The following is a 144,179-nucleotide window of genomic DNA, read 5'->3' on the forward strand; positions in this document are numbered from 1 at the left end:
CTTAATAGTTTAAGATAAAACTTAAAACTTCAAATTGTTTATGGGTTTAAATCTCATCCAAGACAATTTTTTAAACTAGACCAAGTTAACGCAAAAAATATTGACTTTTTTTAACCATTGCCAGTGCTGACTTGGATCTCGGGCGACTGAAATGAGTTATAGACATGTAAGAAGATGACATATCAGCATAATTTCTTAGTTTAATTCACTGCTTACGCCTATAATTTTCAATTTCAAAAACTCGTTTATCGTAATTTTCCAATCAAAATTTTTCAAGGCCACCCTAGTCTAATTCTTGTATCATATTGCCGGTTAGTTCGATGCTACATGTACTGGTAGTAGTGCAGGTATCCATTAAGAAAGTGTCACATGTATAAAGAGAAAAATAGTAACAAATGAGAGAGATGATGTTTTACTTTTGTGTGTAGGTGTCACTTCATGAGTGAGATACATGTAGTGCATGTAGATGTAGCATCGAATTAACCCCTATTGCCTAACCATCCAAGTTAAAAACCTTAATATCATTGAGTTTAATTTCCAAACTATTCCCAAATTTGTTTAGGAAGCTAGCTTTTCATATCATCAAGGTGATTTCTATATACATGTGGAAATCTAAACAAAATCCAAACATTTACCTTAAAAACCAAACCATTCCAAGAATATATGTCCATATTTACTTCAATAATTTCCTGTTGTTTGATTCGTTACATCATTAGATCCTCCAAGTAGGTTGACCCAAATGGTAGCTTTACCGACCCTGAAACCACAAGGAATGAAACCATCCAAATTGGCAAAACCAACAGAAACAGAACTTTAAGAATGTTTTTTCCTGCAAATAAAACAACAACAATTCAATTCAATTCAATTCAATTCAAACTAAATCAAAATACAACCTTCAGAGTTAGATCTCTTCTCCGATCGACGAACAAGCCATTCTCCAGTCTCTCGAATCTTCCTTTCTACAGACCCTTCTGACTTTCCAATCGAATTCGACACAATCGAATCAAATAAACTATTCCCATCTTCTGAATCTCTGTAAATTGTAATCACAAAATAATCAGACAGAACAATCGGTGAAATTAAGATTCATTTACAATTAACCTGTTGTTATTATCTGAAGAATCTCGGAACACTCCGGCGCCTATAGCTCGCTCAATTTCTTCAATGGAGGGCTGTTTCTTTGTCTCAATTTCTTTCCGCTGCTGGAGACGATTTCTGGCGCCGTCTGTTCTTCGCAGTTGAGGAGGAGGAGGAGGAGGAGGAGGAAGAGAAGAAGGGTTTTTGGGTAGACAGCAAAAAGGTTGAAGCTTTGATGATGGTGGGTAGCTAATAAGAGAATGGGTCATCGCCATTATCGTCTTCTTCCTTCGATCTGCTGTTCTAAAGAGATACCATGCATACTCTGCTTCTTATCCAGATTTCAGGCCAGAGATATGATTCTTTTCTACTTACATGGGAGGACTATTTAAGTAAATTCACATTTAAACTATGCAAAAAAATATCTTCAAATATCTAAATATTATTTGAAGAGAAATAAAAGACAAAAATCAAAATTGATAAAATAATATGAAACAAAACCAAAGACATCCATAACATTGGTTTCAAAGACCAAGTAATATCTTTACTTAGAGAGTTATGAAATTTATTTCAAAAGTTTTATAATTTAAAATAAGGATTAAATATTAAATAACCATAATTACAACTTTATATTTGTTTCTACTATTCATCTTAAAATATTTTCTCATATTTACAAATTATCTTCATTTTTATTGACATCTTATAAGTGTTTAAGTCACCTCAATATCACATAAATTCGAGTAATGTATTGCAGCCCGGATTTCACACATTTAGATTCAAGTTTGGAGTTATGTAGTGTGATCTGGATTTCTCCGCCTAGTCAAAACTAAGAGGTGATGTTACCTACTACTATTTGATCGGTTTTTGCAGAAGAATCAGACTTAGAATTTAGATTTTTTGAATATGAAGGAGAATTTGTATTATTTCAAATCTCAATTCTTATTAAAGAGAAGAACAAGAAAAATTAAAATATGACTACTTGAAGAAAAAGTCCTATAGTTTAGGACTCTTCTTTACTTTTGACAAGTTCGGAATGATGTATTGCGGCCCAGATTTCGCACATGTTAGATTCTTCTTCACCACTCAGTGATGTCTGATACCACATTCTTGACTTTTGACAAGTTTGGAATGATGTATACCGACCCGGATTTCACACATGTTAGATTCTTCCTCGTGATGTCTGCAACTACATTCGAGTCGAAACTCCACTTGTGATGTCTAATACCACGTTCTCGAAATTCGATTGTTGCCAAGACACTCTTCATTGTTTGCTCCGAGAGAATAGATTGCACTCAAATTAGAAATATATGATTGCGAAGTTGAGAGCCTTGAAGCTAAGGTGGAAATATTTGATTGTGTTATTGAGAGGGACAAACAGTCAACCAAATCATATAAATAATACACTTTCAATATATATAATATGTGATTTATACAGCAGATAGGTTGAACTTTAATTTAGAAGAATAAACTAAACCTTAATAGTACATAAATTGAACAATCTTGAAATTGGTAAAAAAATTATGTATATAAGTTTTAATAACAAGCCATTATATAAAATTTAGTAATAAAATCCATAAGTTCAAAATAAATGAGTTATAACTTATTTTAAATTTTACAAATATAAATTCTAAATACTGACATAAATTTTACTCAATAAGAGTTCAACAGTAAATTTTAATTATTTTGATTAACAATATAAGTATTTAGAATAAACTAGATCTGAAAAATGAAAGCCATTTCAACAAAAATCCCATAAGAAAAATAACTTTATCATCTCAACTACACCTTTTATCCTGCTAGTTGGTATCCACTAATATTTTATGACTAATCCAAATAAGAAAATTCCAAATGAAAATAAAATGACATAAGAAAATACAAGAATTAATCCTAAGTTCATCCCTTGGTGTAACAAAAAAAACGAAAAAAAAAAACGCTGGTTTCAACTTTGTTCAGGGGTTTAAGTTTCGATTAGTTTACCAGACGTCGGGTTGCTTAAAAGGATCGTTGGGCATTAAAAAAGGCGGACAATTTGTTCCAATCCAACGACTCGATAATGATGTCAGGGGGTGACGTAACAGCAAAACCAACCCCCAATGCAACCACCACAAAGGCCAAACCTTTCATGCAACTGCCACAACCGCCACCACCAGACAATCGTCTGACAATCAATTTGCTATATTTGTCCGCCTCCTTAAAAGCTGCTAAACGGTTGCCATCTTCCTCATTGTCATCACCCAATGCCTTCTCGTTCTGTGTAAGAATATCGCTGTAAGACTGCCATAGAACTCTGAAATCTAATGTTGGGATTTGAAAAACAAAAGAAAACACACCTTAATAACAAAACTCTTGAGGGTTTCCTTAGGAGATTCAAAATTGAGTTGTTTTCCGCTGAATTCTTTCCATTCCTCGGCCAGCTTTTTCAGAACCGAAACACTTGCCTCCAGATTATCCAAGTAAAGTTTGTCCTGTTGCAGTGCAATTCAATTTACTCTTTATATTTGGAAACTAAGGAGACAGATTCAGAAATTTATTTAAGTTTAAATGAAGCTCACCCATAGCTTGAAGCATTCGGAATTTTGGGTCAGGCACCAAATGGCAATGCCTGTTGCTTCCTTGGATAACACAGGGTTGGCTGCAATAGTTATCCCAAAATAAGTGATCGGTAACGACCCAAAAGAATAATTTTCAATCAGAATCCAGGCCAATTTGTATTTTTGCAGTCATTCCAAATAAAAGAATCTCATTCTTTCAATAGAATATGCTAGTCAAGACGATTTTTGAATTCAATGAATACGAAATAATACTAGCCATTTGATTACCTTCTCCAGCAGCTTTAATTGCGAAACCAAACATCTGTTGTGATGCTTGTTTCACGGATTTGCTACCAGGTGGACCAGCAAGAGCAACCTCCTTGAGAACAGGATAAATGGCTTCAAACCTCTCAGTAGCCTGCAGAAAATTATATGATCAGTTTCTTTTCATATATCAGTGGTGCCAGAAATGCCATTTTTCAAAAGAATAAATAAAGAATTCTGGTTACTGGTAATACTCACCTTTACTCTAGCAGAAGGTATAGGAAAAGTCACCCGTAAAAGCAAATCAAAATCTGCAGGTGCAAATAAACGCTCACCCTTTCTAATAGCACCATTTACAAGAATTGTGCGAGCTTTCGGTGAAGAAAGGATTCTGAAACAGAGAAATCAATATTAACAGATAAGCAGAGAACATGGGACCCCATTTGAAAACACTTATTGAAAACACTAACCTTTCAGCCGACTGTAAGATCAAATCCCTTGATTGTGGATTATTAGATTTCCCACTAAGAGTAGGCAAAAGATAATGTGTCCATGTATAAAATCCCACACCGAGATCTCCATGACTTGCCTATGAATGAGAATTTACCAAACAGCCTTAAGATTTAAGAAAAATGTATTAACAATGCCCTGGCTAAAGCATGTCTTAGGGATTGTACCTGAACTATCATCCATATAATGACAGGAAGCTTATCTTGTCCATGGAATTTAGAATTTTCTCGCATTGTTGGCAATATACTGATTAAAACATCAGGCTTCCTCCTTAAGACCATTGCTAAAACAGCAAATATAGCTACCTGATGAACAAGAAGTTTTAGTTGTCTACAATTGAACACAGAAATTGTGATTCTTCACTATCTTGAGAATTACCTGAGATTTTGACGATGTTGGCTGAGCACCCTTTTTCAAGCCCTTACCACTCGCTAGTTGACCAGACAGGTCAGAAAGAATACTCTCTAAACACCATATCGAAAATGAGTGAAGTGCCTCTGGTGATCGTTGGTTGATCCAGTCAATTGATGTCTTATAAACAGCTTCTGAAATATGATTCAGAGGTACCTGAAGAATGATTGCATAAGAAATGATGCACAAACTATTGAATTCTAATAAATCAATTGGTTAGGAAGAAGAATTACATCTGCAATCTTTGCAATGGCTGACTCCCTGAACATCTTAGACCATGGAAATTGGGCTGCACTTACAGATGAAAAGGCTCTACCAAAATAATCAGCAAACCGCATCATTTGAATATCCTGCTGGGATTCATATGAAGCCTACAAAGAAGAGATTTTTCATTATAAAATGCAACAAATTGATTCAATTTTATAGCAATAGATCGGATTCAACTCAAAACTCACGGAAATGTCGATAAGAAAAGCTGACAGATCATCCACATCTATTTTCGCAGCAGCTTCAGCAACCGTAACCTTAGGTTTCTTAATCTTCTTTGGCTTCACCTTCTTCTCATCTGAAACCTTATTAGCCGCATCCCCTTCTGTATCGCTATCATCATCTTCATCATCAGATCGCCCCTTCGATTTCATCTGCAACTCGGATCCCGATCCCGCAGCTTTCTGAGCTGCCAATCGCTTCCTCCTCTCATCAGACTGCTTCTCCAGCGACTGAAATATCCCATCTGATCCATTTGACAAGATCTTCCCGGAATCCAACTGTTTTGCCGGTTGTTTCCTATTACGCTTCGCGTAGGTAACCTTTTGCCAACCGTGATTGTTATCTGAATGCCCATTTACCAAATCATTTTCATCGAAATGGGTAGCTTCGAAGTTGTCTTCCATGGCGATTGTATGATTATTTCAACAGAAAGATCGAAAAACCAGAGCAAACCAAAACCAGAGAGAGAAATGAAAAACCTTTTCTTTAGGATTTGAGAGTTACAAGTGAATAATAATAATAATATTTACATTGACCTTATTGTAAATTAACCTTGGAATTCTAGATAATTACGTAAATGCCACAATAATCAAATCGGGGCGTTATTATCGATAAACCGTAATCAGGTGTAAGATTTCATCGATCTTGTTTTGATTTTGGTTATTATATTTGATTTGACGAAGTTTATCCATTAAATTACTTTATTTATTGATTAAAAAATATTTGTATTAAATTTAAAAATTGAATATTAAAATTGTAAAATAAGTTATGAAAAAATATATGCTAATATAAGTTGTTATTATTGTTTATTTTGAAGTATATTATGAATTATATATATATTGTATATAATAAAGAGTTGTAATAGAAAAATAAAGATAATTTTATCATTTAATTAAAAAGAAAAAATTAATTTGGATTTTTTTATATTAATAATATTTCATTATTATTTTTTTTTAATTTGTTATTATTATAAATTATTGTATTATTATTATATTAATTAATATATTTAATAATTATTATATAAACTTTTTATATTTAAATGTTATTAATTGATTGTAGTAAAATAAATATAAAACAAAAATATAATATATAAATAAATAATATTACTTATGATTTAATAATAATTAATAAAATATAATTATTTTTATAAATATAATTTTTAATAATGAAATTATAATATTTGTAGACACTGAATTCATTTTTGTAAGTAAAATATTAAATATGTAGTTATATTATAATAATATATTATATATAAAAATATTTTTAAAAAATAAATAAATATATTTATTTATTTAATTTATTATATAATAATAGGTTATATATAATAATATTAATAAAATTAAAAAAAAAAGTGATATAAAAAGTATTTTTCCTAATTATAATTAATTATACCACATATAATAAATGTTAGAGTTGAATAAGGGTGTAAATTTATATTAACACTAAAAATATTTGGTATAAAAAACTATTATAAATTAAATTATGTAAGTAGGTTCTAACTATAAGTATAATATATCAATTACTATTGAAAATAGTTTTAGAACTCTTGTTATAAGAAACAATTTGCCAACCATGATTGTTATTGGTGTGTCCATTTACCCTAAAAATAAACTTTTTATTATATTTCAAATTAATAAATAAATTTTTTCTAGAATTAGAAACGAAAATAAACAGATTAAAAAAGAAAAGATTGAAACATAAATATTGATACAATAGTCAACAAATGAAAAAAAAAAAAAATTTAAAAGATACAAATGCATAATAAAAATTTCAGTTTAAAGAACACTTCAAATTTTTTTATATTTTTGGTTATTATATCATATTATTGTTTTAATTATCAAATTACTTAATTTATAAATTAATTTTTTTTAATTTAATTTTAAATATAAATAAAAAACAATTTAATAATTTATGGTAGAATTTTTCTAAAATAACTTACATTTTTATTAAATAATATTTTTCAAAATATTATAATTTTTTTATTGAAATCCAAGATATATCCGTTTTTATATTACTAGTATTATATAAACTTATCAAAATAATTATAATTTATTGAATTTTATTTTTGATAATAATATTATTTATGAATGATTATTTCCCAACATTACAATTATTTTCCTTTTAGTTTAGGGATATTTTAATATCTTGTCTTTTTATGAAAAAATATTATAATATATATGATTTATTTGTGGCACGGTGTTTAGCTGGTGTATTGCTGGTGTAGATAAAAACTATAACACATAACAAAAAAAAATATATCAAAGATTTTAATCATTAAGTTTTAACAAATATACTAAACAAAATAGATGAACAACTAATAAAATGTTGCACAAATATCAATGTTTTATAAAATAAAATTAAAAATAATAATTAAACTAACATAAACTATCCATAAATTTAAATTAAGTGTCACTACTTATTTTCTTTTATACACAATGTCATCTTATTTTAAAAGGAAAATGTCATAAATTTTGTTTAAAACTTATCTCAATATGTTGCTTACAAAAATAAATTTTAGAAAAATAGACTTGTATATTAGAATAATAACTAACTAATCATTCAAATAGTTGTAATAGAGTTTGTTATATTTAAAACATTTATTTTTTAATAAAAAATAGTAAATTGAATATAATATCTCAATAATTATTTTTATATAAATGATTATCATTCCATAAATATAAATTTGTAAATTAACTTTGAAAAAATTGATAATAATAATTAATAAGAATATAATTATTTGTATAAATATATATTTTTTAATAATAAAATTATAATATTAAATATTTAATTATATTATAATAATATATTATATATAATAATATCATAATTAAATAAATATATTTATTTAATCTATTATCTAATACTAAGTTATATATAATAACAATACTAATAAAAAAAACTTTATTAAAAATTAAAAATTAAGTAATATAAAAAATTTTATATTATAAATCTTTTAGAATGGTTAAAATAATTAAAGTCTATCAAATTTATAAAATATATATATTATCATAATTATATATTTGATGACAATGACAATTGTAATTGAACAAAAAAAAATTGATAGTTGAAGAAAGTATTATACAATTTAGTAAAATATCATTTATTAGGTCTATCAAACCGGACTTGTCTTATGTTTCTTTAGAGTTTGTTTGATATTGCTTTATTTTTAATTTTACTCAAAATTAATATTTTTTATTCTTTCACTTATTAATTATATTATTTCTGTTATTTATTTAAATACTAAAATATTATTTATTTAATATATTTTATCTTATATTTTATCTCCTATATTTAAATAATAAAATAATTATTAAACTCTAAAAAACTAATTTATGAAAATTTAAATCAAACAAAAAATTTAACTAAAACTTAAATAAAATCTAAAGATCAAACAAGCTCTAAAAATATGACACTTTATAATCTGGCATTTTTCTTAAAATAATTTAAATTAAAATAAACACCTAAATTAAAATAAGGTCATCAATTGTACTAGCTAATAATGAATTAATGACAATTAGATGCTTCTTTGCATGAACATTTATATTCCAGATCTTGAATTTTTAGTGGTGCACTAAATATTCAAATTATTTCTAAAATGATATAAATAAATAATTTTTTTTATCATGAATAGTCAAGAAAAAAAAATAATGTTTATCTGATAAAGTTTGTGGGTGGGGAATAAAAGAAGATGATATATTTGTTTAAAGTACGTAAATATATTTTATTTATTAATATTCAAATTCAATATATATACATAATTAAGAAAAATACTTATTTAGACTATGATGTAATTAGTTTAAGTTGTGCATATTTTATTTTATCTTGGAAATTCTAACATAAATATATTTATTCATATAATAATATATATAGTGTAATTATATATATTAGACAGGAATGAGAATGGTTCAATGAATTATGGTTCTCCTCACCTCAATTCTGGTCAACGTCTCTTCAGTTTTCTCCTCTCAAATTCTATTCTAATTCCGATAACGAATAATATCATGGTTGAGTATGAGTTGGGTTGGGTAACTTAAATTAAATTTTAGTTTGTAACACATTTATTACGTTTTTTACTCGTTTAATATTTAACATGTTTTTGTCTCGATTAATACATTTTGATCTGTTTAATAATTATTTGATTTGTTTTACCTAATTTAATACGTTTTTTACTTATTCAACACATTTTAACTCGTTTAACTAATATTTAATTCGCTTAATTTGATTTGACTCACTTAATACGTTTTTTGTTTTAACAAGTATGTAGTTTGTTTTAATTTATTTAACACGTTGTTGACATGTTTAATACATTTTTGCACGCTTAACATGTTTTGGTACGTTTAACATGTTTAACACGTTTTTGACACATTTAACACGTTTTTGACATATTTATCTCATTTGACATGACATGTTTAACACGTTTTTGATATATTTAACACAATTTTGGCACGTTTAACATGTTTTGACATTTTTAACATATTTTTGACAAATTTAACACGTTTTTGACACGTTTAATACGTTTTTTGGCACATTTAACACATATTTGACACGTTTAACACATTTTTGCATGTTAACAAGTTCTTGACACGTTTAATACGTTTTGGCACGTTTGACACATTTTAGCACGTTTAACACGTTTTTGACATGTTTAACACGTTTTGACCCGTTTAACACACTTGTGACACATTTAACATTTTTTTTATCTATTTAATTATTTTTTTTTGCTTCGTCTAATATTCTTTATATTATTATATGTTTTTTATCCGTTTAACATAATTCTAATTTGTTTGAAATTATTTTGATATCTTAATTACTAAATTAGTTGAAGAAATAATATGTGAGATTAATATAGATTTTAAATCGTTCATACTAAATAAAATCTTGAATGAATATGGTAAATTATGTTAATTTTCAGAAATAAATTAATTCATTAAAGAGTTTTAGAATAATAGTGTTATGTTAGTTCTGTATGACTAGACTATAATTAATAAATATATTATTAATGAGTTTTAAAAATTTTAATTATTTTTTATTTGACTGTAATGGAGATCAACGTAGTTAAAATCAAGAGAATATATTAGAGTTGGAAGATGGTTAATTTATATTGAATTGATAAGAGAGAATTAAATTAAATTTATTTAATTTCGATAACCCTAACTCAACTCATACTCAATTCAACCCAAATTAACCTATCAAAATTAATATTTTTAGTTGAGCTTTAGGTCAAGAGAATATATCCAAGATATGTTCACCCTTACTCGTATAATGCTCCTTGACTATCTGACCGTTTCTTTAAATCCTAATTTATAAATAAGTATTTAGTGTGTACTAAAGTTTCGACCATTACAAAATTTTAGTATATTTTTTTTAGTGTTTGAAAGAGAAATTATTCTTTTAATAGAGAAATCAAAATATTTTTTAAATTTAAAATTAAATTTTATAGTCAATCCCGTAATTTACCTTTTCGTCGAATTCCAATCGAGATTAGGAATAAAATTATAAATTGACATTATCTCTTTTATCATTTTTCAATTTAAAGAACAAATCTCACGATAAAGAGTTGTCAACTAATTTTTCTCGTAAAATTAGGAAAAAATAATTTTGGTGCATGAGCACCAAGAATCAAAGATTTTATATTTTTTAGCTTGGTGTGTGGTTACGTGTGAAAAAGAATTTTCGTGCTATATCCCACACGTTCATCTAATTAGATAGTCTCTGCTACTATATATTTGATTTTTTAGAAATATTTTTGTTACACTTTACTTTCTATGTATTTTTTCTTTTAACTCTTATTAAAATTGTCCAACCATGTACTAAGTTTGATTTACATGTGATGGCCAATCGTTTATAAAGATTCAAAAATAATTCCTTAGTTCAATTTACACATGAGTCTTGTTATAATTGTGACAAACAATATACTGTATATGTAAATACAATAATAAAAAAATACATGTACACACATAAATATATAAAATCATTCCAAAGAGAGTATTAGTTAGATAAACATAATATAAATAAACATTTATTATAAAAATCTTAACATCACTAAGTTTATAAAGTTAATTTAGAAAAAGTCAGAAAAAACTAAAGTGTTCATAAAAATGTGAAAATTGACATCTGGATTGAAATATTATTGTGATCATAAATATATAATTTCATAATTTTTGGACAAGCCATTTAGAAGTTATTACTATATAAAGTTGAGAAAAAAAATTCGGTCCATTCGAAAAATTATTTTATTTTATTTTTTTAAATAATATTTCCATGTGTTTTATATAATTTTTTTTTGTAATTTTAGAAAATAATTAAATTAAAATAATAAATAAAACATACAAAATTGAAAAAATTACACAAACCATGCAAACAAACAAGGCCTAAGACAATCTCCAACCAACAAACCCATTCTTAAACTCAAAATGCAGTAAACGTTACATCAAACAGTAATTTATCTCCAACCCAAAAACTCATTTCCAAACTCAAAAGAATTTTCTTACACTAACTTTTTAACCTTATTAATATTATCTATATATTTATCAACTTTACCTATTTAACTCCAATCTTTTCTCATTCATTTAATAATATTAAAATAAAATTAAGTATATATCAATAATTCATAAACAACAAAATAATTCAATAATACATTTAAATAAACAAAAATATGCACAACACACTTAAAATTAGATAAAATATAACATACAAATATAAAATAAATTAGATAAAATTTTAAGTATAATACAATTTAATGATTTAATTAAATATCTAAAAAATATTATAACTTTTTATCTTAAAATTAAAAATTAAAAGATCACTAAATTATTTCAAATAATTTATTTAAACAAGTTTAATATTTAAATTAATATAGTAATACATTTCAAGGACTAAATTAATCTTTTATAAAATAAGTATGCAGGGTGAATAGTGTATACGCAAATATGCGTTTTTTTTTTAATAAAAAAATGTAAAACTCATTTTGCTGTTGGGATTTGCCGGACAGTTGGAGGGAAATATAGGAATGGGTTTGCTTATGGGGTTCCGTTGGAGTTGCCCTAAGGGCTAAACAAGACCGATCTGAACCAGTTTCAGGCATCGGGCAGACCGACTAGCGTCTTTCTTGGTCGTGATTTTCATCATTGATCGAAAAACAAACGAGCCATGATTAATTTTCTTATTTGAAAACCAGACCATGGCTAAAAATAATCGGTGGATGACCAAATTCCTCGGTCGGCTAGATAGAAAACACGGTCGAATGGCTGATATTTAAGCCACAACCGAGTTTTTCGATCGACTAGAAAATGCGGTCAACTGGCTAGAAAAAACAGTTAGAATGCTAAATTTCTCAGTTAGCTAATTAGAAAACATAATTAGTCTAAAATTCTCGATGCGATTAATTTTTTTTTTTTTTTTTACCTTAGGTGATCCTCAATCATTTCTTTCGTCATAAATCACGCTAGAGGTTTTAACTTTCAGTAAAAACCATGTCACAATCGTTCAGATGACCTAGCCAAAAATACGCATACACCAAGAAAACACCTTACCCAAAAATCAAAAATTGATTTTTTTACTCAAATATTAGTTTATATTATACAATGTACAATCCATCATCAAAATGATATCCATAACATTAATTATTAATTAAAATTAAAAAAAAATATTAATTTATTTAAATATTTTTTTAATTATTTAATTAAATTTAGACAATTTTTATTTATTTATTTAATATACATATATTTTTCAAACAAGGGTCTAAGAATATGATCTTATCAAATTAAAACCTTGGAGTCAATTTTAACTTTTTAATCTAAGTTGAATTATTTATTTTGACAAGATGAAAACATCTACTTTAATTTGAATAATATCCAATTAATTTCACAATCTAGCAATCACACAAATATAGCAAAAGAGATTCATACAGACCACCAGCACAAAAGAAACCCTAATTTTTTCGTACTACCGCCGTTAACTATTCAAAGCTCTCACCGTTCTCTCCCAGCCGCCCCCTTTCTCTTTTCCGGCTGCTTCCCTAAGCTGACCTTTCTGCTCCGGCGACCACAGCTCCGGCACCGTCAGATAAGTGGAGGTAAATATCTTTATGACTTTTTATCCAATTTATGTTGCAAGTTGGTATGAATGTCAAGTTGATCTGAAATTGCAAGATGGAGTGAGATTATGTTTTACTATAATTTCTAGTTAAATTTTCTATCTAGAATTCTACCAACCTAATGAAGAAATAATTGCTTGATTATTCATATCTTCTTTTGCTGTCTTCTGGATAGGACTAGTTGTGTTAATCAACAAAATGCCTAGAAAACCTGCAAGGTGTCAACGACGATTATTGATACGGAAACCTGTTACATTCTCCCCGTTTTCTCGCATGATTTCACAAGTTACTTCTGGCTTCAAGATCAGACACCAGAATAACCAGTCCTTGAATCATGGAAGAGTTTCTTCCCCTCATTCTACAGGTACTAGGTTTGCTATACAACTGTTGTTTCTGGTATACCTTGGATGTAATGGTAGTACTAGGTAATTAATAGTTATAGTAAATTTGAACTAAAAGACTGAGGTCTGAGATTCGATTCTTTTTTATAACACCATCATTGAAGTGGGAGGTCTTGATAGTAGTATGTTGTCCTACCCTCCTTCACGAACAAAAGTTCATGAGTTAAAAACAAAGTGTGGTAGTTAGTTGGTGGGTTAGTAGCGTATTATTTGCAATAATGTGCTCATATGGAAATACTTTCTGGAGTTTGATATGGGTTTGAGTATATGTTAGATTAAGTTATGTTCTGGAATATTATCTGATCTAAATCAATATCTAGATTTTGACGAAAAAAAGCAAATTTATGACGTTTTCTTGTCCAAATTCAGACCTTCCAGAAAGTGTTTCTAAATTGTCTCAATGAATGAAATAATTATTCAATCTGGATTGTCTTTCTCAAGCTTATGTTATTTTTAGTCTCCTTTACGTTCTTCTATGAATCCTAGATCTCTAGGCTGGTAGTTAGCATTGGATGATTAGTATATATCTCCTTACTGTTTTCTTTATGTTATCTACTGACAATCATGCTCCAAGAAGTTTCTAATCGTTTTTTTGAATACTTTTGTTGCAACTATTATGATTTTCATGACCTTAACGTATTTGATGGCAGGCAATGAGTTAGAGAATAATGATTCAGAAGACAATATTGGTCAATCTGAATCATCAGATGAAGAGTTTGATGTAAGCATGAATTGTTGTTATTTGATTTGAACTAATTAAGCCACATTCATTTTAGATTCATCTTTGATCTCTGTTTTAGGGAGTTATTCAAGCAGATTTTGTCTTCTTTGATCCAAAACCTGATGATTTCCATGGAGTGAAGATCTTGTTACAGCCATACCTTGATGTTAAACAGTGGGATCTTAGTGGCTTTGTGGACTTGATAATAGCACAGACAACTGTCGGGACTGTTATTAAAATAGAGAATGATGAGGATAATGCACTTTACTCTGTTATTACAGCTCTTAATCTGGGAAGATACAAGGCAAGCTTCAGACAGTCATTTACATACAAATTGCTGGTTTAGATTTTGGACTGAATCATTAACCTACATTGCCTGTGTTATGAACAGGGTAATAGATGTTTTACGGAAATTAGAGAATTCCTACTTAAAGTATGCCAGGATAAGGATTCTCGTCAGAGCTTACTACTTCTACTTGAGCAAGAAGCAAACGTGGGGCTTTTGGTTTCTCAGCGAGTTGTTAACCTCCAGCCTCAGCTTCTTCCACATATGTATGATTCTTTATTTGATGAAATCTCATGGGCTACTGAAGATGAGGTTAGCTAATTTTGCATATATTTCTTGTTTTTCACAATTTTGACTGTAATAGTGAAGTTATAATTTATACTTACCTTTATTTTACCCTTTTCGCTAGCCAACTGAGGAACTACGCAAGGCATTCTGCTTTAGATATTATCTGATTATCACTAAAATCTACGAGGTAACTTTTTTGGCATAAATTTTCTTTGTAAATTTATATGCTTGCATACATGATGCTTATGTGTTGCTTTCGTTAATAGCATAAGAATGTCAATCAGAAGAATGGAGCTGACAAAAAAGGTGAAGAATCTATTATATATGTTAAACCAGAAGACGAGATTTTTCACGAGGTAACATTTCCTATCTGGATTGATATTTTTTGAAGTGAAAGATGAAAACAGTTTTCTTATTATAGTTCTTTTTCAGCTTGCCTCTTGGTCCTTCACGTTTTCTATGAATACTCAACAATTGACAACACGAGAGGTATGTAAACTGCACTTTATTTTAATTCTTAATGTCAAAATCTCTTTTTAGCACAATTTCTTGTAAGTGATCACATATCCAACTCAACTTACAAAAATTTGTAACTCAACTATATTTGTTACCAAACCACAAATTTTACGACTTCTCATATGGATTGTGATGCAACTCTAATTTCTCTAAAAGTATATAGATTTGAAACAGGTCAAATTTTGTGCTATCATCAATAAATAATGCGATTCTTCTGTGGAGTTTACTATTTTAACTATTAACATTTTATACAGCTAAGAGATTATCGGATAAAGGGTTTAGTCATGGCAGTAGAAGCAGAGAAAGTTCCTGAGTTCCGCCAGCAGTTGCATTCCTTAATAGAAGAATAGTTTCATCTCGCAAAGTAAGTTTAATGACTTTAATCCGGCCTTCCAATTTTGATTTTCTTTCCTTTGATGCAATCTCCGGGCTTTAAGAGTTTATTGATTTTCAAATACAGGTTCATATATCTTGAATCTGAATATTGTAATATATACACATTTAGGGTAAACTAAATTTGAGCTCTTAATCAATATTGCAACATGATTAATTATTATGATGTTTTAGACTTGATGTGCTGATAATAATGGGTGGCTTTATTATTGAGTGACCTGCAAATTGGTTGTTAATGGTGCGGGTCCATAATAAAGCCCCACCCATCAACTGTCTTTTGCCCCTCTTTCTAGGGCAATTTCTTTATCTTTTCTTCTGGACCAACTCATCAATTTCCTTCCATATATATCAGATGCATTGCACTGTTCCTTTTACCTTTTTCATCGTGTTTGCTTCATCTTGTCTACACCTTGATTTAGGTATTTTCAATAGAATTAATCACAAGATCTTAGGATGGTAAGTTACGAGGGTTAGCTATGGTTTGTGCACCACGATTAATCTTTAGGTATTTTCGAGTTACTTTGTGGAAGATGTAGTTGTAAATGTGATTTTGAGATGCATTCATTCAATTAAAGATATTGACATGACTTGTGTGATAGTAATACTTCACATTGATTGATTAAATGAAATTGTAATATCCAATTTAAAAAGAGTAAAAAAAATTGCATATGCAATAATAGGGATGTATGAGCATAAAAAGGAAGCAAGCACATGGTAGGGTTACTTACAATTCAGTTGTCATCATAGGGGGTCCCAAAAGCATTCCTTATGCTGGTATGCATATATTTGTAATATATACTTTTTTTATTATTAAAAACTTGATTAATGTTTATGCAAAGTTTTGAACATAGAACCAAGAAAATTAAAACAATTCATGTGAACTAATTATAACTCAATCTAATATTTTATTTATCTAATTTAAGTTTGTTTGGTTTGTCTATGAGTATTTGAAATTTTGAAAGAATTTTCTAGTAAGCAAAGAACAATCTTTATGTTTTAATAATATTTTTTTTTTCTTTTTTTTTCCTCTTTATTAATTCCCTCCTTTTCTTTTAGGCCTTGTTTGATCTTTGGGTTTTTTTAAGGGATTTTTAACTAAGTTTAACCTCACTTCATCTATTTAATCACTCTTTTTATCTATCAAAATTATTTAAAATTTAATTGATATAAAATTCATTCAAGATATAAAGAGAGAAAAAAGTAAGGGTATTTTTGTCCTTAACTGGTTTTCTTGAAATTTACACATTAATTTTTTAAGATGAAAATTAAATTATTGATATTTGATCTCTTAAATATAATTTTTAATTACTTATAAGGTTAGTTAAAAAAGTATACTAAATGATTGGAAAGGCAAAACTTCAAATAGCAAAGTTGTCCATTCTTATTTTACTAGTGAGTTTTATCTTGAAACAATTTTAATATATAGGGTTATTGTACACATTTTAAAGTTGTCTCACAATTAATAATTAGTTATTACTATAATGATAAAATTGAAAGAAATATATTTTTTTTAACTTTTAATATTTTATTTTAAAACATAATCATAGTACTCCACAAATTTATTTTTATTTGATTTATTCATGATCACTTTTCTTACACTAAAAAATATTATATATATTTTATTATTTGATTTATTTATTCTCTTATTAGTCTAATATATATATATATATATAGTTAATCGAAAAAAATATATAAATATATATTTACAAATAACTAATAATACTATATTTTTGAAAATTTTGTAACACATTTTGTGGGAGCCTATGCAATAAGTTGACTTACCCTATAGTCCGTCCTAATTATCTTAATATTTCAAATGTATAAATAAGACTAACAAACACTTTTCTAAGAATTCTAGAGGGTATGAAATTTGTATTTCTGTATTTTTTTAGGCGATAATTTCTTCTTAGAGTAGTTATGATTGTGATTGTCATATTATTTTTCTTTATTTTCAAAAAACTATCTCAATCAATACACTTAAATTTATTTGTAAGAATTTAATGACCATTAGAGATTGTAAAAATTACTCTATATTTAGGTTTAGATTTTGGTATAGCAGTGACAGTAATTAAATTCCTTTTAAAGTTGTGATTTTTTTAAGAGCTTTCTAGAAGTTATTATTAATCTTGACACTTGTAATGCACTAAACCAAGTTAGGTATGGTATTAAAATGATACTCCAAGGCCTTGTTCGGTTATGGGTTATTTTAAAAACCAAGAGAGAGAGAAAAATTGATTGATGGGTAATGATTTTGAGGAAATAATGATTATTTTTGGTAAAAAGACTTAAAGGGTATTGATATATATAAATAAAATATAAAATAATAATTTAAATTAGAGGGTATTTTAGTATTTTGGTTAATGAAATGAGTGATGTGATTGTTGAGAAGTGATTGATTGGAAAATTGATTTGGTTTTGGTTTTTTAAATAACCCAAGGAGAACAAGGCCCAACAATTTCAATATTTTGAAGATGGAGAAAATGATGAAATTGAAGAAGAGACTGGTTTTGGATCTAGAAAATTGATTTATTAGGGTTTAGGGTCAAAGTTTGATGAGTGAGGTCGAGTCGTGCAAATACTGTATGAAGGTGAAACTTTGAAAAGGGAGTTAGGGTCAATGTTTGATTTATATTTTTAATATTTTTGTTTTCTATTCTTTTTTATATATTATATGTTATAAAAAAATAAAAAAATAGTGATGTGTCAATTTGAATGACATAACTTTTTAAAAATATATATATAAAAATGCCACGTATAAAATATAAGGAAGGACGTTTAGAACCACTAGAGCAAAAACTTGATATTTTAAATATCTCTTTTGGGGGGTAATATGGCCTTTTAATAATAATAATAATAATAAAGAATAGGTTAATAATAATTTATGTAGAATCATGGTCCCTCTCTTTATTTAGTTTTTATTGCCTCGATTTCCTCATATATGAAATAATTGGATTTGTACCTAATTAAATTGCTTTTTTATTAGCAAAAAGTAATTGTTTTTTTTTTATTGAGGGTCTCCATTCAAATGCTACCATAGACTGGTTTATTTATTTATAAGATAATAAATGTGATAGACAAAATAAATTATTTGAATATTAGTAATATATTTTTATTTGTTTAAGAAAACAAAAGTTACAATATATGAAGTTGAAGGATAGGTTATTAAAAAGAAATATAATAGTAAATTTTAATTCAAGCATTATAACTTAAGTTCGTAAAAGAATGTACATATTGTCAACTTAATATGTATTTGATTATCATTGACGCTCTTTATTTAAATATTATAACAATAATATATGGCTAGTAATTTTTTTTGTAGTCTCTTTTTCTTATCCTTTACTCAGATCTCATGTCGCAATTTGTTAGTAGTCTCTTTTTGTTCTTTATTTTGTAAATTTTCAACTAACCTAATTTGAAAAATAAAAATAAAGACTTGTTTAACAAAAATGTAAAAAATAATTTGCATTGACCCATAACTAACCAATGCAACCCCAAAATGATAACCAAATAAAAAGAGAAGAATAGATTGTGAGAATGATATAATATATTCCCTATACAAACAATCATTTAACAAAATTATAAAATTATTATGACGCTGGTTTAACTTTTGGGGGAATCCAATGTTTTGTTGAACTCTTTAATTTGTTGTCATAATCTTAAACAATTATATCTATATTTAAGTCCCAAGACTTCTATAAGGTTTACAATTGAATTCCCACCCAAGTCATACATTTGGACAGAAATATCAAAACATTTCAACTAAATATACAATGGCGATGGGAAACAATACGTAAAATAATCTGCCTGTAACTAGCGCTACCAGCAGCTATGGCGACTGCGCCTCCTCGTATTGGTTCGCTGCTAAATGTACCGTTCAAAATGATACATAAACTGGCTAAATATAATCGATCAATCATATTCGTCTTCTCAACATAAACCAATGATGGACTTTGAAATCGAGCAAACTTAATAATGTCCATATAATAATGGGAGAATATATGTTAAAGATTCTTGAAGACATTATTGAGAGCACTAGTTCAAAACTTCATATGGAGGTGTGTTTGGTGTTTGGAGAGGGGACATTATTTTGAATATAAATGGGGGGTTTTGGTTTATAGAGATGAAACATATGGTTTGATTTAATTAAGGTAAATATGCATATGTTAGTATTAATGCTAGACATAGTTAATATATATATATATATATATACCTGGTTGTTAATGGATTCACAACCGTAGTGTAGTGTCACACTTTAGATCTACCATGTTTATTTGAATTCAAATATGATTACAATTGTAATGTAATTCTAATTATTATGTTTTATATATATTTAAGACTAAAATTTGAATTAAAATTGGAATTGAAACCAATGCAAAATAACATTTTGAATTCATGTTTTCTTTTAATTTGAATCAATATTAAAAGAATGGTATGAAACATGTATGTTCATCCATATTTTAATTTTGAACTTTAAGAATTAATATTTTGTATGTAAGCACTAATATTTTACTCATCCAATTTATTAATATTTTTTTTAAATAAATAAAATTAAAATTGTAGATTCAAGTCAAACTAAAATTAAATGATTAATTAGATTAATTATTATATTTATTAAATTTCAATTAATTAAGATTAAGACCTATGTAGTTAAAGTAAAATCATTTAAGATAAATATTATATTTATTTTATCCCAAATTAATTAAAATATGCTCCAATAAATTAAATAAATAATTTGAAATAAATGTTGTATTCATTTAAATCTCAAATTAATTATTTATGAAGCCCCAAAAATATAAATGGACAAAATAAATATTATGTCTATTTAAATATATTGTAAGTTAAAAATAAATTCAAAAGAAGCGAATAAAAATCAATTTCAAACAAACTCTAAGGCTGGAAAAAGTCGTGATACACTATAGTCGAAAATAAAAGAATCGATTGTAACATACCATGCGATCATCGGATGAGCGCCCAGGCTTCATCAACGGACATCATAAGGATGCGTCGCCCGCTACAACAGAAGTTAAGCGCTTTTGCGCAGCACCGAATCAACTAACACGTGCCTCAACGTTGTTGCCCGAACGCGGATCAACGGATATCATTAATGACCTTTTATCTTGAATTTGATCCACTTGATCATCCAACCGACCTTGGATGGCTATAAAGAGCTCTCCTCAGGCAAGACAAAGCCAATGATCAAAATCTCAAGCCTCCAATTTAAACTTCACAGAATTCACCATTAAAATTTCTCAAGCTTTTGAAATTTTTGAAATTTTGTGTGAGTCTCTAAGGTTCATTTTTGGATCATCACAAAACTTCATAAAGAGTTTATCAGTGTTCTCTAACTCATTGTAAGCTTTAATTCACATTTTAATTCGAAATACATATTCAAATTAAAAATTTTACATTTTAGTTCAACTTATTCTTGAATATTATTTAATTATCTATGTTCTTGATTTAAAACCGATTAGAAGATCATTTAAAAGTTTTTGTTGAATTCAATATGAATGAATCAAACTAAAATGAAAATACCCTATTTTATTTTGAAAATTCTTAAAATAGAGTTTTTGTACTTGAGCTCTAGCTCAAGAACTACGGTTTTAAAAAACTTCCTAACATCTTTGAAAGTATGCTAGGAGTAATTTTGGATCAATTCTGATCGGTTTAAAGTATGTTTACACAAAAACTAAAATTTCCAAAAATTTAGTTATTGAATTGGTCAAAAATTGATAGATAATATTCATGTTTTGGTTCTAGTCGATCCTAATATGTATAAGGAAACTATTGATAAGTTCTTTATACCAGATTAAACCATATAAAAAAAAATTAAGTTTTACCCAAGAACAATCCATACTCGATTTGACCCCTTCCCGGTCAAATGAGGCTTCAAGATGATGATCATGTTTTACATGAAGAAATAAATCTTCTCATATCTTTAGATCAACGAACGAAGTTGTATAACGAAATCTTTAAACCTGTAGTTTGATGTTCCTGGTGCAATTGAGGAATCCTAGCATCCGACCAATGATTTTAGCACGAGTCTGGTTTTCAATCGAGAAAATTAATCATTTCCTACACCCGACCGAGAAATCGAGGATTCTCGCCTTGACCTAGTTTTCAATTATAAAACCAGCCAACGCTTGTCTTTCAACCGAGAATTCTGTATTGGCCTGCCTTTTGACCGAAAAGCTAACTAGACATGGTTTTTGATCGAAGATTAGCGCGCGACCGAAGTTCAGCCCCCGCGTTGACCGGGCACCCATACCTGATGACCCGGGGCCAAAACTGACTCAATCTCACGTGTCCGACCTGATTCGTGACCCAAACACTTACCTCAGGGCTTGTTTGTGTGGGGCTTTTAATTTTAACTGTTTTTAATCCTTAGAAGCCCTAAACTATTTTTAAAAAAGCAAAAAAATTAAAAAATGATTTCAAAATATTTTTATGAAAACATTTTGATAAAGGACTATTTGATTTTATTTTTAAATTCTAACACCTTAAACTGATATTTTTCAGATATATTCCTCAACAATTTCGACATCAATAGAATGTATTCCTATTTAAATATTATGAGAAGTGATAGGGGAGGAAATTTGAGTGAGAGAATGAGAGAAAGAATGACTTGGCATCACCTTATTGGTTGGAAAAATGGTAAAGGAGGAAAGAGAGAAGAGAGAGAAATTATTTGATTTTTTTAGCCAATCATATTGCGCCACGTCATTCCCTCTCTTATTCTCTCAACAAATCCCCCATCTCAATCATTTCTCAAATATTATTTTATAATTTTAAATGTAAAAAAAAATATACATGTCTAGAATTTGAAAATAATTAGTTAAATAAAACGTAATAAAAAAAAACTTTTAAAAATTAATTAAAAAATTATGAATTAGAGACTATTCTTTAATATGTACGGAAGATATTGCACGAAAGTCCAATATCACCAAATATCGAACTCAATATAATCTTTGATCAAATATATGTATACAAATATTTTTATTAATTTTAAATTAAAAATTAATTGGCGACTATTAATTCAAATAATAATATTTTTAAATTGATTATTTGTAAATAATTTAAAACAAAGATTTCTTTTAACCAAATTATAGTTTAATTGTCTTTAAATTTAAAAGATTATTTAAATTTGATCAATAATTAATTATTATTATAATTAATTTTAAAAAATTAAAAATAATTTTTTTATAATTTTTTATAAATATTTTTAAAACACAAATAAATGTTAAAATTTCACAAATCTCTAATTTTTACGGGATAATAAATTTCAAAGTATTACACTACTATATATATATATATATATTTAAGTAGAATCGAATATTAGAGAAAAACTCTAGAATACATAATATATATTATTAATATAGATAATATTATATTCAAAATATTTTATAGAAATATATATTTAAACAAATATTTTATTAATATAAGATAATATATATATATTTTAAACATAAGAATTTGAATTATAATTTTATAATTTTTTAAAACATGTAAATATAATTATTCAATGTCAATTATTATAAAATTAGAATTTCAATATCAATTTCAATTCCAATTATAATTATAATTCCAATTTTAATTTTAATTCTATTATACCCTAATATACCTTTGTAATAATTATATACATTATGTGGTAGATCACGTGCTACTGAGAAACTAGTTAGGATCAATCTATCAAAAGATCTTATTAACATTACTCTTAGGTCTCTTGTCTAAACTATACTCGCAATTATGACCATAATATTCATTAGGGTGTTGAAGGTGACACAGGGAATATTGAATAATACTTGGATTAAATACAATATTTTATTTAAGATGTTTGGCCATAATAAAAATGCATTATTATTTCTTTTATTTGTAACAAAAAGTGAGTATTCATGTTTAAAACTTCTTAAATGAAGATAGAAGTCATGCCACCATAGAAAAAAAAAATAAATTTTATTTTTACGAATTTGTTAAGTAGCGTTCAACCACATACTTTGCTCAAAAAGTGTCGAGAATTATGTAACCTACCATGATTTCCATGCTTATATGCGTCGGCAAAGCACTTTATGGTCGGTTCAATTACGAATTTTATTTTTTATTTTGGTTTATTTGATATAAATGTCAATAACCTTTTATAATTCTTCATTCTAGTTAGTATGATAAATTATAAAGGTAATCATACCAAGTTGCAAATTAAATGAGATGAAGATTAGGTTAAGAAAAAAATTAAATATTTATATAGTATATTTTTTAATTTATATTTAATATATAGAATATTATACTCCACAATTATTATTATAATTTATACCATATATGTTTATATAGTCCTAAAGACAAAAGAAGTATTTTTTAAACACTTGTTCACATAGTTGTAGTAACGGTCTAAGGGGATCTAAATGGATTATAATTGAGGAATTTCAACTTATGGCATTATTGGTGGGAATTGAAATAAAATAACTTTCATAATTAAATTTCAACTCTAATTTTTTTTTCAAACCAAATCCTCAGCACCTCAGATTTAACTTTCTATGCTTCACTTTTTTTTTTTCCTGTAATTGATATAATAAATTAATTAATTCAAACATATAAAATAAAATATGTATGAACATTTACTTTATGAAATTGTGAAATAAAACACTACATTCAAAACATTTAGCATACATATTATTGAAGTTGTGCCCTTCTATTCTTTTTAATAAAAATATATTAAAAAAAAGTAAAACACTAAAAAAAATTTAAATAAAAAAATTAAAAATATATTTAATTAATCATTTTAACTTTTAAATTAGACTTATAATTTATCAAAATTAGATAATATATACCTTACAAATAGTCAGTGAATTTACATAAAATTTAAAGAGAAAACATACTAATTATTTATTTAATTAACTAAAAAAAATTAAATTATTAAATTTTCTTTTATAATTATTTTTTATTATATATTTGTACTTTTAATATTTTTTTAACTCAAATCACTTATATTTTAATAATTAAAAAAATAAATAAATAGTTAGCAATGACTTAGAACACATCCATTAATTATTTGATCAATAAATAATATTATAATTAAGTTAGATAAGGATAAAAAACCTTTTTATATTCATATTAAAAAAGATTAATCAAATATTTAAAAAATATTTTTCAACAAAACTACTGTCTTATAAATCATTGTCACTAAATTGCTAATTCAAATAAATTTTGATGTGGAGAAAGAAATGGTATTAAAAATGCGAAATTAACTTCTACAAGGATTTATTCAAACATCATAAAAACATAAAGTGCTAATTTAATTTTATTTATAAAAAAATTAAAAATAAGTTTGACTAGGTGGGACTAGATATATGTGAATCTAATAGTAGAGGATAGAGAAAAAGATAATTGCCCTATTTTTTATTTTTTTTAATTTAATTGGGACTGGAGCCACCTAATCTAAGTATTTTTTTAATTTAGGTGGGGCGTGGCTCCGCCCCTGTTCCTAACACATAAAATATGTTGTTATCGAATAAATAATTAAGGGTGATTAATAACTTTTGGTGGTAAGTTCTATACAAATTAAAAATCCCTTAATTGGGATCAAATTCATTCTCATATTGTCATATGTTTGGCAAAGTAAAAGGCTTGGAAGTGTCATTTGAAAAGGAAAGGGAATGATGAGATCATATTATGTTTTTTTATTGGGTTAACAGTAGGGGTTTTATATTTAAAACACAAAGACAATAAGAGAGAATACAAAGAGATCCATTTCAACAAAAAAAAAAAAAAACATACAAATTTATTCAATCATGATCAATCTTTGTGGACCATTTCAAACCGAACCAATCTAAGGCTCATAAGTAAGTTGTAAATCAAAAGAATCTCAAGTAAACATTAAAAACATTAAAACTTTAAAATGAGAAAAAATCCCTCATTGGTTGAGAATCAATAGACGGTCATTGATCAATATATTCAAAAGGCAACATCTTCTACACTATAATCCATAAAATTGAGACTCCCAAAGCGAAAATCATGGGAACCTACAAATAAATAAATAAATCATGCATTGAAAATGAAAGAGCTTGTTCCAATTTTTTTTAAGATTATTCTTGTTTGATTAAAAAAAATAAAAATAATAAAGTAAATTATTTGAATTTTTAATTTGTTAAATTACTATAATATTTTTTGTATTTAAATTTAATAATAATAAAATAAAAATATTTTAATTAATAAAAAGAGGGTTTTAATATTTAAAATGACAATGAGTGACAATGACAGGATGAAACAAAAATTATAAAATTAAGTAAAATCTTAAAACAATTTAAAAAAATTTAAAAAAAAAGTTATATCAAAATTAAAATTAATAACACTTAAAATATAACATCTTCACAATTATAGTAATTTCTTTTTCTTAACCTATCTTAATTATTTTCTTTACCCTAATATATATATATATATATATATATATATATATTATATATATATATATATTATATATATATATATATTTTTTCTCTCCTAATATATATTTCTCTCTTAATTTTTTTCTATAAATATTTATAATATAATAATAATAATCATCCCCAAATTCTCTATTATAAAAATTATTAATTTACTCTTCTTTCTATAATAACTAATTTATTTTTTTTAATTAATATTTCTATTATTTTATCTCATATATATTTTTTTTCTTAATTAATTTTATATAAACTTATTAATAATTTTTATATGCAGATCTCAATCTATATCTGGTCTCTAATATATTTTCCTAATTAAATTTTATTTTTAATAAATTTAATTTTTATTTTTTCTCTATTTTTTTATATGTATATATATATAATTTTTTTCATATTTTTCACATATAATTTTTATATTATTTTAATAAAATATATTTTAATTTATTTAAAAATTAATATTAAACATTTCTCTCTCTTAAAATCTATAAATATATAATAATTATTTTTCCTAATTAATTTTTTATTTTATTTTCCCTCTAATCTTATATAAATTTTACATCTCTAATAATTAATTTATAATTTTATCATTAATTTTATATAAATACAAAAAAAAAAAATCATATTGACTTATAAATAATTCAATATATTTTTATAATAAAATAAAATATTATATATTTTAATTTCTTTAAAAAATAAATATTTTAAAATCCAATATTAAGCATTTATCTCACCTAAAACTTATATATATTAATTTTACTTTCTAATTAATGTTTTATTTTATTTTCTCTTATCTTATTAATTTACGTGTATATATATATTATATAATTTTTTACCTCTTCATAATAAATTTGTGTATTTTATCTTTCATCATTATATATATATATTTATAATTATTTTTTTATAAATATATATTTATTTGATATTCTCACATTATTATATATATTTTCACTCTTTATATATTAACTGTTAGATAAAATCAGACCGGTTCAAATAAACCTAACTTAAATAAACTTCTCATGCAGGAACAAGGAATCGGACCGGATGAACAAGAGAACCGACTAAAGAAACCTAACCGGTCAAGCTACCAAACCGATCAAGAGTATTCGGAACGTGACCGCACAAAGAAAGGATCGGCCAAAGCTCAAAACCGGAATCATCAAACATCCGATCATCCACAAGACAGAGGAATAACCGGAAGAAGTCCGGTTACATCACTCATACCAAAAGCCTTTCGGCTAAGTCAAATGACCGACCAGTACAAGAAGACATTTCGGGTATCTGTTGAGAACGATACCAAAGGAACAGACTGAACACTTTCATATTCATGCAAGTCTGAGGAAAGACTGTAGGCTACAGAAGACAGCACTACCGGATCTTTCCACTTCGGGATAAGACAGAAAGGAAATCTTCCAAGTACAGACATCTGTCCAACAGACAGTGCCTACATCAAGTAAAAGACAAACCCGACAGGTTTGTCTTACACACCGGAAGAACAGACCGCCAGGTCTGAGACAGAACACCAGGTCTGAGGTTGACCATCAGGTCTGAGGAAACGACCGCAGGTCTGAACCTCTGAAACACTGAATCGCTGCACCTCTGATCAGCCAATCAGATTCAAGGCAGTGAAATATGACCGTTGGCATATTTCACCTATAAAAGGAGGCAGTTGCAGAAGAGTAAATGCGGGACAACAAGCGACACAGTGGACAAGTGAGAAATTCTAAGAGCATTTATTCTACAAGTAATAAGACCGTGTTGTTCTAAGAAAGCCTAAGTGTTAGAATCAAAGTGTGTTTTACAATTTCGGTGTAAATTGTAAGAGTGTTATCGAGCAGGAAATAAGTCTCGATCGGTTTGTACTTGTATTCCTTAGTGAATATCCTTCTCGCGGTTTCGAGAGGAAGGGGTGACGTAGGAGTTTTATCTCCGAGCATCCATAAAATCTGTCTTGTTATTTACTGTCTGCCGGTTTCATTATTAGACCGACTTATACCACTATAACCGACTTAATCCTATCCAAGCCGTACTTCCAAGTTACCAAAGCCGACCCATGAAACTTCAAACCTCCATTATACAATACCGATTCTGCCTATCATACAAGCGTGCCGCTTCAATCTGAAAGCAAACATCTTCCGCACTTGAACCTAGTTCAAGGGTTTGTGACAGGTTGTGTAGTATTGAAACCCCGGTGTTAATCTCTAAACAGATTAACCACCACCCTTTGAGTGAGAACCGCTAACCGGTCCAACCCCCGGTCCTCTAGCGGCGATCTAGATCCTAACAATTGGTATCAGAGCAGTTAGTTTCAATACTCAAGCAAGCATGTATCAAGATAGGCCTCCAATGCTAGAAGGTGATGACTTTGCCAACTGGAAGGCACGCATGCACCTGCACTTAGTCACATTGGATGACGAAATGGAGTCCATTCTGACCGAAGGACCGATATTCATTGATAAGGACAGAAAGGAATGGACCGCTGAAGATAGAAGAAGAAACAACCTGGATAATCATGCAAGAAACCGGATCTCCAACAGTGTGGACAGAAACACATACTGCAAGATCAGAGACTGCAAAACCGCAAAGGAGACATGAAACACGGTTATCCAGATCTTTGAGGGAAATGAACGAACAAGGGAGAACAAAATAATGGTGGCCACACAGAGGTTTGAAAGCATCAAAATGAAACCAGGAGAAACTATGAAAGAATACAGTGACCGGTTCACTGGTGTGCTGGATGAATTAGCATCTCTGGGTAAGAAGTATGATAACAAAGAGGTCATTATGAAAGCTTTGAGATCTCTTCCAAGTACTTGGGACATAAAAACAATGGTAATGAGGGAATCAAAGAGCCTACGAAAGATGAAACTACACGATGTATTCGAAGATCTTAAGGCATATGAGTTCGAGATGAGATCTAGAACTGAAGAGGAAGTATCGGCCTCAACATCAACCAGAGCACTAATCACATCTACAGAACCGGCTGCACCTACTCCTGCACCTACACCGGCACCGGCCCCTGCACCCGTACCAATCAGAACCGCCGAACAGTTCACTGAGGATGCCATGGAAATGCTTGCACAGAAGTTTGGGAGGTTCATGAAAAGAAGCCAACCAACGAACAACTACTATGGTGACAAATCCAATGTAAGATGTTATAACTGTAACTGTTTGGGACATTTTAAGTGGGAATGCAGGAAACCGATGAGAGATACCTAGAAACCGGACTACCAAAATAACCGGAACAACTATCAACAAATCGGTGAAGGAAGTGAAGTACCGAAAGCACTGATAGCCGACGATGGAGGAAGTCTATGGGCTCACAGTGACAGTGACGATGACCTCACATGTCTCATGGCAAATGAGGAACAGGTATTTGACTCTCCTTGTGAAGAATTTACTAAGGATGAATTATACAATGCATTGAATGACATGGTAGAAGAATATAAGAACCTACTAACCATGCTACCTAAGCACCTCAACATCAGAACCGATCCTATAATACCTATTCCAACAGAACCAGAAGTACTCATCATAACTGAACCGGAAGTCATACAACCTGATGATATCCACACTCTAGAAACCAAGTTAGATCCTAAGACCGAACAATCTAGTGAACCGACTAGAGAACTAACCGAGGAAGAGAATGCCCGACTTCAATATAAGATGGCCGCCTATAAGAAATCTAGTGATATAGTAAAGAACTTGAATAGACACTACAGGCATCCTCGTTGTAAGCGTGGCCTAGGATACACAGAGAATAGCTCTAAAGACCGAAAACCCGTAGAGAAAGTAAGGCTTACAAGAGGAAACCTTCCCTTTATAAAATTTCTTAAGAGTTCCTGGACCGCTGAAGAAGAGGAGACCGCATATTATAGGGAAGAAAAGCTAAAATACGAATATGTTGGTCCAACCGATTCATGGCTTGACCCTGTGAAAAGAAAAGCCGAAATCCTCAGATATAAGAAAGCCTTTCCTGAACCGCGTAGGACAAACCATAGATCACCAAACCAAAGACCATTACCATTTAGGACATTTGAAGGAAAACCAAAATACACGAGACCGAGTGCCAAAAGGACAGTTAAGACCCTAGCAAAGAAGACCGTCCGGTTTATCAAGGTCTGGATACCTAAGGGACTAATCGCATGTGGACCCAAGTAAATGTGGGTACCAAATAGTTGTAAATATGTACATTTTGCAGGACCCAAAGAAACGGCTAGGAAACTCTGAATGGTTCCTGGACAGCGGATGCTCCAGGCACATGACCGGAAACAGCAATTTGCTAACCGACATCAGATCAGCAACCGGTGCTCTAATCACCTTCGATGACAATTCAAAAGGTCTTCAGGTTTAACAACTCAAGGAAGGAACATTCATAAGCCAACCTAAGTACACCAAGGAGCTACTAAAGAAGTTCGGAATGGACACTTGCTCCTCGGCGGCTACTCCAATGAGCTCATCAATTAAATTGGACAGGGATGATGAGGGCCAATCGGTAGACCATATTGCATACCGGGGCATGATCGGTTCCCTCCTATACTTGACAGCGAGTAGACCGGACATTCTGTTTGCAGTCGGTGTATGTGGAAGATTCCAAGCAAATCCCAAACAATCCCACTACACAGCCGCAAAAAGGATACTGAAGTATCTAAAGGGCACTCCTGATGTCGGTCTGTGGTACCCAAAGGACTCGTCCTTCAATCTAACAAGTTACTCAAATGCAGACTATGCAGGTTGTAAGATTGACAGAAAGAGCACCAGCGGAACATGTCAGTTCCTAGGTGACCGGCTTGTTTCATGGCATAGCAAGAAGCAAACATCGGTGGCCACATCCACTGCGGAGGCTGAATATCTGGCGGCCGGAAGTTGCTGCTCTCAACTCCTCTGGATCCAACAACAGCTGAAGGACTTCGGTGTCATAGCCGAAGAGTCCCCGATATTCTGTGACAACACGAGTGCCATAGCAATAACCTACAACCCGGTTCTCCACTCCAGGACCAAGCACATCGACATAAGGCATCACTTTATCCGGGAACATGTCACGCTGAAGCATATCCGGCTGGAGTACGTACTGACCGATCAACAAGTAGCCGATATCTTCACAAAGCCTCTACAGGAAGCTAAGTTCTCTCAATTCAGACTAACTCTCGGTCTAACCGACATTAATCAGATCCTTCCTAAGTATGCTTAAAGGGAACCGGTTCAGACAGATAAAACTGGTAGTTCCTCCTAAACTGTTGATTTTTGAATTTTCAAGATACCTATGGAAGAACCGCCCAGTTCATCAGACAGAGTAAACCGACCGGCTACTTGGTGCATACACCAAATAACCGCATCGGGATGAGCAACTGATGACTGACCGGTTCGGAAGCAGGTCATCCTAGATTATTTGAATTTCACACAGAAGTGGAATAACTATCAATGCTTGTAGATATCTGTTCTGAAACATTGCCTTTTCAAAGTAATATGGTCGCGCCTAAAAAGACGTGAAGATCTTTTGATATCTTTCATAGTCCAGGCCTATGACCGACACCTAGACTGCAAACATGCCTATTTCATGCAATATCTCTTATCCTGCAGTTAATACATATCATCTCATTTAATGCCTGGACAATAGGATAGTCCCTAAACTAGTATTTAAGAGAAGCAAACATTCACCACAACACTCACAAGACAAAAGAATATCCTCTCACTAAGGCACAAAATGTCTCAGTTTCCCAACATCCTTCAGGTTGATTTTCAATCCTGCTCTTCCACAGACCAATATGAGATATATAGGATGATAAAATCTTTGGAGGAAACCGGTCTCCAGTGTTTCTTAGATGATAAACATTCCATCTATCCGGAATCCGTTCTGGAGTTCTTCCACAATACAAGGGTGTTTCGGGGCACCCCCCACTTTGATACCCACATCCAATCCAAAGTGGGAGGCATTGTCTTCGATTTCACAGAACGGGAGTTTGCTCGGTGTCATAGCCTGCCAAGGCACGGGATCACAGATCTGGACATTCCTGGGGATGTAAAAGCCGAAGTCTGCGTCGCCTTTTCTCGGTCTGACGAACCGATTGAGGACCACGGGGCAAAATCATGTTTGAGAGCTGAATATCAGCTTCTCAAAGACGTGATCGGCAAGAGCATCTTTGGTAGGGATGTCACCAACACCTACAGTGACTCAAACTTCAACATGATGGCGGCTATAATCACTGGCACACCGGTCAACTGGTCCAGGGTGCTTTTTGACATCCTTATCTGGATGATCGGCACCCGATCAGTCGGTTTCATTCCCCAGCTAAGCTGTCTCCTCGTGGAGCTTGGAGTACCAACCTGTCCCGGCGAAGGTTTGAACCAAGCTCAGGTGCTCACCAAAGAAGTAACCGACCCATTTTATAGGCGGTTCGAGAGGGCTTGAAGGAGAAGAAACCGCAACAACGGTTGACTGCGATGGGTGAGGATCTGGTCGGCACGACACTTAACCAGGTCTCCGAACTCGAGAAGATAAATGGGAATCTCGTGGCCGAAGTGAAGGCGCTTTCCGAACAAATGGCCGAAATTCTAAGGGCTAAGGTGAACGCGGACGACGCGGCTGTAACAGCTGATGCTCAAGTGGCTAAAAGGGTCCAGGATGCGCTGGACGCCGAAGCTGGTAAGGAGAAAGAGGCGCCGCGATCGTCTCAACTGACCGAAGCGGAAGAGGAAGCCGCGCGAATTAAGAAGGCTGGGGCCATATTCCCAGGCTTTGCTGAGAAAGTAGCCGCTCAAGCAGTGGAAGATGCTGAGCGGTTGGACAGGCAGAAACGGAAGCTGGACGAATTCGCAGCCGAAAATAAGAAGAAAAAGGCGGCCGCATCCGCTTCAGCGCCGAAAAAGCGAAAGAAGGAGGATCTTCCGAAACGACCGGTCGACAGCAACCGAAGAAAAAGAAGAGCATCTATGACTTCACGGACTCTGAATAGGAACTATCTTTCTTTTCTTAATGGCCTTAGTATTTTTATATATTTTGTCTCTTTCGGTCATCTATATATATAACAATATAAAGCTATTTTTGAATCCGGCCTTCTTTTGCATTTCTACTTAGTTTTGATAATTTTAAATAAAATAATCAAAAAGGGAGAAATTGATAAGATAAAAGATAAAGACTCTTCCAAATTTTTTCTCAAAATTTTTCGAAAAATTCTCCTAAGTCATTTTCAAAAACCGGACAAACAAAACAACCGGCCTACGGTTGCAAACTTACATAGTTTTGATAATTTTAAATAAAATAATCAAAAAGGGAGAAATTGTTAGATAAAATCAGACCGGTTCAAATAAACCTAACTTAAATAAACTTCTCATGCAGGAACAAGGAACCGGACCGGATGAACAAGAGAACCGACTAAAGAAACCTAACCGGTCAAGCTACCAAACCGATCAAGAGTATTCGGAACGTGACCGCACAAAGAAAGGATCGGCCAAAGCTCAAAACCGGAATCATCAAACAGCCGATCATCCACAAGACAGAGGAATAACCGGAAGAAGTCCGGTTACATCACTCATACCAAAAGCCTTTCGGCTAAGTCAAATGACCGACCAGTACAAGAAGACATTTCGGGTATCTGTTGAGAACGATACCAAAGGAACAGACTGAACACTTTCATATTCATGCAAGTCTGAGGAAAGACTGTAGGCTGCAGAAGACAGCACTACCGGATCTTTCCACTTCGGGATAAGACAGAAAGGAAATCTTCCAAGTACAGACAACTGTCCAACAGACAGTGCCTACATCAAGTAAAAGACAAACCCGACAGGTTTGTCTTACACACCGGAAGAACAGACCGCCAGGTCTGAGACAGAACACCAGGTCTGAGGTTGACCATCAGGTCTGAGGAAACGACCGCAGGTCTGAACCTCTGAAACACTGAATCACTGCACCTCTGATCAGCCAATCAGATTCAAGGCAGTGAAATATGACCGTTGGCATATTTCACCTATAAAAGGAGGTAGTTGCAGAAGAGTAAATGCGGGACAACAAGCGACACAGTGGACAAGTGAGAAATTCTAAGAGCATTTATTCTACAAGTAATAAGACCGTGTTGTTCTAAGAAAGCCTAAGTGTTAGAATCAAAGTGTGTTTTACAATTTCGGTGTAAATTGTAAGAGTGTTATCGAGCAGGAAATAAGTCTCGATCGGTTTGTACTTGTATTCCTTAGTGAATATCCTTCTCGCGGTTTCGAGAGGAAGGGGTGACGTAGGAGTTTTATCTCCGAACATCCATAAAATCTGTCTTGTTATTTACTGTCTGCCGGTTTCATTATTAGACCGACTTATACCACTATAACCGACTTAATCCTATCCAAGCCGTACTTCCAAGTTACCAAAGCCGACCCATCAAACTTCAAACCTCCATTATACAATACCGATTCTGCTTATCATACAAGCGTGCCGCTTCAACCTGAAAGCAAACCTCTTCCGCACTTGAACCTAGTTCAAGGGTTTGTGACAGGTTGTGTAGTATTGAAACCCCGGTGTTAATCTCTAACCAGATTAACCACCACCATTCGAGTGAGAACCGCTAACCGGTCCAACCCCCGGTCCTCTAGCGGCGATCTAGATCCTAACTCATATACTTTTATTTTTATTAATCTATATATTTTTAAATTCTTTTCATATTTATTATATTGTAATTTATTATTATTAATATTATTTAATTTTATATTTTTATTAATTATTTTACTATCTATATAATTATATATTAATAAATAATTAAATATATACATATTAATTATTTTATATTAATTATTTTATAATCTATATAATAATATATTAATAAATAATTATATATACATAATAATAATAATAATTATATTTATATTAATTATTTTATAATATATATATATATAACCACTTATTTAAAATAAATGGTCAAAAACTTACCTAATATATATATATATATATTTATATATATATATATATATATGCATACACAAATATTATGAGAATATGGGTTTGAATCTTTCTTAACCCAAATTTAAATAGGTACTTGGTGTTGGTATATATGAGATTAAAATATGTTGATATGACAATGATAGGGTGGTATATATATATATATATATATATATATATATATATATATATGGGGATGAAGAGAATGAAAGAGAAGATAGGGTGATATAAAACTAAAATGAGTATAAAAATGATGGTGGTATGTATAAGATTAAGGATATGTTGGTAAGACTCAAGACTCAAATGACAATGGTCATTGGTTATATATATATATATATAGGAATGAAAAAAAGTTAAAGGAGGAGATATGGTGATATAAGACTAAAATGATAATAATATTTGTATATGAGAATTTGATAAAATGTGTTTTTGTTTAAAAAAATTATTAAACAAATTTTTTTTTATCTTTATTTAGTCTTCCTCTTCAGTTTGTTTAGTTTTGTTTAATTTGTTGTTCAATTCAAATTATTCGAGTTCACTTAAATAAAATCTAAATAATTGGAGGTAGCCATCACGTCACGCGTTGTCCTTAGTGATCCGGGTAGTGTTAGGTTTTGCAACAGTAAAATTACGGATCTTCTTAGAAATCAAACTTGTAATAAATCAGTTTCCAAATCGTCTCTGACGACAAACAGATTACCAAGAATTGAAATAGCACAAAGCAATAACAACACAATATACGTGGTTCGGTCAAAATCGATCTACGTCCACGAGAGGGATAAGTTTCACTAAATTAAAGAAATGTTAATAGTATACATGCTCTCAAATGAAAAAAGTGATTAAACTATGAATGATTAAAATCCTCCACAATCAAAATCACCCCCAACCTCTCTCTCTTGATCAGTTCACTCTCTCTCAACCTTACTATATTATGAGAAAAATACCCAAAAAAGTATTTATACTTTAACCCGTTTTATATTAGAAAACTCTAACCCGTTTACCCGAAATTTAAAACCCGTCCGCAATGGCAAAGAAAACCTCAACAAGTAGGATGAATCTATGTAGTCCATTTACATTTCACTATAAATTTAAAACTTTGATTAGTTTTTCTTAAATAAAGGTAGTGTATTAGTGGTTTCGGAAGAAACAACCATGGAAGATAACAGTACTTGAACATTGACTACCAAATAAGCCAAAATAAGCCAATATATAGGTGATGTTGACAGTTGAGTCCATATCGGAATAAAAAAGTGTGATTTTTTAAATAATGTGGTACATGTTCAAGTGATTCTTTTCTTTTTAAATGAAGACTAGGGTTTGATTAGGTGTTTACTGTTATCCGAGCTAAGAGAGAGAAACAACCATGGCTTCCAAATAAGTCCAGATCCACCTCAAGTCCATTTATGAACGAAAAAATATGATTTACAGATGGAGTGATACATTCCAGCGCCGTAACGACAGTAATTATCTTAAATACTTTTTTACATTGTAGATGAGATATTTCTTTGTTGTTGTTGATGTACATTCATTTATGTTTACAAGTCTAGATACTTATGTTATTGAATCTCTAACTTTATTGTTTATATCAAGAGAGAGTATAATTTAACTTGATTGTATTTGGTTTATGGTTAGATCTCTATTTTAGGTCAACATTTTCTTTTGTAGACCAAAATAAGATTCAAGTCATTTTGGGTATTTATTTATTCCTAGTTAAATAGTTAAGTGTGTTTGGGACTAAATACTTAATCCGTTGTCCCATTTTTTTTTTCTTTTCAGTTTTTTAAAATTTATACACTAAGGTTTTTTAATTTTGACTCTTTAATATTGATTGCATCTCGTTGTAATTTTCTTGATTTTGTAACAATATTGATATGACCTATCAACTTAAAATTTTCATTTTGAGATTTTTAAAAAAAGTTTATGTTGTCGAACCGTCTTTGTTATGTTAAAAATAAATATTATTTTTATATTTAAAAATGTGTTATTTTATTCTTAAAAAAAAATATTAAACTAATTATGATAGTTCAAATTTTAAGAGGGTTAAGACATCAATTGTTGATTCTCATTAAAAAAAAATGTTGTAAATTAAAGTATATTATGATATAAAAATTATGTTAATATTCTAAATTAAAAAAAAAATGTGAAAAATAAATTTGAAGATAGGTAAAATTTTGTTATTTATTTTTAATTACTGTTTGTTTATGATTGAAATAATTTTATAAAATTTATTTTTTATTTATATTTTTTTATATTTATTTTTTTATCAGTATATTAAAACATATAATGATATAAATATAAACTTGTTTGTGCTATTATATTTTATTTTATTAATTTGGGGGTGCCCACACGGAAGGGTTTAGCGGTTGAACAAATATTACTTGCATCATTAGTTTTCAACAAAATTAAATATAATTTAGATTGACATAATTAATTAAACTGCATATTTATGGTGCATTATAAGGTAGAGATATAAACAAAACTTTATTTATGTATTATAATTAATTTAAATAAAAACAATTTATTTTAAATTTAATTAATTTTAGTACATAAAAAATTAATTTAATTAAACATATATTTTTAAATGTATCAAATATTTAAATTTATATAATTTTTTTTATAAGTTTTGAATTTAATTTTTGTTACTTAGAAGAACTCTACACATAAAATATAAAAGGTATAAACAGTGCATTAAGTAGATTAAATTACTAATTAAATTATATAAACTTTTATTAGGGTATAATATTACCTTTTAATATTTTTATTTAAAATTTAAAATACTAAAATATCACCTAACTAATTATTTAGATTTTTCTTATATATATATATATATATTAATTTTGATTAATTAAGCACCAAATTGAATAAATTTTAATATTTATTAAATAAAATATTAAATAAATATTTTTTTTAAATAAGAAAAATAATATTATTATAAAAGATAATTGGATAAATATTAGAAATTATTTAAAATTAATATATATATAATTAAATAAAACAGTAATTAATATTTTTTTTAAGAATTTTCATTAAATAAAAAATTACTTTTCAAATGTATAGTGTTTTATTTGAATTTTTTTATAATAATAAATAAATATGAAATACATCTGTAAATATAAAAATATTTAGTTAAATATATTTTTAGTTCTTTTCTAATTTAAATACTTTTTTTTATTAATTTGTTATTATTATTTTTTATTTCTTTTATTCCAATCTTTTTATTTAATAGTATATTTTTTAAAAATAATATAAATATTTTTTTTTATTAAAAAATAATATCAATGGTTATTTTTGTTTAATAATAATATTAATTGTTATTTTTGTTTAATAATAATAATAATTTAATATTAAAATATTTGTATAAAAACATATATATTTATCAATTATTTAAAATATGTTAAAATATAATGTTAAATATATATATATATATATATATATATATATATATATATATTTCTTATTTATTAAATTTTATGAATTTTGTTTTATGTGTATATATATAATACATATTCATTGAAACACGTTTACAATCACACCACGGGTTGTGCTCCACGTTATTTTCTATTTTGTTGTTTGAATATAATTATTTAAACAATTATTTTACCATTATGGAAAAATTAGATGAATATTAAAATATATATAATTTATAATTTTTACAATTTTTTTAATGCTAACTTTATATTCAATTACTATATTCTCCCTTGTTATTAAGAATGGGAACATATAAGTCAATCCGTATAAATGCAAGAGATTCAATTACATTGATAAGTAGGAACTGAACCATTACATGCAACTGTAAAAGATCACTTGCAAATATTACTTGTAATTTCATATTTAATTCTTTTAAATATAATAAAATCTTAAAATTAACTTTTTTATTAAAATTTACATTAAATTAATATATCAAGTAAATTATAAAGAGTTATTTAATTGCGCTCAAAACCATGTACATATTACTCATCTACCTTAATTAATTTTTTCATTGATTTTGCTAAAAAAAAACATAATTGTGCATTTCAATATGATTTTTTTATTACATAATATTCAGTCTTATACAAAACTATATGGATTGAGTGGTTTTCAAAACGATAGAATTGTAATTATTAAAGTATTACATAATGTTATAGCTTAAAAGATTATATAAATATCTCCCATTTTTTATCTCCATCCTTGATTAAGTCAAATTATATATATATATATATATATATATATATATATTCCTAAGAGTAATATAATTGAAGATTTAAATTTGAAAATCAATTTAAACATTAAAGCATTTTAAACAATAACATTAATTATTATATTATTTAATAATATTAATTTAATACTAAAATTATTTTTATTAAAAATATGCATTTAGAATTATATTATAAATTAAAATAATAAATATTTATCAATTATTTAAAATATGTCAAAATATAATAATAAATATATATTTTATGAATTTGTTTTAAGCATAAAATACATATTTATTAAAACCATAAACTAATAACCCGTTTACCCTCACACATAATGGGTCGTATAGGGTTGTGTTAGACATGTGATTTGTAATTGGATGTTATTATATATATAAGTTATTATTTACTTTATTTTATTCTATTTTGTTGTTTGAATATATTTATTTAAACAATTACTTTACCATTATGAAAAAAAAATAGATGAACATTATTATAATATATTAATTTATAATTCACCTTTCACAATTTTTGTAAATACTAACTTTATTAAATGATATTCATTTAATATATTCTCCCGTATAAATAGGAATGAGAACATAAACCAATCAGTATACACGCAAGAGATTCAATTACATTGGCGAGTTGTGACTGAACTAATACACAACAGGTAAAAGATCACGTGTAAATATTCTTGTAATTTAATATTTATTTTTTTAAAATTTAATAAAATTTTAAAATTAATTTCTTGTTAATTTTACAGTTAAATTTTACATTAAATAAATTATAAAGAGTTATTTAATTGCTCTCAAAACCATATACATATTTCTTATAGATTGAGATATTCAATTACACCTTAATTCGTTATTTCAACAAATTTGCTAACAACTTAATAACTGTGCATTTTAATATGATTTTTTTTATTTATTTCATAACATCCGTCTTATACCAGACTATTTATATCAATTGGTTTTCAAAACCGATAATTAAAATTGTAATTATTAAAATATTAAATAATCCTATAACAAAAGATTACATTCTATATCCAGTTTTCAATCTCCATCCTTGATTAAAGTAAAATTTATGTTTTTTTTTTGTTTTGTTTCTAAAAGTAATATAAGTGTAGAATTTAAATCTGAAAAATAATTTACAAATCAAAATATTTAAAAGTAAAAATAAACTTAATTTCTCATAGGCTCCCATCATTCCTAGTTTTATGTATTGGTTATCTAGATAAAATAAGATAATTAAAAAAAACTAAAACTCAATGCATTCTTCAAATAAGAATTTAAAACAATTTAAAAATATATAAGATTTTTTGATAAACTTATATCTAATGTTAAGAATAAAAAAATATATAAACTATTTTACACTTCAAAGTCATCACCATCTTATAAAAAAAATAAAAAATAAAAATAAAGTAATTTTAATCTCTTAAACCTAAATTCTTATCACCTAAACTAAATTTATCTATATACCTTTTAAATGATTATTTAAAACTATTATTTTTTTTTTGTCAAGATTACAATCATAATCACTTTTTAAATTCTAAAAAGAACAAAAAGTAAACTAGTTTTGTTTTGTATTTTTTTAAATACAATAAAATTAGATAAAACTTTTTAACTAAAAAGTGGTGATTTTTAAACTTTGAAATCAAACTATATATAATTTTTCTTTTAATAAAAAACATGATTAGTTTAAATTTTCAACAAAATAAAAAATTGTTAGTCAATAGTAAAATTCTTAATTTATTATTGTATCTTATCAAATTAAGATAGACTACCTTAATTTATGTTAAATGAATCTAATATCAACATGTTATTTGATATTAGACAAATGATTAAAATATCTTTATTTTTTTTTATAAAAGTTAAATAATATGATTTTATTAAAAGAAGGGTAATATTATATATATATATATATATATTTTTATGAATCTAGGTTTTATAAATTTAGTCTAGAAGTTATATGTGTTTTCAAAAAAGACACTTCTAAATATATGTGAGTAATATTTCTTTGGTTTTCGGGTCCTTCACGAGCTCTCGTTATTTCTCACAATCTTCTCTCTCTGTCTGTCTCTGTCACCGTGCCAGCGAAGAACTCAGAGAATAGTGAAAAACCAAGCAAAAAGAAAAACCCATTCCCCAATCTCCAATGCTCAGATTCCTCACCCATTGACGACGAAGAAACCTTTCTCCTTTCTTCTTCTTCTTCTTCTTTAACAAACTCATCCAGAAGCTATGAAACGAGAACACTCCCACCTTAATCCCTTCTCCGATCATCATCATCATCGCCTTCCTAATAACTCATCTTCTGTGTCCGGCAAATCAAAGATGTGGCCGGAAGAAGACGAAGCCGGCGTCGACGAACTCCTTGCTGTTCTGGGTTATAAGGTAAAACCATCAGACATGGCTGTAGTTGCCCAGAAAATCGAAAAACTAGACCAGGTTATCTTACAATCTCAAGAAGAATACTTGGTGTCTCATCTTTCTTCCGAAACGAATCATTATAATCCATCCGATCTATCTTCTTGGCTTGAATCCATGATTTCAGAGATTAATCCCACACCCGGATTCGGATTCAATCCCTCTACATCTTCATCTCTTTCTCTTCCATTATTTCCTCCTCTTATAGATCCAATTGATTCCTCATCCACTCTCACTTATCAATCCGGACTATTTACTGATCAAGACTCTTCTTCTGACTACGATCTTAAAGCCATACCAGGCAAAGCTGTTTTCAGTTCATCTCCATCGCCGGTGAACAAGCGGTTGAAGCCATCTTCGTCTACTAATTCTCGATCGGCAACCTCCCCTCTTCCCGCCGCCGTCTGGGGTATTCAGAACGACTCGATTATTCGTCCTGTTGTTCTTATGGACTCGCAGGAGAATGGGATTAGACTAGTTCACGCTCTCATGGCGTGTGCTGAAGCTGTTCAGCAAGAGAATTTCAGTCTGGCTGAAGCTTTAGTTAAGCAAGTTGGGTTTCTCGCTGTTTCTCAATCCGGCGCTATGCGTAAGGTAGCTACTTACTTCGCTGAAGCTCTTGCCCGTCGGATCTACCGTTTGTTCCCGGAAGATCATTCAGATTCGGTTCTTCAGATTCATTTCTATGAAACCTGTCCTTATCTTAAGTTCGCCCATTTCACTGCTAATCAAGCCATTCTAGAAGCATTCTCCGGGAAAAAACGAGTTCATGTTATCGATTTCAGTTTGAAACAAGGAATGCAATGGCCGGCGTTGATGCAGGCTTTGGCACTCCGACCAGAAGGGCCGCCGAGTTTTCGTCTAACCGGAATTGGGCCTCCGTCGGAAGATGGGTCTGATAATTTACAGGATGTGGGTTGGAAGTTAGCTCAATTAGCCGATACGATTCAAGTTGAGTTCGAATTCAAGGGATTCGTGGCTAATAGTTTGGCCGATCTTAGCCCATCGATGTTGAATCTCCGTGAAGGTGAATCTGTTGCTGTTAATTCAGTATTCGAATTACACGGGCTTCTTTCCCGGCACGGTGGAATTGAGAAAGTTTTATCGGCGGTGAGTGAGATGAATCCGGTGATCGTGACTGTGGTTGAACAAGAAGCTAATCATAACGGGTCTGTCTTCCTCGACCGATTCACCGAGTCATTGCATTACTACTCGACCCTTTTCGACTCGCTGGAGGGTTGCGGCAGCGACGGGTCGGAATCTGCGGCGGCGGCGGTGAGGAACCAAAACAAGGTAATGTCGGAGGTGTATTTGGGTCGGCAGATCTGTAACGTGGTGGCTTGTGAAGGTACGGATAGAGTTGAAAGACATGAGAAACTGAGTCAATGGCGAGTTCGGTTTAACTCAGCCGGGTTTAAACCGGTTCATTTGGGTTCCAATGCTTATAAACAAGCCAGCATGTTATTAGCTCTTTTCAACGGCGGCGAAGGGTACAAGGTGGAGGAGAACGACGGTTGTTTGATGTTGGGTTGGCATACTCGGCCGTTAATCGCTACCTCGGCTTGGAGAATCGGTTAGGGTCCGAGTTAACCCAGTTGGGTATGTGCCCGAACCGAATGGGTCTTTGGTGGTGGTGGTGATATGATGATGATCGATGATGAGAGAATGAATGCTAGGTTTGGATTAAAACCCATCTTGAATTGAGTGAAAAGTGGGGGCCACTACTACTTTTTACCATTTTACTGTCCATACCTACTATGATCTATCTATCTATCTATCTAATTTTCAGCTTTTTACCGACTGTGAGGGGTACCCTTTTATAGGGTATGTGGGATTTTTTACAAGTTGATTTCAATATTTACCCGTTTGGTTCAATTGGGTTTCCTTTTTTGGGTTGGGTGAATGTAGATCGTATCCATTTATGTTATTGCCAGTCTTTTATTTAATAACCTACCCTTTATCTCCTCCTCAATAAAGAGATACCCACCACTATTTTTACTAGATTTTAACTAATTCTTCCTTTACTAGCTTAGATTCTAATTAGCTAGTTTGATTTTTCAGGCCTTGTTCTGTTTTAAGTTCTTTATTTAAGTGGTTATCTAGATATTATATAGTAAAAAAAATTTATTACCTTTTCCTTGTATATAGGTATATATAAAAGTTTTACAAAGAATAACTAATAAAGTTAGCCAAAAGAACTATTTTATTTGAAATTATTTTTGTGAGACTATTCACTATAGTTGAGCTTGAGAGAATTAAGTTAGAATTGTGATATTTAAGATTAGAGACTTTTGCCTGATTGGGTTTTGATTATTTAATTTCAATCTAATCAAATATTATTTTTATTAATTATATTATTTTATTTATTAATTAAATATCATCTATATATTATAAAAAAATATATATTTTATTATTATATATTAATATTTTTAAAATTTTTCTGCCAATTTTTTTTTATTCAAAATCACCCACAATGATAATTTTTTAAATAATCACATCATTTAAAAAAAATCCTAGGTGATTTTCCCACTTTCTTATATTACAAATAGGAAATTTTGATAAGTTTTTTTTACAAGTATTTTGAATAAATGATCTAGAAAATGGCGCATTCATTGAAATATAAATTTTTGGGTTGGAATCAATTTTTAAAGGGATAAATGATAAGTCAATTTAATATTTAATTAAATTCCATTTAAACAGTTTTAAGTAATAATCCAAATAAAATAATGACTTAGAAAACACTTTTGTCACTTAAACTAATTTAGTAAAATAAATTTAATATTTCTAAAATTTTTAAAGAAATATTTTTTTTGGGGGAACGGTTGAAACCAATTCATTAATATCTCAAGGGTGAGAAGGTCAATGATCAAAATTAGACAAACCTTAGTTATGATTAAATGGTGACAATCAAACGATTCTAAAGAAAATGATTAATAGTAATTAAACATACAAACAAAGATTATAAACGGTATCAAATCCTAATTATCTCAATCTGGATTTTTATTTCTATATTAATCTGTTGTATTAACCTCCTCCTCTCTTTACTCTTACAATGAAATGAGGGTGAACTGAAGAGGTTGCTTTATTACAATAATGTTAGGAATATCTTTATTCTATGAGGATGAATTGATATTATAAATTTTCTTTATTGAATTTGTTACTATTGGTAGATTTATTACATAAATTTTCTATTTCAAATAATGATCATTTTATCATGTTTTTTAATAAAATTCTTTCTTAAATAAGACTATGTAAACACCACAAACTTGATAGATATATTTTACTAGAGGAATGATAGAGAAAGAAATTTGGTAAAAGGAATGAGAGAGAATGATGTGTCACTATATCACTAGTTGGAAAAATAATAAAGAGTTAATAAAAATAAATAAATTTTATTATTTTTTTGGCCAATCAATTGCACCACCTCATTAACTCTCCTAATCATTAATCATTTTACTATTTAGAAAGTTCTCCTTATCTATCTATCTATCTATATATATATATATATATAATATGATGCTTAATTTTTAAAGTGTCCGGATTGCCAGGTCGAGAACTGTGGTTATTTTGGATATATGTGAGAGTAAATGAATACTTGGGTCGGATTGTGGGTTGATCCGCCCAAAAATTTAAAACGGTTAAAAATAAAATTAAAAATGCTATAAGTATGGTTCGAACTTGCAACCTAACAAAAACAAGTACAACTTTTTAAGCAACTAGACTAATAACACTTTATATTTTAAATTCAACCCAAAATTTGATAAACGCGTGACATTTTAACAATATAAGTTCAACTTTTTAACTAACTAATTTATATATATATAATGATGCTTAATTTTTAAAGTGTCCGGATTGCCGGGTCGAGAACTATGGTTAATTTGGATATATGTGAGAGTAAATGGATACTTGGGTCGGATTGTGAGTTGACCCGCCCATAAAAATTTTACCGTAATATTTTTTTTACGATTTTTTATATTATTACTAATTTAAATAAGTTCTTATAAACTTTTTGATCCAATGAAATTATTGTTTATTTACGGTTAATATTCCTCTATCAATGAAGTCAAATAATTTAAAGACTTCAAATCTTTCAACTCCATATCTCATTGGTTTTTGGTATTCGATTCAAGCAACATAATTTTTAACAAGCCCGATACAAGTCTCCAAGGATACAACTTTCAATAATATATTTTAACATTTTACCCAAAATAAATACTAACTATTTGAATTTTAAATAAACAAATTTGTTACTTATATTTTAATCATCCTTTTAATTAATTGGTGAGTTGGCCTACATGTACAAAAAATTTGAATTGCTAGCTAGTAGAAAAAGAATAGTATGATTCAATTTATATCGATCATTTTGGCAATGACTATGATTAGGTGGTAATAATCGAACCGATAATTCGACCCCACAATTTAATAGTTGCAATCAAATGCACATTTATTTTGTTTTTTTAATAGAGTTTTCATTAAGTAATGGACGGATCAACAATTTTCATCAATGAATGAAATGACCCCTTTGGATTTTACATCATACAATATATTTTTCTTTCAAATATCTAACCTCATGTCAAACAAGCTCTTAAGGTAAACATGATTTAACATAAAGTAAGGTAATTTGGACTAATTTCTTAATTATTTTACCAAAGATCATTCATTATATTAAAACGACAAAATTAAAAGGTGGCAAATAGGGACAAAAGTGAAAGGAAAACTAAGAATTCAGAAGATATTTTTTTTTAAAGTAATGCTAATAAAATTACTATTTTTTTAGATAGATATGAAAAAGAATTCAATTTGGACTGAGATGCCATTAGAGAACCAGACAACACTTAATTACACATGGAGGTGAATAGGAGCTCAAGATAAATAGTGAAAGATTTGATGTATCAAATATTTATTTAGATATTTGCGGATCTAATTGAGTTGTTTTTTTTTTAATATAATTTTAAATTTGGTCACATTAAGTTATCCTTTATATTTAGCGGATTTGATGTATCAAATATTTAGCGGTTTAATAATATTTTTAAATATCTGTGTATGTATATGTAATGACAATTTATAGATTAATTTTGATATTAATCAATAAAATTAACTATAAAAACGTTAATATAATAGCATTTTTTTTTTATTAAATAAAGACTAAAGATCAAGTTGGTTTATATGTATATATAACTAGTAGAATAGAACGTATATCCGATTATAATATATATTTTTTAAAATTAATTAATGTATATTAAAAATGATAAAAATAATTTATTTAAACACAACAATAAACAAAAATACGGAAAACAAAATAAAATAAAAGTCACAAAAACATGAATAAAAAATAATACAAACAAATTGCCCAACATTTTTCAACTTCATATATATTTTTGAGAAAAATGATTAACTCACTGATCGACTCCATACACGTGCTTTCTGAAATTAATCTAAGAAAACATTATAATAATAACATTATAAATAATGAATGATACACCTCACACAAGACACTATGATCATTGTAGGTTCGACGAATTTTTTACAACTAAATAATTCACTAGAAAATAATCGGAATTATTACTCAAATATGTAGGTTTGTTATATCAATCGTTTCAATTCAAATTTCTCATTAACTACCTAAAGATCAAGACATCTACTACTAAATACTAGTCATATTCCACAAAAGATTCCAAATACCGATTACCCAACAATATAAAAATATGTGAATAACATATTTTACATACTTGTAACATAAACGACTAACCATGATACACAATTTTTATGTCCCATATTATTTGTAATATAATAGTTTTTATTGCATAATTACCTCTAATTTCAACCATATATAATTAAAGGATTTATTTGGTTTGAGCTTCTTCTTTTTTTTTTTTCTTTTTTTTTTCTTGTAAAGATAGGAGAGTTCTTATATTTGATGTGAAATAAAAATAAATGCATTTAGCTAGTTAGAACAAACAGACTCCATCAGATAAAGACTAATTAATGGCAAAACTTTCTAAATATTGAATTATTTTATCCTAATTAATTATTATGGATTAAATACATTTTAGTCACAATCATGAATCATGCATGTTATATAAGTTGACGTTTATTAGTAATTAATTAAGACTTAAAAGTATGTGTGTCTAAATGCATGGCTCTACCTTAATAAAAGTAACCTGAGTTAATTAATAATTATAGATGATTAACTAATTTGTTAAGCCGTCTATTAAAATGATTGTTTTTTCTAATAAATTCTTCATTATCAATAGATAGATATTGCCGCCCGAAACTACGGATCAAACAAGAAACAAATGCCGTTTTAACAGTGATTAATGATAATTGTTGATTTCGTATTCAATTTAAACTCGGTTTTGATCATTAAAATATTTAATTTATTGTATATATTTCCCATATTTGTAAAAGAGATTGTGATTTATGTTAGAGTTATGTTTTTTTTTAATCATAGAGATGTGATATGATCTATTAATTTTTTTTTTGTTTTTACAATTTAGTGCACTAATATTTTTTTTAAAAAAAAAGATAAAACCAACCGATACACTCTCTTTATCAATAATTTTCCCTTTATTTTCTAAAATCGACCCCAAAAATTTTCAAGCGCACATGATCGTTAGTTATTGAATATACGTGTATTGTCAATGATTTGTGCTTGTATTTTTTTTATTTATAGGCCTTACTTTTCTAATATAAAATTTCTCTTTTGTTGCACCTTTACAAAGAAGAACAATTATTATATATGTACAATTATTTTTTACACAATGAACATATTCAATGAATGCCTACTTATTCCGGACAATGAATACATGTTCACATGTGCTCAAATACACGTAACAGTTATAATATAACTAAAATGTTTTTTTAATGTCCCAAAGTCCCAATTATTAATGTATAAAAAATTGGTATCTAGATTCCTATTAAACTTTTCAACGATCTTATAAATGATAGAAAAAAAAGGACTTTTCATCATACGCCTAATCTATTTTTTTTTTTCTTTCAAATAGATTCAACCCATAAATGTTTGCTTAAACATTTTTTAAATTTTATTAAAATGATCTATTTATTATTAAAAAAAAGAGAGATATTTAATTATGATCAAACTTATAAGTACAGTATCAAAAATATATTGAACAATTAATATTCAAACTATTTTTTATTAGTATTACAAATTTAATTTAACAATACCAACTATAATATTAACAAATATATTTCTCTTTAGGATAATTCAATTTCAAAATATTTGCCAAAGAAACTAAATATCTTAGATTTGATTTCTATTAACAAAAAAATCACTTTAAATTCAAATTGAAGTGAGAGTCAACTTCAAAAATTGTGCTAATTTTTTACAAATAAAAAATTAAATAGTCTAATTGGGCTATGATGCTTGTTTCTTGTTTTATTTAGTTATCTATTTATTATATATCATTGTTATAGAATTTAATTAAAATCATTATATACATATTTTTTTCTTTATAATATCTTGTGAAAAAATTGTATTGACAATTCTAAAATTAATAATTCAATATTTTCCATCTGATGAATTTATCGTTACAAATCCTATTAAATAATTTAACTTGCACTAAGATAATTAACTAAGTGTCAGTAGTCTCATTTAAGAAATAAAATTTTTTTGAGTTCAATCAATTCATACTAAAAATATTTTGAATAAACGTTTGATCATAATTGAAGAGACTCCTGCTAGTTTTCTAAAATTTAAAAATATTATCAAACAATTTATTATATGAGCAATTGAGCATAAACTTTAATGAAAGAAATCAAAACATATTGATTAATGTTTCAATATTTAAATAACAAGTTAGTGTCATGATTCATGGACACACCTTTTTATAAACTAAAATTCCCACTTGTCAAAATTTCAAAAGAAAACTTTTTGCCAAACTATTTGTAAAAGAAATATTGTCGGTAAGTTGATCTAAAATTTAGTTTAATATTTACTTTTTATTTTATTTCATTTATTATTTTTTATTTTATTCATCTTCAAAAGTGAACTCATAATTGGATAATAGATGTGATATACCTTTTAGAAAAAAAAAAAAAAAAAAAAAAAAAAAAAGGAAAAAAAACAAGTCCACGAATTGACGCGACATGTCATGTAAAAATGTCAAGAAATGTACATTTTGGGTCTCGAAATCCCGAAATGCACGTGAATAAGAGAGAAAAAAATAAAAATGTCCCAAAATGCCTATTTTGGATACCGAAATCCCAAAATGCAGTCCCAAAATGCCCATTTCAAGACAAAAAAATATGGTCCCTAAATGTGTATTTCGGAATGTGGGGCATCGTGGTAGGCCACGTCGGATTTGTGGTCTTACTTTCGCTGCTTCTCTCGCTGAGTTTATCATTTCTCATACTTTTATTATTTTAGGGACTTATCACGATATATCCCATTATTAATAATTAACTCAATTTAATGTTTTTATTGAAAATAGACCTTAAAACATTTCATTTCTTACTTAAAAAAAACTTTCATTGATATATAAATCTTATTCAAGATAAAAATGTGAAATATTTGATAGATAAGTTGTATTGTGGATGTTGAGGTCACATAAGAGGTGGACCAAACTTTCACTAGCGCAAACCAAATGGAAATTATTTCACTGATTGTTCCAATATCACCATCACCAACCTATATTTCAGGTCCCCACATATATATTTTTTTTTATTAATTAAATTGGTATATTATGAGTAATATTTTAGGCCACGATGGAATCCATTATTATTCTTTAAATAATTTAAAATTTTATAATATATATATTCTTTTAAATGATCATTTTATAAAGGCGGTTGATGCAAACCATCAACCACAAATCACAGAAAGAAAAGAATGATATTTAGCGACGGATTCAAATAGTGTCACTAATGACTCTTAGCGACGATAATTGAAACAAAAGATATTTTATTTTTGGTCGCTATTTTCCTCCTTATATATTAATATTGTTTTATTTTTGGTTCAATAGAAATCGGTAAATTAAATGGTTGATATTAGTCCATTTTATGTTGCTTTGAATTTTTAAATGATCTAAATAATCAAATTTTGAAAAGTCAAATGAATTTTAATCTAAAACTCAAACTACAATAATGATTTTTTTAGAGTAAAGTGTTGTATATATTATTTAAAATATTTCATTTTAATTATTTATAAATGTTTTTATTTTTTCAATCCAGTTTAAAATATGCACAAGGGATAATAAGGGAATAGGTGATTGACTAATAGAAGGTATAAATGTTTAAAACAAAATGTAGAATATTTTGATATTTTGGTATTAAAGTTGATGATTTTATATATAATTAATGAGTTAATTTAAAACAATTCCAAAATAACCCACATCAAACAGGCCTTAGAATTATTTGTGGATGACTTTGATTGCACGTGCGCATTCCTTTCTCACTTGTAGTTTGATAAATCTCATTTTAAAATTTTGGTCAAATTCATCAATAGTTTATACACCAAGATGAACTAAATAATATATAAAAACCTTATGCAAGTGGTGGATATTATTGGGATTATGTAATTTTTATTTTTAATACATTTCTAAATAATATAAAGATATATAATATTTTAATATTAAAATTAATAAAAATAAATTAACTTAGATGTATAAGTAAAATGTTTAAATTTAGATTTTTTTTTTTTGTTTAGTCCTATTATAGAGTGGTCATGTGTTGATAAAGAATAATGATAGAGAGCAAATATTTAATGTTATAAATGGTGTCGGGATTGACATGTGAAACACGCGAGTGAACTTGAAATTTAATAAGATAAATTTTGTTTTAAGTCCACTCAGGTATTACCATACCATTTTCGATACTATTTATGACACAAAATTTTCGCATACTAATCATTATTAGCCGTATATCTTAATATTGGTCTTTGTTAAGTTCTTGAAAAAAAATATATAAATTGTAAATGGTATTATTGAAGTTTTTATTCAAATAATTATAATCCTCCATTATTATATATGAAATAATATAAGTTTCATAACTAACTAACTATATTTAATAAATTAATTAATTAATATTAAAATTAATTAGTAGTTTTAATCTAACTAATTAACTGTTTAACAAACTGTTATTATTATTATTATTATTATTTTTACAGTCTTGTAATCATAATTTGATTTTTCTAACCAAGAATTCTATTTCATGTCTGGATGTTTAGAATATTTTTCTTATAAAAAATCTTCTCATCACAGTTTTTATATATTTTTGAACTATCCAATTTATTAAAAAAATATTAAAATATTTTACTTTATTCTTAAAATATATATATCATAATAATTTAACCAATTAAAAATTTAAATATCTTATTTTTTATAATATAATTAGTTTTCTTCAAAAAAAACAAATTAAAATATGGAATAATCAAAAATTTAAAATTTATTTTACCTCATTTTATTTCATATCACTCATTTTATTTAAAAAGTCGGTTAATTTCTTTATTATCCAACCTCAAATAAAATTTAAAATATTCAAGATCAAGCAAACAATAAGTGTCATTTAGAAAATGTCAAAAGCAATTTGGTAGTCAAAAGAGAATTGAATTTGATAGTGGGTAAAACAAATGACACGAGTACTATCTACAATAAATGAAACTTGTGACATATATTAAATATGACTTTATTCAAGATAAGGTAAAAACTATCTCACAAGCTAACATCTGTAATAGAAATACAAAATCCTCTAACACTCAAATTATTCAAAGTAGTGTTCAGATGAACACAAGCTTTAGAAGTAATTAAGGATTTAAATGGAAACTGATTTGATCATCATGAAGTCATGTGATTGTACCTGTAACGTTTTGCCTTTAGTATAGGAATTAATAATTTCAGTTATTTCACATTTATTCAGTTATGCTTATTAAGTTAGGTGTTTTACGTTTTATTTCTTTTCTGACTTTAGATAGCTGCAATTCTTTTTCATTAGTTGTAATCTGTTTTATCTTTATCTTTTGACAATCAGAAATCTCTCTTCATCTGTTTAATTTCCACACTTCATTGTTCATCATTTTCTTGCATTCCGCACAACAATTGGTATCAGAGCGGGTTAGATCCGATCAGATTATCACTTTTGTTTTCTGGCGAGAGAATGTCTTCAATGAATTTGAAAATCGAAAAATTCACAGGGCGGAACAGTTTTGGTCTATGGCAGATCAAAATGCGAGCCTTGCTTAAACAACAAGGCGTCTGGGCACCATTGTCGAAGGAAAAGGCGAAGATAGTTGCAGGTCCTACAAAAGAGTCTTCCTCTGGTAAAATCACTGCTGAGCTTGAGGTCTTGGAAGAGAAGGCGCACTCAACAATTTTACTCTGTCTGGCTGATGAAGTGATTACTGAGGTATCAGATGAAGATACCGCAATCGGTTTGTGGTCGAAGTTAGAGGCTTTGTACATGACAAAGTCACTGACTAACAAGTTGTTATTGAAGCAACGTCTGTTCAGTCTTCGTATGCTTGAAGGTAAGTCTCTTCGTGAACATCTTGATAAGTTAAACACTATATTACTTGAATTGAGAAATATAGATGTTAAGATCGAAGATGAAGATGCTGCATTAATTCTGTTGGTATCTTTACCCAACTCGTTTGAAAATTTTGTTCAATCGTTCGTTGTGGGTAAAGACTCTGTAACTCTAGAGGAAGTTCGGTCAGCACTTCATACTAGAGAACTGCGTCATAAGGCGAGCAGTGAAATTGTAGACAATCAAGCATCTGGGTTGATTGTCAGCACAGTCAACTACAAAGGGTCTGGAAAGAAGAAGGATCAGAAATACAAAGCTAAGGGCCCTAATGCTAAAGACATCTGCAATTATTGTAAAGAACCTGGTCACTGGAAGAATAATTGTCCTAAGAAAAGGGGCAAATATTCTACGGCTGCGATAGCACATAAAGACAGAGACACCGACTCGGAGGAGGACATTGCCCTTGTAGCTAACGCTTCTCTACACCCTATTGATACGTGGGTGTTGGATTCAGGGTGTTCATATCATATGAGTCCGAACAAAGAATGGTTCGATACCTATGAAGATTATGATGGTGGAAACGTTGTCATGGGAAATGATGCCATATGTAAAACGGTGGGTATTGGGACTATCAAAATTCTGACTGATGATGGTAAGATACGGACCCTAACTGGCGTTCGGCATGTTCCTCAACTGAAGAAGAACTTAATATCTTTAGGCATTTTAGATGCTAAAGGTTTCAAGTTTAGCGGTGAAGAAGGAACCTTGTGTATCAGTAAAGGTTCAAAAATAATACTGAAAGGTATTAAACAGAATACCTTGTATATACTACAAGGTAAGACGCTGACAGGTTCCGCTGCGGTCGCATCCAAATCTGTGAATCGGCACCCTGATGTAACCAAGTTGTGGCATATGCGACTTGTACATATGGGGGAGAGGGGGATGCAAATTCTGTCCAAACGAGATCTTCTATCTGGCCACAAGGTTACCAACCTTGAGTTGTGTGAACACTGCATTTTCGGAAAAAAACATCGCCGCAAGTTCAGTAAGGGAGTTCACAAAACTAAGGGCACACTGGATTATATCCACTCTGATTGCTGGGGTCCTGCTCAAGTTGAAGGTATAGGAGGTTATAGCTATTTTGTAACATTCATAGATGATTACTCAAGGATGACCTGGTTGTATCTTCTGAGACATAAGAGCGAGGTATTTAAGACCTTCAAACATTGGAAGGCACTGGTGGAGAATCAAACTGGAAAGAAGGTTAAGAGGCTGCGAACAGATAATGGGCTTGAATTCTGTTCATCTGAGTTTAATGAGTTCTGCAGGGATATGGGGATTGCAAGACATCACACTGTCCGAGGTACACCACAGCAGAATGGTGTAGCAGAAAGGGTGAATCAAACATTGTTAGAGAAAGTTAGAAGCATGCTCTCTAATGCGGGATTGACTAGAAAGTACTGGAGCGAGGCTGTCTTAACAGCTTGCTATCTGATAAATCGTGCACCACACACTGGGATTGATTGCAGAATCCCTTACGAGGTATGGTCTGGTAATGTCGTTGATTATTCTCATTTGAAAGTCTTTGGGTGCACATCTTACTATCATGTTAATGAAGGAAAGTTGGAACCAAGGGCAAAACAGGGTATTTTCATGGGCTATGGAGATGGAGTCAAGGGATATAGAATCTGGTCATCTTCTGAAGGTAGAGTAATCCTCAGCAGGGATGTCACCTTTAATGAGAAGTTTATACTTAACTCCTCTATCAAGCCATCACTTTCTGGAGAAAATAATAATACCGAGAAACAGGTGGAGCTTGAGGTGGCTCCATTTCAAGGGACAACTGACATGACACACGATACTGATAAGCCATCTGAGGAAGTTTATCAATTTGGAGCACCTGAAAGTCAATCTGACATTGCAACACGACCTAGAAGGCAAATTAAAGCTCCTGACAGGTTAATTCATTCAATCGAGGGAAGAAAAATCTCAACTGGTCCTGGAAGTAAGACAATCAGTCCCTCTATAAATGATACTGAAGAAATGGTAAGTTATGCACTTCAGGTAGCTGAAGATGTCATACATAACGAGCCATCTTCTTACAATGAAGCTGTTAATGGTGCTGATTCTGCGCAATGGATTGCTGCCATGTGTGAGGAGATGGAATCACTTCACAAGAATAATACATGGGAGCTAGTTACTTTACCTAAGGGAAGAAGAGTCATTGGGTGTAAATGGATTTTCAAAAGGAAAGATGGAACCTCTAGTGCTGAAGGGACCAGATATAAAGCACGATTAGTTGCAAAGGGATTCAGTCAAAAGGAAGGCGTAGACTACAATGAGATATTCTCACCTGTAGTCCGACACACTTCGATCAGGGTACTACTAGCTATAGTAGCACATCAGAATCTGGAACTCGAGCAATTAGACGTGAAGACGGCTTTCTTACATGGTGAGATTGAAGAGGATATACTGGTGAGTCAGCCTGAAGGATTTCTTGTTCCTGGTAAGGAAACACATGTTTGTAGTCTGAAGAAGTCTTTGTATGGACTTAAACAGTCTCCTCGACAGTGGTATAAGCGGTTTGACAATTTCATGATTGAACATGGTTACAATAGGAGTGCATATGATTGTTGTGTCTATCACAACAAAGTCAGTGATGGTTCTTTGATTTATTTACTCCTGTATGTAGACGACATGTTAATCGCAGCCAAGAAGATGTCGGAGATTCAAAAGCTGAAAGACCTTCTTAGTTCTGAGTTTGATATGAAAGATCTAGGTGGAGCACGAAAAATTTTGGGCATGGAAATAGTAAGAGATCGAGTTCAAAAGAAGCTATTTCTTTCACAGAAGAGTTATATTTTGAAAATGTTGTCTCGTTTTGGGATGAGTACAGCAAAGGCTCTCAATACTCCTGCTGCTGTTACTGATCATTTGTCTGCATTCGCACCCCAGTCTGAAGCTGAGAAGTTATACATGTCTAATGTACCGTATGCTAGTGCGGTGGGTAGTTTAATGTATGCCATGGTATGCACTAGACCTGATATTGCGTATTCAGTTAGTGTTGTTAGCAGGTTTATGTCTCGACCTGGTAAGGAACACTGGCAAGCGGTAAAGCGAATATTTCGCTATCTGAGAGGCACATCCGATGTTGGTCTTATTTATGGGAGTAATAACCAGTGTCTCGTAACTGGTTATTCTGACTCAGATTATGCTGCAGATATCGATGGTAGAAGATCAATGACTGGTTATGTTTACACCCTTGGTGACTCTGTGGTTAGTTGGAAGGCAACATTACAGTCGACGGTGACGTTGTCCACTACCGAGGCTGAGTATATGGCGCTAACTGAAGCAGCCAAGGAAGGTATATGGTTGAAAGGATTAATCAGTGACCTTGGTATCCATCATGATCAGGCAATTGTTTTTTGTGATAGCTTAAGTGCTATTTGTTTGGCCAAAGATCAAGTGCATCATGATAGAACCAAACATATTGATGTTCGTTATCATTTTCTTCGTACTGAGAGGAGAATCAAAGTGAAGAAGATCAGCACACATCATAATCCTGCTGACATGTTCACGAAGCCGGTCCCACTTAGCAAATTCACTCATTGTTTGCTAAATGTTGACAGTTGGAAGTAGCCTGATAAGGCTTTTCTTGTTGGGTGATACTAAGGCAAGGTGGAGATTTGTAACGTTTTGCCTTTAGTATAGGAATTAATAATTTCAGTTATTTCACATTTATTCAGTTATGCTTATTAAGTTAGGTGTTTTACGTTTTATTTCTTTTCTGACTTTAGATAGCTGCAATTCTTTTTCATTAGTTGTAATCTGTTTTATCTTTATCTTTTGACAATCAGAAATCTCTCTTCATCTGTTTAATTTCCACACTTCATTGTTCATCATTTTCTTGCATTCCGCACAACAGTACCCTTATTCTAGTTTTGGTCTAGCTTTATGTGAATTATCTTAGCTAATCTTATTAAGGGGTTGACAAGTTTTCAAAATTGTTTTCACGAGTTTGATTGGGAATGCGATAGATATTTGAAACCGATACAAGAGATAAAAAAAATCAATTTTGATTAATTCTTTTTGTAATTTATGCAACAAGAAAAATGTGTAGATTTAAATAAGTTAGCATCTTTATTAGTCTATTTAAGGATTCTAATTTAAGTAGTAAGAAATTTAAATAGAGATATAAAGGGTTGAGATTTCATGTTCGTTTTCACATAAAGAACCTTGATTGAAGTGTCATTATAACAATCAAATAATGTGTTAATCTTTTTCAATGAAAAAAAGTCGCGATCTAAATAAAACTAATCACACAACTCCATTGGGTATTTCATCTTCATCTTAAATTGTATGTAGGTTGTTTACGAATGAAATCGCTAAATATGTCTCTTTATTATGAACTAATTTATTACTAATTATTTAAATATCTCCAAGAAATTGAATCTGTATGAATCAATGTTATTTTAAAATGAAATGACAATAAAAAAAATGAAGGCATCCAACCCTGAAAGTTAGGATATTGATAAGGTTCATGCATTTTTTTTTTTTTTACTTTGGAGTGGTCCCTAAGGGTCGGGTGATGTACAAATGTAGGGCCAAACTCTAAGAATATATTTAATGGACCAAACATAGCAGTTAGAATTGTACACGCAATTCCATGTCTTTGTGTTAATCTCTAATGTGGGAATGATATTCTCAAGTCAACCCAAACGCGGAGATTACAAGGTGAATATGGTTTAGGGCGTATACAAGAGTGGATATTCGATAATCGGGATTCGAGTATTTTAAATCAGGTTTGTGGTTAAGAATGAGAGAAGCACCGATCGAGTTCGGGTCGGGATGGAAAGTGTGCGAAACTAAACTTGATACCCAATTATATATGTTAATGATTAATGTATATTAAAAATGATAAATATCGTTTAAGCACGAAAACAAATTTCGAAAACAAATTCGATACCCAAATTTATTAATATTAAAATGTATATATATTTATTTTATTTATTAAGGTTTAACCTTACATTTTACCAGACATATCATGTCAATTACCGTAATAACTAATAAATACATAATTTATTTGTTTTACCCTCTTCCATATCAACTTTATTCTTTTTAATAACAAATAAAAATTTTATTTCTCTCATTATTTAAAGACTTTTATCTTTAACTTTTTTTAATAATAAAATATAACTTTACTCTGGTTCTTAGTTTCAACCTTTTACTTTTTAATTATTTTTTCAACATTTATTTTATAGTTTTCTTCAATTATAAGTAACACTAAAGTTAACATTTTCAAACTTTAAAAAATAAGTATATAGATAAATAATGTTTTTATTTAATTATTTTAAATTTCGATATTACTAGTTTTACAGTTTTTTATTATTTAGTAAAATTATATTTCTTAATCTTCAACCTCTACCATTTTAATTGGGTAATGGAATATTATCGAGATTGAATACCCGACGAATCAGGAATGGTGAAAAAATAGAAATATCCTTTGGCTTCAGGATTGATATAATAAATTAAATTGGATTCGATGATGGATGCTTCACTACTCGAACTCGAAAGGCGGGATATTATTGACATCCCTGTTATGGTTCCATAGAAATATTCATTGGTTCTTCTTTTCTTTTATTTGATCAAAAAATTATAGAAAAGAGAGAACAAACCAGATGTATTTTGAAAAATAGATTTCTTACTTTAATATTTAAAATATATAAAATACAAACAGATTACTTAATATAGTAACTTTAAGTTGTTTAACATTATCTATACATGTTAATCTCATTACAAATCTCGTGACCTTATTTCAACATTTTATACCAATTAATTATCTCATTCACATAATTAACTATTCGCATATTACTTAATAAACATTTCATTATCAATTTCGCGACTTCGTTTCGAACATTTTACACCAATCAACAATTTCATTCTACATATTTAACCCTCATATATCTCTCACTCGAACTTTAATTACCAATTTTTGGATTCATACATTGGTTTTTATAATGTATTGCCTTTAATCTTAGACCATTTATATTTAGTTTGTATTTATAACTAACTATATAACTATATGTATTACTATACAATTGATTAATTAACCCTTCAAATAAATTAATATTTGACTTAAAAATTAACATAAATATTTTATTTTAAATATTTAATCTTTCTCACTATTACCTCATTTTTTTAACTTGACTTAATTTTAATATATACATAAATTTCAAATAAAACTAGAAACCATTCAATCTCTAAAATACAACTAAAAAAATACATTTATCAACATTATATTTTTTGAATAGTAGATAGTTGTATGTTTATATAATATCATTTGGTTTATTTTAAAAGTTAAATGATAAGTAGTTTAATTTACCTATATAATTATAGTTTATCTTAGAAGTTAAAGTCTTACATATATTATTTTTAATTTTATCTAAATTAATTATAAAATATAAGAGTGAGAATTTTTTTTATCTATCATGTCTAAACTAATTATAAAATATAAAAAAGAGAGGAAAAAGATTATAAGTATATATATATATATATATACATTAAAATTATAATTTAATAAGTTAAAATAATATTAGTATTTATTTAAATTCTTATTTTATTGAATATATTAAATTATATAATTAAATATATTGAGTTTATTAATCAATATATAATGATATATTAATTTTACATATTATCAAACCAATTTAAATATTGATGTTTGGTGGCTTGTTTTTGTATAATTTTACTTATTTTGTGTATTATTATTTATTTTCTCGCTTTAATTAATATTTAAAAATACAAACAAAATATTAATCACCTAAAAAATTATAAAACACCTCATTATTTTTTAAAATTTCTTGACTCATAATTTCTAAACCACTTGTCCAAAAAATATATAATTGATAAATTTGTTCTCACAACAATATTTCCAATCCAATAATCGGTTTCATATTTTTTTTTGACATTTTGATTGTTTTTACTTTTTATAGTATGCTTCCAGGATGGTTAAATGTTTATCTTTATATATATAACAAATAATACAAACACAATACATCTAATATATATAAATAAAAAAAATAAGAAATCCTAAAAAAAACATATATATATATTGTGTTTGTATTATTTGTTGTATATATTTACTCATATTTATGGTTTGTCACGAATATCACAAGAGTCATAATTTTGATTAAAAATAAAATTATCATGATAACCTGGTAGAACAATTTTAACAAGAATTAAAAAAATGCAAAAAAATATAAACTATAAAAATATATTTTTTTAAGACAAAAATATAGTTGAAACTAGACTGACGTTAGACGGACGTGTGACTTGATACATTTTTCCACCCGTAACTCAACACCGAACTCAAAATAGAATATATGATTCTTTTTTTTGTTTTCATACACCCAAAAAAAAAAAAAAAGATCGGTCGCAAGTCTTTGTCGTGTGATTTATTCAAAAATCGTAAAAAACATAACTAAAAGAAACCTATGTTAAACCTACTATTAATTCTCAATCAGTTGAGATTCGACGGAAATAGAAGTGAGGTAAGTTTGACTATAAAGTTTGATTTATTTGTTTTTAAGATTTTTTCTTGAATTTGCCACACAATTAGTATGATTCTTCAACATTGAAATCATCTTCGAAGAGTGGGGCAAATTGGGCTTTGAGTAATTTTTATTCTCATTTAGTATTAGAATTAAGCCACGGTCAGAGAAGATGTGCGAAGAAAAAAATCTATCCAAGATTCCAGCGTTTGATGGTCTATACTATTACTACTTGAAATGATGAAGACATTTCTTAGGTCAAAGCGATTGTAAGACCTGGTTGAAGAAGGTATTGAAGATACATGTGCTGTTATTGACAATAAGGTTAGAAGAAGCGAAAACAAAAGATTACAAGATAAAACACGACTTGTTTTTGGCTTTAGATAGGACTATATTTGAATAGGTGTTTGACAGAGCTCGGTAAATGTAATTTGGGATCTAGTAAATATGGAGGAAACGAGAGAGTGAAAAGATTGCACCTGAATACGTTTAGAATGGAATTTGAGATTATAGAAATTATGAATTGTGAGACCATTAAAGAATATTTTATCGAAAATCGTGGACATGGCTAACAAAATGCGTAGAATAGAGAAAATGTTGGCGACTCTTTAATGGTAGAAAATGTTTTAAGAACTCAAACAAATAGATTCACATATTGATAATCTCTATCGAAAAGGCTAGAGACACTATAGTCGTTAATTTTATTTAATAGAAACCATCACATGGATGAATCTACCTTTTAGAGTTCTTACACATTTTTCACAATTATAGAGTCACAAACATTTTTCTATTACTACACATTTTATTAGCAATGCACGTTACCTTCGAGAAATATTTTTTTAATGTTCTTATCATTCTTAATTTCCTGAATCTCGAATATTTAGGAGCAAAAACAAATAATGTTTTACTTACGTTATAATCCTTTTTATAAGCCTTTGTTTACGTTATAAGCCTTGCGTTATTTGATTGTTTAACACCGTCATTTCGCTTAGTTGGTCATAGTACTATTGAATCCAGAATCTTGGATAAATCTTTCCTTTCTTTATCCATCTTTATTCTAACTCTTTTCTCTTATGAGTTTTCTCTCTATACTTAGGGTTTTAAATGACCAATTTAACCCAGCTAGAATGAATCAAATTAGCCTAAAATTAAGCAAACTAATAGCCTGTCAACTAATCTATCCTATCTTTAAGCAAATAAATAAGACATGGTCAACAAAGCTTAACAAATAAACAACTATGGCTATTAAAATAAAAAAAAAAAAAATAACTTTGACCCAATCATTTTTAATTTATTCAACCTATAAAATAAAGAAAAATAATAAACTTGAACTCAGTTAAGCAAAAGTAAGTCCATAAATTAACATTGGCATTTGGCATGTGAGTAGGAGAGAGAAATTTTTAAAATGTCCCGAAACCGCCATTTTGGGACCCGAGATGAGCATTTTTGAGATCCAAAATTAACATTTTTGAAACATGGGTACAACCTGGCATACCACCTCGTGAACTTGCTTTTGTTGACTTTTTCGTTGAGTTTCTCTAAAATAAATAACTCTTAGTTAAAAACATTTCTAAAATGCAACACCATCTTTGTTAAGGAGTTAGCACTCCAAATTCGAGAAAAAGACCAAATAAACATACTCATTCACCAAGACTTGAGTGGTCATCCAACAAAATTCAAAACAACAATATTTTAAACTAATAAATTGTGTTAAAGTACCCTCCTCGTTTCTTTTAAGAAATTAGACTAAAAAACTAATCATTAAGTATTAAAAAGTATATAACTTAGGTGGACCGTTGACGGTCGTTATGAGAACATTCATATGGAAGATTGTCATGACCCACATCAATTTCACTTTTCTACTCCATAGGGGTTGTTTTCGTAATTACTCACCCCCTCATGCATAATGCAAGAAGAACCGCGCTAAACATTTTAAAACAGACCCATCTTCTCTATAAAAACTAAAACCTGACCAACCCATCATAATTAATAACACCAGTTTCGACAATGTGTAATTCGCCGGAAGGGTTGCCGACGCCGCCCCTCCAAACACCAGTTTCGATTCCATTCAATTGGGAGGAGGCACCAGGGAAGCCTCGACGACACGATATTGCATTAACCAAACCCAAGCCCAAAGCAGCCAGGTCCCTGGAACTTCCTCCTGCCAAGCAGATGGTATCGAATAATTCATCGCCTTCGCTGATGAAGATTCTGGAAGGAGGCGAGTCGGGAAAGGGAGTGACACACACACTGTCGTTTTCATTTGGGAAGTTGTCGTTTCAGAGCCCAGAGGAGGCTGGAGGTAGCAAGAGGCAGATGAGGAAGGAGGGAATTAATAGCAATAGGTATTATTATATATAAGCTTCTGATGATTAATTACATTACATCGATCTTTTACTTGTTTTTTTCTTCAACAGGTGGAATTTGAGCTCCTGGAGATGGGGAAGTTTCAGGAGAAACGAGGTTGCCGATGGGGGTAATATGGACTTTCTGTCGTCAGTTATGGTAGACGATGAGAATAGCCCATTTCAAGGTCAATGGTCGTCTAATAACGTCAAGAAGACAAGGTTTAACAAACCTAATTTCCTGGTAAATAATAACATTTCTTACTTTATTGAATATCTAGCTAGCTAGCTTTTATTAAAGCAGATAATAAAGATTTTGATTTCAATCCAAACCTTATTTTGTACTTTATTCATGAATATGTTACTTCTTATTCTTCTTTCTTTTCTGAAACTTTAACTTGAATTTGAATATGAGGAATCATATGTATGCCTCATAAAAGACTAGTCTTAGACTTGGAGTGTATTAATTAATATAGAAAATTAGAAATAAACATGAATTAATTATTACCTTAAACAAATTGAACTGATTTTTGGCAGACAAGCATCTACAAGAGCTTTAAGCAGGCCGTCCCATGGAGGCGCAAACAAGAAGGTTCGAGGAAGAAGAAGATGGCAATTTGATTTGGTGAAAATAATAGAAGAATTGTATTGTTTTTATGTGTTGTTTGAACTATATATATATTAAACTTATTTGAAAAAAAAGTTACAACAACCCCACTTCAATATAATGAAAATCGAACTTGAAGTCATTTGCTCTCTTCAGTAAAGACTATTTTCACTTCAGCTAACATTGAGTTTGATAACTATATCTTTTAAACTATTTGAAATTGTATTTGAATCAGAATGTAAAATCATCAAATTTGCAGGCCCATTGGGAAACATTGATCCGGGTCTGGGTTTTGACGATAAACCATCTGATAAATTTATTTGAAAACAGCTGACATTATTCTATGATGCTATCTTAGATTCTCACGTATAAATAAATTCTAGTTTGTCAAAATTGGGGGGCAAAGGAATAAGTTTAACATGGAAAGGCCAAATAGATTTATTTGAAAACATGATACAGATCACTGGAAAAGTGTGCTAGAATATCCACAACTAAAACAGTTCAAATGTATTCATCAAACCTGTTTGATTGCTTTAACAGTTAAGAGACATACAAAGGTTCTGCATCCACCTTTCTTCTGATCCTGCAAGAGAGTAAGAAACCCAATTAAATTTGATTTCACAAGAAGCAAGATTACACTTATAAATTAAAATATATTCCTAAGCCCTAAACCCGACCCAATTTCTACCATAGAAGGTGTGTGTGAATTTCGGATTGACTATGATTCTAATGAAGATTTCAATTATAAAAAAAAAATAAAAAAAATAAGCCAAGATCATCTCATTGCATTAGCTCACCAATTGTCCGGCGCCCATTTGCAGTCAACAGTATCCACCGCATGAAGGCTGTAGGCATGCCTTGATTTTGAAGACTGATTCTCAAAACTGTAAGAAAAAATGTTTACACGGTTATCTTTTTCTTTTCTTTTTGTTGTCTCTCTTTGAGATCGTAACACATACCTTTGATGGATGAGATCGCCATGGATTATAACCAAGGAACCGGATTTAACTTCAACAGACACAAAATCTTTTTGGTCATACACAGGGGAAGGCTTATCAAAATGTACACCATTCTCATCTCTGATAAATCTTCTCACAAGACCATCTGAAATTTCAGATGTTAGTATGATTTTTCTAGTTCTTCAGTTTCACAATAATGAAATTTGTACATGGGTCAAAAAAGGGAAATACTCTTGTGAGATCCAGGAATAGCCCAAAGGCAACCATTTGCGATTGTTGCATCTTCCAGAGCCAACCATAATCCTGTGCATGTAGCTGGTTCCGTATAAAGAAAAGAGTTATCCTGATGTGGCACCACTTCACCGCCAATCCCTGGTTGCTGAAATTAAATTTTCATTAATATGAATCTCTTTTATGATCAGAATCAAGCATTCGAGAGAGGGTTATTACCTTAAATATATACATTGACTGTATAATAACAGGCCTCTTGTACTGTAACGACGATAGAATGCCAGCAAATTTGTCTGAGGCCGAGAAATTTCTAAAGACCGGATCAATCCCATGCAGGTCTACAAACAATATGGAATACAAAAAATGAATATGACTTAGATAATTCAAAAGAAGAGTAAAATGTTCTTTAACATACCATGCCCAACTTTATTAATAGAAAGCGGCTTTGGTTGCTTTAGCTTGCCATCATCATCAAATGCTTTCTCTGTTCAGACAAAATAATCAAAAAATGTAACCCAATTTTCTTCACTGATATTTCATATTAAAGCACTTAAAAATAACATAAACCTTAAGCACTACAAACAGATCCAAGTATTTCATTGGGAAGATTGCAAACTCATAGATACAAGCAGGCATCCAAAGGAAATGAGAAAAAGAATCAAACTTTACACATTAAATCACAAAATGAAGAACAGGAAGCACAAACAAAGCTAGATCATCCAAATGGATTCAATCATCTATTAACAGTACCTTCAAAGAAAAACGAGATCTTTTCAGCACTTTCGAAGAAGTAATCATCAGTGGATTGTTGCTGAAATTTAGAAATAAATGAGGAAAATGTGTTAAGAATGAATTATCCCCAATAGAACAAATGAAAACATGTACAGAATAACTTGATTTATAACCTGGTTCTTCGTGGAGAAGATTGAGGCGGTTGATGAGTAATCGAACTCATCAAGCAACTGTTCCATTCGTTTCCTTAGGCAGTCAACTTCTTCGGAGCTAGCAAAAGATTCCAGCACTAAATATCCTGTAAATTTTTACAGAGAGGTCGTGAAGGGAGAGAGAAATGAATGATTTGAGGAAAAATTAAAGGATATCGAAATGAATTACCGTGAGAATTAAAAAACTGAAGTTGATCGGAGGAGAGACTACCGGCGATTGCCATGGCTGGCGATTCTAGAGTGAGAGATTTAGAGAGAGAATTTAAGCGACTGCAACTTTCAAGGGTTCAACAAGTAATGGAATTGAGCTCGTCTGCCATTTTTTCTTTTATCACCAAACAAAAATTTATATAAAATAAAAACCGACATATTTCACACAAATTAAGGCTATTGATAAAACAAAAAATTTGATAAAATGATTCTAATAAAGTCCGAATTTGCGGGAATGATGAAGCCTAATAAAATTTGTAAAAATGACCACTCCCGTGTGTTAGGATGAAAATAGACTGTTGTGTTGTGACACGTCGGAACCCTAATTCGTCGCAATGGCGGTCGCGTCTCGCGACGGCCATCTCAACGAACTGGGGTTTCGTCAAATCATGCCACAGAACAAAAATTAGGAAGTAATCATTTGCGCAATTTCTATTAGGCGTCAATCATTTCCCCAAATTAAGGCCATTAGGTCATCCCATCAAATTTCCAATAAAACTATAATTGAGTGATAAATAAAATTATAAATAAACAATTTTATTTATATCAATTCATAAGGTCAATTGTGAATTACACTTCACATCTTCCTGGTCATAGTGAATTAAAATCACATGATACATTAATGTGAGTTTTAGACCATCCCAAAAAATAATATTATAATTTAACACTTAAAAAATGTATTTAAATATTAATGGTATTTTAGATCAAATGTCACTGTTAGATATGAAAGTGAGGTAGATGGAGTGGGTGTTGATCTAACTTATTAATTTATATAAAAAAATTAATGATAAAAAATTTACATTATCTTGAAATTGTTTTCATCCTAATTCTTCATGGTAAATCATTCATAAATTATTTTTAGGTCAAACTCACCTCTAATTTTTTAATCTGGTTAAACAAATTGTAAATGGCATATCTTTATTCAAATGAATAGAAAAACATATAAAATTTGAAGAAAAAAAAATTAACTTTTGATAAAATTATATAATATTTTGTATATTTTTTTATTAGTTAATATTAAATATTATTTTTTTAGTATATTATGGAGTAATATGTATAATGTTTTTTTTATATATTTAATTAAATTTTAAATATATCTTTATATGATTTTGTTTGAAATGGATTATTATTCACTCTTTTTTATTTTTATAAATACTTCTTGATTATTTATTTTTATTTGAAATAGAATATAATTTTTATTACTTTCATTAGATGTATTTTTTGTTTACCTATTATAAATTTTATATTACAAATATCATATTTTATATTCATCATTATCATATTATTTATATTTTAATTATAACAAACAGTCATATTTTTCTCTTTCAACAGACAAAATACAAACACACAATATCTAAATATGAATGAAACGAATGAATCACAATCCCGTCGTCGATTTAATCTGCAACACCGTTATATGAAAGGATCTAGGTTTTGCTTACCCATGATTGCATTAAATGATAAAAGTTTTTAACCAATCTAGTCTAATTTTAAAAACAAATCCTAACCCCAAACCTAGATCCAGTTGATACCCTAAATCAAACTGTCCTAAACACTTAACACCCAAATGAAACAAGGGCACAATATAATCCAACAAAACACACACCTTCTTGAGATCTCAATTCATCATGTACACTAATTACACTAATTGAAATTAAAAAAAACCCTAAAAAAGATGCACTTCCAAACATTTGCACAAAATGATCATCCCAAATAAATACAAGATGAAAACATAACTTTCTACTAAACCATCTTTAGGAACTCAACAACTCCTAATCCCATTTTCATAGGTAAGAGCCCAAACAAAACTCAACAACTTCATCCCAAAGCACATCTCCTCTCCATTCACGAAGAACTTCATCTCCTTAGAATTTGTGTTGCTTTTTTCTAAGGAGCATTTGATGGATTATTGTTTCTGAGAACAACAGTTCCCAGACTCTAAATAAATATCGGAATTGGGTTTCTAGAGCCATATCCATTAGATCCATTGCAGTAAACCTGTGGGCATTGTCAAATTGGATTTCCATGAAACGCTACTAGGAAACTCCTTAGTTATAGTTGACGCCATCTTCAAAAAGGAACAACAGTAAGTAAAAATCGTGAGGGTCCTTACAGTAAGTAAGTAAAAATCGTGAGGAACATTACAATACGCGTAAGAAACATTAAAATCATCCACTTCATTCATGAGAAACATTACAATAAGTAAGTAAAACTCGTGAGGAACATTACAGTTTTAATGTTTGATCCAAAATAAGCCACAAAAAGAAGCTATGATTCAACTTCAACTAAGGATTATCCATATCCATCAGAATATACATACATACTTTAATCAGTCTTCTTTGTGTCTAGTCATGATCAGATAATACAACTTACTCCTATAATACTTAGTTAATCTGGAAACGTTACTCCTAGCCTTCTTATTATTACGCTTACATAGTGAATTTCGATGCATGATGTATTTATAGAGTCAGTTTCAATGCATGGTGTATAAATCTTAAACTCTAAACTCACCTAAAGGAGCGACGAGACGAGTTTTGAAGCTAGAGACGAACACGATGAGTCGAGACGGTGACGATGAGCAGATAGAGACATAGACAATGAGTCGAGGTAGTGTTTTTACAGAGTCAATTTCGAACGAAGCATGATGCATGGTGTATAAACCCTAAACTCACGAAATGATGAGACGGTTAAAGTTTGGCGTGTGTAAACACATGCTCTCTATATATTACACGTGGGGAGCAATACATATTACTCCTACGAGGATTACTCATCACGAATAATACATATTAATCGTCACTCACAGGGCTCTCACAGGGCAAGATGAACATTTCGCAGATCAAAAAGTCATTTTTAAACATTATCAAGCGTGGGTCATTTCGTTAAATTTCTCATTATAAGTTCAATTTGATTAATTTGTTTTTATTAATTTCTTTTCGAACTTTTTTTATTATTATTTATATTAAAAATTTATAATATTAAACAAAAAAAAATCTTATAAAAAATTAAAAATATTTATTTATATTAGTGTTCGAAGTTTCAATAATATATTTCACATCTTCCTGGTCAAACCGCCTCTCGAATCAAAATAATTTAATTTGAAATCTTAGGTACAAATAAATTTACATTGTTTCAACTCATTCAAACAAAAATAATAATTTAAAATTGTTATATCGAAATTATAAAATAATTTTTCTTTTTCTTTTTACCAATTTTATAAATAAGTTGATTCACCAATTCTTTTTTCAAACTCTCTCACTTATCACTGTTTTATATAATAATTATTATATTTAAGTTCCATTATACTGTTTTATATAATTATTATTCGGAAGAATGTCAAATTTATCAATAAATTATAACAGAATATTCACGTATATCACTAAACTAATTTTTGTTCGTTCATACCACTATAGTTGAGCTTAATGTTCATCTATATCATTTGTTAACAAAATATTCAAATTCTTAATGTTTTTCGTTAAAAGATGACACATGTGAATGACATGTCATTTTTTTAAAATTAATATATATTATATATTTTTTTTATTCATATTTCTAAATAATAAAACGCTTACATTTTAGATTCATTAACTAAACAATTTAGACATTTTGAGAGATTAACAATAATTCATTTTTTTTAAATTAATATATTTTCAACATTTATTTTTATTAACATTCTTAAATAATAAAATAAACCACTTTTACCTTTCTCATCTATTATTATCCGAATTCACTAAGTAGTTAAAAAAAAAAACTAAAAACATACATAAATAACATTAATAAAAATTCATATAATATCTTAAATTAAAAAAGAACAAGAATAAAAAAATAGTGGACTTAATTAATTATGACACTTCCATAAATGTTTTATTATTTAAAATTATATATATATATATGTATAATATATAATATATTAATTAATAAATATTACAGGTCAATTCTATCATATATTAATTAAAAAAAAATGACATGTAAATTCCATCATATATTAATTAAAAAAAAATGACATGTAAATTCCATCTGTCATCTCATTTATCATAAACTTAACGGAATTAGAGATTTGATAGAATAGTAACATAATCTACATAGATGAATATTAAGTTCAACTACAATAGTATGAGCGAACAAAAATTAGTTCAGTGATATACATAAACAAAAATGTATTTTTTCTTATTATTATTATATGAAAGTTATGTGTGGTGTCAATCTAACTTATTATACTAAAAATTAATTATAAAAAAATTATTTTTGAAACACAATGGAACAAATTATAATTGACATCTCTTTATTCTAAAATATAAAATTTTGAAAATAAATTATTTTACTTTTGATAAAATTATATAATATTTTGTATAATAAATATTAATTTTATATTTAATGAGTAAGATGTATAATGTTGTTAATATATTTAATTAAAATTTAAATATATCTATATATAATTTTATTTGAAATAGATTCTTACAAACTTATTTTTGTTTAAAATTGTTTCTTGAATATACATATTTTTTGAAATAGTTAAATTCTTTCCAACCATACAAAATGAAAAACATAATTTCAAGTATGAATGTTTATTTCTTAAATTTGAAATAGAAACAACTAAAACTCATTGTTTTCGAATCAAATTATATGATAATTTTTTAAAAGTATAAATCATAACTAAATGGTCAATTGTACATTATCTTCCTCTCCTTCCTTAGATATCAATAATTTTTATTTTTATTTTTAGAAATAATTTTAGGGAAAAACACAAACAGGATGAAACAAAGGAATCACAATCTCATAGTTGCTGCAACATCGTTATCTGAAATGGATCTAGGTTTTGCTTACCCCTAATTGCATTAAATGATTAAAGTTTTTAACCAATTTAGTCTAATTTTAAAAAAAAATCCTAACCCCAAACCTAGATCCAATTGATACCCTATATCAAACAGTCCTAAACCCTTAACATCAAACAAAATACAATCCAACAAAACACAAACCCTTTTGAGATCTCAATTCATCATGTACATTCTCAACATAACACAAAACCTCTTGAAATCTCAATTCATCATGTACACTCTTCAACAAAACACAAACCCTCTTGAGATCTCAATTCATCATGTACACTAATTGAAATCACAAACCCTCTTGAGATCTCAACATAACACAAACCCTCTTGAGATCTCAACAAAACCCTAAACCCCAAAAAAAGAAGCACAAATGGAAATCCCAAACATTTGCACAAAATGATCATCCCAAATGAATACAAGATGAAACCATATAACTTTCTACTAAACCAACTTTCTAGATGAAATCAGTTACAATCATCACAAGGATATGGGTAAACAAAACATACCTTTAACTTCAGAAATTGATCTCAATTATGAATACAAGTTTCAAATCTCAGTGTTCATAATGAGGATTAAACTGCCATCACTAAACCAAGTTGTGAAGCTAAAAATGTCAATACAAAAAGAAACAATAGTTTTCGAACCAATCCACCCCCCATCAGATGAGTAGTAATCAATCAATCAGTCATGTAGTGTTCCCATTATATCATCATCCCTGTAAAGATGATACCTGCCAAAACAATACCCACCATGAATAATCATAAACAAACCCTAAATAACCCTAAAGAAAACAACATGAAGACAGGATCATACTCTTTCTCGCCAAGCTTAACTTGAGTACCGCCATATTCAGGCAAGAGTACAGTGTCTCCTTCCTTCACAGCAACTGGAATCAAATTCCCTGTCTTGTCAACAATTCCCGGCCCAACAGCCACAACTTTGCCGGAGTTAATCTGAGTTCAGAATCAAAATGAGAAAACAAACAAAAATATGTAAAGGAATCAACGAAAGGGATAAGTACCTTGGATGTTTTCTCAGGAAGGAGAATACCAGCGGTGGTTTTGGAAGGAGGGACGATCTTCTCCACTAGAACTCTGTTAAGGAGAGGAATCAAACGCTTCGCCATTTCTTTTGAGCTTGATTCGTAAATGATTTGAGCTTTTTTTCTGGAAATGAATCTTTAAAACCAGTACGATTGAAGATGGAGGCTGAACGACGAAGGTTCTGGATCGTAGGGTTTTTGGAAGGGTTTCTTTACCTCCAAGTTTAACGTCGTGTTTGGAATTTGGATGGAGGATGATATTTGGGCTTTTAGCCTGTTTTCTTATAGGTCTTAGCCCATTTCCAAAAACTATTTAGCTATATTATGTTTTGGACTTTGGATTGGAAGTTGGAACATGGAATTGAATTTCAAATTTTAATTTTGTAAAAATTGCAATTGAGTTACAAAATTTGATTCATATATTTGGTAACCTAAAATTATAGAATTATAATTTTTTATTTTTTATATGTTGATTAAATTTTGATGAGTTTAAAAAGGTTTTGTTTTTTTGGGAGAGTTAATTAGGAATGTGTCGTTATAGTATACTATAATTTTTCATTTATACGGTACTAAAATTTTAAGTAAAAGAAAAAATGTATCATTATTGTATCGCTATTTTAGTATATGGTTATTTTGGTATATCCATTTTTCAACATGATACAAATAACATACCGTATTAACAATATACCACGTTTTGGAAAAAACTCATTTAGACGTACTTGTACAACTAATTCAATTAGACGTATATACTAATAAAATATCATTTAAACATATGTACTATAAAAAAATGACATCATTTAGTAATCATGGTTAACTTTTATTTTTAAATTTATATATTTATTATTAAATATTAATACATTTTATTTCTCTTTCTTTTTCATTAATTAAACCAGGTAATTTATTTTATTTTTAATTTTTTTTATTATTTTAATATTAATTTCTCTTTTATATGTTATCTTCCTTTTTTTTATTAATTTTTATTTCTTATATTACTTAAATTCTTATTTTTGAAAAAAAATTAACAATTTATTTATAAATTTTATGTTTTACTATAATATTATTTTTAAATAATTTTTTCTTATTTAATTTAATATAAACAAAAATAAAATTAATATTTTTTTATTTAATTTTTATTCACTATTTATATTAGTAATAAGGTACATTGTTTTGTCTAATATTTGATTATTACTCTTTTGGTTTAATGAATGAGTTTTTATTATTATTCAAATTTTAATTCTTAATTTATTTATTTTTGTGTTGAAGAATTTTTATTGTTGAAAAGATTTTCATTGTTATATTCAATTATTGAGACTAAACAATTTTAAAATAATTAATAATTTATATGAATATAAGGAAAAAAATATAAAAAAGAGAAAAAAATATGAAGTTAAAATAATTAATGATGAATGTAATATATATAAAATAAAATTAAAATAATAAATAATAAATGCTCATATAAAAATAATAAAAAAAAAAATAGAAGGTTCATTTATTAGTAATAAATGAAAAAGAATGAGAGAGAAAATATATTAATATTTAATTATTAAATATATAAATTAAAAATTAATCATGGTTTATTAAAAGAGGCTAAATGAGTCATTTTTTATAATACGTACGTTTAAATCACATTTTATTAGTACATACATCTGAGTGATCTAATTGTAAAAGTACATACGTATAAGTGAGCTTTTTTTCCTATTATATATTTAATATATTAAGAAAAATTACAGTTTTAAAACATTAATAAAAAACAAGAATATTATGTCAAATAAATTAATTTTTTACTTTTGATGTTTTTAATATTTGCTAAATAAGTATTATATTGATTTAAATATTATTAATTGTTGAGTTTTTATTATAAAATATTGTATTATTATTCTTAAGCAAAATTAATAATATAAAATTAAACTAAAGAAACTGATATTGATTTTTTTTAATTTATTTAAAAATTAAAAGTTTTAATTTTTTTTTAACAACAACTATTAAAATAAATAAAGTTTACAAACATCAATAAATATATAATAGAAAAAAAAATCACTTAGACGTACTTGTAAAACTAGTTCACTTGACGTATATACTAATAAAAAATCATTTAAACATATGTACTATAAAAAAATTTGCTCATTTAGCCTCTTTTAGTAATCATAGTTAACTTTTATTTTTAAACTTATATATTTATTAATTAAATATTAATATATTTTATCTCTTCTTCTTTTTCATTAATTAAACCAGGTAATTTATTTTATTCTTAATTTTTTTATTATTTTAATATTAATTTCTCTTTTATATGTTATCTTTCTTTTTTTTATTCCTTTTTTTTATTAGTTTTTATTTCATCATATTGCTTAAATTCTTATTTTTGAAAAAATTTAACAATTTATTTATAAATTTTATGTTTTACTATAATATGTTTTGAATTTTTTTGAATGATTTTTTCTTATTTAATTTAATATAAACAAAAATAAAATTAATAATTTTTTATTTAATTTTTATTCATAATTTATATTAGTAGTAAGGTGCATTGTTTTGTCTAATATTTGATTATTACTATTTTGGGTTTGATGAATGAGTTTTTATTATTATTCATTTTTTAATTCTTAATTAATTTATTTTTGTATTGAAAAATTGTATTGTTGAAAAGATTTTCATTGTTATATTCAATCATTGAGACCAAACAATTTTAAAATAATTAATAATCCATGTGAATATAAGAAAAAAATATAAAAAAGAAAAAAATATATAATATAAAGTTAAAATAATTAATGATGAAGGTTATATATATAAAATAAAATTAAAATAATTAATAATAAATACTCATATATAAATAATAAAAAAGATAAAAAAAAATGGGAAGAATGTCAATTTTACCATTGAACTATAATGAAATATTCACTTATATCACTGAACTAATTTTTGTTCGCTCATACCACTGAAGTTGAGATTAATATTCATCTATGTCACTACTCCACCAAACTTCTAACCCCGTTACGTTTCTGTTAAATGAGACGACATGTGGAATTAACATGTCATCTTTTTTAATTAATATATTGACATGTCATATTTTTTAATTAATATATATTATATTTTTTTATTTATTTAAAATTCTAAATAATAAAACATTTATAAAGTTATTAATAATTTCCTTCTCCTACCTTAATTAACTAAATCCACCATTCTTCTTCTCCGATTCTTGTATTCAAAAGATTCGATTTCTCAAATAAAAGAACCGAAGGGAGACTGACGAGTTAGCGAGAGAATTGAGGGCAATGTGAGATAAGATTTTGATTTCAGAACCCTACCACGACGAACTTTGACATTTAGCTAAGCCTTAGACCTCAACTTTTTCTTCTTATTTCGACCAGTCTCAAACAAAGTTCACAATGAACAATGATGACAGATAATGAAGTTTACAAATCTTCTTCTTTCTGTTGAAGGTTTATTTCTGGATTATTGTTTTGTTCTCTTTCTATATATTTTCTTATCTCTTTAGAGTTTGTTCTCATTTTTCTTCCTATATTTCTGAATTATTGTTCTGTTTTAAAAAGGTGAATCTATCTGAGATTGATTAGGTGAATCAGAAAAGAAGACTTGTGAATTTAGTTAATTAGGGTAAGAGAGAGAAATTATTAATGACTTTATAAATGTTTTATTATTTAGAATTTTAAATAAATAAATATATAATATATAATAAATGAAAAGGAATGAGATATAAAATATATTAATATTTAATTATTAAATTAAAAATTAATCATGGTTACTAAAAGAGGCTAAATGAGCCAATTTTTGATAGTACGTACTTTAAATGACCTTTTATTAGTATATACGTCTAAGTGAGCTAGTTCGTCTAAATGAACTTTTTTTCCTATATAATAATAATAATTGCAACCATCACCATCGATAGAAAACATCAAAGAAATTTAGGCTATTTAGTAAAGACAAAGTTTTAGTCAAAATCAACATTATATGCAATTTTTGAGCAAGAATCAAATAAAATTAAAAGAATCAACTCCAATTAATAAAATTAAGAAAATTCATTCAGCTATGCATAAAAAAAAATAAAAAAAAATATAATAATATTTATTTAATATTTAAATTTTTTAATAAATCACGAATAATATACTAAAATAAAAAATATAACACTCTCATTTCACATTTTATTTATTTCGATATAAAAAATCATCTTCTCACATATCTCATTACATTTTTCTTCTTCTAATTAACCTCTCATATTGTGATATTACACTTTCATTTTAGTCCATTCATATTTTTTAATATTTAGCATCCTGATCTCACATTTTAGTCAATTAAATATTTAATTTATATTTTTTGACCACTTTTAATTATTACCGGCATATTATCTCTTGGCAAACCACCATCCCAATCACATTTGGTTAAAGAGTGTATTTGTTTTGTTAGCTAGGTTACAAATTCGAAACATACCTATATTAATTTCATTTTAGTTGTAAGTTTATAGGTGGGTCAACCGGCTCAAGTATCAATTACTCTTACATATATATTCAAATTAATTATATCTCTTGACCCGGTATCCGGTTAAAAAGTTAAATTTATATTGTTAAAAATGTTCAACGTTGATCAAATTTAGTTTTTAATTTAAGATATAAAGTCTTATTAGTTAGGTGGTCAACGAGTTGTACTTATATTTTTGTTATGTTATAAATTCAAAATATACATATAATATTTTTAATTTTATTTTTAATCATATAATTTTAAACAGTTTCAATTTATTTATTGGTTTGAAGATTAATTCTTTCATTTCATTAGTAAAATATTATTAATAAATACTTGTATTCTAATCTTGAAGATGATAACAGAGAAGAATGGTGTGATATATATATTATAATTAAGAGATATATTTAAAAAAAATGCAAATAATATCTTATTAGAATGAGATTATTTAAATCTAAGAATTTTAAATAAATAAATATTTTTTATTTATTTTTAAATTAATTACATCATTTAATTTATTGATCATAGAACTGACAAAACCTCTAAGAACCAGGATACTTTTAAGATGTATTTATTATAATATTACCGTTTTCAATACTGTGTATTGAGAATATAAATATTTGATTTTATAAAATAATAAAATTATTGTGTTAATAATAAAGATATGATAAATAAAATATATTACAATTTGAATTTCCTTTTGAAAAATATATATTAATTTATATTTTTTAAATTAAATAATATTTTTTTTACAAAAATATATAATACTATAAAATCATAATAGAAGAAATATTAAATGAAAAATAAAATTATTTAAATTTCAAATAAATCTACAAGTTTAAACTACGGGCAATGTTATAAAATTAATGACTTATCAAAGAAAGAGCGCACATTAATATTTAGGTAGGTAGATTTATATATTGTAACGTTACTACATCGGGTTACTGTGGGAGTGAATGGTTAGTCTGACAAGATTTAAATACAAATAAAATTAATAAATAATTTATCAATTTTATTAATAAATAATTTTATTCAATTAAATAAAGTATATTGTAATTTTTTTTATTAAAAATAAAAGGAAAAAGAAAAGAGTATATGTTACTAGTCAATTTGGCACCAATTAAAATTTAATTATTAAATTTAGTCTTGATAATTATAAATACAAGCAATATAAAGAATAATGTTGAGATATAAATGGACAAATTTAAAATTGTATTTAAATTAATAATCAATAAATAATTTAATATATATTTTGAAAAGTAATAATGATTAATTTTAATTAAAATATATTAATATATATTTTTTTAATTAAAAAATATTTTTTTAATAAAAATATATAATACTATAAGACCATAATAAAAGAAAAATTAAATAAAAAATAAAATTATTTAAATTTCAAATAAATCAACAAGTTTAAACCAATGAGGATGTTACAAAATTAATGACCTATCGACGTTAATATTTAGGTAGATTTATTGTAACGTTACTATCTGATTATTATTGTGGATTGGTTACTGTGAGCGTGAGTGGTTAGTCTAACAAGATTTATACAAATAAAATTAATAAATAATTTATCAATTTTATTAATAAATAATTTTATTCAATTGAATGAGTATATATGTAATTTTTTTTTATTAAAAATAAAAGGAAAAAGAAAATAGTATATGTTACTAGTCAATTTGGCACTAATTAAAATTTAATTATTAATTATATATATATAAAAGTGAATTAAATTTAGTCTTGATAATTGTAAATACAAGCAATCTAAAAAATAATGTTGAGATATAAATGGACAAATTCAAAATTGTATTTAAATTAATAATTAATAGATAATCTAATATATAATTTTAAAAGTAATAATGATTAGTTTTAATTAAAATATATTAATATATATTTTTTAAATTAAATAATATTTTTTTATAAAAATATATAATACTATAAGCCCTCGTAGATATAGGATAATAATATAAATAGTAAATTTAAATTGTTGTTTAGTTACATAATTTTCTATCTACATTATTATATTTAGTATAAATTATACATGGTTTTTGATAGGTATAAACATTACTAATTATATTTTCCCCCTATTTAAGTTTGTATATAAATTTCTTTTCTCACTAGATCATTTCATTTTTTATTTTTTATTTTACCTCTCTTCAAACTTTATCCATATTCCTTCTTCATTAACCTCAATTGAAAATGCAGGAAGAACTGCATAGCTTATCCTTAGCTGTTGATTAGAAATTATGATCATATTTTATATTTATAATAATTAAATTTGATTTGTATGAATTCATTAAAATAATATATATATATATATATATAATCATATTACATTATTATTTTTTAAATATTTATATGATAAATATATATTATTTTTACTAAGTTAAATATTATTTTATTAATTTAAATATAACTAATAATAAAAATTAAATAAGATAAATATTAAAATAGTAATTAAAATAATTTTTATAAATATAAAGATAAAATAGTCTTTTATCTTTTTATTACTTTTATTTTATATCACAAACCAAACACAAAATTATAAAATATATACAATTTATACCTCTTTTATACCTCTAATCAAACACATATAACCTATATAATTTATACATCTTAATACCCTCATATAACTTATACCTCCCTACACTTATACCAGTATAATTAGTATTATGTACCAAACTGACCCTAAGAACATAATAGAAGGAAAATTAAATAAAAATTAAATTATTTAAATTTCAAATAAATTAACGAATTTAAACCACGGGTAATGTTACAAAATTATTGACTTATCAGAAGAAAGAACAACTGTAATATTTAGGTAGGTAGATTTATATATTGTAACGTTACTATCTGATTATTATTGTGGATCGGTTACTGTGGGCGTGGGTGATTAGTCTGACAAGATTTAAAAATAAAATAAAATTAATAAATAATTTACAAATTTATTAATAAATAATTTTATTCAATTAAATGGAGTATATATGTAATGTTTTTTTATTAAAAATAAAAGGAAAAAGAAAGGAGTATATGTTACGAAGTCAATTTGGCACTAATTAAAATTTAATTATTAACTATATATATATGAGTGAATTAAATTTAGTCTTGATAATTATAAATACAAGTAATATAAATATAAAGAATAATGTTGAAATATAAATGGGCAAATTCAAAATTGTATTTAAATTAATAATTAATAGATAATTTAATATATATTTTTAAAAGTAATAATGATTAATTTTAATTAAAATATATTAATATATATATTTTAAATTAAATAATATTTTTTAATAAAAATATATAATAATATAAGACCATAATAGAAGGAAAATTAAAAAAAAATAAAATTATTTAAATTTCAAATAAATCAACAAGTTTAAACCATTTAAACCACTAACAATGTTATAAAATTAATGACCTATAAGAAGAAGGAGCATTAATGACCTATCAAAAAAAAAGAGCTACGGTAATATTTAGGTAGATTTATTGTAACGTTACTATCTGATTATTATTGTGGATCGGTTAATGTGGGCATGGGTGGTTAGTCTGACAAGATTTAAATATAAATAAAATTAATAAATAATTTATCAATTTTATTAATAAATAATTTTATTCAATTGTTGTAATGTTTTTTTTTTATTAAAAATAAAAGGAAAAAGAAAAAAGTATATGTTACGAGTGAATTTGGCACTAATTAAAATTTAATTATTAACTATATATACTTATATATAATTATAAGTGAATTAAATTTAGTCTTGATAATTATAAATACAAGCAATATAAAGAATAATGTTGAGATATAAATGGACAAATTTAAAATTGTATTTAAATTAATAATCAATAGATAATTTAATATATATTTTTAAAAGTAATAATGATTAATTTTAATTAAAATATATTAATATATATTTTTTAAATTAAAAACTATTTTTTTATAAAAATATATAATACTATAAGACCATAATAGAAGGAAAATTAAATGAAAAATAAAATTATTTAAATTTCAAATAAATCAACAAATATATACTTATACAAGTAGCTCACTTACCTGATAAAAATGTCATTTAAATGTACGTACTATCAAAAATTGACTCATTTAGCCTATTTTAGTAAACCATGATTAATTTTTAATTTTTAATTTATATATTTAATAATTAAATATTAATATATTTTTTTCCTCATTTTTTTCATTTATTACTAATAAATGAACTTTCTATTTTTTTTTTATTTCTATAGAGTATTTATTATTGATTATTTTAATTTAATTTTTTATATATAACATTCATTATTAATTATTTTAATTTTATATTTTTTCTTCTTTTTTATATTTTTTTCTTATATTCACATAGATTATTAATTATTTTAAAGTTGTTGGTCTTAATGATTGAATATAACAATGAAAATCCTTTCAACAATAAAAATTTTTCAACACAAAAATAAATTAATTAAGAATTAAAAATTAAATAATAATAAAAACTCATTCATCAAACCCAAAAGAGTAATAATCAATTATTAGACAAAACAATACCCTTACTACTAATATAAATCATGAATAAAAATTAAATAAAAATTATTAATTTTATTTTTGTTTATATTAAATTAAATAAGAAAAAATCATTCAAAAATATTATAGTAAAACATAAAATTTATAAATAGATTGTTAAATTTTTTTCAAAAATGAAAATTTAAGCCATATAAGAAATAAAAACTAATAAAAAAAAAGAAAAATAACATATAAAAGAGAAATTAATATTAAAATAATAAAAAAAATTAAGAATAAAATAAATTACCTAGTTTAATTAATAAAAAAGAAGGAGAGATAAAATATATTAATATTTAATTAATAAATATATAAATTTAAAAATAAAAGTTAACCATGATTACTAAATGAGCTAAATGAGCCAATTTTTGATAGTACATATGTTTAAATGATCTTTTATTATTGTATACGTCTAAGTGAACTATTTGTACAAGTATATACGTCTAAGTGAGTTTTTTTCCTATTATATATTTATATCGGCAAAATAATATTAAAATTTAATTATATTTTAATTTTAATTTTAAAAATTAAGTTTTTATAATTAATTTAATATCTAATTTGTTTAGATAATAAAATCAATCTATTAAGTTATTGAAAAAATATATATACTTTAGAGTTGAATCTTAAATAAAAAAGAATTACTAAAACTAATTAATTTGTTAAGAACTATTTGATTTTGAAAAAAAAAATCATGGTTGCTGCAATCTAATTTTTCATATAAAAATTAAAACTTAATTATTTAAAAACAATATATATATATTAATTATTTTGAAAATTTCATGTTTTTACTCTACCGTAATTTCATCGGTATCATACTTTATTATTTTTTTATATACTGAAAAATTTATAATCTCTCCTTTTAACCCTTGTTATCATATATATATATATATATATATAATTTTGATTTGAAAATTAAAAGAGTTAATAACATGTTTAGTAGACTTTAATATTTTAGTTTTTTATAATGGGCCGATCCAATTCTATATATATAATCTATATCTATTGGACTTATTTATAAGTGCAATCATACACTTAATAAAGTTTAAGTCTTTTTTTTGTGAACCTCGTTTCCAGAGTCCAGACCTAGTACGGTATATAGGTTGGAATTTAGAATGATTGAATTATATATAAACTCTTATAGTCATAACTATACTGTATGTCTAATCTCCTCCATAATAATCTTTTTTTAAGAAAACGTGATTAAGTTTTATTTTGATAAATCATATAAAATCTATATTATTTATTTATTGTTTACATCATCTCACATCTTATTAAGACTTTAGCATAAAATTTGTTATAGTCATTCTTCCTTCACCAGCTTTAAGATCACTTTCGATTGAGAGGGTATTATTTTTTTTTTTAATTTTTGAGACCTTTTAACACATTCTAAGCTTGGTCTATTATTTTATTTGACAACTCTCTAACATATTCTGTATTAATTTTAACACTTTTTTTTAAGATGTTTATCTTATTTTGGCCTGTCTACTATATTATGATCCAATTAATAAACATATTTTATCAGTTCAACAACAGGTCTTCCTCAAAACTCAATTCCTAACCAAGTAGTTGATGAATCCCTCCTTTTGCTGGAGTACTATATATGATTTTCATGATTTAAGTGTCGAACCATGGTGACCAAGAGGAAAACAATGTTCTTCTTGAGTCGCAGATGTCTCACATGGGTGGTTTTCTCGCGCCTCTTCATTCCCTCTTCTCCTAGAGACTTTCTCTCGCCCTTCTGAGAAAATGGCATCCCGATGACGGGTAGGGCTAACCCCCAATGGGCTTGAGGGTTATAGTCTCATACATATTTTATAGAATAATAACGATTTCACATTAGACTTTGAATCTATATTGAAATAAATAAAATATTTTTTCTACCAATATTTTCACGTGCTAACAAATAAAGAGATAAATAGATGGATCTCAATCCTAAGTCCTAAATCATAATTTTGAAACATAGTTGACATTCTTAGGACCACGTTTTTTAGTGTTATCATGTCTTTTCACATGCCTTGAGCATATGGATTATCTTTGAAGATAAAAAAGCTGCCATTGTTGAAAAAGAATCACCCCCCGAAAGGGAAAAAAAGTTTGGTTTTAGGACCATCATATCAACCAAGTGATAGAAAAAGAATGGTTCATAGGAGATGGTCAAGCCATCCACCTTTAACAGCACCATCACCTCTCTTTCTCCTTTTTTTCATCGAATCCTTGCCATTTGTTTATAAAAAAAAAAAGTGAAACACGACTAAATAGTTGCGTATAGATAAAATTTTGTATTATTATGCAAAAATTGTCTAGTTATTGAGGTTAATATGTTTGTAATGATGTAATTATGTTAGGGCTCATATGAGAGCTTTAACAGATTTATTTGTGTTATTTATTTATTTTTACGGTAGAAATGTGACACAAATCTTTAATTTTTTAATATTTTTCAATTTAATTAATATTTATATCTCTAATTCTACAAATATGTAAACTCTATTTCTTATCCGAGAGAAATATAAAATATATAAAAAATGGTAGAGAACTTTAGTAGAGCAAAATTAACCTAACAAGAAGAAAAGTTGGAAGGTCAATTTAAGAACAATTTTCTCCACATATAAAATTTCTACTCTAAATGCAATGATTGTTACAAGACCAATGTTTGTACAACTTTCCTTAATTTGATGTTCTTTAAACACACATTGACAAACAGTCCTCCTCATTTGACCAAACAAAGCCTTTTCTGCCCTAAATCATTTAAAAACTACACAACAAATAGAATATTCATCATCCACTACCCTTCTTGTTAAAGAACATGAATAGTTTATCCATCTCAACTTTCAAATTCGAATTAAGTTTTCACAAGTGGCACCCAATAAATTATTGTTTTTTGACATTTGATAACAAGATATTGATTCATCATCACTTTAAAGAATATTCATGTGATCATTTGTTTCGATAATTCAGCCGCCTACATAATGGCGAGAAAAGAAGACGTTAAAACTCATAATCAAAGAAATTGTAACCCACCAAACCAAGAATCATATAGATAATAAATATATTGAGGAATTTATTTTATGTGATCATTATATGAACAAGTCCCATACTCATTCATAAATGGTTGTCTCTATAGAAGAGGTAGTGCGTTCAAAAAGGTGCTTTGATTTTTCATTTGTGTGTGGACATTGATAGTGATTCATGCATATGCTTTGTTACTTTTTTAGATACTAGATATACTAGAATCTCTTCACTAGGTCCCAACTTTTTTAAATTAAGTCACACTTAGAAAATGGCAAACAATTAGGAACATACTATGAACGAAAACAACATAACGGGAAAGATGGATGAACATGTATAAAGAGGAAATAATGGGGGTTCACGCTTCCTCCTCGATCCATTGTACATCCATCCCATAGATAGATCGACAATTTTCTTGTTGACTAAATCAGACAACCCTAGTTAGTATCGGTAGGATTATTAGTGATGATCAAGCACTTTAGAATACTTGTGTGCCAAGTTATATTCTCGGACAACTTTCAATTTCTTTCCTTCTAAATAATTGAACACGTAATGATCAAGATTTTTCCTTGACCAAAACAACATTCACACCTAATCCGCACCTCAATCATTTGATTGATCGTCGACATGACCCATTAAAGATCCAACACACTCCAAAAAGTCCATTACTATGTTTCCATATATGTATAACACTATACCAAAAATATGGTCATCAAATTCTTAAACTTAACTAGTAAGGGCTATAAAAAAATGATGAACAAACCCTATTACGACGGATCTTGATTGTGGCTAGGGCAACAATAATATTCACGAGCAAACCTAATATAAATTCCGTTCCTTTGTTTTACGGATTTTGATTGCTTTGTGAATATATAAAATTGTGTGTATGTATGTAGGATATGTGTTAAGAATATGTATAAGAACTCAAAAAGAATTTGTGGATTCTTTTTCTAATCAGTTGGCCTAATTGAAGATCACAACAATATTCCCCATGTGTTATTTATTTTGGATATTAAATAATAAGAAGGTTTCTATTTAATTTACATTAATTGCATATGATATAAAATGCCAAACACATTACACATGGCAAAGATTTATAGTGAAGAAAGTGATTACAACACGTAGGAGATCTATAGAAAATATCACTAGAAAAACAATTTATCTTCTTTTAAATAAACAACAAATTAGATAACACTTTAAAAATTCTTTTTAATGATTCGGTCTCGTTTTGTTTTTATACAACTCAATATTTAACGCATTTTTTGTTAATCGTTTTTTTTCTTCTAAAATGCATATAAATAAATTAAAAAAAAATCAATAAAATGTAATTGGATTCATTTTTAAAAGTTTTAAAATTAAGCTAAACTAAAATATTGCAAGTGAAGGAAACAAAATGAATTTTACATTTTAAGAAAAACTTCTTTATATATATATATTATATACATTGAATCAATGTAAAGCATAAATATGAAATAAAATATTATCCATCCAATTATACAAACCTCTACAATTATTTAAGAACATCTAAGATGGTGTAGTGTCACCTTTATGAGATAAAGGTAGTTTAATTTTATAGAATGAATAATTGAAGGTCTATTTATTATTAAATAAAAAATCTCATTGATGTTAAGAGATCACCAACTAAATTCTATTTTGATCCTTATAAATTTGGGAGTATTTCAACACTCACATAATTATCACTTAAATATGACAATTGAAGAGACAATTTGGCAAAGCTTGAGAGAAAACATATTAAATTGGATTGGTTATCATCAGAATCTAGATGTATTAGCTGTTAATATTGGATTGTGACGAAATCATTAGAACTTGTTTGGTTCAAATTCTCTTCTAAAGATAGTTACATCTCTAAAATACCTTTTTTATAAAATTATATTTTAAAAATGGTATAAATTGCCTCTTTTTATTAATTATACATAAGGTTTTTTTCCTTGTTTTCTTGTTTGGGTTGGTGTTATATTTTTCTGTCTTTTCTTTTTCTTTGGCAAATTTTTTTCATTTTAACAACTTTTTTAATGAGATATTTTTTAAATATAAGTAGTTAAGTAAAAATCAAGTTCAATTGTCAAAGAGACTTATGTAATATACCAATGTCTTGCATCTTAATGAATTAGAATTGGGTGGACTTGAAATTTTTTGAGGTGAGCTTAAAAATAAAGAAAAAATATAGATAAAATAAGTGAAAAATAAAGGAAATGGGTTTTACTTTACCTTTTTAAAAATAATTGAGAAACAATAATGAATTAAATTGAAATAAATAAATAAATTAGGGAGCATGCATGTCACCTCTCTACCCTATCAAAAGTTATTTTATCCAATGGTTTAATGGACATTAAGAACACTTAAATTTAAATAAATTTAGTCTATCCGCAAATTGTGTAACTCATTAAATATACCCTTTGAACAATAAACATAAACAATGAATTTGTAGAGAAGAAGTTGTAGAGAATGACAAAAAAAAAATTAAATAATATTTAGTGAGAATATCAACAATTTAGTCACCAATCTAGATAGGATGTAATAATATAATATTATATCTTTTTTTAATTAAGAACAACTAGCCTACATTCATTTCAGATGAAATTGAACTCGTGACATTTTGGTCTCTTAATTAGTCGATTTTTACACTATGCTATAATGATGGGTTTATAATAGAATATTATGTGAAAGACAATTTTGAAAAGTGAAAATTCATTTTAGAATATTTTCCGTGTAAACATAATAATAGTCTAATATTAAAGAAATGCAACTTCAATTTTGTTACACTATAAAACAGAAAGTATGAACATAGAATGGGAAAGTTTCCCTATTAAACTTCCTTTGCATTTGATTATGTATTGCAATTAACTTGACATATTTTTTGTTTATATATTTATCTTTACAAGTAAATGTGAAAGTAGTTTTTTTTTTAATAATATTATATAAAGTTTGTGATGTATATCCAGTATTAATTAAAAAGTTTATGATATAGAGCAAAAATGTGTACAGTTTTCTATAAATCCTAAAGTTCATACATAAATAATACATAATCATAAAAGGAGTGAGTGAAAGATTCGGTTAGAGTGTATAAATTATATTTTCTTTTATTCAATCAACTAATCATACTTTTATATATATATATATATATATATATATATATATATATATATATATATATATATATATATATATATATATGTGCTTGTTAAAGAGTTAAGAAGTAAAATAATTTAATTAGAGTTAGACAAGATAAGTATTAGTTGGATTAATACGATATTCGATTCGAATTTCGAAAAATACTAATTTGGATTAGATTGAGATCGGATCGAATTGAGTCCGAAACGGAATAAATTCAGATTAAATTAGGATTATTCAAATCATCTAAACTATATAAATAAAAATATATTTTTTAATTTGTTTTCTTTAAATTACATTTCACCTAAGTATAATATATATTTTTACTTATTTATGTATTTTTTAGTCAACAAGATATTTTTTCTTGATTTAAATTATAAATAAACGAAATTAATTATAACATTAAAAATTTAATACTATTTTTTTATAATTAAATATATTAAACATTAAATAATAAAATAAATTAAATAATTAGATTTTCTTAATTCAAAAGATGAGCATTTCACGGACTAATTAATCTGAATCGAGTCCGAATTACAAAATTAGATTAACTATTTCGGCTTGTATTAAATTTGGATTGAGTTTAATACGGATTGGATTTGAATAATCCAATTAATTTAAAATTATTGAATAATTTCAATAATTTTAAGTTAACATTTATAAATATATAAATATTTTTAGTTTGGATATGTATTATTTAGTAAAATGGTTTAGATTATGAATTAAATAAATTTAGTTTGAATTTAATACGGATAGAACAAAAACGAATTAGTTTTACCCGTTTGCTCCCCTAGAGTTAGAGATGAGTATTGATTTGTTGTTATAGCTTATTATTCTTAGACTTCAGGTTTTAATGAGTAACTAAATCATATACTAATTAAAAAAAATCATATACTAATTAAATAATTGGTGGTTGGATATATGTCAATCTCATGAAATGTTTGGATATTTCCATAGTAAATTTTTTGAATTTGTTTAAAACTCTATCTTCTTTAGTTTTGAAAACATAGATCCAAAACTTCTTAAAATGATTATCAATAAACATATAGAGTAAAAAACACTACTAATAGTCTGTACCTTAAAGGTCCACAAACGTCTAAATACACAAGCTCTAAGAGAGATTACTTTTTGAAGGAGGATTATGTTTGAACGATGCTCGAGTTTACTTTCCTACAAGACAATAAGAACAATTATCCAAATCTGTCTCACTCAAACCTGAATAACATTTTTCTTAACCATCAAAATCAACTCATTTTCACTAATGCGACCAAATCTTCGGTGCCATAACTTGGAAACTTCTTTACTTCGTACAACATTCACATTATCATTACTTATCAAAAAAATGCATTAAATATTGAAAACTTATCTCCTCGAGTTACACTGACTTTTTGAAATTTTCCATTTTCCAGAACTAAAAGAGCTTAAGAAACCAGGGGCGGAGCCACCCATGGGCTAGGGTGGGCTCCAGCCCCACCTAAATTAAAATCCTAAAAGAAAAATTTGTATATATGTGTTTGACATGTGAGTATTAGCCCAATTGGCTATGTTATTGAAATGTGAATATGAGGTCAGGTGATCAAACCCTCACCTTTAACTTATTATATTTTATAAAAAATTATATATAAAATTTTGTAAATCATATAATAATATTATTTATTTTAAAATTATATTTATATAATAATTATACATTATTTTTTTTATTTCAATATAATTAATAATACAAATTATTTATAAGGGTAAAATATAAAAATTAAAATAATAATAATAGTGTTTTATATTTCTTAATTTTAAACTATTTCAAAAATTTATAAGAAAATATAAATTAATATTAATAAGCAAGTTAAAATAAAGAATTTGATATCCCTACTTAATAACTTAACAAATCTCCTAGAATTGATGTTGATGTAAGTTCTCTTAAACTTGATCCAACATTACGTATTCCGATATGGAAATATCCTTTTAATCAAAGGGATGAAATTAGACAAGCTTATATCAAGATGAGGTCATATCAACCTATTAAGGATGAGTACCCGCCGACCAAATTTGGAAATCAAAATCGATGGTTCCAAAGTAATTAGTTTAAGAAATTTACTTGGTTAGAATACTCTCTCCTTTGAAAGATGCTGCTTTTTGTTTCCCATGTTTCTTGTTTTAACATAAGCAACCCCAAAAACCTACATTTACAATAGATGGATTTAAATATTGAAAGCGAGTTAATGATGAGGATAAATGCTCTTTTTTTATGCATATAGGATATAATATTTCACCACATAATAGGGCAGTTGAATATCTTGATAATCTAATGAATATCCTTGTCATATTGACAAAGTACTAAATGCACAGTATTCAGATGAAAAACAAAATAACAGATTACGGCTTACAGCAACTATTGAAAGCACTCGGTGGCTCACTTTGCAAGCGTGTGCATTGAGAGGGCATGACGAGTTTCCATCTTCTAATAATCGTGGAAATTTTATTAAAAAAAAGCGGAACATAGAAAGTTAAATCTGAGATACAAGTTGGAGTCAGCCCTAGGTAATTTTTCATCCTGGCTCCGCCCCTGTAAGAAACCATCATCAATAAACTTTCTAGTTGAAATCAAATTCAACCTCATGTTTGGAGCATTTCGAATATCTTTAAGCAACAAGTTCCACCCATTGCTAGATTTAGGAAAACATCGCCAGTACCAATAACCTTACTTATGACATTATTATATATCTTTAATACTCCAAAATTACCAGAAATATAAGATTTAAAGTCATCTTTCTTTGGCCTAACATGCATGGCAACTCCTGTGTCAAACACCCAAGTTGACTCATCGCATACAAGATTAATTGTATTTTCGTCGTGAACAATGACGAGATCATAGGTAGTTACTAAGACACGATCTTTAAAATCATATTTCTTTTGTTTAGTACATGTTCACTTCATTCTTGAGTTTGTAACAATTCTTCTTTATGTGTCCAATTTTACTACAATGGTAATATTAAACTGCCTTATATTTTTGACTTAGACTTGTTTCGACTCTTATGTCTCGTATTATCTTTCTCACATCTACTATCATGTCTTTCTCGATATTCAGCAACAAACACATTTGATTGTGATGAAGAACCTTGAGATTTTAATCTCAATTCTTTATTCAAGACACCACTTTTGACCATCTCTAATGTTACTACACCATTATAAATAGAGTTACAAAGAGAAACTTTTAAAGTCTCCTATAAATCAGGTAAACTAGTTAATAACCAAATCCCTTAAACATCGTCTTCGAAGTTTATTCTCATTCCTGACATCTGATCAAGAACACCCTAAAAGTCATTCAAGTGATTAGCCATAGAAACAATATCATTATATCTCAAATGAATAATCTTTTGGAGAAAAAACAATTTGTTACTTCCCGTCGTTGAATCATACAAATTATTAAGTTTACTCCACAAAGTAGGTGCATGTGTCTCATGTTGTATATGGTTATTAACATTCCCTCAACAAATTGACGAACTGAACCACATACTTGTTTATGCTCAAAAACACATTCCTCATCAGATATGGGAATGGGTTTCTCACTAAAAATTAGATAAATACAAAAACTTCACAAATAAAAGATATTTCATTTTACACTTTCATATAGTATAGTTTGAACCATTCAACAAAATTATTATATTTGTGTTAATCTTCATAAACCAATCAAAAATCTAAAACATTTAGAACTTGGCTATAATACCACTATGTTGGGAATAAAGAGGAATAATCACACTTGTGATAATTACTATTCTCCACTTGGTTGGATCTTTAGGAGCGAGAAATAACAGACATAAATAGAAATATAAATGACACAAGAACACCAAAAATTTAATATGGAAAATCTTTTCAAATCAAGGAGTAAGAACCACATAATTTTCCTCCAAAATGAGAATCACTATAATAAAAAATTAAACACGAAACAAATGAAGATAAAAGATAAAACAAAGAAGAGATTTCACTATCTCTTTATAAATATGTATTAGATGTCTCTCAGATGTGTTTTTGTGGAATTAGTCCTAGGGTTTTGAGGCTCAATTTGGTGTGTCTCAATGTTAGGTACAAAAAGGAGAAGGAAGATATGTGCGATTATTTATTTAATTAAAAAAGGTATAAAATCACATAATAGTGAAGATGTCAATCAAACCGTATTATTATGGAAATGTCAATTAAATCGCCACGAGATCATATCATGGTGGATATGTCAAAGATATCACATGAAATTTACCCTATTTATGAATTCTAAAAGTATATATATATATTCTAAACGAGAATAGCGTGAGACCAAAAAAAATCTAGAACAAACAAAGAGAGCTAGAGTTTGTTATCTTTATTATAACTATATTGAATCGATTCTTCGAAAGCATGACGTAAGACATTGTTGGTTCAAACTTGGGTAAGTTTCTTGTGTTGTTATTTTGTTATTTCTTACTTTTACACTATTGTTATGCATTCCACTATGGTTGCTATTATTCCGCATTCATTCTTAGGGTCATAATTTTTCACCATAAACTGGTATTAGAGCCAAGTTGGGTTAAGGCAGTCGCAGTTCAATTTTTTTGGTGAGTTTTCTTGATTTGGTCAATTATTTTGAAGATTAGAGATGGGGTCGACTTCTAGGGCTAATATCGAGAAGTTCGATGTGGCGAAGGACTTTGGGTTATGAAATATAAAGATGAGGACACACTTAGGCAATACGGGAGTTGTTAAAGCACTCGAGGGAGAATCACAATTATCGGCCTTGATGGACACGGAGAAAAAGATGGATGTGTTGGAAAGGGACTATAACACCTTGATTTTTAGTCTTAGTGATAATGTGCTGCGAGAGGTTGTTAGTGTCATGACAACAACAAAGGTGTGGCTTTAGTTGGAGTCTTTGTATATGACTAAGACAATGTCGTCTCGAATCTACATCAAGTAGAGATTCTTCAAGTTTATAATGGTTGAGGGGAAAGACTTATAGACACATCTCGACGATTATGTCAAGATTCTCCTTGATTTGGAAAACATAAGAGAGAAATATAAAGATGAGGATAAGACGCTGATGCTTTTGAATTCTTTACCGAAGTCGTATGAGACGTTTGTAGACATACTCAAGCATGGGAGGGAGGAGCTTACCCTCGATGAAAAGATGAGTGCGTTGAGAATGAATAACCAAAAGAAGAAAAATAAATAGAGAAATGTAAGTGGAGATGGACTCTTGGTTCGAGTGAAAACTGAGAAGAAAGACAATAAAAGAAAGAAGAAGAGGTGTTCGAAGTCTCTTAGGAAGAAATCTACTAAGTGCTACAATTGTGACAATAAAGGGTACTTTAAGCGAGATTGTCCAAATTTGAGTAACGACTGAAAGAAGAGTAGAGAAGCAGCGGTTGTTCAAGAAGTCGAGAATGGGTACGAAAGTACGGATGTGGTTGTTCAAGAAGTCGAGAATGGGTACGAAAGTACGGATGTTCTCGTTGTCTCCACTAATTAGTCCGACAAACGTTGGATTATTGATTTTAGGTGTTCGTTCCATATGACACCTTACGAGAGTTGGTTCGAGACCATGAGAAGACTTCGGTGAACGATGTTTTGTTAAGTAACAACAAGTCGTACAGGGTGATGGAGATCGGAATAGTGCGTTTGAAGATGCATGATGGAATCGAGAGGGTATTGACGAACGTATGACATGTCCCAGATCTTTGAAGGAATTTAATCTCTCTCGACTCACTAGGACAACTTGGTTTTGCATTGAAGGGTGAGAAGAACGTATTGAGGGTCACAAAGAGGTTGCTAGTGGTAATGAGAGACGTACGAGAGAAGAGTCTTTACGTCTTTCAAGGTAGCACCTTGGTTGGTGATATGGCGGTAGTGGCGGGGCCTCGAGATGTATCACCTACGAGTCTATGACATAAGAGATTGGGGCACGTGAGTGAGAGGGGTTTGAAGGAGTTGAGTAAAAGAGACTATTTTGGCAAGGAGAAACATGATGATTTAGAGTTTTGCGAGAAACTAATATTACTTGTAAATTTTTTTTTACTACAAATACTCTAAGAAAATCACAAAACCATCAAAGTCCAATCTCAAAAATACACATAAAACGTATCTATAGTTTATTAGCCATGTTGTTATAAGAAATACATATTTTTAGAGCTCCGATATAAAACATTACTTTCTTAAATTAATCGTCTCTCGAGAGTAGAGAAGTAGAATAAGCGTTTTAGAATAACTGACATCTCTTAAAAGAAAATGTAGGCAAGAAAGTATCACTTGTACTGAGCGCAATATAATCAATCTAATGAGAGCTTTATTGTGATTATACATTGCTAAAATAGTTAAGTGGAACATAAAGAGGGACATGAAAATCATCACAATAAAGCTTTGTCCCACTTAGCCAAAGATGAAAGAGATCATTCTCGTTCCATTTCCACACATGTTTATCTCTTGTCCATAAAGGACGACTACTCTAATAATAAATTGTTGTCCAAAAGCATATTATCAAAACACAAATTTGGACAAATTTGGATCTTAGTTTGATTGGATAGTGGTCTGAAATACTTCAAACCAAACCTCTCTAAAAGATATTAGAGAAGCTTGTCCTATCGAGAAATCTTTCAATTCTAGACATTGATATGTATGTTCCTCTTCCAAGTAAATCTTCTTTTGTCCAACAAAGATCTATACAAAAGTCACTAGAGAACTCAAAAAAACAAGTCATATCCTTTGTTAACCATTTTCATGTCTCCAACAAAACATATAGGCTAGTCTCATTCACATAGGAAAAAGGTCCTTGCGAGCACTAGCCACGGTCATAATTTATGAAAAGAGCCCATACAAAATTAAACATTGGGAAAATTCAACACTAGTAGATCAATTGCAAACTCGATTTTATCATATGTCAACATCAAAAAGTATCAAAACACCCCACGAAGCTACAAGAGTCGCACATTCAACCGATCTCACCTACATAGAAAATCATTGACTAGATAGGAAATCATATTCTCAACAATTGACTAAAGAGTAAGGAACACAACAGCATGCTAAGGAATGATGAGCAACAATGCAAATGAATGGTGGTCCTATATGTACCACCATTTGCTTCATTCATTCAAACCAAGCTAAATTGGCATTTTTTCCCTCATTTAAATTATATCTTTATATAATGGGTACAACCCTAATATACAATAAAAATTCAAAACAATTCATCGTGACTCAGAGTTTTTTTTGTTCATTTTGTTTTTGATATTAACTTAGATAATTTTAATATTTACTCACGATTATTTATAATTATATCATGACTTATAATCAACTCATTTAAATTATTTTCACGACGAATATTATTGTACTACCCTTATCAATCATATATATTTACACTAGATCATATTGTTCAAACAATTGTAGAAATATCGCTCAAACTAATTAAGCTATCCACTTTTGCAATTTGTTCTTTTTCATTGTCTAGCCTTAGTGGCCAAACAACTAGGGGCATGTTGGTTGACGACACTAGTCATTGTCATTTCATCTAAAAGTAGGTTCATTTGGCTTTTATTGTTCGTCAATGGATCATCTTGAGGATTTTGATCTATCCAACTCATCTCCCTCCTAAATAATACTACAAAAGTTCATATAACATCAAACAATTTGGACCCTCTTGTGGAACTTGATTGAAATTCATTGGGTTGTGTCGGGTCTACTCGAAGTTGCTTTGAGGATTAGTTCGGGACCTAAAGGAGTTGGGTGTAAGAAAGCATTGAAAGATAATTCATGTCATTTTCATGGGTCATTTGGTAATTGACGAGGAACAATTAATAGAACATTTGATAATTATTCTAGGATAAGTTTAGTAATATTTTTTAAGTTTATACATAATATTATAAAATCCATTAAATCGATCATAAATCTAATTTTTATTGAAACTTTTATTTTTTGACTTATGAAAAAATCAAATGATATCATCCACTAATTACCAACATTTTACAATTTATATAAAAATGTAATACTATTTAGTTAACAATTATACCATTATTAGCATTAATACTTTGTAAGAGAATAACTGTTCATATATTTGTATATATATGTTATGCATAATGTGATATTATATTTTTTTATTTCAATGATTTCGAGATTAAAACAAAATATTTTTAACATTTCACACATTAATTTTTTTTAAATGTGTTAGTTATTTATACTCATGTATCATCAATAAATGTAAAGTTGAATAAAGTTATATTAAAATTGCTATTGAATACATTTCTCTCTAAGTCTGCCACTTGACTATACTCAGAGTCGGCCATGGGTAAGCCCGGCAAGCCCTCGGGTTAGGGCAGCTTACACCCTAGGATAACTCATTTGTTAAAAATATTAAGTTATTTAGTTAAATATTTTATAATTTTAAACATAAAATGTTTTAAAACATTTATATGATTATTAATTTAAATTTCACTAAAAACAATTTTTTTATCAATTTTTTAGATTATACCTAAGAAAACAAAAATATACTGACCTTTTTTCTATCGGAGTTGAGGCAACCTATAACTCGGGGCCGACTCTGACTGTACTCAGTTTTGAGATTGAATTAGTTGATTTAGATAGTGATTTTGATGATTAAATGAATCATATACATACTAAATCTCATATATAATTTAACTTTCATATTATAGGCGAATCAATCTCCAATAATCTACCTTTTACTAACATTTATCTTTTATCTCATAAGTATTTATGGTAGATAGTGTTATCATTTTTGTAAATGAGTATTTTGTCATAATTACTGTCACAACTGCAAACACTTTTAAAATATATCAAAAGAAAGAGTAAGAGTGATTTTGTTTTCATTGAACATCAAAGATGTGATTAAATTAAATAATAAAAAATGTAGATATAAAGTTGATGAAAAAAAGATTATTTTTTATAAATATTAGATCATATTAGTTATCACTTTTTATTTTTCATATTTTGATTTTCTTTAAATCATGTATCAACTACGAAATAAACTCAATTCTTTTTAAATAGTCATTGAAAAAAAGTGTAGTTAAAACCTAACAAATAAAGCATGACAATAAAATATAAAAAAATTGAGACATTTAAAAAAAATAAATACAAAATCATATATACGAGAATATTTTTATTTGAATGATGATATCCGCATTCTTATTAGATCTCATTTCAAACAACATCATAATAATGGCGTTGTGAATGGATTTTGTTCTGTAGACGACGGAACACTAAATCATTAAATATCTTAAGCTCAACTAATTATTTCTTAAAGATTTAAATCTCAAACTTTTATATTTCTTAAACCTCAATTCCTTCTTTCTTAATATTGGAGAAAACAAAATTTATAAACATCACCACATAAAAATAATGTAAAATGTATCCAATATATATCCAAGACAACCGACCACACCAATGAGTCTAGCTACATCTTATTATTTGTTTACTTAAAAAAAATCATTAAATCAAGTTTTTTTTTTGGGTACAATTATGTATTCGATTGGAATATGACAATCTATATATATAACCAAAATAAAAACAATAAAAAAACATTTAAAAAAAACACTCTTTTTCCCTCTCCATCTATATATACACACTAAAGTAGCTCTATAGCTCATCCTCACGGCCTCCTAAATGGAAAGTAGCCAAGGACCAGTAGTACTAGACTTTGAACCCCACCTCTCCATGGAAGTTCATCAAGTTTCTCTTCCACCTCGCCGGAGCACCCTTTCTAAGTTCCGAAATAGGCTCAAAGAAACCTTCTTCTCCGACGATCCCCTCCGCCAATTCAAAGGCCAATCATTGAAGAAAAAATGGATTCTTGCAGCTCAATATATCTTCCCTATTCTCCAATGGGGACCAAATTACAATTTCAATCTCCTCAAATCCGACATAGTCTCTGGTCTCACCATTGCTAGTTTAGCCATTCCCCAGGTTATAATTCTTTGTGGGTTTTTTAGTTAAGAATGAAAAGCTTCAATCTTTGTTGTTTTTTTTCAGGGGATCAGTTATGCTAAGCTAGCTAATCTTCCACCGATTGTTGGTCTATGTAAGTTACTAATTAGTTGATTAAGGATAAATGATGTTTCATGTGTTAATTTGTTTGGTTTGGATGTAGATTCGAGTTTTGTTCCTCCACTTGTATATGCTGTTCTTGGTAGTTCAAGGGACCTTGCAGTTGGACCTGTCTCAATAGCTTCTCTGATAATGGGATCCATGCTTAGACAAGAGGTTTCCCCTTCACAAGATCCGATCTTGTTTCTTCAACTTGCTTTTACATCCACTTTCTTTGCTGGGTTATGTCAATCTTCTTTAGGATTCCTAAGGTTAGTTAATTCATTCATCTTTCATTGATAAAACAGAATGATTAGGTTATGATGATGATGAATTGATGATGATTTTTGTTGCATGTGTAGACTTGGGTTTATAATTGATTTTCTGTCAAAAGCTATATTGATTGGGTTTATGGCTGGAGCCGCCATTATTGTATCTCTTCAACAACTTAAGAGCTTACTTGGTATCAAAAACTTCACCACTCAAATGGGTTTGGTTCCTGTCTTAACCTCTGTTTTCCATCGTACAAATGAGGTAACTTGTTTTTTAGTTCTTATTTTTTCTTGAAAATTTATATTAATTTGATCAAAATTACAATTAAGAATCTTCAAAAATTAACTCATCAAGTTCATGAGTACTAATAACTCGAGTCTTTACACTCAATTAATATCTAAATAGTTATGGGTTCGAGTCTTCGCGTTTAATTCATGTCTTTATGGTAATGGGTTTGAGTCTTTAAACTCAATTCATTTCCAAATACTTATGGGGTTCGAGTCTCATGAGTTCGATTCTTCACCCACAAATGATTTTTAAAAAATCAAATTGATTGTTTTTGTTTGAGATATTAATAAAATTTTGATTTATATAATTTGTGCAGTGGTCATGGCAAACCATACTAATGGGGTTTTGCTTCCTTGTGTTCCTCCTTTTAACAAGACATATAGTAAGTAATTTATTTATTTTATTTATTTAAATTAAAATAAAATAATCGGAGAAACCGATGGTTACATCCATGATAGCAACAAAACTAAAAAAAAAAAACATATTGTTTAGCTAATGGCGGTTGGATAAGTGGAAATATGTGATGACACGATTAACCATGCATTAAACGGTTCTTTGACACGTGTTCTGTCTATGTAAAGTAATATATGAGATGAGATTCCTTAAATTTTGTCATTTATTCTAAATTAGATCTTCTAATTTCATTTTATTAAAACCGGGAGTAAAAATTAAAATTCATCTAATTTTGTTTAAATAATCATTGAAAGATTTATAATTATTGTTAAGTATTATAGCAGTAGGATTATTCTTTTAAAAAAAAGTATTAGAATACTGTCATTTTATATATATATTATTATGAAAAAATAAATTATTTTTTGTTAAATTTTAAAATATACATAAATGATATTATATTTTTTTTTGATAACATTCTGACTGTTAACACAAATACCATATTCATTTCATTCATATTAAACTATAAGTTAAATCGGATAAAAATCATCCCAAACAAACTTATTCTATTCGAAAATTCAACCAATTATAATTTTTTTTAATTTTTTTATAAATCAAATAGAGGAAAATTGTTTCACATTTTAAAAGGAATAATAATAATATAAATAAATAAGAGAAAAAGAATATTTTGTTAAGATTGTCTTTATTGTCTCTTATAAAGTAATGAATGCCTTTTTCAATATTAATTATGATTAGCAGATTTTGCAATCATTTTAATTTGAATTATTATATATATCACATCTAACAAAATCAATCATGTGCAAGTGCTCTCATTCTTATCTAATTAATTCACTTTTAAGCCTGGTTTGATATTGGATTATTTGACTCTTTTTCTAAAGGTTATTTGAAAAAAATAAATTTTATTTAATATAGAGTTAATTATTTAAATGAAATAATTATAAAATATCAAATAACAATTTTTTAAGTTGTTTGATAGAAAAAAATGATGTTTAATTAGATAGCTGATTATTTGAAAATAGTTTTTTCTTTTATGATTAAGTTTTAAAAATAATTCCAAAAAACTTATATAAAAAGAAGTTTCTAGATATTAAAAATTTGTAAATAATTGATTTGATAATTTTATCATAAAAATGGTTACTTTTAAATGAAGGTTTATATTTTAATAAAGCTTCTTTTTTTAACATTTTATAAAAATAAAAGGGGCCCATTCACACCCGTGAATAGATAGATGCCATAATTTTACACTTTTAGGTCTTGGATTCTTCCATTCATTGGGAGACATTCTTTAAGCTTTTCATATTTGGGACATGTGATCATATTTTCCTGTTTTTTCATACAAATGTTCATTTTAACATTTGAATTTTATTCATATTTCAAATATCATTAAAAAAAAATAACTCAAATTTTATTTTATTAGAGACTGTGCATGTCTAAATTGATGCATCAAAGTTTATGATTATTTTCAAGATGGTTATTATGATCATTATTATTTATTTGTTTTTGCAGAGCATGAAGAAACCAAAGTTGTTTTGGGTATCAGCAGGAGCACCACTTTTATCTGTTATCATCTCAACCCTAATAGTGTTTGCATTCAAAGCTCAAAACCATGGCATATCAGTGGTATATTATATATATATTTCCTTTTTAAATGATACATTATATTATATATCTGATTTAATGAATAATAATATTTTTCAGATAGGAAAATTACAAGAAGGATTGAACCCTCCTTCTTGGAACATGCTTCGTTTTCATGGAAGCCATCTCGGCCTTGTCGTGAAAACCGGGCTCGTTACAGGCATTATCTCCCTCACCGTAAGAGTCTCTACTCGTGAATTTATTGTTGAGAAATGGTCGATGGTTTTCGTTACAATATTATAATATAAAACACAGGAAGGAATTGCGGTTGGAAGAACATTTGCTGCCCTAAAGAACTACCAAGTTGATGGAAACAAAGAAATGTTAGCAATTGGTTTGATGAACATTGTTGGATCTGCCACTTCTTGTTATGTCACAACAGGTTTAATACAATACATTATAATCATAATTCCTTACAAATAAATACCCATATGTTTTGTTTTTAAAAAACACATGGTGACTAATGTCATGTGACATAGACTACATATGGAATTATGAATAAATTTTTATCGTTTAAAAAAATTACATTTCTATTTCAGGTGCATTCTCGAGATCTGCAGTGAACCACAACGCTGGTGCGAAAACAGCGGTATCTAACATAATAATGGCAGGAACGGTTATGGTTACGCTTCTTTTCCTCATGCCACTTTTCCAGTACACCCCAAATGTTGTTTTGGGCGCAATCATAGTAACTGCCGTTATTGGTCTGATCGATGTTCCTGCTGCCTATCTTATTTGGAAGATTGATAAGTTCGATTTTGTAGTCATGATTTGCGCGTTTCTTGGTGTCGTTTTCATCTCGGTTCAAGAAGGCCTCGCCATCGCTGTAAGTATATATATATAACACGGTTGTCTTATTTTTTTAAGTTACAATTTAGTCAAATTAATTCAAAATAACGGGCTGTAATTTAACAGGTGGGTATTTCAGTATTTAAGATTCTATTACAAATCACGAGACCAAAGACAGTGATGTTGGGGAATATACCCGGGACAAACATTTATCGCGATCTTCATCAATACAAAGACGCGATTCCTGTCCCGGGATTCCTCATTCTCACCATTGAAGCTCCTATAAACTTTGCTAACACCACTTACCTCAATGAAAGGTAAGTAAGGTAGCATTTGTAACATATATATATATATATATATATATATATATATATATATTAATACAAATCATTTTATCATATCTTTATTAATTACTTTTTTTCCTCTTAAAAGGGTTATGAGATGGGTATATGATTATGAGGCCCAAGAAGAGGAAACTCAGAAAAGATCAAACCTCAGATTTGTTGTTCTAGACTTATCTGGTAAATTAGATAAAAAAAAACAATCTTTCTTTATAAGAAATTTCAAATTGACAAAATCTTATTATTTTGTATTAATTAATTTGTCTCAGCTGTGAGCTCTATAGACACAAGTGGAGTGTCATTATTCAAAGATTTGAGGAAGGCCCTTGAACCTAAGAGTATTGAGGCAAGTCCCTTTTCTTTATTTCATTCTATCATAAGCCAAAAAAGAGAGTAAAAACTCTATTTGTCTTCATTTTCTCTAATGTATGTATATAATGTGGCAGCTTGTGCTGGTAAATCCGGTTGGAGAGGTTGTGGAAAAGCTGGAGCGAGCAAACGATAGTTATGGTGGAGCCGATTACTTGTTCTTGTCGGTTGGGGAGGCGGTTGGTACTTTGCTCTCGACGGTTAAGGGTCAATCGGCGAGCCATAATATAGTATGAGGAAATAAATGAAAGGAAGGTTATTGATAATGTAGCAATGAAATGCATTGAATATTATTATGAATTCTTCTAAAGTGTAGCTTAAATAGTTATCTTCTAAAAAACGTGTTGTTTAGTACGTTGGTTCACTCTTTTGCTTCTTTAATGAAACTAGCATAATGTCTTTTCGTTGCAAAAATTAATCAAATTTACTTTGTTGTCGTCATCATCTTCATCGTCATCATTTTTATCGTTGTCCTCCTTTTAGTTGTCAATATTTATTGTCTCAACAAAAGGAGCTATAGGCGTCGTCATTTTCATCGTTGTCCTCTTCTTAGTTGTCAATATTTATTGTCTCAACAAAAAGAGCTCTAGGGGTTGGGACATATTCATGATCATCTACATCGTTGTCTATCTAAAAAAAAATAGAAATAAATAATCTTGGATTTAATGTAACTCTAAAGTTTTTTATTTTAAAAAAATAACATATCTAAACTAATTGAATATAAAATACAATATATATATATATAAACAAAATTAAAATATTTCCGATATATTACGGTACGGTATCGTCGATAACATATAATATTTGTATTTTTCTCACTCCTAGTTGGGGCAGCCTAGTGGTTGTCTTCCTCCTCTCATTCAATGTTGTCTTCGTCGTGAACAAGAGAGAAAACATAACAAATTTTATAAGGAGACTTTTGGGTGTGAGTGCAATTGAAGTTTGGATCAGTTCATCTTATTTATCGATACTGTTGCACCACTACCTCACCAAAGGCGGCAACTTTTTCTCTAGTCTCCAAACACAAAAAAGGAGCTTAACCTCTACCTCCCACCAAGAGAGTAGTATATATATTTATATTATTAAATCAAGTCCAGTAAGTGAGTTACTACTTACTAGATATTGGGCCACAATGTTGGGTCAACCAATTCCCAATAGAGACCTTCATCGACCTCTTTAACCACACTACGGTTGTAACCCCGAAAATTCCTTTGTCCTAGAAAGCTCGAGGTTACATAAATTTTTAACTTCGGTTTGCATGTTGAAAATCTTTTATTTAAAATATTTATACAAAAATGTATTTAACTTTTAAAATTAATTATAAAAATAATTAATTTGTTATAATAAATTTTAAATAACTTTTTTTAGAATTAAAATTATCAAATCACAATTTAATTAAAAGAAATCTATATTTTAACTTAATTTAAAATATTATTTATTTGGTGAAAGAATCGCCAACTAATTTTTAAATTAAAACCAATAAAACATTTTTTAGACGTTAATAAGTATATAGTTGATCAAAGATTCTTTTGAGTTTAATATTTTGTGATACTCGGGAAAAGTTTTCGTACTATATTTTTTGTACCCGTTAAAAATTTGTATTTTTTTCAAAATAATTCATGTTAACGCCTATGAATGTCATGTTCAACTCCTATGAACGTCATGTTCAACACATTTTTCAGTTAAAAAATTTAGTTTTTTTCAAAATAATTTAATGTTTAGCCTATGAAAGCCATGTTCAACGCATTTTTCAGTTAAAAACAACTACGTTTTTTTTTATAAAAAAACTAATGTTCAGCGCCTATGAACGACATCTTCAACGCCTTTTTCAATTAAAAGAAATAAGTTTTTAATTTTTTCAATAGAATTTAATGTTCAGCGTCTATGAACGTTATCTTCAACGCCTATGAACGCCTTGTTTAGCGCATTTTTCAATTAAAAAAAATCTTTTTCTTTCCAAAAGAATTTAATGTTCAACACATATGAAACGCCATGATCAACACCTTTTATAGTTATTTTTTTAAAACAAAATTCATGCTCATTTTTAAAAAGAACATGACCATATTTTTATAAGACCGTGTTCTTTTAATGATTCAGTTTTTTTTACAAATTTTTTAAAAACATGGTCATGTTCAAATACATATTAATCTAACTATCACCAGCATCATTTCATACAATCATATTGTATATTTTGATGTTAACTTTACTTTATAAACATAAAATTGTTTAGAAATAAAATACAAACATGGCATTGTTCTTGTTTTTACAAGGTCAAGTATGTACTCCAGCTAAAACATGACATTTTTTTGGTACATTTAGGGTTCCATGGGAGATTTGTTCAATGTTGTATCTTCTCCGACGATTTGCATTGAACATTAAAGTCGAAAAAGTTAGGCGTTATCTATAAAAAAAATAAAAAGTCTTTTGTATAATTAAAGTTGAAAAACCTATTATTACGACTGAAAATTTTGTAGTATTTGAGTTCACGCAATGAATAGATCTAGGGTTTGAAGACGATTTTTGTCGGAAAGAGTTGAGAGATAGATGAAATGACAGAAACGTGCGAGAAATGAATTTAGAATTTTTTTCACTTTATTTTTTTTCTCTTACATATATTATATATCACGTCGGATACGTCGGATTCGTGAACCTACTTTCATTGCCGTATGATTCTCATATATATTTCTTATTATCTATTTCTTTTCTCTTTTATAATTAGTTTAAATATGATTATATTTTTATTTTATAGATTGAGTTTGAGATTAAAACTTTATAGATTGTAAGAGATAAAAAAACACAATAAAATTATATATATATATATATATATATATATATAAATAATTTTATTAAATTTAAAAAGATAAAAATATTTTTTTAAGATTGATTTAAATAGCTTGTTTAACTTTTATTTTTATTTTTAAAATTAATTTAATATTCTAGTTTTTTATTTTATTTTTAAGATAATTTCACTTAAATTTAAAAAAATAAATGATTATAAATATCTATTATAAAATAAATTTATATATTAAATAATTCTTTTTGATATATTAAATTAAGTTATAAATGAAGTTATTAAATTAGAATGTGTTTCTTAATTTCAGTTAACTTTATTCTAAAAATAAAATAATAAATATTTATTTAGACTTATAAATTATTAATAATTTATACAAACTTAAAAAAAATGATATAATTTTATTTTGATTAAAAAAATCAGCTCTTTTTCTGTCAAACAAATTCATATGATTTTTAAAAATAATAATATAAAATAAATAAAAAAAAGGAAAAAAGGAGTCATCAGTTAACGCGTCCCTCGATCGGGCCACGCGGCTTTCCTCCTTTTTATCTATCTCTTCTTCTCTTCCGAACTAAAATCAAACCCTAACCCTAAATCACTGATCCTTCTCTCACCACCGCAGCCGCATTTATCCGATCCTCCATTAAAGCGGTAAGATTCCTCTCTTTCTCTAGATCGCATACTTATTTATATACTCTTTTCGCTACCGCTGTCTGAAACCGCTGACCGATCGTCGCCAATCTCATTCACTGCATCAAAAGCGAAAAACGGGGGTGAAATGATCATTCATCCCCTATTGTAAGCTATTCTTTATCATTTCCACTACTATTACTATTATTATCTATGTATCTTATAACAAAAACAAAGAAGAAACTGCTTGTTTGAAATTTCTCTTAAGTTTTTACTGCCGTTCATGTTCAAAGGAATATAGAACACAAAATAAGAAGAAGATTGAGAACTCACGGATCTGATCATAATCATAATGATTATTATCATGCTCAAGTATGCAAATATCCATGATTATATGTTTTAGGACATTCATACATTTGTAGAGTTGCAAATCCACTGAACTTCTTTGTATTCTTGGAACAAGAACTTGACATTGAGATCTTCTAAGTAGTCATAATAACTTATCTCCAAGACCTTATTTATCTTGTTGCTATGGAGTTGTTGAATTTGCAACTAAAAACCATATCATCAGCAAATTTACTTGCTATTTCATTCTTTAAATTATCAATATCATGTAGATTGACTTTTCTTTTGATCAAATTTGATGCTTCTTCACTTAGCAATATGTAAGAGTTAATGGGTTGTTCTTAGGTTCTAGATATGTGAATAATTTGCAAATAGCTTCTCCCCTTAATGGGTTGTTCTTGGGTTCTAGATATGTGAATAATTTGCAAATAGCTTATCCCCTTCTTGACAACCCAACCACCCGGCCTCACTCTTATTCACCCCCAAAATTACTCATTTATCCCTACCACCTTTATATATTTACTTTACTTTTCTTATTTTATTTACTTTACTTATTTACTTTTCTATTTAAATTAACTTATTTATTAAAATTAAATAACTAAAGTAAATAAAATAAGAAAAATAAATATATAAAGGTGGTAGGGGTAAATTGGTAATTTTGGGGTGAGTAGGAGTGTGGCCGAGGGTGAGAATGTAGAGTGGGGAGAAACTATTTGCATATATAATTTTTCCAATATTTCTCATCTCAAAATCTTCATCTTGTTGTCTTGTATAAATCTTACTTTGACAATAGAAATCAGAAACATCTTCATTTTAATCGTGTATATTTATATTCAATGTGGTAATGCAAGACTTGTGTGTGATAAATTACCACTACATTGAAGGAGGTAAATAGGATCAAAGATGAATTGTCCTTTGATTTTCAAAGATCTTCAATATGGTGCAAATTTGTCACGCACACGTCTTGTCACACCCAAAAGATACGTAAATATGCGTGATTATAATGAAAATCCTTTCAATTTTGATAGTCAATTTAGATTATGAAAGATATTATTTGAGATCTTACAAGATAAAAATTTAATGTTAATAGGGATATGCCTGATGAGAAGTATTGGATAGATTATATATGTTAAACAAGTCCTCTAAAAAGATAAAAAGAAAACATTCATGTTATTTTGATTGTCTCCAATAATCTCAGTTTTAAGCATATCCAACAGGAATTGCTCATTTAGGCCCACATGCTTGGAGGCTCCCAACAAGCATGTTCTATAGTCGTTAATCGTGTTGTGCCAACCAATGACCTGATTGACTCGTACATGCAAGTTAGGTTTGGACATGTAAACATGATAAAAAAAAATTGAACACACTTTTTTTTGTTGGATATCTCATTTAGATATTGATTTAGATGAGATAATGGTTTGAAACATAATTTAATTGACAGATATTATAATTTTGTTACCATTTTATCGTCCAACTATAGAAAGGGTTTGCAGACAGCTATTGTGGATATTATCATTAAAACAATTACTGGATGGAGTAAAAATGTGTACTTGTCATTTTTTCTCTGTCGAGCCATAGAAATCATTATTGGAGGAGGATAGAAAAAAATTTACTGTCAGATGAACAGTTTCTTTGCTCGATTTATCTTCTAACTCTCTGTTTCATTGTTAGGTGTGCAAAATAATGGGCTTTTTTTTATATTTGAAAAAACATACATATGACAAAAGTTTGATATATTTCATCTTGGCTCGAATCACTTTGTCACCGGGTAGTGTTTTTCCTTTCGACTTCTCTATAATTTATTCATCTGCTGTTTGCATTGCAATAATATGATTTCATACTTTTATTGAAGAACTAACTAGCTGAAAAAACACTGTTCTTATACTTTTCTTGTCAACTATATATATTCCCTTTCTTATTTGTCTATTTGTCTTGGTGTGAGACACTATTTTATTGTCAGTGGTTATTGTCTTGTTCTCTTATTCTTTTTCCCAGTTGTTGTAATCCTTGCAATTATTGGACAAAATTCGTATTTTGTTACTATAGAAAATTGATTTTCCAGCAAAATCCTAAGTCTATGTAGAGGAGGATGTCAATTAACATAGTTTAGTTTTTCTCAATTTCATATTATCCTTATTGGTCCCTATCTTATTTACCATGTATTCTTTGGATCTTCTCTATGAGCGAGCTTGTTTTAGTACTGGAGAATGTGGAATATGGTAAGCACCTATAACCATTTTCAGCTTCCTCTTAAGATTTTTTTGTTTGTTTCCACTTTTCTGTATCATTTCCTCTTAAGCCAATAGGAAACATTAGAAGAACTGATGGAAGCATTCTCGCTGTCGTATTTTTTAATAGCCGTAAAGGTTCAAACTCACGATCTTATGTTCATTTGTCTTGTGCTCAACCATTGAGCTAAACAAGCTTTCTTTTTCAAGGTATATTTTTCAATCAACGAAATTATATGGGCGACAGGAGATTTGGTTTCCTTGGGATAGAAGTGGTGAGGGCAAGATCTATCTCTATATAGGGGACACCCTTTTCCCTTTTTCATGTTGAGGACATTGTTTGGAGGAGACTCTACATGATATTGTTGAGGGTCAAATGAATGCTAATGCCCCTATGCTTCTGTTAAGTACATAGATTTCAGGTTTAATAGAACTTTCAATTTTTTTAATATGAAGTTTACTGTTATTTGGTGCTAATAATGCAGCCATGATGGCAGTGGCAGACCTGAAAGGGTTTGGGATGTAAAATCATCCACTCTCCTGTAGTAGCTTTGTCAAAGTAGAATGTATGCACTGGTTTGTTTAGACAATATGTGGGGCAAGTTCAAATATATAATTGTTAACTTCGATTCTCACTGAAAACACCAAATTGAAGTGTTTTTATGTGCTAATCTCCCCGACAATAGTCGGGTGAGTAAAAAGCTCGTATAGAGACTAGTTACAGAAACAAATTCCAAAAGGGATGAATATCCAAAACATATTTTGAGTTTAACTTAGTAGGATAGTGGGTTAGTAGCCTACTAACTTAATTTACTAACTGACATACTACAATACCACATACTATTACTAATTACCATACTACCAAGACACAAGAAATACTTGTTTTCACAAGTTTCATCTAGTGTGTGTGAGGTGTAGTTTTGTTAGTACTAATGTTACTTTTGTTGATCTGTAAACATTCTTTATTTTCCATTTTCAATAAAGGAAAATCTCGTAAACAAAATGCAGAGAAACAATTCAGGGGATGTTGCGAGTCTCCATCTGGACAACCTCGGATTGGGCCGGTATAAGTGAACAGTTCAGATTGGTTTGAATATACAAAACCTCCCCATTGATTAAAGGTTTGTCTATGATAACATAGCTTTCTTTCACCCTGTTTCATCTTGTCACTTTTTTTTATTCCTTTGATTGTCATAATAGTTAATAAATGCGACTAGGATAAGTATTCTATTTTTAAGTGCTATGTGTAAAGGCCCACTAATAACTTACTTACTCATATGATACAAAAGTTGGTTAATCATTAGGTTAAGGCATCATATATTAGGTGAAGGCAGAACTAACTAGTTACTATTTCTTATTGTTAGAGCCCACCATCTTGTTTTGAGGTAGTATGCCTTAACTTTTTCAAGACATGTGGTTGAACAATTACTTTCTTTATTTAATTGATAGACCTAACACATCATGAAATCTTATCTTTAATTACAAAAAATTTATAGGTGATAATTTTGTTTACTAATTTGTGTATGACCAACTGAGATCCATTAGTCGTACCTCGGTTCGAGAAGAAACACTAAAAGTGTAAAACAACTTAGGTGGGAATTTCCAAAGGAGAATGAAGCAATCACAAGACATGAAACACAATGATATTTCTTACAACCAAATAGGAATTTTTGAAAATAAAAAACTATTGTCTCGTTACTTTGGACCATTTATTACTACTAACAACTAAAGTTACATGATAAAGCAAAGATTTCAAATGTGTTTCATGTAAGCATGGTAATGGGTACTCGTATATTCGTGGGCACTCGATGGTCGGGTTCGAATATTTTAAATCGTGTTCAGGGATGGGAGTGAAAAAGATTACCCGAACCTGGTTCGGGGTCGGTTTGATACCCGAAATATATATATATCATTACAACCTAAATAATTATTCATACCCATACTTCATTCACATTATTTTATTTTTCTTCCTCGTAATTCTTAATTTTATTTTTTCAATAACAAAATGTTTTCTTTACTCATTCTTCACTTTTTATTTTTAAGTTTGAAATTTTTTAAACATTTTTCAACATTCTCTCTAATTTTTGTTGAACTAACAAAATTGTTAAAATTTTCATCTTCTACAACATAAGAAATATTATTATTTGTGCTTCTAATATTTAGTATATTTAAAAACTATTAAATATAAATTCATATTTTAATCGTGTAACGGGATATTTGTTGGTGATTGAGTACCCGATAAATCGGGGTTGGGATTCAAATAGAGATACCCGTCGGGTTCTAATAGTAAAACTAAAGTCGGGTCTTTCAAATTTCTTAATTTAGTTTTAATAGTTTAGGGTACCTTAACTAAGTACCAAGGATGATTTTTGTGGAGGAATGGTAAGCAAGCAATATCTATTTGAATTCTGAAATCTCACTCACCCATAAATTAGGTCTAGATACACATTCTAAATAAAGCAACCAAACATTGGAATAACAATAAATAATACCATAGTTGATGAATTGAGTATATTTGGAAACTTAAATTCCGTGAATGTTTTCATTGGTCACCAATATAAATGTTCTCTTTTCCTATTTGGTATATGTAAGAGTGTTTAAATGATTTTTTTGAATATGATCCATATTATTTTTTGAAAAATAATTATATATTTTCCACCTGAAGAGAATAATTGAAAGTGGTTGCAGGCCGTCAAATGAGATGCCTTTTCCAATTTGAACCATTATCTAAAAAGTCAACTCTTTTCTCTTCCCCCCACCACTTTACAGTTTGCAAAAAGTCCATTTTCTATTTTTTTATTTTATTTTATTACCTTATTCCCCCACTTGGCCACTATCTTGCGCTGCCCGCTCCATTTTTGAGAAGTTATCCGTTGCTTGCTTTTCTTACGTCTTCACCACTCAAAGGCTCTTTCAAAGAAACATAAATATTTTAATTGTTTTTTAATCCTAATTTCTGTTATACAAGATATATATTTTTTTTAAGTTCTCTTCCTGCAAAGCTTTAACTTTAGTATAGAAACGATTTTTTAACTTCATTTTCAAACGACGATGTATATGCTAGTGTTATTTTCAGACAACGATGTTACAGACTAAGACGACAGAGAACTTGTTACTCTATCTCGTTCATATTTAGATATTAGATAAGAGAACTTGTTACTCTATCTCGTTCATATTTAGATATTAGATATTGTATATTTGTATTGTGTTTTCAAAATTATTTCTAAAAATAAAAAACAAATATATTGAGGAAATAAAAGTTTATTATAATTATATAATTAAAATGTTAATAATAAGATAGAGATTACAAAATATAAAATACAGTTATACTTAATTTACAATAAAGAATGGATATTTTTTTTATTTTTTTTTAGTGAGAATGAATTTATGGTTTTAATTTTTTTATAAAATAAAAATTATTCATTTGTTTTTATTTTGTATCAATTAAAATGTTTTATTATTTTAAATAAAAATAAATTTATAAATAATAATTATACACATACAATATGTATATGAAACAATATGCATATTTGGGAGGGAATTTGGGAAAGATGACAATAATTTGTTACTATATCACGGTTGAAAATGGATAAAGAGAATAGAGAAATTTTGTTATTTTTTTGGACAATTAAGATCATTTTTCGCTCGTTCCTTCCTTATATTTCCTCTATTAATCCTTTCTCTTTTTATATATAAATATGTTAAAAGTTGAATATTAACTTAAATTGTTTTTTTAGGGTTTGACTGTTAGTTGCTCATGTACATGATAGTAACAAGAACTAATTATAATTTACTAAAGATAAGATTAAAAAAAACAGGTGCGCATGTTAAGCATAGATTAAGTGGGAATATAGAATTAGAATACAAGATAGAAAGACCACTCTCCACTATAGACCTAATCCACATTAATTCATTCCTTTCTCACACACTAAATGTATTATCCATTTTTATTTTATTATTATTAGTGGCATCTCTGTATAAAATTATAAATAAATAAAAATAATTCAATAATTAATTAATACCCTTTTAGTGCATAATAACATATTTTGAGTTGTCTTAACCTTTTTTTTTATTTGTACTGATTTTTATTTTGAATAATATAAGGACCCATTCTTAATTCTTAAATAACTACAATATTGTATTTCCACAATAAAAAAATATTTTTCTTTGTGACTAATTCATTCAACATTTAAATATATTTAATAATATTTGTTCATTTTTATTTGTTTTTAGTGATATTTTATTCGGTAAAACAAGAGTAAAAATATATTATACAATTGTGGCTTATTCACTCCTTGTATATGTCGAATCAAACTAGATATTAGCTTGTTTGATAAGAAAAAAAAAGAAGATAGAATTCGTCTACAAGCGAAATATTTGACGCCTTAAAAGGTTATTTAATAATTTGTTCCAAGCATCTAACCAGTTACGACAATTTTTGTTTTCCTTTCCATGCATTTGGCCGCTACCATTGGTCTACGATCTCAATAATCTAAGGGTTTTTCAAACTCCATCAATCAATCGCATTTGAAGACTTGTAATAAAATTATTGAAAATTGCACGATGACTTCGCCTCTAGACTGCTAGAGACCAATTCATAAAAAATGTAAACCGAGATCTCCAAATCCCACATACGAAGCTAAAACACCTGATTTACGAATCAATCAAATGAGCCACAAACCAAAGACTATTTCAAAAGCATCCTAATCATATTTTTTTTAACCATCAAATCATTTATTAATTTAACAAAATTACTAAAATACTCTTATTTTATTTTGAATTTTGTAAGTTCAAATTATCAAATTGGTTCTTTATTAGGGTCCAAATTTCAGACTTATTTTTTCAAATATCACAATTGATTTAACGCTTTCCAACTCCATTTTTATTATTTACGTTACATTTATAAATAAATAAAATATTAACTTTATAAAAATTTAATTACTGAAAATTTCAACTAAATTGACTGATGATTAAAAAAATCACTAAAATCCAAATAATGATTTTTGTTTTTTCAAAATCAAACAAGATCTGATGCTGTCTAGTAATGCCTCTGACTTTTTAAAGTTGTAAAAAACTCTTTCTCTTTCTCTTTCTCTCAAAGAGTTGGTGCTCATTTTTAGCTCTGACTTTCTGGTTCATGCTTGAAGGAAAAAGATGGAAGATTTACCATCTGGGTATCGCCCAAATGTTGGCGTTTGTCTCATCAATTCAAACGATCAGGTTTTTCATTTCTCCAATTTAGCAATTTCTCATTACTAATCACACCTTTCATTCAAAACCAACAACACTTCTGTTTCAGATTTGATTCCTTTCTCTTCTTTGCTCTGTTTCAAAACATGGAACAATCGAATTCATTTGTTTCTACTGTTATATCTGTTCATCATTTTTCAGGTTTTTGTAGCTTCTAGATTGAATGTTCCAGGAGCATGGCAAATGCCTCAGGTTTAAATCCCATCCCATCTAATCTAATCTAATCTAAACCCTTTTCTTCTAAACCCTAATTTCACAACTTGTCAACTGAAATTATAGGGAGGAATTGAAGATGATGAAGATCCAAAATCTGCTGCAATGAGAGCTTTGCGTGAAGAAACTGGCATAACCTCTACTGAAATAGTATCTGAGGTTACTTCAATTCCTTTATATTCATTCTCCTCTCAATTTAAAACATGGGTCTCAAAAAAGTTTTCATTTTTCAAGATTATACCAATGATTATTACTCAATTTTGAATAGGTCCCAAAATGGATTACTTATGATTTCCCACCTGCTGTGAAGACCAAAGTGAACCGTCTTTGGGGTGGTGAATGGCATGGCCAGGCTCAAAAATGGTCAGTTCTTAAACTGTAACAAATTATGTATGATCAAATTTTCAGGTTATTGAATCTTGACATAATTGAAATTATAGGTACCTTATGAGGTTAATGAGTAACGATGAAAGTGAGATTAACTTAGCCAATGGAGAAGCAGATGCTGGTTTCTCGGATTGGAAATGGGTTAGTCCCGAAGAGGTTGTTGAACAGGTAAATTTAGTTTCACAACTTTCATACGATGTTTAACCGAAATAGAATTAACTAATTGTATTTGTAATTGAAATAGGCGGTAGAGTACAAGAGACCTTTGTACGAGGAAGTGATGAGAACCTTCGAAACATACTTCGCTGGAACCGCCAAAGCGGCTAAATGCCTATCCACGAAATGGTGAACATTGTTGAGAAAACGTATACACAACAAGTGTAGTTTTTTTTTTTGTGTGTAAATGTGTGGTATGGTTCAGACAATAATCAAGATGTGGTGTTCCTTAATTCATTGCAATAAGTGTAGTTTTTTTATTATTAGTAGGAAAGTTGTACATATGGTTTGTTTTATTAAATGAGAAATAAGTCTATAAGCACATTAGAAAATATTATTTTTAATGAATTTTGTAATTGTTTACAAGATTAAGGTTAGACTGTGAATGCATAAAAATGGAAAATTAGCCTAGGCCCAAATTAGCTAGAGTCTATTCATAAGAGGAGAAATATATTAGATCAATTGATGCATGTTATGGGCCCCTTGCCAGACTAATCATAAGAGAAGAGAAATAGGCCTAGGACCAAATAATACAATCTACTTGGGCTATTCAAACAAGGACATATGAAGAAAAAAAAAAAATTAATCCCTAAACCCTATAGCTAGAGTAGAGACCTCTTGCGTTTGCGTGCTTACTTCATTTTTTGCCTTACAATTTTTTTTTTTTTTGAATTGCTTGGACAATTTACGATATCGGAGCTGGATTAGGATTTGAAATCTATACGAGTTAATTTCTTTTACAAAATTTGTGTGGTCTACAACTATAATAATATAAGCAAACAACCAAAGTAACTTAGATTCTATGGGTCATTCGGGCTAGTTTCTTTTATCGTTTTTCTGAATGATTTAAGAATATCGTTCTTTTTTGTTTTGTTAAGTGAAAGTAACTTATTCACATGACACTTTTAAAGTACTTCCTCTTGTGGGATGATTTTTTGAAGTATGTGTCCTTCATCCAATTTTTCTATTTCTTTTTAGAGAAAGAAAGAGAGAATTAATATGACACCCAACTGTTATGGTCCTGTTTAAACTCAAAGCAAGCTTTCAATTTTTTCAGGTCGATAGAATCTTTGAGTTACCTTTGGAAGAACTCGTTGAGACTTGAGAGGGTCAAAATAGTTAATTATCACTCCAAATTTATTTCAAGACCTTGATGATTTCGCATGCAAATCTCCTTTGACGACTTAACACTTCGACTGATCATCACTATTTATCTCCTTCGAGGACTTAAAACTTCGACTATGTCATCAACACGGCATCAACCATGTCCGAACGTTTTATTAGTTAGTCATAAATATTATCAGAATTTTATTTGTTCTCTTTTAATTATTTTTGCTCAAATTTTAGTTATAATGCCTGGTTGTGTAGTATCTTCTGCTACCATAATTTTTTTTATTGGTTTAGATTGTTATGAGAAATATTATCTATATTGAAGAAAAGAAGGAAATCTTGATTAGCATTTTATAAAGGATTCCTATTGTAGCTGCAAACTAAATAAATAACTCCCATAATTTTTCAAACAGAAACCTCAACATAAAATATTATAAGTTAATAAGTAAATATATGTTAGTATCTCTAGTAATAGTAAATTAGTAATCCATAAACCTTGCCTACTCCATCTATAATCTTTATCCTTTAATATATTACTTTCCTCTTAACATTTCTCTAGTATGAATTATATTATAATATGAGCACAAATATGTTTAACTTGAATTCTAGCAAGCAGCTGAAGGATGACGGGTCGGGAACATCTGGGCTTTATCCGACAAGGTCCTGTTGATGTCGCTCGAGGCATTGGCTGCAGTTGTGGTGGCGGTGACTCGCTCGCACCGGGGGCACATGGAGAGGGTGCCAGCCGACATTGGCTCGCAGCTGTTGGGTGGCGGCGCCACCCTCAAAGCCCGAAGCTCCTCCACCTCCTTCCGGAGCAACTTGTTTTGCTCGGTTAAAGACCCGAACCACCTTTTTAAGTACTCACATTCTATTTCTGTTTGCTTTAGCTTACTCCTGCTCAGCATTTTTATTATGTTTAGAATAACAATAATAATAATAATTTCTATTTTTGTAAAAAGGACATGAGTGCATAATTGAGGCATACATGGAAATAAATGACATGAATATAAATTAATTGTCCTGACAATAACAAGTACTGGTGATGCTGAGTTACAACTACCAAATTAATTATTATTTATTTCTATTTAATTATAAATAGTGTGGAAAAAGAATTTATAAAGTTGGCTTTATGTAATTAATTAGGGTTTATAAGGCACTCAACATCAAGGAAAAGGGATTTGGCTAACCAATATTTACTCACATTCATATATAGTAGGGGGGCTAAAATTAGAACAAGAATCACTTTATTGTATAAAGAATGTGTGTTTTCTTTTTTAGCAAGAACAAATAATTGGTGAGCATACATTTATTTCACTTAGGTCTAGAAGAAGATTTATGGAGGTGGCTAACATGACCGACTCATGTGTACGCGAGTAGTGATTTCGTGATTGACTCGTTTCCTTCCTATGTAGAGGGAACTATTCTTCAAATTTCACGTTACCACACTAATCAAATCAAACATTCTCGAAAATACAAGGTTAAACAACAACAACAAAAGGTTTACCATCAACAATTTTGATTCTAATAAAAAACACTTGTAGACTAAAGTAGGGTCATGACAATTATTCCCATAAGAATTAGTCAATATACATGCTTGAGACATCTTGACCATGAAAAACGAGGATCAACTCTGGCAAAGTTTTAACAAATCTTTTTGTTAAAGTTTCAACTATCATAACTATACATAAATTCTTTGTTTGCACCAACTCAAGTGATGCATTAATAACTCCCTTAAATCTCGGGGTTTAAGAGATCAAATATCACGAGTTACATTATATTAAAATAGAGGTTAGTTTCTTTTTGTATTAAACGGATTCAAAAGTGACCTTCTCAAATTCCGCCTCAAGTTTTGTTAATAGAAACTAAAACATTTTGGCATTATGGTTGAGTTGTTTATATCCAAATAACTATTTTTGGAAATGTTTTGACAACATTAATTGTTAATTATTAATATAATTATAAACTAAACCTACTTTAACTTACCAACTTTATCATTTGAAAAGAACATAACATTTATTTATTATTCAAATTTAAATTTTGAAGAAAAAACAAGTTATTCTATTTAAATTTAAAACGTGTTTACTGAAAAAAGAATTATGGTTATAAAAAGATTAATTATTCCTTCTAAGTTGCCTATTGAATTGAATAAGGTTATAAAATAAAATAAGCCAAGTTATTCCAAAAATAGTAATAGAATATATAATTTGTGAAGAGTACGATAAGAAAAGATATGGAAAAAGATATTTTTATTTGGTCCCCACATATAATAATTATAATTAATTATATAAAGAATTAATTAATTAATTTATTTAGTATATTAAAATACCTGGCTCTCCTATTTTGAAACCACACCTCCACTTGCCTCGGCTTCACCATCAGCTTCATTGCCAATGTTTCCTTTTGTTTCTGTAAGTATTAATTAATTTAATTAATTAATTAATGCAATAATTGTGTTTTCTTTTAAAAAATATAAATTAAAAATCTGGCGTAAGAAACAAACAAACCAATTAATAAGAAAAAAAAAAAAGTAGAATTTAAATCTATAATTAGACATTTCTTGGGAATTAATTATTGAACTTAAAATAGACCATTCGATTATTGGAGTGTACATATCAATCAACTTCGAACAACCGTATGGTGTCCAAATCTTTTTTTTTGAAAAATTCATTATTATTAATTTATTATTATTATTATTATCATTTCTTTGACTTTAACATTTTATTCTAACAGAAGAGAGATAAAAAGCCATCTCTCTACCCACATTTCTACCTCATTTGATGTTGGTTATTTTTTTTCTTTTATTGAATTATTGAATTTGTTAATTAAAATATAATTTACTTAATTTAATAAAAAAACATCACAATAATTTTAATCAATTAAAAACTTAAATAACCCATTTTAGAATAAAACACATTTTTTTTAACAATAATACAAACATCATACAAGCTCTAAAAATAGTGTTTGATATTAGTTATTTGAAAGTTTTAAAAATTATTTTATTAGTTGATTTTTTTTATTTAAAATTTATAAAAATAAAATAAAATATTTTTATTAATAAATTAAGTGATTTAATAATTAAAAAATATATATTAGAATGATTGAATTTTGAAAATTAATTAAAAAAACAAATCAAAATTAAACAACCCCAACTTAGTTTTTCATTCTATTCATCTATCAAAATAATTTATTTTATTTTTATAAAATTTAAATAAAAAAATATTATAATAATTCAAACTGCTTAAAAATCCAAATAATATACTTTTTCAATCTAAAAAAATATTCCCTTTTTCAAAAGAAATTAACAAAATCCTAAATAATTCAACATCAATCAAGCTCTAATCCTTTCTATCTGAGTTAATTATAAACATGTTAATATTGAAGTTATAAAAAAGTTGGATTTTTTAAACACAAATAAAAAAACAATGAATTATAATTAAAAAAAATTAATATTTAAAATAGAAATAGTGAATTAAATAATCCGAATCAAACAAGGCCTTATCAAAAACAAAAAAACAAAAATCAAACAAAACCTAATGTCCTAAATGTCTTGAACTTTTCTCTTAAGGAAAAACATAATGTCGTGAAATGGGAATAATTAAAAAGTGTACCTTTTCAATTTTTTTTTTTCCAAATAATTCAAAATATCAAAAACCAATATTAAGGTTTAGTTTGATTTAGTTTATAATAAGAAAACAAGATTATATATAGGATCATGACTACTCACTGGATTTAAGGTATGATTTTGTTGAAAACTTTCTTCAAGAAGTCTAGATTGTTCTTTCGTCAGCCGGAGTTTCTTCCACGGCGGTCCTCCGCCGGCGCCGGCGTTAGTATCATCATCGTCGTCAACACATTCCTCCTCTCCCACTCCTCCTCTTGTAGGAACTTGATTTATGTCCAAATCTCTCACAAAACTAGTCCCTATAAATAAATACAAAGATTGGTACAATTAAATTAAGAAAAAAAAGGTGGTCTTATGATTTGATCTAAAATTTTATTAAAGAGTGATTTTCAAAAAAGAACTTATAATAGATAGAGAGAGTTACCAGTAGAAAAACCAGGCATGGAGATGGATAAATCTAGGTTAGAAGGGTTTGTGGGCAAACCCGCCATGGGAGGAGAAGATTGAAGAAGATGAAGATGAGAGAGAGAAGAGAGGGAGGGGAAAGAAGAGATAGAGGGGACAGAAAGAAATTAATACTTGAGCTTTTCTGGTATAGGTTTTTGGCAAAGATGGAAAAAAAAAATTAAAATTAAAAATGAAATTATGATTTAAGAAAAAGAATATTGTAGCACAACCACAACCGACTTATTCAAAATCAGATTATTTAATAATTATTTTTTAGCTATGGTTCGTTTGGATTATTAAAATAACTTTGAAAGAAAAAAAATATATGATTTGTGATGATTTTGAGGATGTATGTTCTGTATGGATATTTTATTTCGGTAAAAAATTAAAGGGTATATATAAATAAAATAAAAAATAGAAGATATTTTAATGTTTTAATTAATGAATTAATTATTTTAATGAATAAAAAAAAACAAAAAAATGTTATTTTTTAGATTGTTTGAATAACTCAAACCAAACAACTTTAATTTAATTATAATAGAGAAGTTTGGGTTTATTAAACTTGGATTATTTAAAAGATATTGAAAGATTATTAATAAAATAAATTTTATTTTTTAAAATAAAAAATATTTTAATATTTTGATTAAAAATTGAGTAGAGTGAAATTATACTGAATAATAATTGAATTTAGAAAAAATAATTTATCAATAATAAATATATATTTTAAAAAATGATAGTTTAATTAATAAATAATTTGATAGAAAAAGAAAATTTAGGATATACATGTTGAGTTATTTAAGATGTTTTTTATAATAGTTTTTTAAAATAAGGTTGCTTGATGAAATTTTGTTTGATTTGTGTTTATTATACTGTATTTTTATATTAAAATTTAAATTAAAAAAAATATTAATATTTTAATTAATGAATTGAATAATTTTTTGAAAAAATAGTAACTTTTTCTAACTGAGTTAAATATATATTTCGTACACTCAATCAATTTAACCAGATTAGTTAAACATATTATATAGCTTCACTCCAAAATCTTATAAATATTAAAAATATTCAGATTTTACTATCACTATATTATAAGTGAAAAACAAATAATTTCATGATTAGAAAAAAAAATAAGACATTTGATATATAAAATGTTTTATAACAAGAAAATCATTCAATGAAATTATTTAAAAATAATATCCAAAACAAATTTTATTTTTTTACCAAATAAAATGATTAGTTTACTTTTTAATGGAAATTTCCTTAAAGGCTCTTTACAAAAAATTGGGACAAAAAAAAAGAAAAAAATAGAAAGTAGTGATCCGTCAGATATGCGACACGTGTCTGATTTTTGTAATCTACAGTTCGTGGCTTACTGTTGAAGGAAGGAAGCCATTGGAGGATTTTATCTGATCAAGTCTTAATTTGTCGGTATATATATATATCAGATAATGTCAGCTGCCCAAATCATTATTGGAAAATTCCCATTTTATTTCTTTTTTATTTGAGAAAAAAAATAAATAAATAGGATTGTCATTGTTAAATAAATCATGTAAAAAAAAATATTATAATAAATTGGTATGCATGTAATTAGGATGAGTGGGTAGAAAGCAAATTGAATTGTCATTGTTAAAGGTTCATTTAATTAAGACTATATATATTACTAATCATTTAATGATATTAATTTATTAATAGCTTCTTTTGCATTAATAACAAGATCAGAAAGATATTCATTTTGGGTCAATTAGAAATAAATTATAGTCATTTGATTAGATGACCGTTTGTTTTCATATATATTTAAACTTATTTACTCACAACATTTTAACATGTGAACATTATAAATTCTTTAATATGCATGTTATAAAGATATGTGAAAATATGTTAGGATATTTGAAGTTGATTCAAATAATAACTTAAACAAAGTTAAAAAATTTCTTCATTTTTTTTTAATAAACGAGAACTAGCATACTCCCACATGTATGGTCCTCATTTTTCGGTGAGAATCGAATTCAGGACTTTTTGATCTATAAGATTTACTATTTCCACCTAAGCACTACGTGGGGCTCGAGAACTTATTTAATATGAGTTTATTTAAAGAAAATTGGATTATGATTTTAAATTATTGTTTGATAAAAAATTAATTATTTAAAATGAATTATAAAAATTATTATTATTATTTTAAGTGAGAATAATTTAATATTTTGATTAATAAAATAATTAGTAATAAATTTTTATAGAATATAAATTATATTTCATAAAATTAGTTAATTGAAAATAATTTAAATAACTCTATTTGTTGATTGATGTGGATTAAAAAAATCAAAATATAGCAACCATAATGGTTAACAAAATAAAATAGTTGTAACTTAAAACTAAAATAATAAAAATAAATTTAAGTATTGTAACTTATATATAATTGCTTAATCAAAAGCTAAACTAAAGTCACTTCAAACTTAACAAGAGTAAAAATTATAAAACAAATTTACATTGTCATAACCAATATTTAAATTAGAGTGTTTATTTTATAATATAAGATTCATGTTTTTTTTATGTTCTTTTGATTTGAATTTTGTTCTATTAAGCAAAACACTTATATATATCACTAGTAAAAAAAGGGTCTTTACCGACGGATTTTCCCGAAAGTTTTGTAAACCTCTCCTAAATACTCCCGAGAGGAACAAATCTTTCGGGATTAAAAATAGATTCCGAGTGGGGTATAAACCCTTCGGGTTTATTCATTATTACCGAAAGTTCTACAAAGAACTTTCGGTTTTTACCTTCCCAAAAACACCAAAAAAATTCTAAGTGTTGGGTGTGGGTTATTTGCGAAGGTTTTAGGAAAAACCTTCGGTTTTGAAATCCCTTGGTTTTTGAATTGCGAAGGTTTTTCAAAGAACCTTCGGTTTTGCCTTTTTTGAAAATTTCATTTCCGAAAGTTTTACAAAGAACCTTCGGTTTTGCTCATTAAAAAAAAATTCAAATTTTTGAAATTGGTTTTTCCGAAGGTTTTTTAATAAACCCTCGGTTTTGACTAATATCAAAACCGAAAGTTTTATGAAAACCTTCGGCCTCAACCTCTATAAATACAAACCCTAACCCTTCTCTTTTTCATTCCGCTTCTCTCCTTTCTCTCTCTTCCGCCTCCGCCGCCGCCTGCCTCCTCCAAGCCGCGGGTTCTTCTCCTCTCTTCAGGTAATTTGTTTGATTTGGTTTTTTTGTTTTGTTTATTGTAAGATTTAGATTTATTAAGTTTATATATATATATATATATATTATAGATCTAGATTTATATATGTTAGTTTAGGTTATTTTGTTTGATTAATATATATATATATACATATATCTGAAATGCATTTAGGATATGGGTGATGATTCGACATGGAAGAGACTTCGGCGTACACCGGAGAAACTGCATCCGTGTTACCAAAATCTGATAACACAATCAGAAATTGCGGCACGTGAGGAAGAGGTCAGAAAGATGACGCTGGAAATGGAACAAATCCGACTAAGGGATGCCGAAAGAGGTCGTTTGCTCAGTGAAATCAAAGCGGACCGGGCCGAAATGTCTCAGAGATTAGAGAATCTCGAACAGGAACTTGTCTTGTTGAGGAGTCGACTGAATCAACCACCCCCTCCTTCCACCCCATCTAATAATTAATTTCTAAATTTATTATGGATTTATTATGGGTTTATGACAATTAATATTTAATTTTATGCGTTATGTTTTAATATTTATGAATTATTGTTATTATGTTTTTTTGGTTTGGTTTAATATGTTTTAAATAATTATGTTTTGTTGAGTTTTCACCTTTTTTTTAAAAAAAAAACCGCATCGCCAAAACCGAGGGTTTATTTGTAAACCTTCGGTTTTGACCAAATTTTTTTTAAAATATTGAGGTAAAAACCGAAGGTTTTCAAATAAACCTTCGGTTTTGACCTTACATTAAAAAAATCGGATTTTTTTCTAAGTATGGGGAAGGGTAAAAAACGAAGGTTTTCAAATAAACCTTCGGTTTTGACCTTACATTAAAAAAATCGGATTTTTTTCTAAGTATGGGGAAGGGTAAAAACCGAAGGTTTTCAAATAAACCTTCGGTTTTGACCTTACATTAAAAAAATCGGATTTTTTTCTAAGTATGGGGAAGGGTAAAAACCGAAGGTTTTCAAATAAACCTTCGGTTTTGACCTTACATTAAAAAAATCGGATTTTTTTCTAAGTACGGGGAAGGGTAAAAACCGAAGGTTTTCAAATAAACCTTCGGTTTTGACCTTACATTAAAAAAATCGTATTTTTTTCTAAGTACGGGGAAGGGTAAAAACCGAAGGTTTTCAAATAAACCTTCGGTTTTGACCTTACATTAAAAAAATCGGATTTTTTTTTAAGTATGGGGAAGGGTAAAAACCGAAGGTTTTCAAATAAACCTTCGGTTTTGACCTTACATTAAAAAAATCGTATTTTTTTCTAAGTATGGGGAAGGGTAAAAACCGAAGGTTTTCAAATAAACCTTCGGTTTTGACCTTACATTAAAAAAATCGGATTTTTTTCTAAGTACGGGGAAGGGTAAAAACCGAAGGTTTTCAAATAAACCTTCGGTTTTGACCTTACATTAAAAAAATCGTATTTTTTTCTAAGTACGGGGAAGGGTAAAAACCGAAGGTTTTCAAATAAACCTTCGGTTTTGACCTTACATTAAAAAAATCGGATTTTTTTCTAAGTATGGGGAAGGGTAAAAACCGAAGGTTTTCAAATAAACCTTCGGTTTTGACCTTACATTAAAAAAATCGGATTTTTTTCTAAGTATGGGGAAAGGTAAAAACCGAAGGTTTTCAAATAAACCTTCGGTTTTGACCTTACATTAAAAAAATCGGATTTTTTTCTAAGTATGGGGAAGGGTAAAAACCGAAGGTTTTCAAATAAACCTTCGGTTTTGACCTTACATTAAAAAAATCGGATTTTTTTCTAAGTATGGGGAAGGGTAAAAACCGAAGGTTTTCAAATAAACCTTCGGTTTTGACCTTACATTAAAAAAATCGGATTTTTTTCTAAGTATGGGAAAGGGTAAAAACCGAAGGTTTTCAAATAAACCTTCGGTTTTAACAATTCCCAAAACTTCTGATCAAGGTCAAGACCGAGAGATATATATAAAACCTTCGCAAATACACATCAAAACCGAAAGTTTATTTTATAACTTTCGGTTTTAACACTACCTAGTTTGTTCAATTATTTTGTTTTTAACCCACTAATCTTAACTTCTAACTAATATAATCATTTTCGTGTTCTATTTTAAAAATTAATATTGTGTTTCATGTTCAAATATTTATGATTGTGTTTGATTATTATAGAGAAGTCTATATGAATGTTCATGTTTGATTATCTTATGAATGTAGGTAATGTTTGATCATATGGATTGTGCAATATTTTAAAGACATCAAATGTGGTAAATTAATATTGTTATAGGTCATTAGAAGGTGAAAAACCAAAGAATTTAACAATTTGTCAAGTGCTAATTCCGAAAGTTAATTACATAACTTTCGGAAATAACCATCAAAACCGAAAGTTTTCTATAAACTTTCGGATTTTACATTTCTCAAGAACGAGGGTTTTATATAAACCCTTCGGTTTTGATGGATATTTCCGAAAGTTAATTATATAACTTTCGGAATTAGCACTTGAAAAATTGTTAAATTCTTTGGTTTTCTACCTTCCAATCTAGACTCCTAAGTAATATAATCAAGTGTGTGTTTTTATTTTAAAAATTTAGATTGTCTTTAATGTTAAAATGTTTATGAATGTGTTTGATTATATATAGAAGTGTATATGAATGTTTATGTTTGATTATCCTATGTATTTGTGTAATGTTTGATAATATGAATTGGGAAATGTTTTAAGGATATCAAATGTGTTAAATTAATGTTGTTCAACGTTATTAGAAAGTGAGAAACTAAATAATTTAATAATTTGTGATGTTGTAAAACCGAAAGTTAAATATATAACTTTCGGAAATATGCATAAAAAACGACAGATTTACCAAAGCCTCTCGGTTTTTATAAATTATAAAATGATCAAAACCGAGAGTTTAATATACAACTCTCGGTTTTGGGCAAGTAAATTTAATTTTGAAAAATATAAAAAAACCGAGAGTTTAATATACAACTCTCGGTTTTGGGCATTTAAATTTAATTGTAAAAAATATAAAAAATAAAAACCGAGAGTTTAATATGATTAACTCTCGGAAATTAATCAAATGATCAAAACCGAGAGGTAATAATATATCTCTCGGAAATTAATCAAAAGATCAAAACCGAGAGGTAATCATATAACTCTCGGAAATTAATAGTCAAAAACCGAGAGTTATATGATTAACTCTCGGAAATGACCTTTAAAAAAAACATAACACGGTTTTTTTCCTTTCTTTCTTTTTCCCCGTTTTTTTTTTCTCCCCGATTTCTCTCTCCCGTTCGCTCTTCTTCCGCGCCGCCTCTGCCCAGCCGCGTCCTCCATCATCCAATCGAAGACGAAGCAGCGCAGCCCTCATCCGAAGAATGCCACCGCAGGTTGAAGAACCCTTTCCGCCGCCAAGTCGCTGCCTCCGCTCGGATCGAAGACGCCGTTCACTGCCCACGCTTGGATCGACGACGCCGGTGATTGAAGACTGCCCCCGTCGATTGAAGACAGTCGCCGCCTGCTGCCGCCGCCTGCTGCCGCCCTACAAAAGGTTAGTTTATTTTTTAGGTTTAAGTTATATTTGCTTAATTTTAGGTTAAATTTGATTCATTTTAGGTTATATTAGGTTGATTTTGGTTAGTTTAGGTTATATTAGTTTGATTTTAGTTAGAAATTATGTTGATTTTGTTTGATTTTGTAGTTTGATTTTAGTTTGATATTGGTTGATTTTGTTTGATATTAGGTTATTTGTTTGATATATTTATGATTGGGATTAGTTTAGGTTTTTTAATTTGATATATGTATGATTGGGATTTAGTTTTTGGATTGTTGAATTTTGTTTTTGGATTAATTATATTGAATTGGTTGTTGGATTTGGTTTTAGGTTATATTGAGTTTGGTTGTATGATTTTGTTAGATAATGTTAGATTAGGTTGAAAGTATGTTTGATTTTGGTTAGTTTAGGTTTTGGATTGACTATTTTCTTGGATTGATTTTATATATGTTATGTTGAATGTTTGTTGCTTTGATTGTTGTTTAATTGATGTTTGATTTAGGTTAGATATGATTGAAGTTTAGGTTAGAATTTTAGGTTAAAATTTTGGTCAGATTAAAGTTTGATTGGAGTTTGATTTGGTTAGATTTATTGGTTTGAATATTTGGTTATATTAATGTTGGTTATTGTTGAAATTTCAGCCGCACGCTGCCCGCCCGTCGATCTACATCCGCTGCTCTTCTTCGTCGCTCTGTTTGTGCAAGGTTAGTTCTTGTTGGTTTATTATATGGTTATGTTAGTTTCATGTTAGATTTATGTTAGATTTTCATGTTAGATTTTAGTCGAGATTTATGTTTGATTTGAAGTATGTTAGATTAGGTAATATGTTTGATTTATGTTAGATTTTCATGTTAGATTTATGTTAGATTTTCATGTTAGATTTAAGTCGAGATTTATGTTTTATTTGAAGTATGTTAGATTAGGTAATATGTTTGATTTATGTTAGATTAGGTTAGATGAGGTTTGAAATGTGTATCAAATTAACGTGTTGAATTATAATTTATTTGTTGGTTTATGTGGAATTTTGGTTTGATAATGAAAGATAAGTTAGAAATTATGTTAACATTATGTATGCCTAATTAATTTAGACAAATATAAGTAATTAATAATGCGGGTTGTTTTCCATTTTATTAGAAATATGGAAGTACCCGATAAAAGCTGGATGACCTTACGTCGAGATCATCCAGATTACGAGGAAGGTGTTGACAAATTCCTCGAGTATGCTGTTAGGAATACATCCCGACAAACCGTGAAATGTCCATGCGTGAAATGCTTGAACACGCCGTTTATGGAAATAGACGAAGTGAAGACTCACCTCATCGTTTATGGAATAAATATTCATTATGAGTATTGGTATTTTCATGGAGAAAAGAGACGTACTACTCAAGTGGTTAATGAAGATGTCGATGAAGATGCCGATGACTACGATGATGATGACGACGATGATCAGTCGGAGGATGCCGTGCCGGAATTCAACGATCCGAGACAGGAGATGAATAATACAGTTAATGAACAGGTCAACGAAGAACGTTATATGCACGAATTTATAAACGATATGTTCCCCAACGTTAATGACGTCCCAAGCAACGATGAACCAGTCGAAGATGCGCAAAGATTTTATAAATTACTTGATGATTCCAAACGGCCATTGTATGAAGGTGCTCGAATAACGAAATCATCGGCACTACTGAAAATACTTCACATAAAAAATGTATGTCAATGGAAGAATTCTTCGTTCGATATGTTGCTGCGTCTGCTTAAAGACTACATATTACCGATTGACGCTCAATTGCCAAACTCGTACTACGAAAGTAAAAAATTCATTACTGATATCGGGCTTAAATATGACAAGATAGACGCATGTAAGAACAACTGTATGCTATTTTGGATGGACGACATAAATGAAGATTCGTGCAGAGTTTGCGGTCTTTCAAGATGGAAAGTCGACCAAACAAGTGGGACAGTTCGGGAGAAGCAAAACGGGAAATTCATTCCAAAAAAGGTGTTGAGATATTTCCCTTTAATACCAAGACTGCAAAGACTATACATGTCCTCAAAAACGGCTCCAATGATGAGATGGCATAAAGAAGGAAGAGTTGACAGTGATACGTTGAGACACCCCGCTGATTCCTTAACTTGGAAGACGTTTGATGAAAATTATACAGATTTTGCTTCAAAATCTCGAAACGTAAGACTTGGTTTATCAAGCGATGGGTTTCAACCATTTGCAAATGGGAAAAAATCATACAGTGTTTGGCCGGTAATTCTCGTACCTTATAATGTGTCACCCACGACTTGCATGGATTCTAGCAATTTCATCTTATCTATGTTAATTCCGGGTCCAAAGAGTCCGGGAGATGCAATTGACATATTTCTCCAACCATTGATCGAAGAGTTGCATGAACTGTGGCAAACAGGTGTGAAAACGTTTGATGCACACACCTCGCAATACTTTAACATGCGAGCGGCGTTGTTGTGGACCATTAACGACTTTCCCGCATACGCGAATTTATCAGGGTGGAGTACGAAAGGTAAATTTGCTTGTCCTTGTTGTAACAACGACACGGTATCCCTTCGATTGGTTCATGGTTCCAAACAATGTTACTTGGGTCACATGCGTTTCCTTCCACCGAAGCACAAATATAGAAGGGATAAAGAGTCGTTTGATGGTCGAACTGATTATAGAGATCCCCCTAGATTGTTAACGGGGCAAGAAAGTTATGAGCAAGCACGAAACCTAGAAGACATTATTCTTAGTGCGGATATGAGCAAGAGAACAAAGATATATCATGAAACGCGGGGAGACAATTGGAACAAACTTAGCATTTTCTTCCGTCTACCTTATTGGAAATCGCTATTATTGAGACATAATTTGGATGTGATGCATATTGAGAAAAATATATGTGATAGCGTGTTGGGAACAATAATGAATGTGAAAGAGAAGACTAAGGATGGTCCTAAAGCGCGTAAAGACTTAGAACTCTTAGGCATAAAATCATGGTTACATCCTATAAACGATGAAGGAGTTGTTCATTATCCAGAAGCGCCTTTCACTTTGACATCCGATAATAAAATACGTCTTTGTAACTTCTTGAAAGATCTTAAGTTGCCTGATGGGTTTTGCTCAAATATCGGGGGTTGTGTAAATTTGGAAGAGAAAAAGCTTTCGGGATTAAAGAGTCATGATTGTCACATTTTATTGGAATATCTAATTCCTTTAGCAACTCGTGGATTGCTTCCAGAGTATGTGTATGATGCGTTAGTAAATTTGTCTCATTTCTTTCGGTTGTTGTGCTTCAAAGAGTTGATTCAAGAGGACCTGGAACAATTGTACATGGATATTACATTGACACTTTGCAAATTTGAAATGATTTTTCCGCCGTCAATCTTCGACATCATGATGCATCTCCCGGTTCACTTGTCATTTGAGGCTTTGCTTGGAGGACCTGTTCAGTATCGATGGATGTATCCCTTTGAACATTACATGGGTACAATGAAAAGATATTTGCGGAATAATAACCACCCCGAAGCCTCTATAAGCGAGAGCTATCTTGTTAACGAAAGTATTAGTTTATGTGCCAGGTATATGGAGGAACAAGATGAAGAAAATGCACAACCTGAAATCTCGGGGATTTCAATATTTGCATCATTGGAAGACCTATCCAACGGAAAAGTATACAACTTGGATTATATCGATCGAGTGACAACTCATTCTTACATTTTGAAAAATTGTCCCGAAGCAGAACCTTTTTACACGTAAGATTCAATGTTGTTGTTACTAATTAGCATTAAAGAGTGTTACTAATTAGCATTCGATCTATTTGCAGAGATTATAACAACGAGTCCAGTGGAGAAACGTTTGCCGCATATTTCAAGCATCGAGTGAGTAAATTACAAACCATATATCCTAACTCTTCTTATTCATATTAACAACTACATTTTGGATACATATATAGGTCGCCCATTTAGCAGAAATTAACGACATATCAAGAGACCTCAAGATCTTAGGAGAAGGTCCAAGTATGTACTCGTCTATGTATGTTTGGTGTAAAGTAAACGGATTCAAATTCTGTACAGAAAAACACGACGAAGGTTTGACAACTCAAAATAGTGGGGTGGTTGTTGAGGGATACAACGGATCTGAAACTATGTCATACTACAGAGTTTTGACGGATATAATCGAATTACAATACTATTCTCACAAACGAGTTGTTTTATTCAAGTGTAAGTGGTTTGATACACACTCGGGAAAACTAGGAGTGAAAGTGGATAAATATGGCTTCGTAAGTGTAAATGTAAACCGAATTTTGAAAACCCAAAGTCAAGACCCGTATATATTGGCGAGTCAAGCAAAACAAGTATTCTACGCTCCTGATATGTCAGCCCGATCCGGTTGGAAGATTGTGACAAAAATAAAACCGCGGTTTACAAACATATAGTTCAGATTAATTAATTAGGTAGATTTAATTATGTTTTTAACTTTATATTCATTTTTATTACTACTTTATTTCAATTATTCACTCATTTTTATTAATGGTGTGAATTAAGAATGTCTGAAGCTCCTAAAACAACTTGGAAGAGTATGAGGAAGACACCCAAGAAATTGGATAAGAGTTACCAAAACCTACTTGCCCAATCCGAGTCGTTAAAGCAACGAGGATCGTCTTTGAGAGACCAACCACCGATTCCTGTGGTCCCGATAGCTACTGCGCCTCCCCGAACATACGAGACTGAAGACAATGATGACCTCGCAGAGTTTATAGAGAGCACATTCGCTGATAACCTGCCTAGCGATGAGGCTGGAGACGAGGGTCTTGAGGAGCCTATCGAGGAGCAGGATGACGAGGAGGAGCACGGGACCACTCCCGACCCATCATCGACAGGTATTTCGTTTACAAATTAGTTAGTGTTTCAATTGATTGACATATTTAATTAAGATTTTGATAATTTTGAAGAATCTTCTGCCCGCAAGAGACGGGGGAAGAACAAGAATATTGCGCTGTCTAAGAGGCTAGCGGGGACGAGGATCCCTCTAACGTTTAGAGAGAAGGATGGGAGGCCAGGCGGTACAGACGTGGGAAGGACACGGTGGTCTAGACATGTGGGGTCGATTATCCGGAGCCCCGCAGCCGTCTCACACCGTCTTCTCAAGTGGAAGGCTTTAAGTGCAGACCAATTGGATTCACTGTGGACTGCTATCAAGGTTAATAATTATTACTTGATTATACATTACGTCATTAAATAATTATTTTTCACATTTGGATGTTCTTTTTTTCAGGATCCGTTCGAAGCGACTAATGGTGACATTGAGTCTTTTCGAACGACGGGGTTGGGACACGCCAATCAGATATGGGATAGATGGCGGTAGGATTTGAACAAGAATTATATCCGCGTCCACAAAGGAGACGAGGCGGCGGTACTGGCTAATCCTCCACCGGACTACGATCGAGATGATTGGGAGTTTGTGTGTCGCAACCATTTCTTCACAGAAACGTTTAAGGTACGGTTTCATAATTCAAATCAGAGTTGATATTAATTAATCTAACTTCATTTGTTATTTCAAATACAGAGACACAGTACTACAAATATGAAGAATCAGAAGAATCTGAAATTCCCGCATCGAACGGGAAGTAGACCGTTTGCACAAATTGAAGACGAGTTGGTAAGTACATTATTTGTAATAACTTAATATAAAGATTGTTATTAATTATATAAATCATTTATTTCAACAGGCGATTGAAATGGGACGGCCACCGTCTGTAATTGAAGTATTCAAGAGGACCCGTACACCAAAACCGACACAAGAAAACCCAACACCCGTCCCGGACGAACACGTGCAAGAGAAAATTGTAAGTGAATTGAATATGCCTAGTTTTTTTATTATAGAAATGATATTTTATTTGAATTGTGCAGGCTGAGATGGAGGAGGTTGTTAGTAACGAACCGGGAATATCTGATTTTGAATTGACGGAGAGGGTGTTCGGACAACAAAAACACGGAGTCGTCTTCGGAATGGGATCAGGCGTCCGGCCCACACACTTTCGTGAGGATCGTCGTAGTGGAAACAGTTCACAGCGAAACAATGAGCGATTGTTAGAAGAGAATCAAATGATGAAGCTCAAGCTGGAGGAACTGGAGAAGAGGGATGAAGAAAGAAGGCGCAGAATGGATGAAATGAAAGCGGAAAATGAAGAAATTGTGGAAAGAATGGAGAGGGAGAAGTCAGAGATGAACGCAAGAATGGAGAGATTAGAATTGTATATGAGGCAAGGACCACCTCCTCCCCCCACAAGCTAAGGTTGTTTCGATTCAAAACATTTTTTCATTAGTGGTTGGATTTAGAACAGATTGTTCGGAATATTAGTTTGGTGTCGAATTTTGTAATGTTCATGATCAATTAATGTGATCGTTTAATGTATGTTGAATTTCTTTTATCATTGATATATTGGTTTGGTGGCTGAACAGGTTTTGGTTGCGAACAAAATAATCCGCACATTTTTAAAAATTTACATGAAAAAACCGAAAGTAAAAATGAAATCTCTCGGGTTTTCTCTTTGTGGAAAACCGAGAGATATTAGAAAACTCTCGGTTTTTAGCCGAAGAGAAAACCGAGAGTTATTAGAAAACTCTCGGTTTTCATATAACTCTCGGTTTTTTAGTTTGTGGGAAAACCGAAAGTTTTGTAATATCTCTCGGTTTTTCCACAAAGAGAAAACCCGAAAGTTGTTTGCAAAACCCTCGGTTTTTCCACACAGAGAAAAACCGAAAGTTATTTGTAAAACCCTCGGTTTTTCCACAAAGAGAAAAACCGAAAGTTATTTGTAAAACCCTCGGTTTTTCCACACAGAGAAAAACCGAAAGTTATATGAAAACTCTCGGTTTTTCCACAAAGAGAAAAACCGAAAGTTCTTTGTAAAACCCTCGGTTTTTCCACACAGAGAAAAACCGAAAGTTATATGAAAACTCTCGGTTTTTCCACAATGAGAAAAACCGAAAGTTGTTTGCAAAACCCTCGGTTTTTCCAAAAGAGAAAAATCCGAAAGTTTTCATATAACTCTCGGTTTTTCTCTTTGTGGAAATCCCGAGAGAGTCATTACCGAGGGATGGCGAGAGTTACTAAAACCTTCGGTAAGGTCTCTTTACCGAGAGTTATATGGTTAAAACCGAGAGTTTTAACTCTCGGTTTTGACCACTTTTTCACCAGTGTATGTAATACAATTTGTAGTTTATAGAAAATAAAATGAACATGGTTCATCTTTGTATTGTTTAATTAAAACAAATTAATTCACACATTCAATATAGTTTTGTATTATTAGAATCATATACAAAATTACAAAATATAACATTAATAAAAAAAATATCTTATTAAAATAACTTGACATTTCCATTTGTTTTGGTGAGTTTTGAGCAGTTCATGTTGGTGATGATCTAATAAATTTTGAGGGTACATTTTAATACTCTTAGTTATGATGCTTCATAAAATTTCTGTTTTGTTTTGTTTCTATATATAGTTAGTAGTTATCTTTCACAAGTATTCCAAAAAATAACGAGGAACTCTTTAACCAATTTTACAAACCTTTAGGAAAACATAAAAATCGTAATATATTATTATTATTATTATTATTATTATATATAAATATATATATATATATATATGCCATAGAACAAATTGAAGCTTCTTATTAGGGTCATTAGCAATTTGATACATTTTTTTTTCTTCTAATTTTACAATTTGAGGCTCCATTTTAATTATCAAATTTGTATAAAATGAGGTTATGCTATAATAGACATGAACGTTCATAAAAAAAAACTACATTACGTGATCTTTCTAATTAAAAAAAAAAAACAATATATGTATTACATGGCCTTTTTTTTTTTAATAAATATCAATTATTTAAAAATAAAAAATAAAACCCTAATGCATCACAACCCTACATTCATCGATGAACATCACTTTCACCCTACATCGCGACGCCTGACTACCCTTGTCGCCTGACTTCCATCCTCTTCACCTCGGGATTCCCCCTAAGCCCGACTTAACTCTATTCACCGGTCATTTACTCTAATTGTACTTCATTTGCCAGATTCAGCTTCATCGACATTTATTTCAACATTCTCCTCCAGCTTCAAATTTATGGTATATTTAGATTCATACACTTGAATCTTTAATCTATGTTATATAGTTTTAGTTTTTGAAATTTAAGTTAGGATTTCTGTTTTTTAAATTTTAGGATTTTTTTTAATATATTAGATCAAGTGTATAAGCTCAGACATATAAGCAAATATTTGAGTTTTGCTTCCTGATAATTACTTTTGTTGTTTGTTAATTCAAATTCACAAGTAAAAAAACTAGAATGACCTCTTTTTCCTTAAATAGGTTACTAAGAGATCGGAATTTATCTCCTTATTGATCATTCATCTTCATTAACAACTATTTCAACATTCTACTTCAGTTCTCCTCCAACTTTAAATTTACGGTATATTTAGATTCTTACATTTCAATTTTATGTTTTTTTAATAGATTAGATCAAGTATATAAGCTAAGACATAGAAGAAAGTGTTTGAGTTTTGCTTCATGGTTATGATTTTTATTGTTTGATAGTCGTAGTGTCAGAAAAAGTGAGCTTATGTCCTAAATTTAGTACATTAAGAGTGAAATCTTCTCAACAAATTAAAATTGATAGTAACATATAGTATTACGTCAAGATAAATGAGTATGAAAGAGTAACATGTACTGATACACATATCAAGATAGAGCATGTGAGGGTGAGGGTGATGGTGCTTTAAGTCCCTTCAACACTATCAACATGCATTGGAGGTTATACAACTATTTAAGAGTTATCTAGAGGTTATAAATAATTTAATGAATAAATTAAGTTGTTGAGGTGGTTAAGAAAGTTGTTTGTTTTAATGAAATAATTTAAGATATCTAAGAATATTTAAGTAAGCTAATTTGAAAGATTAGTCGTACAATCACATTGTATATGTCCTTAAGTTATATAAAAAATGTGGCCATAAGGGGTTAATCACATTGTATATGTACTTAAGTTATATAAAAAAGGTGGCTAAAGTGATTAAGCAATCACATTGCATATGTCCTTAAGTTATATAAAAAATATGTTCACAAGGGATAAATCTCATTGTTTATGTCCTTAAGTTATATATAAAAAATGTGGTCACAAGAGATTAAACACGAATTTAACAATGCGGAGCCCCAAATTGTGAAGTTAGAAAAAAAATCTCAAATTGAAATTAGTTGGAGTCTTAATTTGTTATTATGGCTTATATACATATGCATTATATTATAAACAAATTGAAATAATTTAAGATATCTAAGAATATTTAACTAAGTTAATTTGAATGATTAGTCGTACAATCACAATGTGTATATATCTTTAAGTTATATAAAATGTGGCCACAATGGATTAATCACATTGTATATGTCCTTCTTAAGTTATATCAAAAATGTGGCCACAAGGGGTTAAGCACGAATTTAACAATGCGGAGCCCCAAATTTTGAAGTTAGAAAAAATAGATCCCAAATTGCAATTAGTTGAAGTCTTAATTTGTTATTATGGCCTCTATACATATGCATTATATTATAAACAAATTGAAATAATTTAAGATATCTAAGATTATTTAAGTAAGCTAATTTGAATGATTAGTCATACAATCACAAATCACAATGTGTATATGTCCTTAAGTTATATAAAAAATGTGGCGACAAGGGGTTAATCACATTGTGTATGTCCTTAAGTTATATAAAAAAATATGGCCACAAGGGGTTAAACACGAATCTGACAATGCAGAGCCCCAAATTGTGAAGTTAGAAAAAAGAAATCCCAAATTACAATTAGTTGGAGTCTTAATTTGTTATTATGGCCTATATAGATATGCATTATATTATAAACAAATTGAAATAATTTAAGATATCTAAAAATATTTAAGTAGACTAATTTGAATGATTAATCGTAGAATCAAATTGTATATGTCCTTAAGTTATATAAATAAATATGGTCACAAGGGGTTAATCACATTGTATATGTCGTATATGTCGTTAAGTTATATAAAAAAAATGTGACCATAATGAGTTAATCACATTGTATTTGTTATTATGGCTTATATACATATGCATTATATTATAAGAAAATTGAAATAATTTAAGAAATCTAAGAATATATAATTAAGCTAATTTGAATGATCATATTGTATATGCCCTTAAGTTATATAAAAAAAATGTGCCCGCAAGGGGTTAATCATATTTTATATGTCCTTAAATTATATAAAAAATGTGGCCACAAGGTTAAACACATAGCCGCAAATAGGGCTACAAATGAGTCAAGACATTCGTGAGCTGCTCGCAAGCCGCTCGATCAAAGCTCGACTTGAATTTGACTTTGACTGAGTTTGAGTGGAGCTCGAGCCGAGTCGTTTAATATTCGAGTCGAGCTCGAGCTCATATAATACTGGTTGGATGCCTTGTCGAGCTTTTTTGAGCCTAATATAATATAATATATATTTTATTTATTTATTTTAATATTTAAACATAAAATCTAAAAAAAAATTATTCTTCACTCTTTTTTCAAAGTCCATACGTCAGGCCCACAATTCACATTATTATATCTTATGGCCCAAAAGTTAAAAAGAATAACCCTAATTCTCTAATACATCATCATATCCTACATAACTTTTCAAATTCACTATTTTCTTACTTATTCACAAGAGTTCTTCATTTTTCTTCATATTATCTCTCATTTATTCAATTTCTCTCACTCATTCACAAAGTTTTTTTAATTTTTCTATATTATCTATCATTTATTCAAATGGCGTGCACAAAACAGAACTCGCTAGAAAATCGACTAGAGACAAGGAGTTGATGAAGTAACTAGCGATGAAGGCGGCTATAAAATCTTTTCTAGCTACCGAAGTTGTGAAGAAGCCTCACAAGTTTCGCCAAGAACAGTTGCTTTGAGAGAGATCCGTAATTACCAAAAGACTATGAAGCTTTTGATCCGTAAACTTCTATTTCAAAGATTTGTTTGTGAGATTGCACAAGATTTCAATACAGATCTAAGATTTCAGAGCTCAGCCATAGTTGCTCTCCAGGAGGCAGTTGAAGCTTATTAAGTTAGTCTATTTGAAAACACCAATCTCTACACCATTCACGCCAAATATATGACTATTATGCCCAAAGATATTCAACTTGCAAAACGTATTTGTAGTGCGAGGACTTAGAGACCTTATAGGTGTTTAATGATTATGTTAATAGTCATGTTTTTTGTCGATTATCAATTAGTCTCTCAATATACTCCACTTAAAATGTTTACTATGGCTTTGTTATATCGATATATTATGTTATTTGTTATTGATGATTAAATATTGATTTGCTTTAACTGATTTTCTATTTTAAAATATTATGTTTATAATGTTGAATGTGTATGAAAGTTTGATATTTTATTTTTATAATAAATTTTGGTTTAAATTCAAGCTTGAAAATTTAGTTTTAGTTCAAACTTTTGAGTCGAGCCGAACTTGTAGATAAATAGTCGAGTTGAGCTCGAGCTCAAATTTATAAACTCGTTCGAGCTCGAACTTAAGCTGATTCGAGCTCGGCTGGACTCATTTGCAGCCCTAGCCGCAAACACACTTAATCATTTAAGTAGGCACGTAACTTGTCATCTGATGAGCTCGAACCAAAACCTCTGAAGGAGGCTGGAAATATCCAATTTTTGTTGACACTAAACTAAAAAAATGAATTTTATTGATATTTTAAGTTAATTTGCAGACAATCCCCCACTCTCATTTAAAAAGTTTCCAGACATTTATTCCCTTAACTATCTTAACCTAAATGATACTCTCAAAATTGTCTTGTAATAAAGAACTAATTCCCACAACATATATTGTATATTACTAATAAATATAAATTTAATTAAATTAGAAAGGATTAAAGAAAACATTATTTGTTTTTGAAAGTAAACTAAAAATTAATTAATCAGACTAGATATAAATATTATAAATTTCACACTAATATATGTCTCCATCCATGAATAATTATTTTCACCTTAAAACTAGTTTGTTTACATTTATTTAACTAAGGACTTAATTTACAATTGTTAAGTTTCAAATTTAATTCATGAAACACCTAAATTAATATGAGGATTATAGCTTTAGAGGTACACACAATTAAAACATATTTATCTCGAAAAGCAGCAAAAACAGATTTATATCCATAGCCTCTTTGGAAATCAGAGTTTCAGAATGGTTAAATGAGTTTGCAGATTATTTACTTAACTTGCGAAGACCCAACTGCTAGACGTTTTAAAAAAAGTTGAAACAGATTTAGATAACCAAAATCATTAATAATAATTATATTAGCCTAAAAAATTATTAATTTAATTTGGTTACAATTCTTTTTCCTCCAAAATAATATTGAATTGAGTTTAACTTATTTATTTTTAAAATAGTACTTTATATCAGTACGTAAACACAATGTCACAATGATTTTGAAAATAATTCAAGCAAAAGTAAAAATAACGGTAAATTTGGACTCTTTACTATGATTTTGAATATCTTCTTTCAAATCTTACATGTTTCAAACATCGTTAATTTATTATATATGTAAAACTAAATTTGAATTACTAATTCTCTAAGATTAAAAAATTGAGTAATCATAAAATGAAAAAAAAAAAGAAAAAAAATGTAAGAAGCATATGTTCTTAGCACACATAAAGAACTAGACGACAATGAAACCAATATTCCAGCTTTATATAATTGGATTTGTCAAGTTTGACTTTATAATATACCTTTTTTTAAGTTCCCTTCTTGAACACAAAAAGTTATTGTTAATTGTACACCTCCAAATTCATAAAATATGTTACAAGTTTTTATTTATAAAGTTGTGAAATGATCAAATTAATTAATTCTATTAACTAAAGCAATTTTTATATCAAATGTTACAATTCCTGACATAATTCATACATAATTAATTGATAAATTTCTCTTAAGCCAGTTATGCATATATATGAGCAGGTTTACTCCGAAAATCGGACTTCATTCAGTTTTGATTTTTTATTTTTTTCAAACCCTTTTTAAAAAAATATATATATATAATAATTTAATATTAATATTAACAAAATTAATTTAACTTAATTAATTATTTAATTTTTTATAAGCATAGTGGCGATATGGGAGTTTTAAAACTTTAGAAAAAACATATTTTTTCATCTATGCAAATATATATATTGCACCACTTTATAGTCGGCCAGATAGGAATGGAAAAGATAATTTTTTTTATTTTTATTTGTACATAATTTCAATCTCTTAAATGAAATTTGATTCTTCTATTTAATATTATTTTTCTTAATTTTGTAGAACCAATTTCACAGTAACAAATAGGTAATTTGTGTTAACAATTAATATCTAAATATTTGGATTTCATTATTTCCTAGTAACTTTTTAAATATTTTTTCTTTTTTTATTTAATTCAATTAAATAAACTATACTTTTAAACTAACATTATGGTTACTCTAATACACTTGATTATATTGTTGAAAATAATAATATTATCATATCCAATGCACAAATTTTAATAATAGATATATGTAGATAGACTTACTTTTAATAATTAATATGTAATTGAACTAATTATACAAATTCATACGTTTAAATAATTTTTTTTATAATTTTTATAAGAAAATTACAAAATAATACAATTATCTATATTTCAAAAGTTAAACTCATTATGTTTTAAACTTAAAGTAAAATTGATACCATTATATTGAATATTCAATCATTCAATCAAAAAATATTATATCTTTTTTTCTTTTTTTTTTTTCTTTTTGGAGGGTGTGGCTCATTTTCTGTTCAAGCTTTTCTTATCATAGTTAGAAATTTAACTATTCAGAAGGAATCAATGGGATATATATAATTATTGAATTTTGAAGTTATAGAGAAGTCACCCGCTAATAAATCATTGAGTCTATTTAAAAACTTTATTGCATGAGTTAATATTTTTCTACTTGTTTAATACACATAATTATATATATTATTTAAGGCAAAATAATTCCAGAAATATCTTACACATCTATCTTGAACAACAATTTGATTTACACACTCTAGATATATCTTAACTAATAGCTAGGAAGAAGATTCAAAACTATTATACTAAAAGATATCATACACAAAAATGTAACAAATTATTTCCTTTGTAGGTATTGGTATATCTTAAAATTGACAATTTCTGACCCGACAAAAAAAATAAGTACCGAATCGAACACGAAAAAATCAGGTTAGTGTAATCATGTATTTTTTTTGTTCTTCGATTCGTTTAACCTGATTAATAAATATGTCAAAATTTGGGTCGACCTGAAATGACCTAAAATAGAACCGTAACCCGTTTATAATTGTCTTTTATAAAGTATTGTGTTTGTCATTTACTACGTATTCACTCATTTTCTTTTGTAAAGTTTATGTAAGCGGATATGTGATTTATTTTTATTGTTCTTTTGTGTTGATGTGATTTTAATCTGAAATAGATTGTCAAAAAATATAATATTAGTTAAATCGGGTTGGATTCGAGTTGAATCAGTTTAATCGGGTCGATTACAAATAAATAGTTCTGATTCAAGTTAGAGATTTTGACTCAAATTACTAAATAAGTGAGGTTTAAATTATTAGTATATGACATTACACCCCGACCCGACTAGAATTGCCATTCCTTGTATATCTCATTATTCATATACAAAAATCGACATTTTTTTTATTATTTCTTATGATGTATTTTTACCTTTTTAAGTATTTTATATATATTCATCAAAACAACTCAATTATTTTTATTTGAACTTCAACTAAACAAGATTATTGAGAATAAGTCATCAAATAATTGGACTTATAAAAAAGTGTAAATAAATGAATAATTGAAAAATAAAAAGGAAGTGGTAAGGGGAATAAAGTAATGGAAGCAATAATATGAACTGAATAATAAGCAATGGTTGGGAGATAATTGGCATGTTTGCCATCATCATATAATAGAATAGGAAATATGCCGACAATATTTCTAGAAAACTCATCTTTTGTTTCTTCTATAAACTACGTACTAGCTACTTGCTGTTTCTACACGTTTCTATTCTAATTAAATTAAAACACTTTCATTTCTTTATTTTATTTTATTTTATATATCCAAATTAAATAAATATAACATAGCAATCTTATAATGTGTGTCAATGAAAATAAATATCAAACCTCATTTGATGTAGTGTTATTTGAAAGTCAAATCAAATCAACGAGAATATTTTGAATTTTAGTTAATGAATTAATCGATTAAGATATATTTTTTTTTTTTCAATTAAAAATTATATAATTAATTAGTCAAAATTGATTGAATTGTACCTACCATATTTTTATTTTATTTTATTTTATTTTATTTAAACCGAATCTACCTAGTTAGTTTAATGGTCAAACCATGAGTCAAGATCAGTCATCCAACAAATTTCTAACCAAATTAATTCCAAAATAATTGTTATGAAATCACAATAAATATAAATTTGAGGTTGATAGATTATACATATATTTTTATGAGTATCTTTTGAGTTTTTGATTATTATGAATGAGTGATTATATATGTTTGGAGATATTTATAGTTTATTTCTTTATGAGTAACGATACTCGAGTTTCGAGCGTTATAGGTGGTATCATAATTGATGAGGTAGTTAGAAACAAAGGGTCACGGGAGCACCTCTTAAATCCTACGAGAACAAAGTGTCACGTGAGTCACCTCTTAAATCCTACGAGTGGGAACAATGTGATAACACAAGTCGTTCTGTTCTCTAATTTCTTTTTTTTATCCCTCCTCAAATATTTCAAAATTACTATTTTTATACAATTTTGTTGAAAAATTAAATCATACATCAAACACCCATATCTGATATTTGATTATTTATTGTAGAATTATGTAACATGGTTAAAACTAATGGTAAAAAATGAAAAAGAGAAAGGTAAAGAAGAAAAATAATGGTGGAGTAAGTAGCTAGTATAGGGAAGGGGCCCAATTAGATGATTGGTTAGGGGACAATTGGGGCCCACTTTGCCTGCTTTGTCGTGTACAATGCGCCATTCAGACCGTGTCTTCGTAAGAATTAATGTGGGTCCCATCCTTTTACACGCTAACTGGAGACCGTCCCCCGTGGGATCCAACCTTTGTCGATATCCACACTAGGTCTTGTTTGGTTGGTTTAAATTTAACATTATTTATTTCTTTGCTTTAAAACTATATTATGAAATTAATATTATCAATATTTTTCAATTTTAGAAAGAAAAAAAACGTATATTATTACAAGAAGAACTCAAAAGAAACAAACTCGTACATTAATATTACTACATTTTTTTTTGAAACTAGTGTTTAATTTTTATACTCAGCCTCTCTAAACTTCATGTTCCCCCAACCCAACCTACTAGGATCATGCATATGCGGGTTCCTTGGAAACAGGTAGTTGGGATAAACTTTTGTTTGTTTGTATCACGTGAGTCCTCTAAACAAACGGTGTCAATACATAATTTATCTCTCGAGTTATTCTCAACAAAAACAAAACAAAACAAAACGAGAAAGGAAATATGTAGGATGGATGATTTCATACAACATTTTTTGGAAAAAGAAGTAATGAATTTGTTCTGACAAGACAAGAAATTCTATTGTGAAAAAAGTGAATACGGTTATGAAATTTAAATTCATGATCTTACGAACATGAATTTTTTCACTCTACAACTATAAAGTGTCCCATTTTTATAGAACAACAACTCTTTACCGGGCCGACCTAGTAAGCCCACGAGATAGGCAGTAAATTTATTAAAATAATAAGATATTTATTTAAATTTATTAAGTTTTTTAAATATAAAAGAGTTTAACATAGTTATTAAGGATGGAAATTGAGAATTTTTATTAAACAATTTTTTGTTATACATTGGAATGGTCGGATCTAAAAACTTGCTTACGATCCAAATTTTGATTTATTTATTAGTTGAATTTCGGCTTATATTTCCAAATTCAGAACTTATTAAACTATATTTCTTTTGTTGGCCCATTTTAATTAAGATATTATCTTTCAAGGGCCTGTATTTTTCTGTGCTACTGCTGTCAAATTGACCTTTGAATGTATATATTAAACTAGCTCTAGTTTAATGTATGATTTGATAAAAATAAATAAATTAATATTTGAGTAAAATATTATAAAATTAAAGTGAAGGCTAATTTGAAAGATATGATAATGAATGTGAACATGATTTATTTAAAATTAACACTCTAAACTTATTTTATTTGAGTAATTTCACTAATTATATTTTTTAGAAAAATGTTAGATAAAAAAGGGGTTATATAAGGGAGTTAGGTTAAGTAATCAAATAAGTTTAGTGTTTAGTATTTTAAAATGATATCTATAATAAATTAAATTGTTTTAAATTTTTTAGTTAATAATTTGATAATAAAAATGGATGATAATGATATATTTATTTATATACTTTTAAGAAAATAAAAAAGTTATTCTCAGGATCAAGAATTGAAAATGTACTGGGCCATAGATGTTTTTTCAACACTTCGGCCTGTTTAAAAACAATTGGGCTTTTAACAGATAAAGAAATTGGTGAAAGTACCAAAATCTGGACATTATTTTAATTTGTAAATTTTTTAATTAAAGATAACTAGTATCAAACTTCACAATCATGCTCCAGTTTCAACTTGAAACGTTCATTATCTTTTGGTCTTTTAAGTTGACTCTTATCACGGAGCTACCTACACATTGGTGGATTATTTTGATAAGCTAATATTCTAGAGTTATATTTTTTCAATTTTAAATTGATACACTGAATCCAATTTTAGAACTTCAATCTATTACAAAATTATTTTAATTTCAGAGTTAAATATCTTGCAAAATTAAAAATTGAATTAAAAATATTAAAAAGAAACTACAATGTTGAGATGTTTAGTAATTTACTAAGATAACTCAAGTGATACGAGTAGTTCTTAAGAAACTAAATATCAAATGACTCGACTCCAACTTAAAACATCTTAAATTGAAATAGAGGAGAGGGTTAAAAGGATCCGCCACATTCCTACATAAAAACAAATTTGTGAGTTGTTTAGTGATAGTAAAGTAAATGTTAATGTTCTGAGTTTTGATTTTTAAAATAAATTAAAGTGGTTACTCTTACTTGTAATTGTAACTCGTGCATTTTCATGAGTGTTGACAAACCGAGAAAAAAAAATTAAGTATCATTATATATATATATATATTAGTTAGTTAAAAAATTGAATTTGTATGGTTAAAACGTATCGCGTTCATCAAATTTAGTGTTGAATTTAAAATATAAAGTCTTATTAGCCTAGTTAGTTAAAGGCTTGTATTTATTTTGTTAGGTTGCGAGTTCGAAATACACCTATAGTTATGGGCGGGTCAAGTCACAATACGACCCAAATATTCATTTACTTTCATATATATATATTCAAATTAACAACCGCTCTTAACCCGGCAAATCGGACACTTTGAAAATTAAAAATCATTTATATATATAGAGATATTGGTGAACTGCTCCTCAAGACAAATCAATTTAAATATTACATCGATTTAATTTCCAATTCTATATAAATTTATATTTTTAGAAAGAAAAAAAACCTTTACACTAATCATTGACCTTATTGATTAGGCTAAGTTAAGTGGGTATGGTCTATGTACCAAGAAATTGTCTAAGGGGATCGAAATGAGATTGGGTCCATGATTTCCACTTGGAAGTTAAAGCAAATATTCATAATGGAGGTCTAGATTTGAA

At 28.6% G+C, this 144,179-nt stretch overlaps 10 protein-coding genes and 1 long non-coding RNA gene across 11 annotated transcripts; 6 read left to right on the forward strand and 5 right to left on the reverse strand.

Moving 5' to 3' along the window:
* Positions 1-636: 636 nt before the first annotated feature.
* On the reverse strand, positions 637-1,435 carry LOC124936484 (probable NAD(P)H dehydrogenase subunit CRR3, chloroplastic). Its single transcript, XM_047476986.1, has 3 exons — positions 1,102-1,435; positions 894-1,033; positions 637-829 (listed from the first exon to the last, which is right to left on the reverse strand). Exons 1-3 carry the CDS (start codon positions 1,350-1,352, stop codon positions 705-707), a joined length of 516 nt encoding a protein of 171 aa, XP_047332942.1. The 5' UTR covers positions 1,353-1,435; the 3' UTR covers positions 637-704.
* A 1,395-nt stretch (positions 1,436-2,830) lies between these two features.
* On the reverse strand, positions 2,831-5,762 carry LOC124936736. The gene is made up of 10 exons (XM_047477255.1): positions 5,249-5,762; positions 5,027-5,164; positions 4,761-4,949; positions 4,550-4,687; positions 4,343-4,461; positions 4,131-4,263; positions 3,897-4,026; positions 3,630-3,709; positions 3,408-3,542; positions 2,831-3,327 (listed from the first exon to the last, which is right to left on the reverse strand). The coding sequence occupies exons 1-10, from the start codon at positions 5,684-5,686 to the stop codon at positions 3,070-3,072; spliced, it is 1,758 nt and encodes a 585-aa protein (XP_047333211.1). The 5' UTR covers positions 5,687-5,762; the 3' UTR covers positions 2,831-3,069.
* A 7,401-nt stretch (positions 5,763-13,163) lies between these two features.
* Positions 13,164-16,160, forward strand: LOC124935858 (protein BCCIP homolog). The gene is made up of 9 exons (XM_047476290.1): positions 13,164-13,356; positions 13,553-13,741; positions 14,429-14,499; positions 14,579-14,803; positions 14,891-15,097; positions 15,195-15,260; positions 15,340-15,429; positions 15,506-15,562; positions 15,844-16,160. The coding sequence occupies exons 2-9, from the start codon at positions 13,576-13,578 to the stop codon at positions 15,937-15,939; spliced, it is 978 nt and encodes a 325-aa protein (XP_047332246.1). The 5' UTR covers positions 13,164-13,356; positions 13,553-13,575; the 3' UTR covers positions 15,940-16,160.
* A 25,368-nt stretch (positions 16,161-41,528) lies between these two features.
* Positions 41,529-43,910, forward strand: LOC124934115 (DELLA protein GAI1-like). The gene has a single exon (XM_047474586.1). The coding sequence runs from the start codon at positions 41,739-41,741 to the stop codon at positions 43,500-43,502; it is 1,764 nt and encodes a 587-aa protein (XP_047330542.1). The 5' UTR covers positions 41,529-41,738; the 3' UTR covers positions 43,503-43,910.
* A 19,011-nt stretch (positions 43,911-62,921) lies between these two features.
* LOC124937084 lies at positions 62,922-63,998 on the forward strand. The gene is made up of 3 exons (XM_047477596.1): positions 62,922-63,294; positions 63,367-63,538; positions 63,832-63,998. The coding sequence occupies exons 1-3, from the start codon at positions 62,957-62,959 to the stop codon at positions 63,913-63,915; spliced, it is 594 nt and encodes a 197-aa protein (XP_047333552.1). The 5' UTR covers positions 62,922-62,956; the 3' UTR covers positions 63,916-63,998.
* A 319-nt stretch (positions 63,999-64,317) lies between these two features.
* Positions 64,318-66,365, reverse strand: LOC124935847 (phytanoyl-CoA dioxygenase). Its single transcript, XM_047476280.1, has 9 exons — positions 66,205-66,365; positions 65,997-66,121; positions 65,842-65,902; positions 65,507-65,575; positions 65,311-65,429; positions 65,092-65,239; positions 64,861-65,005; positions 64,699-64,785; positions 64,318-64,484 (listed from the first exon to the last, which is right to left on the reverse strand). The coding sequence occupies exons 1-9, from the start codon at positions 66,257-66,259 to the stop codon at positions 64,442-64,444; spliced, it is 852 nt and encodes a 283-aa protein (XP_047332236.1). The 5' UTR covers positions 66,260-66,365; the 3' UTR covers positions 64,318-64,441.
* Positions 66,366-71,556: 5,191 nt separating this feature from the next.
* On the reverse strand, positions 71,557-72,295 carry LOC124936388 (10 kDa chaperonin, mitochondrial). The gene is made up of 3 exons (XM_047476884.1): positions 72,090-72,295; positions 71,882-72,021; positions 71,557-71,798 (listed from the first exon to the last, which is right to left on the reverse strand). The coding sequence occupies exons 1-3, from the start codon at positions 72,192-72,194 to the stop codon at positions 71,750-71,752; spliced, it is 294 nt and encodes a 97-aa protein (XP_047332840.1). The 5' UTR covers positions 72,195-72,295; the 3' UTR covers positions 71,557-71,749.
* Positions 72,296-96,839: 24,544 nt separating this feature from the next.
* LOC124934294 (probable sulfate transporter 3.3) lies at positions 96,840-101,849 on the forward strand. Its single transcript, XM_047474798.1, has 13 exons — positions 96,840-97,179; positions 97,246-97,294; positions 97,364-97,571; positions 97,662-97,833; positions 98,177-98,242; positions 99,778-99,891; positions 99,970-100,086; positions 100,165-100,291; positions 100,449-100,735; positions 100,825-101,015; positions 101,131-101,219; positions 101,309-101,385; positions 101,486-101,849. The coding sequence occupies exons 1-13, from the start codon at positions 96,880-96,882 to the stop codon at positions 101,642-101,644; spliced, it is 1,956 nt and encodes a 651-aa protein (XP_047330754.1). The 5' UTR covers positions 96,840-96,879; the 3' UTR covers positions 101,645-101,849.
* A 2,942-nt stretch (positions 101,850-104,791) lies between these two features.
* Positions 104,792-108,642, forward strand: LOC124933643. Its single transcript, XR_007099025.1, has 2 exons — positions 104,792-107,396; positions 107,484-108,642. It is a non-coding gene; the product is annotated as an uncharacterized LOC124933643 (long non-coding RNA).
* A 3,837-nt stretch (positions 108,643-112,479) lies between these two features.
* On the forward strand, positions 112,480-113,735 carry LOC124936020 (nudix hydrolase 25-like). The gene is made up of 6 exons (XM_047476470.1): positions 112,480-112,625; positions 112,797-112,847; positions 112,935-113,027; positions 113,137-113,231; positions 113,309-113,423; positions 113,500-113,735. The coding sequence occupies exons 1-6, from the start codon at positions 112,560-112,562 to the stop codon at positions 113,602-113,604; spliced, it is 525 nt and encodes a 174-aa protein (XP_047332426.1). The 5' UTR covers positions 112,480-112,559; the 3' UTR covers positions 113,605-113,735.
* Positions 113,736-114,988: 1,253 nt separating this feature from the next.
* On the reverse strand, positions 114,989-118,757 carry LOC124936019 (homeobox-leucine zipper protein HOX3-like). Its single transcript, XM_047476469.1, has 4 exons — positions 118,631-118,757; positions 118,309-118,505; positions 116,911-116,990; positions 114,989-115,478 (listed from the first exon to the last, which is right to left on the reverse strand). Exons 1-4 carry the CDS (start codon positions 118,695-118,697, stop codon positions 115,187-115,189), a joined length of 636 nt encoding a protein of 211 aa, XP_047332425.1. The 5' UTR covers positions 118,698-118,757; the 3' UTR covers positions 114,989-115,186.
* Positions 118,758-144,179: the final 25,422 nt, after the last annotated feature.

Source organism: Impatiens glandulifera, chromosome 4, assembly GCF_907164915.1.
Source record: "Impatiens glandulifera chromosome 4, dImpGla2.1, whole genome shotgun sequence".
In the NCBI taxonomy this organism is placed as follows: domain Eukaryota; kingdom Viridiplantae; phylum Streptophyta; class Magnoliopsida; order Ericales; family Balsaminaceae; genus Impatiens; species Impatiens glandulifera.

Bases quoted from the DNA above. Each gene is read 5' to 3' on its own strand.
- LOC124935858 (XM_047476290.1), top strand. From the start codon at position 13,576: ATGCCTAGAAAACCTGCAAGGTGTCAACGACGATTATTGATACGGAAA. The intron at 15,098-15,194 runs GTTAGCTAATTT...CCTTTTCGCTAG, and splicing joins CATGGGCTACTGAAGATGAG to CCAACTGAGGAACTACGCAA. The intron at 15,430-15,505 runs GTAACATTTCCT...GTTCTTTTTCAG, and splicing joins AAGACGAGATTTTTCACGAG to CTTGCCTCTTGGTCCTTCAC.
- LOC124937084 (XM_047477596.1), top strand. From the start codon at position 62,957: ATGTGTAATTCGCCGGAAGGGTTGCCGACGCCGCCCCTCCAAACACCA. The intron at 63,295-63,366 runs GTATTATTATAT...TTTCTTCAACAG, and splicing joins GAGGGAATTAATAGCAATAG to GTGGAATTTGAGCTCCTGGA. The intron at 63,539-63,831 runs GTAAATAATAAC...GATTTTTGGCAG, and splicing joins TTAACAAACCTAATTTCCTG to ACAAGCATCTACAAGAGCTT.
- LOC124934115 (XM_047474586.1), top strand. From the start codon at position 41,739: ATGAAACGAGAACACTCCCACCTTAATCCCTTCTCCGATCATCATCAT.
- LOC124936484 (XM_047476986.1), bottom strand. From the start codon at position 1,352: ATGGCGATGACCCATTCTCTTATTAGCTACCCACCATCATCAAAGCTT. The intron at 1,034-1,101 runs GTTAATTGTAAA...TACAATTTACAG, and splicing joins TCTTCAGATAATAACAACAG to AGATTCAGAAGATGGGAATA. The intron at 830-893 runs GTTGTATTTTGA...TTTTATTTGCAG, and splicing joins GAAGAGATCTAACTCTGAAG to GAAAAAACATTCTTAAAGTT.
- LOC124936020 (XM_047476470.1), top strand. From the start codon at position 112,560: ATGGAAGATTTACCATCTGGGTATCGCCCAAATGTTGGCGTTTGTCTC. The intron at 112,848-112,934 runs GTTTAAATCCCA...CTGAAATTATAG, and splicing joins GAGCATGGCAAATGCCTCAG to GGAGGAATTGAAGATGATGA. The intron at 113,424-113,499 runs GTAAATTTAGTT...TAATTGAAATAG, and splicing joins CCGAAGAGGTTGTTGAACAG to GCGGTAGAGTACAAGAGACC.
- LOC124934294 (XM_047474798.1), top strand. From the start codon at position 96,880: ATGGAAAGTAGCCAAGGACCAGTAGTACTAGACTTTGAACCCCACCTC. The intron at 97,295-97,363 runs GTAAGTTACTAA...GTTTGGATGTAG, and splicing joins TCCACCGATTGTTGGTCTAT to ATTCGAGTTTTGTTCCTCCA. The intron at 97,572-97,661 runs GTTAGTTAATTC...TTGCATGTGTAG, and splicing joins TCTTCTTTAGGATTCCTAAG to ACTTGGGTTTATAATTGATT.
- LOC124936736 (XM_047477255.1), bottom strand. From the start codon at position 5,686: ATGGAAGACAACTTCGAAGCTACCCATTTCGATGAAAATGATTTGGTA. The intron at 4,462-4,549 runs GTACAATCCCTA...TCTCATTCATAG, and splicing joins TTATATGGATGATAGTTCAG to GCAAGTCATGGAGATCTCGG. The intron at 3,710-3,896 runs GTAATCAAATGG...TAACTATTGCAG, and splicing joins AATTAAAGCTGCTGGAGAAG to CCAACCCTGTGTTATCCAAG.
- LOC124936019 (XM_047476469.1), bottom strand. From the start codon at position 118,697: ATGGCGGGTTTGCCCACAAACCCTTCTAACCTAGATTTATCCATCTCC. The intron at 118,506-118,630 runs GTAACTCTCTCT...ATTTATTTATAG, and splicing joins CATGCCTGGTTTTTCTACTG to GGACTAGTTTTGTGAGAGAT. The intron at 115,479-116,910 runs GTATTTTAATAT...AATGCTGAGCAG, and splicing joins TTTCAAAATAGGAGAGCCAG to GAGTAAGCTAAAGCAAACAG.
- LOC124935847 (XM_047476280.1), bottom strand. From the start codon at position 66,259: ATGGCAATCGCCGGTAGTCTCTCCTCCGATCAACTTCAGTTTTTTAAT. The intron at 65,576-65,841 runs GTACTGTTAATA...TTGTCTGAACAG, and splicing joins GATCTCGTTTTTCTTTGAAG to AGAAAGCATTTGATGATGAT. The intron at 64,485-64,698 runs GTGAGCTAATGC...ACTCTCTTGCAG, and splicing joins AAATGGGCGCCGGACAATTG to GATCAGAAGAAAGGTGGATG.
- LOC124936388 (XM_047476884.1), bottom strand. From the start codon at position 72,194: ATGGCGAAGCGTTTGATTCCTCTCCTTAACAGAGTTCTAGTGGAGAAG. The intron at 72,022-72,089 runs GTACTTATCCCT...TTCTGAACTCAG, and splicing joins TTCCTGAGAAAACATCCAAG to ATTAACTCCGGCAAAGTTGT. The intron at 71,799-71,881 runs GTATGATCCTGT...TTGTTTTGGCAG, and splicing joins GTTAAGCTTGGCGAGAAAGA to GTATCATCTTTACAGGGATG.